The sequence below is a fragment of the Rissa tridactyla genome, chromosome Z, assembly GCF_028500815.1.
Source record: "Rissa tridactyla isolate bRisTri1 chromosome Z, bRisTri1.patW.cur.20221130, whole genome shotgun sequence".
NCBI classification, from domain to species: Eukaryota; Metazoa; Chordata; class Aves; order Charadriiformes; family Laridae; genus Rissa; species Rissa tridactyla.
In genome coordinates, this window is record NC_071497.1 from 21,777,791 (window position 1) to 21,921,969 (window position 144,179).

The 144,179-nt window shown below is 40.5% G+C and overlaps 1 protein-coding gene across 3 annotated transcripts; it reads right to left on the reverse strand.

Moving 5' to 3' along the window:
• Positions 1-8,442: 8,442 nt before the first annotated feature.
• On the reverse strand, positions 8,443-97,929 carry ZNF608 (zinc finger protein 608). Of its 3 annotated transcripts, none has more exons than XM_054186158.1 (10): positions 97,576-97,928; positions 93,283-94,331; positions 57,491-57,746; positions 19,788-19,875; positions 16,866-19,317; positions 14,675-15,092; positions 13,942-14,114; positions 12,877-13,030; positions 11,547-11,628; positions 8,443-10,555 (listed from the first exon to the last, which is right to left on the reverse strand). In XM_054186158.1, the coding sequence occupies exons 2-10, from the start codon at positions 94,168-94,170 to the stop codon at positions 10,549-10,551; spliced, it is 4,518 nt and encodes a 1,505-aa protein (XP_054042133.1). In that variant the 5' UTR covers positions 94,171-94,331; positions 97,576-97,928; the 3' UTR covers positions 8,443-10,548. The 3 variants fall into 3 exon arrangements, with proteins under 3 accessions (XP_054042133.1, XP_054042134.1, XP_054042136.1); XM_054186159.1 differs by lacking the exon at positions 97,576-97,928 and adding an exon at positions 95,293-95,957; XM_054186161.1 differs by lacking the exon at positions 8,443-10,555 and having other exon boundaries at positions 11,543-11,628; positions 97,576-97,929.
• Positions 97,930-144,179: the final 46,250 nt, after the last annotated feature.

Sequence of the window (144,179 nt, forward strand, 5' to 3'; positions counted from 1 at the left end):
CTCCGTAATTGGTGAAATTTGTTAGTGCCAGTTATAAAATAACTATATAGTTCTGCTTTTTAGTTGTCCTTTCATTACTCTTTCAGGAAAGGGGAAAAACAATTAGAACCTTTCAGACGATCAAGATTGCTTTTAAGTCTTTATGTAAAACCACCAGTGTGACTACAGTCAATATTTTATGCAAGCAAACATTAGTGTGAATATGGTATTGATTTTTTTTCAAAACTGAAAAGCTCTTCAGCATACACAAGAGGGATTTTTTTTTTGTCCTTGTTGTGACTGAACTTTAGATAATGAAACCATTATGTTGTTACTACCCAGAGCTTTCAAAAATAACTCTTTGTTCTTTTTTGTATCTTAACTAGCTTATTATTAAACCGTAGAAAAATTCATTGTTGTTTGTTGGCACCCGAGAACACAAAAAAAAGAATATGGCCGTAGCTTTTCTTAAATCCAGGCTCCTTTTTGCCCATGTGTGTGTAATAGGGACACATAAAGCCTACAGCTAAATACATAAATATAATGGACTGCTTCCAAGTTATACATTCTTGTGATTATTGATGGATGTAGGAGTCAAGAGCCATGACCTAGACCTATTTCAGTTTCCTTTGTTCATAGCTTTACCCTAAAAAGGAATCAATTATAAACCAGTTACTTTTCTTTACAACAGCTATGATGCTGGCGATGTTCTGCATCTTACTTGTGGTGCAAGAGACTGGAGTAATTTCACAGAGAGTCTGTTCAGGCACAGCCCGTCTTTGTGAGGGGAAAAGATGCTGTTATGCCCACTGACACCTTCAAGGTTTTTGACTGGTGAGGATACACACACAACAAGGCCATGCAGTAGAGACCCTTGCATAGCTCTCATTTACAGCTCCTGCAATCACACCGTGTGCGTAACCTTTCCCTTGCACACAACATTTGAGCTCGTTGACCAGTTGCAATTAAACTAGATACTTGAAAGACACTCTATAAATTTCACAAATATTGGTGAGCAGGCAAAGGAGAGACAGCTTGTTAGTGGCCTCATTTAGGAAAATTTAAGAAGTTCACACTTTATTGAATATCTGAGAGTCTAAAACAGGCAAAAAAGCCATTGAAAACTGGTCTTTATTAGCTGCAGTGGTCACAGAACTATTTGCTGTTCTTCAAGTCTCTTTTCCTTGGCGATTAGCTAGCAATTTGCTTTTGATGGTGTCAGAAGATAGGGGTAATTCAACTGTTGATTCAAGTAGGGCATCTGACCTTGATGCTATCACTAGGGACTAATGGATAGTAAATACAAGAAGCAGGCAAAGCATAAACTAAAAAAGGGTGTCGGGGTGTGAAAGGGAGATGAGGAAGTGACCTGCATCCCTCACTGCCATTAGCTACCCTGATAAAGCCTTCTCCTGAAACCAGGGTCATGTGTTTGCTTTACAGATTTCATATAGAGAGGTTTTCAGTTCTCATCGTACTGATCACTGTATACTAGTCAAATGAGCTTTAGTGTGGGTTATAGGTGTAATTGTGTTACTGATAAATGTTGCCTCCATGAAATCAGTGACTTATATTGAAATTTGTTTTCCTTTGGATCTGCTACCAGATGCTGCCAAGAATCTGAATGATCTGTGAATGAATTTTGTCCTCTTAAAGAACTAGGAAAAGAAGAAAACCTGTCAAAGTGAATTCCTGGAAGCTTATTTTCCCCTTTCAAATGAACAAGATTAAAAACAAAACAAAACCAAAAAAAACCACAAAAAAAACCACAACAAACAACCAAAACATTGCTAAATATGTGTGGAATTTACTATGAAAGTCTAGTACCAATTTTGAACTTATGAACATATTAAATACTGCATCTGAAGATTCATCTGATACCTCATCTAAGTGGCATGCTAAAGTGGCAATATGTCTAGAAATACAGCAGCCAAAACAAAAGCATCTAGTAAGGACAAAACTATCATGTCCCATGATGGAAATATCCTTCTTGCAGCGAAAGATATTCAAGATGGCTTCTTAAACATGTATCAGCCAGTTAATGAGGAGATATGGGTGCTTTGCACTCGTGGTTAGTAATCTAATACCACTATTTAACGGGCCCCAAAAGAATGTAAGAATCGATCTATTTAGTTACAACAAACAATGAAAGAGGACAGAACCAAAGGTTTCAACTTTCTGCCATGAGAGGAAGCGTAAATGGAGACACGCACTTATGGTTTGCCACGTATGGTCTCCTGGCTGATAATTTTCTACTCTGCAATAACATTATCTTCCTCTACTCCTGTCTTCACACAGCAGAGAGAAAACACTGGTTCTTGGTGTACAACATTTGGAAGCACATGAAATCGTGTTCCTTTAGGGCAGGGGAGTTGGATGTGAGCAATGGGAGAGGTGCAGTGCCTTCTAAAGACGAAGTAGTCGAGGCCATGCTTGAGTTTTAAGGCTGCCTCGTGCTTTATCCTGTCTCACCTTCTGTAAGTTGCTCATACATAATAAGATAACTCTCACTGCTCTTTGGATCATGAACAGCCTGTTTCTTGATGCTGCAGACCTGTGCCACTGAAGAAAGTGGAGCACACTGAGATGGCAGCTCGTAAGCCAGCAGCATGCGAGCCTGCAGCAGCACCAAGTGCTTCAGGACAGTCAGGTCTGCTCCAAGGGCATTTGCTCCATGTTAGCTGCATAAACAAGGTCCATCTCTCCTGTGCCAGAGCTTTCTTTACCAGGAGCCACTGCAGGCCCCAGTTCCAGTGTTCGGGGACTCACCTGCGCTTGCTCAGTGACTTAAGCGATGCCACTGTTGCTTGTGCTGCTGGGGTGACCTTGCTGAACCCATGGCTCTCCAAATCCCTGTATTTCAGCACAGAGCTCGGCACTGGAGTCTTGAGAGAAGACTCAGAATTCAGCCAGGTCACTTTCATGTCAAAGTCTCCTGTCCTCCCTACCCATCAGAGCCAGCTATAATCACTCCCTCAGCTTTCTGTATACAACTTGAATGATTTGTCAGGCCCATACACTGACATACACACACTGCTCTTCTTTAATAAAATAGAATTTTACTGTATCCGCAACTTAGAAGAATTAACCCTTCTACAGGTGGGACAGGTTTTAAAAGCTTGTGACCTAGTGTCAGGTTCAGAAATGAAACTCCAAAGCTGAGCAGTCATTAGTACCCTAGAGAGCCATTTTATTGCTAGTGGGCTACAAAAGAAACCCCTAAGCAAATTAATATCAAATCGTGCATACAGGATTTATGTGTGACCCTCTAACAAAGGAGAAAATGAGTACATGAGCATCTGAGAGAGACCTATGTGTGCATGTACTCAAGGAAGAAGTAAAGAGCTATACTGAATAGCAATTACTGCTCTGCCTCGAGGGACCCAGACCTTACCTGAGTTGCAGAAGCAGAACCCACCTTAAGCCTAACGAGAGGTGCCCTAGCATAAAAAACAGTGGCCTCTGTCTTGCTATTTTTAGTGTTTTCTTTCTGTAGTAGTTTCTTCTGCACCTTGGTTCTTCAGGGAAGTAACTCCAAAAACGGGGACAGACTTTTGGCAGCTAAAAGGGAAAGTGGTCAGCTGGTTTCAACAAAGCCACAAGCCATTTACTGAGGATTTGGCAAATTCTCTATTAAAGGAAGCCAGTTTCTTTCCAAGTAGGAAGAATTAGCACAGCAGATACTTGCGGCAAAGCTTGGTATTAAATTGTTATGTTCCAATGTACGACATGGGGAGACATATTGTGTCATTGACATTTTAATGACCTTTTCTGTCTGGAGCTCTGCTTAAAAATCAGTGGCTTGATGAGGCTCTTCACTGGGAACACTTAAACAGACCTAGTGACAGAGCTGGGGAAAGATGCGGATAAAGGAGATTACAAAAGCCTTGCTCTGGCATGTGTATGCAATGGAAAAGCAGAAACTGAAACCGTCCCCGCGGTCTGTCTCACCCTTCATCTGGTTCCTCCCACTCTCTTCTGGGGAGCCCCAAAGGAAGGAGGCAGAGTCACATTTCTGAAGCAGCCGGCAAAGCAGACCACTGCTGCGTAGGAAGCTTATGGAGGAGAAACCTGCTCTGTGTAATAAGGGTGCCTACTTTGAGCACATGTATTAAGGGCCAGCTCCTTTTAAAGCTAATTGCAAATCTTGTCCCTTTCAGTTACCCGCGTTGGATGAGGAGAGGAAAAAATTCCCCTCTCCCCTCAAGGTATTTCTAGTGTCACTTGGGACTTTCAAACACAAGTTTATACTATTGAGGAAAAGGGAAAAAATTAAGGAAAAAAAGATTTTTTTTCATGGCAGCCTGTTAAGTATACAGGAGGTTCTTCAATCAGAAAACCCCAGAGCTTTTTATTCCATGCCTCATTTCCACTATTCTGTAAGAGTTTGATTTGAAACATATAAAGACAAAAATTCCTCGTTCACCTTTCATTTGCCTAATTACAAAAGTATTAGTAAGGGTCTTACTGAAGCCCATTCCCTGCATACCATCCTATTAGAAACAGCCTAAACCCAAGTCCTGTAAGGGCAGCCACTGCACATCCTTGTTTGCAACTGTGAGAGCACAGCCAGGGCTGGGGGGTCCTGGGGGCTGGCGGGTCCCGTCCCACCGACCCCAGCCAGGGAGCTGGGGTATGTGGGTACCAGCAGCAGTACAGCCCCAGCCCAGGGCATCAGGCGGCCCTGGGGCAGGGATGGACAGCCCAGGGCTGAGCCCCGCAGCAGGGCCAGGGGAAGGCTCCATGGGAGGCTGGGCAGGGCCAGCAAGGCTTGGTGGTGCCCTCAGGGCCCTGAAAACAATTAGGAGAACTGCAGTCATTTGCTCCACCTGTCAAGATGTAAGCTGTAAAATTAGTCTCCTGTATTAAGGGTTTAAATAGGCTTTGACAGAGGCTTCCTCATTTAGCTCTGTTTTTAGCAGGCACTGCTGCACTGTTCAGTCTCGTAAAGAAATCCTGTAGCGTTATGCTCAAAGCAGTAAGTAAGCACTATTCTACCATCAGCAAACTCAAATGATGGAAATCATGTAGTTAACATACACCGTTATACCATCCAAAATGACTGCAGAATGCTGCTGAAACATCTATGAGGCTACTGGAACCGAACTACAGGTGCCAGCTTCGTCTGCAGGAGTTCATTTGTCTGTAACAGAATCTACTTTCAAAGTCCCTAGAGCACTTCTCTGTAATATTATGGCAGAGAATGAGAAGGTTTTTGCATGATAAATATAGTCAGGCTGCAAGTAATAATTACCTTTGCTAAATCCTTAAGTTTGCTAATTTATCAGTCCAGACAAGAAGTTTCAGAGTTGCTACTGTGGCTGGAAGCACTATTTAGCATAAGCTGCACAAAAATTACTAACAGACAGTGTGAGGATTTTAATGGTGTCTACCTTCCCACCACCACAACATGTATAACTTCAGCTGATGTCTCCTCTCCTGAATGAAAACCTCTTGCACTTCTTGGTAAAAGTAAGATTCCCTCAAAAAAATCTTACAGAAAAGGCTGAAGCTATGAGAACTTAGGAAATACTGACCTAAGAAAAAAAAAAAAACTTCATTAAGGAGAACCATAGTTCACAGTAACGCTATAGAGTGTTTAGTGCAGAAAGCTAAGCAAAGAGCCAAAACTGAAACAAATGAAGAAAACAGAGCTTGCTCTCTAAAGCAGAACAAAGCTGGTTCATTAAGTAATGATTGCATGTCTCCAGTTCCCTCCGATACAAGGAGATACAGCTTCAGGGCTTGGTACCATTCCCAATTTTTGAGGCATTAGATTGCTTCAAAACACCTTTTAAAACGGTCATGGGTGTTGCCAGTTATCTTCAGCTCATTGTTAATAATGGTCTGCTCTAGCCACTCACGGCATCTTGTGCTATCACCCATGAGATGCTATAGCTATTATTCAGAAGGAACTATAAATATGAACTATGCCATATGAAGTGAGACATGTTGTCTGTCCCAAACACTTTAGGCTGAAGAGAGGCAGGATACAGCGTAAGATACAGAAAAAAAAAACCCAAACAACCACAAGTCAAAGGAGGGAGTGTGATAAAAGAAAAGAGAGAACTAATCAAGGGCTGAGATCACAAATGTATGCAGAAAGTTTCTATCTGTGCAAATAGAGCGAGTTTTGATGATATCCAATGGATAGAAGAAGGCTTATTGAATGGGCAAGTGGTGCTAAGAGGGGAGAGAAGAAAGGAGGAGTGAGAGAGTGTGGCAAGCAAACATTAGAGTGAGATTCTGAGGCAGAAAGATGAGGACAGTACATATGCCAGTTGTGATAAAGCCAGTGACAAGACTGTGACGCCAGAAGGAAAAACGAGCTAGATTCCCTGCTTGACTTTCACTGCTTCCCTCAGAAGAGACAGGGTGGAGAGCTGCAGAAGGGCACTGTGGTGTTCTTTGCTTATGCCAGTTTTTGTGCTACCAACAATCCCTGGTGTGTTTTAGGATGGATTCAGGGGTTCTCTAACTTCATGTGCTTTGGGGGCACTTGTCCTGCCAGCACTTGTCAGAGTGACAAGTGGGACTAATGACCCAATGGCTAAGCCCAACCAATGCACCTTCCAGAAGCAAGGGGGGATGGGGGGAGGGGCATAACACATAATTAGGTCTGTGAGTTCTCAGGTGTTCCCTAAGGCCACCAGGGAATCTAAAGCTACAAAACTGCAGAAATGTTACTCCTAGCTCCCATTTTCACCAGCTCTAGTCTAGCCCTGGTAGCCAGCCAGCTCACTCAGGCCCCTGTCTGATAGAGTTACATGATGAAGTTCAACCAGGCCAAGTGCAAGGTCCTGCACCTGGGTCATGGCAATCCAGGCACAAATACATGTTGGGCAGAGAACGGATTGAGAGCAGCCCTGAGGAGACGGACTTGTGGTGTTGGTGGACGAGAAGCTCAGCATGAGCTGGCCATGCACGCCTGCAGCCCAGAAAGCCAACCGCATCCTGGGCTGCATCAAAAGAAGTGTGGCCAGCAGGTCAAGGGAGGTGATTCTGCCCCTCTACTCTGCTCTGGTGAGACCCCACCTGGAGGACTGCACACAGCTCTCGAGTCCTCAGCACAAGAAGGACGTGGACCTGTTGGAAAGGGTCCAGTGGAGGGCCATGAAGATGATCAGAGGGCTGGAGCACCTCTGCTATGAGGACAGCGTGGGAGAGCTGGGGTTGTTCAGCCTGGAGAAGAGAAGGCTCCGGGGAGACCTTATAGCAGCCTTCCAGTACCTGAAGGGGGCCTACAGGAAAGATGGGGAGGGACTCTTTATCAGGGAGTGTAATGATAGGACGAGGGGTAACAGTTTCAAACTGAAGGAGGGTAGATTTAGATTGGATATTAGGAAGAAATTCTTTACTGTGAGTGTGTTGAGGCACTGGAACAGGTTGCCCAGGGAAGCTGTGGATGCCCCATCCCTGGAAGTGTTCAAGGCCAGGCTGGATGGGGCTTTGAGCAGCCTGGTCTAGTGGGAGGTGTCCCTGCCCAGGGCAGGGGGGTTGGAACTACATGATCTTTAAGGTCCCTTCCAACCTGAACCATCCTATGATTGCTCAAAAAAAAAAAATCCAACCCCTTCTCTGTTCACATCCATTTTTTCCCAGTGCAAGCACGACAGGCAGTAGCTCCCTATCTGGGTTTTTTGGGTGTGTGTGATGGGCTCCCACTGACAGACCTTTCATTTCTCTAGCTCCATTCCGTGTACAGGCTAGAAACTCAAAGAAATAAGTGCAAGGCAGAAGCCGTGCTTCACCTTTGCAAGACATCCACCAATATTGGGATGAAAGATAGGAGCAGGTCACTGATTGCTACTGCTTGAAGAGCAAAGTGGTAGAGCTGTCAGCTGGAAGTAACAAAAAGTACATGCCCTTCCCATGGAAAAGAGAGTGCAAATGTATCTGCACCATGCTGCTTTAGCTGCCCCTTTCCAATGATGAATTCTTGCAGCTATTAGTTTGTAAATTGTCTTCCTTATATTCCTGCTTCAGTTTGCTCACCCTTTGGATGCTCACACTGTGGTGAAACGACCACAGCAGCTGCACGTCAGTGCTCAGACGTGTGAGTGGATACCCTTTGGTTTTAGGGAGTGTGGAACCAGGGAGTCATGCTCGCTGTTGCACAGCCTTTAAGGATATCAGTATGGCAAGTGTTAAACCAAAAGCAAAGCTATGCAGATAGAGGGAAGACAATAACCTTAAGTGGTGGAAGACAATAAATGGCAATGGATGTTAGCCCCTCTTACAGACTTCAAGGATATAACATTAATTATAATTTTAACTGTTGCTTACCCTGTATCAATCAGAGTAATTCATTCCAGTTACCCATGACACTCAATCTTAAACCACACCAAATCAAGATCACCAATCGTGTGAAGTTATAAAACATGTTTTGCTGCAGAAGCATTAATGGCCTAGGCTGGGAAAAAAAAATCAATGGTACATTTCAATACAAAAGCCACCTGAGCCTTTACTAGAGAAGTAATAAGGCATTTATTATTTCAAGAGCCCTGCATTCACAATATCCCCTTTCCAAAGAAAACACCCCTTCCTTCCCATTTTTTATGAGGCTAATTTGTAGTATGTCACCACTGTGAGACTTCTGAATGTGTTCAGAACAAGACAATAAGAGTAAGCCACAGATGAATGATGTGTAGTAAAAATCAATAAGCCTTATAACTAGTCACTAAGGGAACTGATTTTATGCCTATAAAAATAAAACAATTATAGCAATATTAATGGCAGATTCATCATAGCAATATAAAAAGTCCAAGTGTGCTTGTCTGTTGGGAATCTTTAATTCATCCTTCTGTATTAAGTATTCACAAGGTAGAAGAAATGGAACCGACTTCAAGAACAAGCTTTAACTTGCAGTAATTCACCCTGTCAAAAAAAAAAACAAACACAAAACCAAAAAAACCCAGTGAAACTTTAAAAAACAGTTTTGACAAGCAATATAACTGGGATATGCAGGAAAAGACAAAAGTTAAAGCCTCAAAAATCTGACCAGTAAATCTGATTTTTTTTCGTGTCATGATTAGTGACTTCATATTACTGTGTACTGTGTTAACCACACTGTAACAAAACAGGCGGTACAGCCACATAAAGTATTTATTTTGTGGTAACGCAGATTAAGCACAGCAAGGAACTTTTTTTTTTTTTAATCGACACATCCTCTGTTTTTAGGCCTCTATTCATGGGGGAGAGGGGTGCATTCAGATATAATAGAAAAAATTTGCCTATATAATTTATAGCACACAGAGCTGCTCTACAACAGGTATCAGAGAATTAAGTTCCACTAATACCATCCAAGGTGTTACTATGGGCCTTTTTTGAGCTTATCAGTGTCAACTGAAAGAGGTCCACTGCAATCTGGCTTGGACCTCTGGAGTGGACCTCGCCCGCTGGGAGAGGACAACACCACAGGCCCAGCGGGGAGGCATGGGAGGGCTGCAGGTGCACACCAGGAACTGAGCCACAGGGAGAACCTCTGGGCACACAGACTAGTAGCTGTGTGTGGTAGCTGCAGCCTCCGCTGTCTACAACTATGACACATCTTTCAAAGCGGCCCATAGACACCGAGAAAGTACAAAAACAACTTATTTTCTTTATTCTGATTGCCAAATTATTTAAGGCAGGTATAAAAAATGAAAGCATTCGATATACATTTTACATAAAATAAACGAGATTACAGCATAAAACAAGTAACCAGGCAATGGCATTAAAGTCCCTCTTCTAAAACTCAGTAATTGTAAACATTAAAAAAAAGACTGCAGGACTATTCAAGTAATAGAACAATCACAGATGTCTTCTGGTATGCAGGCTATTAGGTTATCTGCCGTTCAAGATTATCAAAAAAGACATTTCATTATTCACAGATGCTCATTATCTCCATTTAAAATCTATACATTATATACAACACAGTTTTTGTGGTACTAGGATCCCCATGCCTTCCAAAGGTATATTTTTCACAATACACAATTACAATGAAACAGTGAATACAGTAACATTTTACACTGATGCATCTTAATAGGAGCCACCAAATAGACGTCTACATTGTACCAAAGTGTCATCACAGTTAGCCTCTCTGAGAGCTTGTGGGAAATATCAGAAGGGTATGCAAGGTTCAGGCACACTGATACATAACAATATTTATTTACAACTGGAAAGAAAGAAAAAAAAGAGAAAAAAAAGAAAAGAAAAGAAACAAACAGCCTTTTGCGGTTAACGCTTTCTAAACATGACAAATACATATCTCCTTTACTGTGTGGTTCGCAACTTAGCAGCAGACCCTGTGTGCGAGCCTTGGTACTGATACAAAAAAAGTAAAGAATATATATATATTTTTATATATATATGTATATATATATATACGCATATATATATATATAAAAACAGAAGTCTAATTACAGCAACATTTGTTACTCTGTGATAAAATCTGCAATTTACAAAAATGAAATGACTGGTTTTTGCCTGCCATTAAGGCATTTCAAATTAACACCATGGAACTGATGTCTGTAATAAAGCGCTTCCTCATGTGATCCAGTCACATGACAACGTACATCTCCAAACTCATCATTCTCTGCAAAAAGAAAGAAGAATGTTTTAGTATGCAGTTTCCTTTTCTCATTGTTTTTTTCTGCACCTCGGATATACCATGAAATGCAATCTGCACAGTACTCTCAACCCCAAGAAGGAAAGACAGCAAGCCATGTCCTCGTCCCTCCCTTGCCAGGAACAACACACTAACAAGTAACCTGTGCCGGCATTTATCTTCTGGGTTCTGGCACCCTCACATCCATCAGCTCTTTCAGGGTTGCAGAACTTCCTCACTCGAATAATTATAGCTAAGAGTCTTACATGGTCACTTGTTTTCAGAGTCAGCTTTCAGAAAGACACCCATAACCATGGAATGTTACACTACTATTTAATACATTAAACTCTGAAACTTGACATGGCAGCAATGAAGGAACACTAATGTTAAGGATGCTTTTGGTTTTTTCACTTGAGATGGGATCATTATAATACAGAAGAGTCTCTTTCCTCTTGAAAAGCAAGGATGATAGTTGAACGGTAAATTCTACTGAAAACCAATAAATAACCAAAGCACAGAATGGGTATGTTAACTTAAATACGATGTCACCTCTAATGGACTCCCAAGCAAACCTCTCTGAAAGCAAAATCAGCAAACCAGGCAGACTTGCAGAGTAGGCAAAGTCTTTATGTTTTTCTGGAAGTACTTGGATCTAACTGAACATGAACTTTAAACCCATTTCATACATAATTTGGATCTTACATTATGTTTCATAATCACTTGTTTTATCTTCAAAACATAGTCTATGGAAAATCTCAGAAGACAGACTACTTCTTAATGATCTATGTTACAGTTAAAGGACACAACTAAGGACAAAATGTCACCTTAAAGAGAATAAAACTGCAATTAACCCAAAGTCCCTTAAGTACTTAAAAATTGAGTCATACAAGGAACTGCAGACCATCAGGCTATAAAATCTATGATTTGCTTTCTCCTCTCTGTGTTAAGATATATAATTTAATATTTACTGGCTATTTACCTTCTTTGTGCAGGAAACATACCAGATGCAGATGCCTGCGCAGCCACCTGCTGAGTGGCAACAAGGGCAGCAGAGGTCAATCCTGAGGGAAAGAAGAAAGGAAGGAATGTTGATATACTTCTGGTTTTAATGGATTTTTGTGCTCAGAGAAATATTAGGAAGTAACTCTAAGGCAAACAGACAGAAAACCCCACCATCAGAAAATGGTGGGGTTTTAACGCTATATAAATGGCAAATACTTCAGGCCACAGTGTTAAGACAGTCTGCCCACTTCATATAGTAAACTGAATTGTCCTTGATAGATATTTTACAAGAAAATACAACATTCCTACTTATTGTATTTCTTTCCAAGAAGTGCACTGCATGATGCCAAGTGGTTTGTATGAGTTCCTGAATAGGAAGCTCAGTAGAAATAATAGGCACCAGGAAACAACAAGAATCAAAAGTCACAGTGAATTACAGAAACGGCATACCAGCTGCTCAGAATACAACGCTTTCATAATAACTTATGATTTTACAGTTTTCCTACTGAACAAGCATAATGCATCCCAAAAGGCATATGGAATCACTGAATCAAACTGAGAAATGTCAAGACTTTTACACAGGAAAAATAACTGCTGAGGCACCAAGTGAACGTAATGAATTAATGTCATTTAGCCACCAATTGTGATAGCATGTATTTCGCTGCATGGGAGGAAATCTCCTTTTAATTCAGCTAGAGTCCAGGGCTACAGAAAAACAGTCACAGACTGGTATAAAACCTAGGGAGAATGAATCGTATCTTACTGTGCTGCTTTTTCACTGGCTGCAACTTTGTGCGCTGCATTTGCCAAAATACAGAGAGTCCTCTTTCAGATGGTCAAATTATAACAAGCTCAAACCCTTGTGACTGTAATGCCTTGTACATAAAATATGTTCAGTATAAAAAGCTTTTGTCTTTGCTACACTTCTTCCATTGCTTACACAACCCTAATTATACAAAAAGGAGGTTGTTTGGTTTGTTTTTTTTACTGCCTTTCAGCCAGTTAATGTCAGTTTGCAGTACGAATCAAAACGTTCATGTGAATGGTAGCCTACCGGTACATCTTTAATGTACTTTAAACTCCAACACCCAGTTTTGGAAACAAAACTTGGTATTTCTCAGGTACGAAGCTATACATTTGCGCTTAGTCCATGCTGTGAATTTTCAAGCTTTCTTCCTAAATGTAAAGCACTTCTGATTTAACAAGGGGATCTCTATTCAAAATGCTTCATGTAGGCATGATTTCCAATGTCAAGGTAACAACTCCATGAGGCAAGCTAATCCCACCATTGGAAATCTTCTGCTCACCTTGAAATGGGTCATATTGTCCAGGTATAAGGGGGTAACCCATTCCAACATGTGTGTGATGGTGCGTATGGAGATGCCGCTGGCTAAAAGGAGAATGACGGTCTCGTTCCCTTTCTGCTTCCCGTTCACGCTCAGCTGCTGATTTTTCCACAGGCTAGCAGCAGAAAGAAAAACGATGTGAAATTTTTTGAAGGGATGAAATCACAATAAAACCACACTTGCTATTACCTGGCAACTACCTTTTGAATTCAAATGATGAAAGTTATTTTTTCTGAAGAACTATCATCTCTACTGGATTATTTGCACTTGATTCTAATCCAAAACTAGTCTATCTGGCTAATGGAAGATTTTCTAAGGCACAGAGACTTTGAGGCAACGCACTGCAGCTTGAAGCCACCAGGATGACTTTCAGTTCTGGGCTCCCTTCAGCTTGGCTGACTTGCCAGTGCCTGAACAACCTAGCTGAGCTGCTGAAAGCTGATGTAAATGAATCCTCATCCCTCTTTAATGTACTCTGGGGATCAAGCCTGCTTGAATAGCAAGAAAGCCCTTTTAAAAATAGAATCAGAGTCAGGGACTTGCACACAATTAAAACTAGCACCAACTTATCTGAAAGTAAAATAACAGTATTTGCTCAATGTGGAAGTCTTCAAAAATGGGGACTGGTAATCTGCTATTTGGAAGATGCGGCTTCTTGGCAAATACAGGGAAGGGATATTACCAAACCTCACAGCCCAACTTCTCATTTCATCATCTGTTTCCAAACAGGAGCTTCCTCTTTAACTGCAATAAACTGTGCACCAGGAGGTGTTTCTGACTCTATGCTTCTACGTGAGTCCATTCATTTAAAGACAGGAAGACTCCGAGCACAGAACTGTGTTATATGTGTCACTTCCAGTTTATGCCATGGAAGCATCCTGACTATAAATTGCTTTTATTTTAAGCAGTACTATAAAGACGAATCATGCATTCAGAGCTTGATGCCAGATTGTGTGCTTCTTAAAATTATGTTCTCTACCCCTCCCCATATGTACCACTCTTCAGTAACAACAGATGAAGCCTTACAACAGGGGACTTGCTGCGATACTGGTTGGCATGCTGCTGGAGCAAATCCAGTGCTTTGGACTCAGTGGTTGATTTCGCATTGATGCTTGGGCTGGTATTGACTTTCTCCGCCTCTTCTCTCCCTGACATCTTTCCATAAACTGGATAATGAAATCCTGGAGAGAGATAGGCCCCTGCAGGTAAACAATAAATACCATATCAAATTATTGGGTTTACATTTTGGTCATATCAAGGTGGGAGGAGGGGATGCCAGGACAGAGGATAACATCAAAAATGGATCACATGACTATCAAACGGCATCTTTGCTCTTCAATTTCTTCACCTAATTTACCCTGATGAATGGAGGTTATAAAGAGGGTTCAGCTGATAGCCATTTCAGACATTTATGGGTCCTCTTTAAGTGAAAGGAATAGTAACTATAATGGTTCTGACAGTAAGTGCTTAGAATATTTTTATAGGCAATAAACTATCTGTCAGTCTAACAGCAATAGCAGACTGTCAAGGGTTGAGAAAACTGTAGCTGGGAATTGTGACAGTTCATAAAAGCAACATCTTGTATTAAATCAGTTTCATCTACAGAACTTTCCCTAGTGGAAGCAAAAGCAAAACAAATGTCACCCATGAAGCTTCTAATTTACCCTAGCTACTAACAGAAACATTAAAATGCAGGCTTTACTGCATTTTGAGGGTGTAAATCTTAACTACCGTGCAAGGCAATTTTCAGAATACATACCAGGATAGCTGTGCATTAGGACAGGAGAGACTGCGCGATAGGCTGGATGGTTGGGATCGTACATCTGTGGATAAGGATAAGCATGCAAGTACTGGATATATGACTGATGCTGACTCATTGGTGAGGAAACTGCTACTCTAGCACCCCGAGAGTCCTTCCAATTTACAGGAGTCTTTCGATCATCGTTTTTTATCTTGCTCTCATCCACTGATTGAGAATCAGAACGCTTGACCTCTTTAGGCTCCTCTTTAATGCTCGCTAATGAGACAGGAAGGTTAGGCAGGGAACTTTCCTTGTTAGGTGTTTTTCTAGGGCTGTCTTCTTTTAATTTTTTCTCACGATCAAGTTCTTCTGGTTTTTGCTGATCAAGGTATTTGGGCTGATAGACATAATGATGCCATGTTCGTGAATCTGGATCCTAATACGGAGGAGAAAAAAAATTTTGTTCTGAACTTAGATGTTAAAATGAGATCACTATTGATATTTCGCATACTTCAGTTAATGTATTTTTAATAGCTGTTTTAATAACATATCCCTATTACATAGAGGAGAGGTTTGCTTGCTACAGGGTGCCTTGAGCTCAAAGTCAAACCAATATTCTCATGAAGAAGCAAGAGACTATTATCAAAATTTAATTCAATTGCTTCATCTTATATCCTTCTTCATGCCTTTAACTAGTTTAATCATGAAATACATATGCATTGTATCAAAGTTCTGAGACCACCCTATTCATAAAACATTTTAATTAAATCCCACAGAGAGATTTTCCCACTAGAGAGCAAAAAATACCCGTGAACCACAAAATTAAAGCTGGATAATGATATGCCAGAGCAGTTGGATTACCTGGAACGATGAACCTGAAAACCTGATCTAGCTGGGAAGATTCTAATGCTGCCTCTGATATTGCAAACATACAAGAATCAGCGGAAGTCAAACATTAAGGCAGACTTCTTCAGCCGCCAGTCTTATTTCAAGTTGGTAAAATTACACATGGGTAAGTATTTACCAGATGAGGACCACATGGTTTAAAGAATATGTACAGGATATCAGAAATACATTTTTGCATAATATATTACATAGCCCAGTTTATAAACACGTTATAGAACTAGTTAGGTGAGTTCTTTACAAGACTACACCAAATTAGTACTGAGCAGTAACAGGAAGACTTTTTCCAATACAGGATATGCATGACCTAATTGTAAACATCGTCTCCAACTGATAGACATTTATGGCAGATGCAACAGAAACATAAGCACACAACCAAACGCTTGGACAGGCTGGTTCAAATACTCATTTGAATCAGCAGAAATCTTCCCCTACTCAGGGCTGTACCATCCCACTTCCTTTAGAGCTCCCTAACTCCCACTCACCTGACCCCACTGTACCTTCAAAGACAGCCCGTAAGGGCGAAGTCTGGGATGCACTGTACACCAGACATGAAAGTATCAAGCATTGAGGCCCCGGTTCAGAGCAGAGACAGTCGCATTGCCTTGAATGAAGGCAATGTGACATCTAGGAAGGTCAGCACGAAGCCACTGGATGAAATTCTGGTTCCACTGAAGTCAATGGCAGAACTATCACTGACTTCAATGGAGAGAGAATTTCATCCATTGTGTAGGTCTGTAGGGGCTTGAGGTTGGTTGAGGAGAGAAGGGGAACTTAACTGCTTCAAAAAGGTCACCTTGGGTTAAGATAAAGAGCCAAGCTTCAAGCCAACTCTTCAAAGAACCAGCTCACCCATCCTTAGTAAATGCCAACTGTCATTTAACAAAAAAAAAGAAACACTTCAAACCATGTTTCAAATCTACTTCAAGTCCTCTCACAATGAAAGCTGCTTATTTTGCTCAAAATTTCTCATTTCTGAACTATGCAAATTGCTTAGAATTTACATCTAAAAGAGAAATCTAATTCTATTTTATTCATGCATGTAATTTAAAATAGCCTATTCAGGTCTTAAGCCTGGGTTCTGTCACCACCTTGCAAGATTTTTTTTACTTTTTTTTTCTTTTCAAACAGCTCAACTGAAAGGACTATTGGTCTATTCACAGACTACAGTACTATCCAGCATGAAAAAAGGATGGAGGTGCTTGTTTGGCTGCAAAGGTAGAAAACCACAGCAGAATCAGGGACAAAATCTTATATGGCTTAAGGATAAATCAAGACACTCTTGTTCAAATTCCCGGGATCTCACCTGTTTAAATCTTGTGGTTGGATCTACTCCCGTTTGCTTCATGGAGTCCATAACAGACTTCATCTCTACAGCCTCCTTTATGAGCTGGTGGTTCTCCATTTGTTTGGCTTTGAAACTGTCAGACTGAAGCTGCTGCTGGTGGTTGGAAAGGATCTGTGATTTGCTCGTCTCCTCACCTTTGTTAGGGACTGATGACCCTATCTTAGTGTTATTTTTGCTGGATTCTGGAGTTGAAGGTGCCTTTGAAATAGTGGCAGATGGAATATTCTTCTGCTTGTTGTCATCCTTCCCAATCTCCTTCAAGGGGGGATCATTTTTCCTTTCACAGTCCCTCCCAGTTTGTGCCATTTTCTGTTCTGCTAGTCTCTGGTCCTCATAGTATTTTTCATACTGCTGCCTGTAAGCAGGGTTAGAGGCCATTAAGGACTTTTGGTCCATATAGAGCCCATAGGCATACTGTCCGTAATAAAGTGACTGAGCAAGTGCAGGGTGTCTTTGCGTTATTACTGACTGATGTTGTGGCTGCAAATTAGAGGAAGTGCTTTCGCTTTTCTTGGCATCCAACGGTTCTGCCTTCTCTTTCTTTTCAGCCTCTTCCTCAGCCTCTTTTTTGATCTTCAGTCCCTGTGGGGTACTGCTGTTCCCAGCTGCTGGGGCACTGACCTGTCCAGAGTGCATGTAACTTGGTGAATAATAAGGATCGTAGCCATGGTAATAGGGAGAATGGGACTCTTTCGCTTGAGCCGATTGTGCTGTGGTTGAAGAATGTCCTTTTACAACACCATCCTTATTAGAAATAATATCCGATGGAGAGCTGGCCTTTGACCTCATGCCCTCTGACCTGCTGTCAGAGCCACCATCATCAGCTGCATCAGAAATATCCGAGTAAGCAGGGCTGTTGGTTTTAGTGGCTGAGTTATCTGCGCCGTTTTGTGTCAACACGTGCAGTGGCGCCATGGCAGATTGTCCATTCACCAAAGTGCTGCATTCCATCCTGGAGGCACTCCCTATGGAAGGGCTGGGCGCATTGTCTGTGAACGTGTAAACCTTATCAGCTTCGGCCTTAATACTTGCCATCCTGCTCTCTTGAGACTCTGACAGTCCATTAGCTAACACTTCATTCTTGTTGAGATGGTCCTTCAAAAAATGTCCAGATAAGTCTTTCCCAGACCCTTTTGAATCCTCCAGCTTTCCCAGCTTAGAATCCATCTTGGGGCTTCCCGTCTCTTTGCTTTCTTTGTCCTTCAGCTTTCGCTTCTCCTTTTTCTTTTTGTCTTTGAGTGATGTGAGAGCTGGGTTTACAGTGCTTGGCTCTCCCATAATTGTGGGCTTTGGTTGAATAGGTTTTAGCGGAGGGCTCTTTGGTGTAGCCTGAACAATAGTAGTTGTTAGAGAGGGCAGTCCCGGTATTGTCCCTGTAGTGGTGGTTGTAAAGGCTGTAGTAGGTATAGCTATTAATTGGGGAGGAGTCGGTGCTGGCGCTGGGGCAATGGGCCTTGCTGTTTTCAGTTTGGAAAGGTTTTTATCCACTTTGCAATTGTTGGCTTTCTTGCCTTTATCACCCAAACTCTTCTTCTCGATTAACCCTTCAGCCTCCAATTTGGGCATTTCCGTTTGCAAATTGCCATCTGCTACTGAGCAATTATCCAGTGTGGCTGCCATATTAGAAATTACCGGAAGGCTGTTCAATTCACTGTTCAGACCTTTCTTTTTGCCAGAATTCTTGCCGGTTTTGGAACTGGTAACTGAACCGGGGCCGTTGCTGGTCAGTTCCCTTTTTCCCTTGGGTGTCCCTGGGGTAGTGATGGAGGACGGAGATGTCGGTGCTTTTAGTGGATCAAAGCCTGGCAAATTTGTGCTTGGCTCACTGCATTCAAGTGCCACGTTACTCAATGCTTCCTCACAGTCTGAAATTTTGTCTTCACTGTCAGGCTCGAACTCCAGCTTGTTCTCTGGGTCTAAATGTGCATGAGCCTGATGGTATCGTAGTCCATTAATGTGCTTGTACTTTTTGTTGCAGTTGGGGTGAGGACAGTCAATCAGCACTGGAGAAGAGCAGCCTTGGTCCAAAAAAGTAGTCTCGGGTTTCCCCTGTGGGGTGGTGGGAGTGCTTCTAGAGTTAGTACGAACGCGTTTTCCAGATTTATTGTCCTCCGAACTGGAGTTCAAATCTAGCTCCATTGGAGGCTTAGTCTTCCTCTTGTTTGTGGATGAGGGGCTGGCTTTGACTTCATCCATGGAGCAGTTTGGGGGTGTCCTGCGCCCACTTGAGTTCAGGCTGCCCCTCCTCCCCTTCCCATTGGCACCACCTCGATTCTTATTCTGAAGTCCTCTGGACTCTGCAAAACTCGCATCGTTCCCAGGTACAGCTGCAGCTGCAGCAGACCTTGCTCGCTTTCCCCTGCCCCGTCCTCCACGCATTTCCAGGTCACTTGTTGGCGATTCACAAAACCTATATAAACAAGAGCAGATTTCATCAGCAGGAACTGTGAACTGAATGAATACCAAAACACCACCACTTCTAACAGAACCTTCACACATGTTAAAGATGTCCTTCTTCCAAATGAGAACGCTACAGTCTCCAAGGGAAAGTCATTAACAAAGGACAAAAACGGTAAGAACAAGACCACCTAATTAGAACAATTTAGAGAAAAAATTTCCAAACTTACAAAAATGCATTTTTAAATTAGCTGTTCTCTGATTGAGTCGCATGTATTTCCCCTTCCCTCTCAAAAACACGAAACAAAAAGAAATAAAAACACCCACCCCGCATTTCAGTGTGGAACTGAGAATTACTTGTTTCACTGGTGCACGTTTTCAATTATAACCAGTTGTTTTTTATTAATCTCTGCACGGTCTCTTGACAAGAGATTAGGGGTGAAAATACAGCAGAGAAAAAACAGACTCAGAATGATTGCCTACCTAGGAGGGGCCCAGTCATGCTTTGTGCAGTCCAGCAGTGTTCCTACATAAGTCTTGTTCCTCCATGTAACATTTACCACTAGGACACCTGCCAGTGGGAGAAAAAACAAAGTATTATCACAGTCAGAACAATAATTGGGGTAGGCTTTTTGTTTTGCTCTTTTTTCATTTTTTTCTTTCCTTCCCCACAAAGTGAGACCTTTATTCTCATTTGCTTTCAAATGCTGTGGTCTGTACTCTTCCTCTTTTCTGGTTTCAGTGACCTCAAGTTAAAACCCACAGGAAAAACAGAAAACGACAAAGAACAAGAGTGTGTGTGCGCATGTGTATGTCTGTAAGAGAGTGTGCCTGTGTGACTGTGTGTGTAATCAAGATACAGCTGACAGAAGGAAATGGGTTTTGCCATGTCCTGCTGTAAAACAGCAACACTCACCTCTTAATTTTGCTATTATTGCACATAATTGCTTTCACTTGGCAGCCAGCCAGCATAAACTAAACACCAGTTACAGTGTTTAAATCAGTAGGTGACTGAGAAGAATCTCCTTTGCTTTGAACAATATGATAATGATGCTTCTATTTATTTGGAATTGCATATATCCAAACACACAAACACACACACATGTATGCATCGCAAGTTTCGTTCAGCAGATATAGATGGAGATGTGTAGTATTTGCCTTGCTTTTTCTTCTGTGGAAAGTGAGGTACTAGACAAGAAATTGCAACCACACAGCAAAGCTAAGAGGAATCACAATATAGATACTTGGGAAGAGGGATTCTTTGAAAAATGCACTGTTGTTTAATTGCTTTTCCACCTATGACTTTTATTAAATGTAAATTTGTCAGCACACCTGAAGCAGACTTCTAATTCACGTTTATTCAAATTATCCCTGCAAATACGTGCATGGCAAGGATATCCTAAGTAACAATAAAACAAATGTGGGGGATGTCATCCCAATGTTTTCAGGTTGCCCTCAAACACTTCTTCACATAATCTATCATCATGTTTATGGTCTAGCCAGCATAATGGCACCTTTAATTCATTAACTTCCACAGATAAACACAAGGTAGTATTATGTCTATAGCCATGTCTTCTCATTAGAACGTACACTGAAATGAAAAATACATTTTACCTAGCAAAGAAAGGCACAATGCAAAATGTTTCTGATTTATGAGAGGCGTGAAGACAGTAACTCACAGCTGCCAGCCTTCTGACTTGTTTTTCCTCTACACTTCCCTTGTTCTAGCTGCAGCGTTTCTGTAACGGATATAATAATGGCATTGCGCCAGAACGTTTCCAGCCAGCCTTTTTGCTTTGTCTTACCAGTGCCATTTCTAATTCTGCACTAAAAGCCATCCTTCTCTGCTGCACCAAGGTAAAGTAAACATGCAACCAGCCGCTTATTTCCTCAGGGGCCTTTTAACAGTGGGAAGCATTTGAAGTGTTGTTAGCAGAGGTACCAAGGAAGAAGGGATTTCCTTGAAAATTCTCTGTAGCAGATTTGAAAATTATTCCCCATATGGTTTTAAGCTGCCATTATAATACGGTGACCAGAATTTCCTACGCTGGGGTGGACGGGTCTGAAGGAGGGACGACGAATGGCCCTCCCAGCCAGGGTAAGAGTCGGGCTCCAAACACCTACAAGGACCAAAGTTAAACCGCTATGCCGGATTTTTATGACCTACGCAAACTTGGCAGCACGGAAAAAAACAACATACATTTTACCCTCGCCGCGGGAGAAGGCGGCTGGACGCTGCCCGGAGCTGCCGCCGGGCCCGGCCCCGCTCCCGCCCGCCTGCCCTCAGGGGCCTCTGCCACCGCCAACCCCGAGGGGCGCCCCGGCCCCCGTCGCTATTGGTCCTTCTCCTGATTGGCAGCCGCCACCGCCAGCCCATTGGTGGCAGAGGCCGAGCGGGGCGGGGCGGACAGGGCAGCGGGCGGCGCGGGGCTGTGTCGGCCGCGGGGCAGCAGCGCCGCGCACCCTCTGCCGCCTCCTGGGCCCGGGCGGCGGCGGTGGGGCGTTAGGCGGGCAAAGGCATGCGGGCGGAGAAGACCGACGGCCGGAAAAGGGCGCCTGCGGCCGAGGGAGGCCCGGCGGGAAGCGTCCCCCCGCCCAGGAGGGGAGCGGGGGTTCCACAGCACCGGAGCGGCGGGGAGCCTGCGGGGCGGCAGGTGGCCTGCGGGGCGGCAGGTGGCCTGCGGGGCGGCAGGTGCCGTGCCGTTCTCGGCCTGTGCTGCCATCGCGGCACGCCTGGAGACCTCTGCTCCTGCCCAGGTGTGAGGCGGAGAACACACCAGCAGAACCACAGGGTGGTGGAAAGCGGGTTTCTCGCAAGAAGCAACTCCAGGCTATGCCCCATCTGCCACTTGCCCACTAGAGATTTCTCTGGTAACCTTGATGCTTTCCTTCCACCTTAGCAGCTTGTCGGCTGCAGCTCCATAAATGCTCCTAGTGAAAATGGCCATCGCTAATTTCTGCTACATTGTGCAGCCCATCTCCCTGCAGCAGCACAACTGCTCCCTCCTGCCCACGGACCAGTATCTGTCCAATCTCCTCCTAAGCGTTCCAAGCAGGGAGGGCTTCCTGACTTCCCACGGAGTATTACAGGAGAATTAAGTCTGCCATTTACTTTGCCCCAGCTAGCAGCTAGTTCACCTTTATCCGTTTGTTAAAATGTAATTGTTAGGGTTTGTTGTTCGGTTGTTTGGTTTTTTTTGTTGTTGTTTTTTGTTTTTTTTTTAAATCGAGGTGTATTCCTAAAGAAGGCTCCATCTTCCTCAATACTTCTAGTCTTGCCTGTCTCTTTGTGCACTTTATTTATTTATTAATTTCTATAACAGACCTAGGGTTAGTCTGCTACCTATTAATAGAAAAGAGGGTGAAGTAGCAGGCACGGAGTAGGTATAATAATAAAAACCCCTGAAATCAATACACATTTCAGTAATTCTTAGAAGACATTCAAATGACCTTCCAGTGTAAGAAAGTCAATACTTCAAAAGCAAACACAAGTAAGTTCCTCCCTTAAAGTCAGTTACATTTAGCATCTCATTAAGTTTGTTAGTCTTAGCAAAGGCCCCAGTATGTAAGTAGGAGGGAAGATTAATCTCCATGCTGTGTTAGAATAACTGTGGCAAGGAATAAATTTCCTTTCCCTAATGAACCGCACATTCCTCAGCCACAGGTAAGATTCCACAGAACCAGCAGTGAAGGTAGCTCATTTAATCTTCTAAGATTACCATAGAAATGGGTCAAGAGAATGTAAGTAACACGGGAGGTAGGGCTGACCCCTAAAGAAACATGCAACTGGAGGTTTATTAGACCAAAGCACTGGAAAATGAAAATGGAGATGAGAAAGGTAAGTAGTCTACATTATACACTAGATGCACTACTGAAGAGAAAGGATTATTGTCGCTGCACCCAGTCAGGGTGTACTGTTACAGGTTTCTTTGATCCAAAATACTTGTCCTGGCACAGACTTCAAGCTCAAAACAAGAACCTCTGCTGGGACACCGAAACAGGTTGCCCAGAGAAGTTGTGGATGCCCCATCCCTGGAGGTGTTCAAGGCCAGGCTGGATGGGGCTTTGAACAGCCTGGTCTAGTGGGGGGTGTCCCTGCCCAGGGCAGGGGGTTGGAACTAGATGATCTTTAAGGTCCCTTCCAAGTCAAACCATTCTATGATTCTATGACTTCTCTGCACTGTCTCAGAGGCAGGACACAAATAGTACCACAGCAGTCTTCAGTTCAGCTCCGAGTATTGCATCCGAGTACACTGGGCATGCAGTCACAGATGCACTAACCCTTCTCTAAGTTGTTCCAGCTCCTCTTTGGAGCGTGCGTGTGATGGGACATAGCTCTCCACATCCTCCCTCCATCTTATGAAGTAAGTAACATACAACATACAGGATCAAACCTCACTGGGGCTGTGCCAAGTCATAAGAAGTCCCTGTAATAAGACTTCCCATTACATTAGACTACACATAATGTAAAAATCATTTGTTTAGCAGTGCCTGGACAAGAGTGAAAATGCAAAGACAGTCTAAGGAACTCACAGGTTTCATACTGTCTGAACACAGAGATGTATTTTCACCTTAAAAAAAAAGCCCAAGAAGCCGAACTATTTAAAGTAACCATTACTGAAGAATGGGAGATGAATTCAAATGCTTGCAATGCTGTGTACCTGAGGGTGTCGGGCCTCTAAGATTCTAATTCAGGAAACCTGGCCAAATATCTAATCCTGTTCTTGTGAGGTTGGATCAAACAGTAGTGAATATATTTAGACTACATGCAAATGTTTCTTCCACTGAGTAAGGGTGTCAACTCAAAGAGTTTCACCAATTACCAGAACACAGTTCACAACATTTGGATGTAATAAACTTGTCCCAAAATGAGGGTGTAAATGTTTTGTTTTAATTTGGTTTATCATTCCATTTGCAAACTACATAACTATTCACAGTTACAGTATATCTGAAATTAGCAATATCGTCCACAATCTTCAGTGTGAAATACCCTAAATTAAAGCAGCCAAGAATAAGAAAATGAAAATTTCAAAAATTACTGCCCATGCTACTCTTTATCATTCAGGAGGAGACAGAGTAAGTGATGAATGTGTTATGTGTAGGAATTACGAGATGGCGTCTAACACAGGAAAATGGGGTCATGTTTCCTGTAAGTGTTACAGTTCACCTACACTAGTCAGTACCTTTTCTGCCGAAATCCATCATTAGCTTTAATCACACACAAAAGCCTTAATGTACAGCAAAGGTGCACACAGGATGTTACCAAGTGCCCACTACTGTCAATAGAAGTCCCTCATTTAACACCAAGGGGAATTTCATTAGTCTGTTCGGAGCAAGAAAAAAATCTGTATGTTCATGTTTTCCTTCACAGTGCATGTACCATTGTGAGCTTTTTTCTTTACTTGTCACATTCATAACCACAAGTTTATGGCAAAAATTACCCAACAACAGATAGGAAAAGCTAACGCATGCCTAGAGGAGCACAAAACCATTTTACATATGCAGTTCTGATAGACATAATGTAATAGTCTGTACAAAATAACTGTGACAATTTGTACTTGGTTTTTATTATAGAATGAAAGGTCACGTCACAAATGTGATCTGTAATAAAATCATTTTCAGAAATCTACAGAATGAAGTACATTTTATGAGTTCTGTGGATGCAATGTATCTGTGCTCTTTCCCTTCTTCTCAGTGACTGCATAAGGAAGACGAGAACTAAAATTGGCTGTTAACTACATTTATAGAATGAAATATGTCATCGCAAATTGGAAAGGAACTATCTAAATTTCTTGTTCACTACTTGAAAAAAGAGCCATGCTCTTTTAAAGTCAGCCTAACAAATGCACATGTGTTATTTTGACGTAAAAACTTCACAATTGCAAGGCATCTTCAGAACCAAGCCAGGGTACCACTCAATGTTGACTACCTTGACACTGCGCTTCTAGCGGCCACATCCGGCTTGTAAGGATCTACTCAAATCTAACCAGATACACTCTTGCAGATGGTCCATCATGTAAAGAACAAAAGACTGAAGGATCTAGTCTTAAACAGATACTAATTCTTTTGCTTTCTTGACTCTGTTTTCCGCAATGAACATAAACCAAGAATTTTTATGCTTTGTATTCAAAACTTTGAAAATGAAGTCATGTGGTTAGGAATCAAATTATCACATTCATATCTTAAATGCAGGCCCCAGTTTTTGAAAATACTGGCTTTAGAAAACAAATACATTCAAATTCCAATATAAGTAGACATTACTCAATTAATCAGACTGGAAAGCCTGACTTAATGTTTACAGCATAGGCTGCTTTTGTGTTCACATCACAGCAACTGCTACAAAATTCTGTTTTAGTTCAAGTTGATTATTTTCCCAGAAAACTCAAAAGACCAGTTATTTGAATGGGTGAACAGGTATGCCTTCATTTTTGTAAAAGGAGCTGTTCCCTCTGCTCTTAGCAGAGAATCTGGCCAAAAGTATCTGCCAAACTCTGGAGAAAGCAGATCTGCATGAAGTCCTTCTGAACAATTCTGTAACTGATTTGTTGAAGAACAATTAAATGATATTCCAAAACTAGGAACCGTTTGTTTGCTTTTCAGTCACCAAAAGTCCCTTACGTTTAAAAGGTCACATAATTCACTTATACTTTAACATAAGTGGAGTCCTACTTGCTCAAAATTCCCATTGCCTTTACTATTCTGAGTATCATTTTAAGACAACTTTTGCTGATGACAGAGGAAGATCTACCAAAATATACTCTGCTTTGTAGTAATTGTTTAAGATTACTTGTTAAAACAAATATGACAAATTCTTGTCGCAATATTCCTGTGGCATAGGAGCTCTTCAAAGTTGAGGTGCAATTCTCAGCATTGAGAAGGCATCACATCATCACTTGACATAACATTACAGCAAAATCAATTCCTCGTATCTTTATGATCAATGAGTCCACAAATTTGTTTGCAAACCGAATTCCATTTGCCTTTTGTTCCAGCCTTGCCAAGTACAAATAATCCAGACATGCCTGGGATAGCCAAACTGTGGCATATCTGTCATCAGTGAGTACACTGCCACCATGGATTAAACACATTTTAGTCTGCATCTGGCACTGCAAATTTTTTAATCCCATGTATATCTATTTGACATCACTGTTCTAACAATAACTAAAGTATATGAAGTGTAAAAAACCGCAAGATGAAACTCTATAATCTTAGGATTATCTCAAGCTTTTTCATTGCCATTCGTTTAGTAAGAACAGTATAACTCATTTGCCTCAGAACATCCACCACATCATCATCAATCCCAGATCAACATATACACCTGCAATTCATCCAAGCATAAAAAACACAGAACAATGTTTATATTAGACTTGCAATGCAAATGGCTTATTTCTCCCTGATTGCTTCCATCAAGAAAATAATCTAAAATTAACAGTAAACATTCTACATATAAAGTCAAGTCTACACTGAATACTGATCTGGTAGACATACAATTTATTTACTACTTTAATCACACTCTCTGTCTAGCATGGCACAAGAACTTAACTACATCTACAGCAGGTGCACATGTAACAGACATCAACATCAGCAAGCCTGAGAATGTAATGACTGTCAGGTGGCCTGGAAATGTGAGACTGGTGGGGGTTTTTTGGCTTTGTTGGTGGGTTTTTTTGGGGGGGTTTGGGGCTTTTTTTTTTTTTTAAAGCACCCTGCTGCTGTGCTGAATGTTTGAAAAGTCACTTTAACCACATCCTGTAATCAAACCATCTGGAGTGCAGATCTGCAATTAGTCATCCTGGACACCAGACTTGATCTGAACAAATACTGTATAGCAGTGAAGCTGAGAAGACTGGATAGCATCAAGGAAAAGAAACATAATGAAATACTGCTGCTACAGTCATAAACCTTTGAGACGCTTAGCTGTGGTGTTAATTTAGTACTTTATGAAAGCAGAGTAAGCTTAAAGGTTAAAGGGCCAAGAGGCTAAAACCTGCTATTTTAGTTAATGTTGCCCTGCTGGTGGCTAAAGGAGGTTGGCATTACTCTAGCCACATAAACTACGGCAGCTTCTTCAACAGCATAATAAACTTAGTTCATATCCATGTGATTTCCAGTAAGTTCTGAGTAACATCAACCTAGATTTCATGGATATTTTGTTCAAATGGCATGCCCTTTCTTTCCCCCTTCATTATGAAGCCATCAGTACAATATATTTAGAGTAGCAACCACCACCCTATCTTGAAAAAGCTGTGTTATACCTTCAATGATATACAAACAAAACATATATTGCATGGACTTGCATTACATACTCCCATTTGCATTCAGAAAAGAAGCAGCAATTATACAGTGAGAAGTACCTCTTGTAGCCATGGAGTTGGGCCATCAAGGAGACACTTCTTCATCCCACCTAATAATAACTGTAATATATTTTCTTAATCTAGAGGTTTATCCCAGAGCATATAGAAGAATAAACACTGAAATAACTGAAGAAGGCCTGTTTCCCCATGAGCCCATGTGCTTAATACACAAAAGAACACACAGCCACTTCCATCACTGTCACATCTCCCGCAGCCTTTGTTCTGAAGCCTGATGAGCTGTATTGATTTGGGAAAATCATTGACCTTCTTGGAAAACTAGACTCTGGCTTATTCACCACCATCTATTTCTTTCTCATGAAGACAGTTGGTCAATATTCAGCTGAATGGTCAGCTGAAAGAAGCTCTCGTTTCTTTTCTTTTTCTTGCCTCCCTAGTAATATTATGCTTTTCCAGCTTTAGTATAAAACAAAACAGCATGTTAGGAAGACTTGTTGCTGAGGGTGAGCTGAAGTGGTCGTGCCTCTGAACAAAGCTATGACTAAAATGCTAAGGGCAGGCTGGCTCTGGAAAACAGGAAAGCATCTAATCAAAGAGCTTATGTCCCTTATCAGTTATAATAACAATGCCACTATAATCTATCAGTGTGTGTTTCTTCTAAAGACAGTCTGCTTAACAAATAACCAATAAGCAAGATCTAAATGCAAATGGAGAGCTGAAAGAAAAACAAACAGTCCTAATGAAATACAAGGATAACTTTTACACTCATTAAAAGAGCAATAAAAGACTCAATGAAAACTGGGTAATACCCCAGAAAGTACATCAGAGTGGGTCCCAAATGGCTCGTAGGTTTATCCACAACTGAATAGTTCTACTAAAATACAAGCTACTTGGAATGGTGATTTTGAAAACTATGAAGCCACAGTGACCAACATAATTTTTTCCTGTCAGATTTATATCAAAGTGATTATATTTTGGCAGGACTAGGAAAGCTTTTGGATAAATTGCTGTTACACCTCTTGAAAGTCAGACCACATGTTTGCAGTGTTTACAGGAAAATGTGCAATTAATGTTATTATAAACTAACCATAGGTTTCTGACCTCCGGAGTACAACTAAAGATTTGTTTTTGTACAAACCTTACCTTTTCTTTGGCCAGAGTAACTGAACCGCTTCACTGTTCTACTGAAGCTTGAGAATAAAACTGCAGTCTTACTTTATTTCAGCTGACACTAAAAATGCAAGTTGAAAATCATTTAACATCTGTGTGTTCTGAAGAAAATCAGATCTGTTTCAGAAATAAAGTATTTTGTTTCTAGCAGATTTTTTTTCTCTTTTACTTCAGTAATCATAACTGTGATTCACATAGCCTGACATTGAAACTTGTCACATAGTCTCAAATTTAGAAGGAAATGCTGTTCTCTAATCCCTCAAATTTCCCACTCGCTTCTCAAGGAGTGTTATTTCAGGTTCTATGTTGGCGCCCTGTGGAACACACGGACACTGTTCTGCCTCCTACTAGAGTGAAAGAAAAAGAAGCCCCACAACCCACTGCCTTTGCTTGTACTCTAGGACCATATGTCACTTGAGATAAGCAACAGAACATAGCGCTTTTCAACTCATCTGTCACGCTCGCTTCCTGCAGTTTATATTAATTACAGGATCTCTTTAGCTAGTTATTTCTCTCCCAAACTCTTTTGCTTTTAAAAGCAAGTAAACAGTAAACCAAAACTAGACTGGAGCACAGGGAAAAGCACTACCGTTTAAATATGAGAAGTAAGACCAAAAAGGGAAAACCATTTTTTCTTACCCTGACATGCATTCAGGAGTTCCTTTAATAATCATCTGCCTCATTTCTATTCTTCATCTCAGACACCAGGCCACAAAAATACTGTTTTCATCAGCAGACTGTTGAGAAACAGCTGCAGAAATAGGGAAGCTGGCCTGAATTTATGTGCATGTATATCTGTCTATCAAAAAAAAAACAAACCTCTTAAGGAGCTCATACGTTTTTATTTCTCTTCCTAAGGTGAATATTAGGGCATCTCAATAGAAGTTCATGTCCCAGCTCTGATCTGCTACTGTAGGAACAATTTACTTGGAGAGTAAAAACCAAGCAAATAACAGATGACAAAATGCACCCATAAACCTTCAGGTGTCTTTGGTGATTAGTTCCCCAGTGCTCTACACCATGATAAAGAGCTGCCAGGTGCAAACAGTGGTACAATTATTTATCAAACAGTAGAGCAGCTAATGAAACATAAAGGAATGCAAGACAGAAGAGACAGAATTTGTGGAAAAGAAACAGCATGGATAAAAAAACCAATTCCAAGCCCAAACCATGAAAATGATTCCGAATCTGTAGACTGCAGATACCAGAATTGCAGTCGAGCCAGGCAGACAATTCTGCTCAATCTCAAAGAGCTGCTGCTGATCCATGTACCTCATTGGGATTGAGAAGCAGAGCCTCTTATAAATTATGATGCTTTATTTAAAGTCAAAGCATTTATTTGCTTTTGTGCCAGCTTTGGATCCTTTTCATCTCTAGCTACCAGGCCCAAGAGAGAACACATTCCTGTAGCTCTGCTGGCAGCCAGCTGTGGCCTCAGTAAATCATAAAGCCTCCTAACAAGCCATTCTTTACAAAAGCCAACTGCAGTTACTAGACACGATAACTTCTCTATTATTCCACTCACTGGAATTTAAAATAGCAATTTAAAGCAGTAGCTGAAAACACTGGAATCTACTGAACTGCATTTTACATCTCTCTCTCTCTCTCTCTGCATTAAGCTTCACTTATTTCATGAAGACTTCATTGTCCTCAGCCTGGGAAAAGGGTAAGTAAACACCTGAGACAGACACATCCAAGACAAAGGAGAGGGGGAAAAAAACGTTGGGGATTTTCTCTTGCAGAACTCCCTCATGATTTCTTTCTACAGCTAATAGGAGACAAGTACCTCTTCTTTCATTCAGTTTGTCGGACTTGCAGAGACACTTCTTGTACGTTTGTGGAGGTAACCTCTATTTAAAGATCTTAATACAGTAATACTCTACCATGAAACACCACAGTAAAATACATAAAGCTAGAAGGGGTGTCTAGTCAAGCATGGGATGTACATTAGAGTCCTATGAATACTGCAACTGTAAATGAGGAGTTCTGTCTCTTCTACCTATTTCCCACCTATGCACTGAAAAGGAATCAATTAAGTACAGTATTGTGAGGCCCACCATTCGCCTTTTTCCTCTTTTTAGGAAAGGCAGATCAAGAACCTTAAGCATCTGAGGGTCTTCTTCCTAGAAAATTGCTTCAGTTTAGGACTGGCAGTAACATTGTATAGATTAACAGATTAAAAACAAAACTATGCTTGAAACTTCACCTTCTACATTTGAAAAACACAAACCAAATATTATCCATTGCCAAGGCTAAATGCTACATAATTTTTACAGCTCTTACACCATAAACCAGTCCTTTTCCTTAAAAAATAGCAGGCAGTGCTGTCCTTCCTATTATAAAATCCTTGCATTATAGTGGGGAAAAAGATGCCCAGAACAGTTACAATAATTTCAGTAGCACACTTAAGATACCAGTTCTACTTTGTGAACAAGCCTAATGAACTACAACTAACAGTGTTCCTGAGCAGAAGAAAGGTAGAAGGGCTTTTGTTAGCATCTACTGAAGCAAAGCAGTCATTTTGCTGGGACAGAACAAAAGTCAGCTACTTATCAACTAAGCAACTTCAATAGGTGTCAAGAGTTCTGTGGAATAGTTCACTGTTATTTTCTTTCCTCTGTTTTAAATTACATCCCAATTGGGTAAACTTAGTAAAACATCTCATTAACCAGTTGGCTTATTCCAGCTGTTTGTCAATACTGGTACAATGCAAAGGCACGCTACCAGCAAAGTGATTTCCCACTAGCGATCAGTACACTGTCTGCTAGGTTTCTCTCCTCTTGCCAGCTACTGGTTGGACAATTTTCCTCTAAGTGTCCTTTGTGCAGGCTGTCCCAATTTCTCCACTTATTAATAAGAGCCTGGCTAGTTTTCCCTGACCTGCTGTGATCTATGCTGCTACTACAGCTTCTCATGGCTTTTTCGCACGCTAGAGCTAATCAACCTTTGACCCTCATAGGTTTAAAAACAAAACTATTTAGACACCAAGAACAGTGTTGCATAAAATATAAGTAAAGTCTTAGGATTTCTAATATAGTCTGTTAAAAATCTCTACATTTCTTTTGGCAATGAAACATCCCTCAAAGGATCATCATAAGCATGCCCTCCCTCATTAAAGTACAACCAACATGATGACACAAACACATATTTCAATATTAGGAGACTGTTTTCCCATGTCACCGAAAGAAAAAAAAGGAGGCTGAGCTTTCAGACATGACTTAATTCTTCCCTTGGTCAGACAAACAATATCAAGATAAAGCTTGCTTTACTCCAGAATCTACACACAAATTTCTGTATAAATTATTGACTGCACTTTGGCCTCATCTGAAATGTTGGCCCCTGAGGCTGATAAGCTCTGACCCCAGGTGGCACATCCAGCCCTCTCACAAGAGGCAGGAACATTATTGCTTTGCACTGAGGACTGCAGCCCGAGAGCCCATCAATCAAGCTCCCTGACAGCTTTTACAGCCTCCTCACATTAGGCCCAAGTCAAACTCCACGGCTCCTATTGTTCACATTATTCTTTTTTCCACTGCTCTGATGAAGTTAGGGCAAGTCCAAGGCTTCAATAAGAAAGAAAGGCATTATGAGCAGCTCAGAGTTTATTGACTCTGAGCTGTACAACAATGGTCCAAAAGCCTCTTCCCTGGAAGTAACACATTCCTAATTGCTAATAATCATCAGTAACAAAGATCAGCCCTTAGACACATACTTGTATCAAAGAAAGGAGTAACATTCAAACAGCTAGACTCGTCATCTTTACATACTAAGAAAGATTTCCTAAGATCATTTTATGCACACCAAGAACAACAACCTTTCAGTCACGCAGAACTGTCATACGAATGTTGGTATGTTCTGTAATATAACTTGTGTAATAGAAAGCCAGTGACCAAACCAGATTTGATTAAAAACATCCCTTGTGGAATTGTGCTATGTTAACTATGGACAAACAGATATGTTCTTCTTTAGTCACTCTATAGTATTTCAAGATCAACATCACATTGGGCTCAAAATGGGAAAACACTTTCAGAACTAATGATGATGTCATCATTTTTCCCTAGCGTTCTCCTCAGGTCTGAAGAGCATTTAAGTGGGACTTCTACATGTCTGACATGGAAGAATACTGACTTGTCTTTGTAAACATTCAGCCTCAATTATTACTATTATTTTTAAACAACTGTGTATCAATTCAGTTGCATGCATAAATCTTACTACCACCAACAACAGGTCATTTACGTACTCATAATGTGCTGTCACCAAATGCACAAAACCCTTTTTTTTTTTTGTAAGAAGTTCAACATTGCATGGCACGACTAGGTTTTACAGTTGGGAAATTCTTCTATGTCGTTTATTTATTTATTTATTTATTTATCAAAGTTAAAACCAGAACAAAAGGAAAGAAAGCAGTTTTTTAAGGACTCGTTTTGATAGAAATGGAACTTGAGATCAACTAGCACAAACCAACTGCAGTAACTCCAGAGATCAGTTTCCCCTGGATATTGAAGAAAGAAGGAAGAGAGTGGGTCTTTTTCTTTCTTTCTTTTTTTGTTTTCTTTTTAATTAACTTAGCTGTAGCTTTAGATGATTCTGCCATTACAACTTCAGCTTTTAGGAAAGGATAATCTCATTTTAAATTGCAGCCTAGAAATCGATAGCCGTAAGTGAATATTTATTTACTTTCTTAAACCTGAATATCAGTACTAAGACAGAGGTACTTTCAATTAAACTGTTTCATCCGCATATTTGTTAGTGCAATGACTTCGCAATTGGACTGAGCTGGTAAGAGATTCGGAGAGCTTTCTGGGAAGGTGCTGGCTGAAAGAACAGCAGCTTCCTTCTGCTAAATCCCTGATACAGCAGCTTGCCTTTTCAGCTGTCATTCAGTCCAATGTGGCTTTTCATACAAAACCAGAGGAGATCAAGTGCAGACTAAAAGCTTCTTCCCTCCCTGGCTTTGAGCTGAAAGCATATTTACACCCTGAAGAATGAGAACTCCTGATTTGCAGTCCATCAAACTGCTTGTTTTCAGATTCTGCTGAAGATGAAGTTTCACAGTTATTTAGGTGGACACCTGAATAAACAGAGCAGTAAGCACTGGTAGTGCTGGAGCATAATAAAAATTAAAAATACAGCAGGCCTTTCAATTTATTTATGTAGCTACTGTGGATCAAACAGTCACAGTAACTCAAGTTTTTGCCCTTATGAATATTCTCTTATTTCCTTTCTTAAAAATAGCAACAAAGCACGCAACGTTAAATTTCTTGTCCCTACAGGGACATAAAATGTGGCTGAGAAAAACTGGCAAAGCAGTGTGAAAAGGTAAGCCCTGCAGCACCCTGGGCTGTACACTTGCAGTGTACAAGGATTCCTGTTTATAGTGCTGTCAATTAGCTCTCACTCACAGGCGCTGCATTCAGCTTGAGCATTTTTTTTAAAGGGAAATAAATGTAATGCTATTCTTGTCAACTTCCAAAGCTGAGAAGTAATGCTGCTATATTTAACCTAAATGCTGCTTTTCATGGGTGCTCTGTAGGATGAATGATATCTGATTTAGAAAAACGACAGTGATTTTGCTGAGCTTTCCAAAATCAACACCCATTTTAGTTGAACAAAACAAGAGGCTGCTGAAGCACATTTGTCTCTCTGATGATGTATATTCACTAAATACAGCCCATAACCCACCTACTCACAGCAGCTTCAGTCAGCCTCACCCACAGACCCTTGCAATTTAATGAACAGTCATATCCAACAAATCTTTTACCAATAGCCTGACAGTAGTTATTCTTTTAGACTCCAGGCCCGAAAGAGAAATTTGTCATTGCTTAAATAAATTTTACAGATGTAATAGATAAAGGCAATACAGAAAACAGGGCTTTTATAAAACGGACTCGACAGAGCAGAAAGCTGTTCCTCTAGACTGTGCGCAGGCGCGCTGGGCTTGTGTGTACCGAAGGGAGATAGACAATGAAGGTTAGGAAGCATGAAATGACAGCCTTCTTTGCTTTTCAGGGAACGTAAATTTTATTCACAGAACGTAAATCTCGAAGTCATGGTTTTCAATCTGCATGCGCGATCACACGAAATTGATTTCAAGGAGATTTGGAAGTATTTAACTCATTGCTCAGAGATGCAAATCCCGTCTTGTAAAATCATTATTGTAAAAATAGAGAAAAAAATGGGTGACGTTTCAAGGGCTCTGCCTATACATTTTCAGTTTTCAGATAGTCACAGATCATTAAACTTCCATTTCAAAAACGGTCCTGTCTGTATTCAAGCACCCAAATAAAGCTGTGTATGTTCCATATGTTTTAGGGCAGCTTAAAACTCTTAATGAATAATACAGCTTAAATGAAAGACATTCCTGAATATGTTTGCCACAATGTAACACGCCCATGCTTATGTTCCTCCCTAAATGAGCAGGAAAACATCCTTCAAATGCTTAGCAAACATGGCAGCAGCCCTAATGTGGATGCAGTGCTGAAAAGTTTTTGGAAATACATAAAAACATTTCTTGACTTTGGCACGTCTGCTGCATCTCACAGTGGTTTTCTTATAACTTGATACCTCTTTCTTGATACTTCACGGCTTATCACAAAACCAATCAGGTAGAAAAACTGTTTGTTGTTAAACTAAGAAATCCTAAACCACAGATTCTTAAGCATGGTGTATCAAGTTAATACATGATAGCATTAAAAATATCTCTGAAGTGCAGCCTTTTCTAACAGAAAACAGATCTATTCTTGAACACAGATGAGCTTCCCCTGTGTCAATAAACACAAACTGACTGTTTAAAACACAGAGGAAACTGGTTAATTTCTATCTCAATAAAATTTATGAAGCAATAAAAACTGTGTAGTACAAGCTGTGTGGTTTGTTTCACTTCCTTGTCACATGAATTAATGGGGAAAATTCTTCCCTTCATTCTGTTACGCAGGCTCGTGGTGCTGCAAAGGGCACCGTGTGCTGACCAAAAGCCCCGAGAGCCTAATTCTGATTTCCGCTCCTCACCTGCCATTTCTTTATAACGTCTGGCAAGGAGCATTTTAATTTCCCATCTTTGTGATGATAGTGTTTGTGAACTCGATCACCACCTACATTGTGATTTGTGCTTAGTAATATAGCGTAACTGATGGGAAAACATACCAAAGAAACGGCATGTCTGAACTGGGGTAACTGTCACCACATCATCCTAGTACAACCCTTAATCCCCTATTTATGATATGAAAATGGCAGCTAATTTAAGTTTCTGCAACCTCTGAATAGGAGCACAATGGAGGGAGGGGAAAATGAACTGAACATCTGAAAATATATGCCTGCAACAGCAGGAGCAGAAAAAAGTCTGATAAAGACTTTATGTGTAATATTTAGGCAAGTACAACTCTTCACTGCATCTTTTATTGTCATTTACGTTCTCTCTGACCATATGAAGAAAGCTGCTTCTGACAGGCCACAAAAGCAAGGCTTCTGGGAGTGTTTTGTTCTTTCTCTTCAAATCCTCCAATGCATTAATTTCCTGACATCTCTCTCCTAATATAAAACTACAGCTCAGTCCTTACATGATCATCTTTGTCAGAACAACTTCCGCTCAGGCAGCAGCTAATCCACTACAGCTAATGGCTTCTGTCAGGAAGGAAGCAAATGAAATGATGCCATCATTATACTACATGGAATAATCTACATACCTCATGTGGACCTCCTCTTTTGGGAAACACCAGCGAGATGTATCAAACCCATGTAAAACCTAGCTCCCTCAGTCCTAACGTGGGAATGCGGTTCCATATAGTCAATGCATTTTTCATTATAGCCCTGGAGATTGTGGGGGTTCACTGGGGTGGATATTCACCTTTCTGTAGGCTGGGAAACAACTGCATGGAAAGACCCTTGCTCTTGGTCCTCCACTCTATTTGTATACTTGTTATCATCTTTTAACTCACCTACCTGACTTATATCAAGAGGAGTCTTTTGTTTCAGGATACAAGATCGCCTGAAGGTACCCACCTGAAGCCACAAAAGTAATTAGCAAAAACAATACTGTATTTTTCTCTCCCTTACACTTTCTATGCCACATTCACCGGCAGATTAAGGCTGCTTAGAGGGAAGGATGGAGTAGAATCACACAGAATCAGGGCATTTCATCATGAAAAGAAGGCAGCAATGACAGAGAAAGGGTGCCAACAGGGAAAAGGTCAGACCTCCATATGTCTCCATCCATGGGTTCCTGTGAGGGACCACATCTCTCAGAAGTAGACAACCAAATGCAGTAACAACAGATGCCACAACAAGAAGTTTGTAACACTTCAGGAAGGTGTGAAAGGAATGACAGTTGGCTGCCTTTCTCAAATCTTTGGCAGAAGCCTCTCTCCTCACCCAGAAGGCAGCCAAGACTGTGGCACCTTTTCCTCATGGTTTCACTGTGTTCAGAGGTTCTGCCAATGATCTTACTCCGCTCTGGTGAGACCCCACGTGGAGTACTGCACGCAGCTCTTGGGCCCCCAACATAAGAAAAACAGGGACCTGTTGAAGTGAGTCCAGAGGAGGGCCACAAAGACGATCAGAGGCTGGAGCACCTCTGCTATGAGGACAGGCTGAGACAGTTGGGGTTGTTCAGCCTGGAGAAGAGAAGGCTCTGGGGAGACCTTATAGCAGCCTTCCAGTACCTGAAGGGGACCTACAGGAAGGATGGGGAGGGACTCTTTATCAGGGAGTGTAATGATGGGACGAGGGGTAACGGTTTTAAACTGAAAGAGGGTAGACTTAGACTGGAAATAAGAAAGACTTTGTTTTATGATGAGGGTGGTTAGACATTTGAAGAGGTTGCTCAGAGAAGCTATGGATGCCCCATCCCTGAAGTGTTCAAGGCCAGGCTGGATGGAGCTTTGAGTAACCTCATCTAATGGAAGGTGTCCCTGCCCAGGGCAGGGGGTTGGAACTAGATGATCTTTAAGCTCCCTTACAACCCAAACCATCCTATGATCTTTGGGTATTTTAGTCAATTAGTTACTTAGATTACAGAGGCTGGGTTTTTTCTTGTGGACCCTCCTCTGTGACAGAGGCAGAATAGAGTACTAGAGATCACGATATGACCATGCATTTGCTTTAACTGTTAAGGGACACAAGAACATGGAGGTCTTTCTGCCTCTTTTGGTAAGTGAACAAAAGGAGGACTTTTTCCACTGGTAAGGGGATGTTTTCTCCTGGAAGACTTTTCCTGTTCTGTTTGAAGAGCTTCTGCAAACGTAATTTTGAGAAAGAAATATTAAGATGACTTATGAAAAGTCCTAAAAAGGGGACACCTTGCTTTTGAAACAAAGACCACCAGCAGAGATTTGACGACTGCAGATTTAATAACAGGAACTGATACGTTCTTCTTAATAAAGACCTGAAACCACCTAAAATAGCTTCCAACTACTCAAAAAAAGTTGAGTAAAAAGTTGACTAAACTAGGTTTTTAATGAACGTCCATGGAACACATTTGTAGATCTTAGGGGTTTTTTTTTCCCCTTCAGCGTATTACTGACAGCCCAGACCTAGTTAGTATCTTATTTATGAGAAGTGTTCTTTTTCTATGCAGAGTCCAATGCACTATGCACAATCAGAAACAACCTCTTTTTATTCGGAAACCTTTTGGGGATAGGCAGATAAAAAGGCTGCTTGGTGAACTGAATCAGATTCCAAAAGAGCAGCACCAAAGGAAACCTACATTGGATTTTTGTGGTCTCTTTCCAGCTGACAGGACTGGTAGGCTGGTAGAAAGCTGCTACATTTACCTTTCATTTGAAGGTTTTGAAAACTCAAGTGACCCTATAGAAAAATGTCTTGGGCGAAGATTCCCTGTTGCCCAACAGACGCGTTTAACTTTCCTTAGATTTTGCAGACTCATTTTACTTTTTGCTTCTCTCCTCTGAAAAGGACCTTTTTTCCTCTCTTGATAAAACTGCTTAGTGACTATTTCCAAGGACACCAAAATCTGCATTTGGTCTATCAATCAGAAATGCTAACTTGAGCAAAGAGTTCATAAAGACTATTAATATAGAAATTTTGTTTACACTGATAGCATCCAGAAGGAATAAGCACAGTCATGAAACAATTTATATTTCCTATACAGTGATGAATTTAACAACCATTCCTTTCAAGAAGTTTCTGTTTTTTCTGAAAAGAAAATTTTCTATTATGTTTAATCACCTATAGACTACTGCAAAGACACAATCAGTATTTCAGATGACAAATGGCAAAAGGCAAATCTGGTAAACTTGAAAAACTGGGAAGTGGAGGTAAAACATCCTTAAACCAAAAGACTGCAGGTGATTCTTTCAGTAGCTATCCTCTAAGGTAGTTCAGAAATTATTCCATGCAAAATGGTAGCCTTTGAGTTCATCTGAAGTATTTTCAAATTTCATAGAACACCACCCACTGTTTTAGAAAAATTAAAAGCTGTATTTGTGTCTGATATGTCTGTCTTTAGAGGTTAAATATATCCACTTGAGTACATTTGGGAATTGCTTAAAAGGAGCCTGTAAACATCCATGGATAGGAGGCTCTACCTGACAGGAGACTATCAGAAACATTCAGAGAGTAGAAAGATAATTTCTTCTCTCCAGGGATTCCCCATCTACATAATTAACAGTCCCTTAGCAGTGAAGGCAGAATGCTTCCAAAAAGACTAGAGTCAATTTTGGTCTCTGTTTTTGAAAGCAAAGGCACTGCATACAGAACCTCCCAAATTGCTCTGGATTTCAGATACTCACAATGATAGTCGCTGCAGACATAAAGGATGAATTTATGTCTAGATAAAAATGCTTTAAGCTTATTTTTCTCATTCTACCATCTCATCTGTCCTGTCCAGAGAATGTAGCAGGCACAATCAAAGTTAGATTGTTATTGGCTGAAGATCTCTTTTATCCAAGACCTTCTCAATGGGAGATTAGTAAACTATCTACATAAAATACTTTTAGAAGAGTGTGGGGGTTTTCTCGTGTTGTCCATGAAAAAACATCTTCTTTCTTTTAGACATTCGAGACAGAGAGAAATGTAATGTATTTGCAAGCCAGTCGCTCACTGGCAAAAAGGTTCATGGTTAGATAACCAAATGGGCAAAGACTGTTCTTTGGCAAAACTATATGGCCGGACAACTAACAAATTCAAATGAGCTCCTTAGACTTCACAAAACTTCAGTAGTGCAAAGGAAGGCTGCAGAAAAAAACGAATGATGAATCAAGAAAAACACTGTTGGTAAAGCTCACTATTACTGTTTCTCTGTCACAGGAAAGTCAGCTAGATGGAAAACAACACAGAACTAGGAAATTCTTAAATACTGTTACTGATAGGTCATAGGAAATAATGAGGAAAGAATGAGAAAAGTGGAAAGACTAAGAGGGAAATTCAGTCTCTTTATGGCCGGCTGCCAACTGTCTTAGAGATGCCATAAATAAAATATACCTAGCTGTATCTTTGAGCCTTGAAGAGATTTTTTTTTTTCTTCTCTCCAAGCAAAACTCAGCGTACAACCAATACCCTTCAAAGAAACAAACAAAAATGCTAATACATATTTACTGCTGGAAAAATATTCCGTTGAAAATAGTCTGAAAAACCGAAGGAGAAGAGCAGTATATCTTTATTACTCTCCAAACTGAAACCAACAGCTGTCCTCACAGAAGGAAGATTAGTGTTATTTATGTGCCTCACTCAGACTCAACGGTATTCTTGGATCTCAATATGCTGTACTATGTTTATAACACTGCCTTCCCTCATTCCTCAGAAGACAGCTTTAAAAGATTATGTTACAGAAAAGCAAAGGTTACTGGTGAAGTGTCCTTCAAAATTATGAGATATTTACTAGCTAGGTATTGGTATGAAAAATTAAAGCTTAAGCCAAGCACAGGGATAACTTTCCAGCAAAGAGTACCTGCACACTCTCCACCTTTTTCCTTCTGCTGTATAGATATAACAGTTGGTCTCTTCATTACCAGGCTGGCCATAAGAGACTTGTTCTCTGTTCCATATTTGGTTCCCATGAGCCCTTGATTAATAGCTGTCTGCTATAATTTATATATAGCCCCAGTTTAGGCAACACAATTTCCTTTTTACTGACATTTTAAAATATTTCACTCATGCTGTTCAACTAATTTTAAATATAAAAAAATAAAGGTGACACACTGTGTCCTAATTTCCTAGGAAATCCCTCTGTGAGAAATAAAAAAACACAACCAAATCAATTATGAACTATCCTGGTCTTAAGAAACACCGAACTATAGAGTTGCGAGGACCTTGCGAAGTTGTCTAGTCCCCCTCCCCTACTTCTGAAGCAGTATCAGTGTCTATCCTGAAAAAAAGTTTGCATAGATTTTCCTCTAATGGAAGACTCCACAAGCTGCTAGACAACCTACTTCATAGCCTCATTATCCTTGCTGTTAGAAATGCTTTTCTAACATCTCACTTGAATTTCTCTTGACACAACTTAGGATCATTATTTCCTGTCCTTTCTGCCATGATCACAAAGAACAGACCAACCTGTGACAAACAAGATCTCATCTGTCTTATACTCTCCCCAGACCAACCAAACAAAAACCAAAACAAACCAACCAAACAAAAATACCCCAAAGAACAAACAAACAAACAAAATCCTAAATCAATTAATTTATTTAAGTATTGTGATATATTTTCTAACTTACGCTGACCTTATTCAGTCAAGATTTGAGTTTAAATAGAGCTGGGGGCAAAATGGAAACTTATTAAATCCTGTGATTAGGAACATAATGCTATTTACTAGTCTATTTCCACCAAACCTGTATTTCCTGCATACATGCACTGTGGCTGACCCGGACTTTCTGTCATAAACACCTTATACTATAGCAGCAGTTAAGCATTACGTATTTTTCAAAAATTATTTCAAGGAATGGGTGTGGAGGGTAGGTTGGTTTTTTTAAGGACCAAAGAGGAAAGACTGTTTCACTGCTTTTTTTGCACTGCTTATAATAGAAACCTCTTGTGAGGTCTTCTAAAACAACAATTCAGCAAAAAGCGAATGCTGAAGCCACTGAGTCAGCCCCTATAAGCCTTTTTTTTCAAAAAGGCAGCTTTCAATGAATCCATTTTAAATGTTTCTCACCTCCCCCCCTCCCCAGTTATTCTTATATAAAAACTTTCCCTCCCAACCCTTTCTCTTTGGAAATTTGGTAACCATAGTTTCTGTGTCCTGCTGAGACTTGATATGTAGAGCTGTATTCTACCTGCTATTAAGCTGCTGATAGCAGTGTTTCTATTGCAATTTATGAGAAATGTCAGTTGAAGGCAGAGAGTATTGTACACATTATATTTTCCCGGCTGGATACCTCCGTGAACAGAAAGCAAAAACATGAATACACATGCACCATACGTTTGGGGGAGGGGAGGAAAGAGACTGCAGGAAAAAAAGGCTGCAGGTTAGATGTGATGTTGGGTGGTCTAAAGCCGGTAGAAAATGAACATGTGAATGGCAAGATACTTCTAACGTTATTAGAAAACACCAGTGGTTCTTAATGCAGTCCTTTGTGCTACATCACCAATACAAAGACACCTCTGCAGACCCCTCAGATGCTTCTTTCCCTAACACATACAAACTGAATTGTCGCCTTTTAAAAAACTGCCACATTCATCTGCTTGTTTCTCTTACCCAGACTTGCAGGTTCTCACTTAATGTTTAGCACAAAGGCATTTTAATCCTGAATGCAGTTTAGCCACTTTAGCGGTAATTATACCTGAAGGTCTTCTGGACTTTTTTTCTCCTCCCCCCAGCAGAATGAAAACCAAGTCACCAAGCACAGGAAACACAATCATGTCTCATCATGCTCTTCAAGAGCAGTTTGCTTACTTCAATAGTAGCAGTATCATATAGTGATACGCTTGTTTGTGAAAGTATTTTAGTCTTTCCCGGATAACAACAATATCAGTTTTCATGTTTCTTCATCACATTGACAGCTAATGATAACAGACTGTACAGGGGGGGAACTGATGTCCAATTCAGGAAGGAGTGAACAGAAATTAAAGCAAAATGTTGGTTTTGTCTCCAAAAAACACCAGGGGACCATAACTTTTTCTACACCAGAAAGTACTGCAGACACAGTAGAAAGTATTCACCAAAGATTACTACTTTCAAGCACTGCCTCCCTCGAGATCAGGGGTTCATGGCCACGATCTTCCCTCCAGAGAGTACTGTATCAAACTGAAAGTTTGCAGGCAAGTAGTTTAACAAATCCTGTAACTTAGGTCTACTTCACAGTTCATACTATACAGAAACGTTCACCTGTCAGTGAGGAACTACTCCAGATGTAAAAGTCACCAGTAAAAAAGAGACAGATTATTACAACAGCAAAATCATTCATTATGGAACACATGTTGCTCAAATAGCATATGTGCCTTCCCAAAAGTTATCAACTCTTGTCACTAGGAACTAGCTTCCAAATTTGCAATTAATCTTTGTCATTCCCCAAATCACCTCCTCCATTAGAAGCACAGAACTGAAAATAACGAAAATCCCAAACCTACTAAAGTTAAAATGCTCAAACTAAGGATAGAGCCAATTACCATTTAAATAACAACATGAAACTTTGAAGGCAAGGCCTTTTGATCTCGAAGATTCAAATGCTGAACAGTGAGAATCCGAGTTCTTTAAATTTCCAGGGAAAAAGCTACAAAAAAGAACTATGACCCAGGCTGTCAATCATGTGCTTAAATCCCTAGCATTTTTTACTGTTAAATGTAGCTCTCTTGGCGTGTAATTAGTGGCGATGTCATCATCAATACCACAATTAATAAATGCTTAAGTAACTCTTTTCTTGCAGGTTGTTCTGGTGTGGAGGTGCAGGGAGTAGCAAGAAGTGAAGGGCAGACAGACCAAGGGTGAAATGTGAGTTGTATTGTTCATCTTCCCCCGTGTGGAACATTAAATTTAAGATTTACAAGTTTTGATCAACTCACACTTAGTTGTTAATACAGATTTTGCAAATTTGAATGCCTTGTTAATTTCAAATACAAAATAGCTTAAGGTCAAATAGCATTAAAAGTCTCATTTGGGTAGAATTATGAAATTTGGGTAGAATTTTGAGTGGCAAAGGCAAACAAATAAAAGTGTACTGAACTGCAGTTCAAATTTCTGTCATTTTTTAATGCTTTCTCTGGAGAGCTGTGAGGGAATGATGCTTTGAAAAGTGTTTTAGCCTTTGACAGCCTATAGAGTTTGCTGATGTCACACTTCCTAATTGACACAACACAGGGTCTGCACGACACATTGCTACAACATTTGTTTTACAAGTGCACATTTCACAGGAAACCAACGATTAATTTCCCAAAGACTTACAGGCATACATTTCCAAAAAGGGAAAAATAAAACTGTTACATATCCACACAAATCAAAATTTACAGAATTGTGGCAGCCAGCCAGCAAAACTACTCCAGGTCTGCTTTCCCATCTGCTTGGCCTGCTAACTGAAAGAAAATAAAATCAAATTGCTCCTTCTGCAACTAATTCTCAGAAGAACTCCCTAAAAAACAACTTCCATGACACAATTTTAATAATGCAGAATGCCTTACGACAATCAGTAAACTTCCCAGCACTGTTCAATGTAGACACAATAGCTTCAGAAATGGGTATTGAGACAAGACCAGTTGCCTCCTCCCCCAGCACTGAAAAGGCACTGTGCCAAGCCACTACTGCTGATCAGAAAACAGACCTCTGTTGATCCTTCCAGCAAACCAAGCCCTCCAGCAGATAAACTTGGACAAATCTTGATGTAGAGCGTGATGCTACTTCCTCCTGTATATGTGCCCCAGCCCTTTGCTTGAGGCTACAGCCCTTGGAGCAGGGAGGGCAGAAACAAATGTGTGTCAGACCCTTGGTCACCTGCACTTACCGCGTTAATGTAAATGAAACTAGAGCTGGCTTATGCAGGTTTGTGAACTTGCTGGCACTGGGGAGCACACACAATCCCTGCTGTTGCCTCTGCTAAATGGGAGGTAACCTACACAGATCAACTGGCCGAGCAGTTGAGGTCAATAATGCCTTCAGCTATTTGTCTGCTGGAGCCCTGACAAGTGATTCTCAGTTTATGGCAGTGTACCGTGTCAAAATCATTACTTTTTCTTTTAATCTATAAATTAAAAACCTGTAGCAAAGACTTGCACAGCTTTTGTCTGTCTACCATTGCCATGGTATACAGTAATTAATATACTACAGGTTTCTACTTCACAGATGAAAAAATAATTTGACTGGGAGCACTTTCAGCAGCTGCCCATAAATCAGCCCACTCTCAAGAGTTCAACTCAAGAGTTATTGTGTCTATTGTGCATCTTAAGGTTCAAAGAAAGATTATTCATGCATTCATTCATAGCCAAGAATGTATCCCAGCAATGAAATTTACCCTTCAAAGCTGACCCAAGCTTAACCACTGGATTGACTAAATAATTTAATTGCTCAATGATATGCTATATCCCTTCTCTGAAGATTGTATTTTTGGTGAATTGAGCTAGGTTTATACCAGTGGTATGTTAATGGCGCATATTCCAAAGGCATAAGCAGCTGCTGCCCATAAACATTGCCAAACTGAATAATAGGAATGCAAACAGATCTCCTGGTGCACAGTTAGGTTTTTTTAAAGTATTTAAAAATTGCAGGGTTACAAAATTACTTTTGTGGAAGAAAGAGGCAGAAAATAGATAAAAGCAAAGCTGTTATTTACAGAGAGCCCTTAATAACTGAGTAACGTTGCCAGTGTAAGAACATTAATTCTGTCACCTCCTTTTCATACCCAACAATTTATTTGCCTTTCTGCGCAAAAGAGTTTGTGTGAGTAGATGCAATCATGAAAAGAACAGCGAGTGTTCTCTCACACACTAGAAAGTCAGAAGAGTCCCGGAGAAACTTCTCCTCGCCTGTCAGGAGAAGCTATCCGGTGCAGCTAATTCAGTCAACATTCCAGCCTTTCCTAGCTACACTAAGCCAATGCATCTAGACTGAAGATTAAGGAGAAGGGAAACAATTACATTGTGTGTTACTGCCAAGGATGCAAAGACTCTAAATCTCCTTGAAGCTGAAAACAAATTAGCAGCTTTGCCTGCATCAAGCTGTCTGTCCAAATGGAGGTTTCTTTCACAACAGCATTACTGACTATGCTCCTTGAAGATAACACTTGGGGGATACAAAAACATTTTCTCTAAGTTATTTCCTGTCACTTGCTTGTCTAGACCAACAGAACCATTTGTAACCCAATCACCACCCACTGTCTTGAAGCAAAACCAAGTGCAGATTTACTCCTGCCCCTCAAGAGTCCCTCTCCCCTGTTCGTTTTACTAATTCCACATGCCACTTGTGTGGGCAGAATCAAGATAAGAAGAAACAGCATTAGCCTTCTGATTCATGTTTCATAAAAATGCACCATCACTTGGTAAATCCAAACCTCTTTGCCACTTTTAATCTTTACCTCAGGGAGAAACTGCCTGTCAGTTCTTGTGGAAAATCCTCCAGACTGGGTATCATAGAATCATAGTGTGGTTTAGGTTGGAAGGGACCTTAAAGATCATCTAGTTCCAACCCCTCCCCACCCCGGCCATGGGCAAGGACACCTCCCACTAGACCAGGTTGCTCAAAGCCCCATCCAGCCTGGTCTTGAACACTTCCAGGGGTGGGGCCATCCACAGCTTCTCTGGGCAACCTGTTCCAGTGCATCTAAGTAAAGAATTTCTTCCTGGTATCTAATCTAAATCTGCCCTCTTCTAGTTTGAAGCCATTACCCCTCGACCTATCACTACATGCCCTTGTAAAAAGTCCCTCCCCATCAGATACTGGAAGACCACTATAAGGTCTCCCCGGAGCCTTCTCTTCTCCAGGCTGAACAACCCCAACTCTCTCAGCCTGTCCTCATAGCAGAGGTGCTCCAGCCCTCTGATCATCTTTGTGGCCCTCCTCTGGACACACTCCAACAGGTTCATGTCATTCTTGTGTTGAGGACCCCAAAACTGGACACAGTACTTCAGGAAATCATTAAATAAATGAGTAAAATGCTACACAGATTCATTCCCGCTGTTGATAGGAAGGTGTCTGCAGGGGAGGCATAGTCATTCAAAATCCTTGTCAAGCCCACTGGCACCTGCGGTTTCCCCGGTCAACAAGAAGCTGCACCTTGGTGTAAAGGCACAGTGGGTCAGCCCGTCAGAACTTCCAAGAGGTGGGGAAAGGAAAACTCAAAGAAACCAGTCTGCACAGCTTTTGGGACACAGACACACACCAAACCTAGCAGACAACTCCCAAATAAGACACGAAGGTCTGCTGTGGGAAGTTTCCAAAGCAGGGAGGCTGGAAGGAAATGCGGGGGTTCAGTGAGTGCCTCCACCCCCACGCGCGCCGTGGAGATCTCTCGGCCTTCCACCACCACTTGTGAGGACAACTTTGCTGCCGCCTGTTGTCTCCCCACCAGAGCTATGTCTGAACATTTCTGCAGCTAAATCTGTTTCTAAAAAACCCTGACTAGACAGTTTAATGAGAAACAAACTACTGTGTCACTACGTTTCAAACCCAAGATGTTTCACTCCAATCCTAAGTAGCCCTCCAGTCTGGAGGAAATGGGGCCTAAGCTGGGATTTGCAAAAAACTGGTGAAGTTGAAAAAGCTCAGAAATCGGCTACTGTTGAAGCACTAAACTATACTGCCTCTTAAGAGTCACACAGGTCTGACGTGCTTGGAAATATTGAATTCTTAATTTTTATACGACTACCAAGGAAAATTTTCTTTCCTTTATACAACAATGGAAAAATGAAAGGCTTTTTCAAGTGCTTGCAGACCGTGCTGAAATGTCATTTTCTCTTTCACAATTCAACAAAAATGATCTGACTTACTTTCATTAAGTAAAGAACATTAGTAGCTTCCACTGACCTTAGTTCAGGCTGTATCACTTCCAAATACAGGTGTCTAGCTGGGAATTGTTGCAACCCAGGAACAATTTTTTTTTCCTTCCTTTTTTTTTTTTTTTTCCAATTGCTTAGGCTTGTAACGAGTGATACTTCTTATTTTGAAGCTAGCTGAAGTCTACCAATAGCCAGCAGTTCTTCTAGACGAAACTGGCTTGAATGCAGACAAACTTCTACTGGCTTCACTGCCATCTGTGGTAGTTCGAACAAAATTTCTCAAGAAGCAAATATTAATTCATTGCAAAACTTTCTCAGAAACCACAGAACCTACAGTCATAACTTTCAAGACTTTAATAAAACTGTAGAGAATAACCTAAAATGTAAGGTTTTTTTAAAACATCAGTGGTATTCTGCTAAAAGTTGACATGAGCTTATCTCTTCCCTAAGGAAAAGAGCTCCTTTAGTGAAACCTGAGACCCTTCTTTCTGTTTCTAAAATCTAGCAACTAGAGGGGGTCACATAGCCTCAGGCTTTAAAAGATCCACAAAAGCCAGCTCTGTATGAATGCAAGGCTAAGAAGTACAGGTTCAGTCACTGTAGGGGAAAGTAAACAGGCAGTAAAACGTAATTACTTGTTTCAGCCTACTTAAAAGCAGAAGTTTTAAGTGACTGGGGGGAAAAAACCCACTTCTAGATTAACTGAAGATTGATCTGGAGCTGCCCCTGCTCTAAACTGATTCTCCACAACACTTGTCCTGAGTGTTAGGGACCGGCTACAGAATTGCCGTCTACTGACAACTAACTTCAGTGCCATTTTATTAATGGAGTCTTTATACTACTGGCTAAGTCACTCGAGAAAAAGCAAGTGGCCTGATCTCTCCGTTAATGCTCATATAGAAACAACAACAAAATTCAAACAAAACAAGATCACTTAAATACACTAAAATATCACCCCAAGCAAAACCCGAGAAACTTCCTAAGCTTAACAAGTAACTGACATCTATTAAAACAAAACAAAACAAAAAAGTAGATAAAAGAAGGCTTTTCTTCAATATTCTTTTTTATTCTGATTAAATCTTTAGCAAGAGTAGTAAATTCTGCCTTTAAAAATTAATTCTATGGTCTTTTATTTCCGTAGCTATATCCTCTTAAAAATTCTTTTGAGATTTAAATTTGCAGCTAGTAAATACAAACCAGTGTTAATTTGGATAGTGTTTCAGCTTTAGTTGATACTCCTTAAAAAAAAAAGCTCAAAAAACAGAATTAAATCCGAGTGCTCTAATAATGGCCTTTTGGTTTTTAACCCAGATTTCCCCCTCCCCCCCAAATCTCATGGCATTTGGGGATATAAAATTGTTGAACCTCAATTGTGGTTTCCATTGCAACACTAACTTTAATAAATCTAGACCTAGTTTTTCAGTCTAAATCAAGAAAGCTATTTCCCTTGAGCTTTTCTTTTTTGATATTCTTTGTCTTCACCCTGAACGTCTACCTTTCCTGTCTCCCTCTTTTAGAACAAAAATAAAAGCTGTAATCTTTTAGTAACCCTGAAGGCCAAAGAACTCTTCACTGGTCAAAATTTTTTAAATTGAGGTTTTTCCTTCCGCTTTTTGGATTGCCTCTTGTCATGAAGAGTTCTAGACTAGTGGCTGGTTACTACCACATCAGTAGTAACTAGGAAGTATTATGAATATGCCCTCAGGGTGACAAAATGTAAGTTTCCACCAATTCTAAAACATGAAAAGCTGGATGTTAGGCCAGCCACTGGACTTATACAGGCAAGTTACTCCTGATGCCAAAAGCAACTTTTTGCTATGTAGCCTGAAACTCAGGAAAAAAAGATTATTTTATTAATTTGATATTAATCTGTATTAGTGAAAACATACAGTCCAGGAACCAAGACTACTACAGAAGACCAGCAATACTTAGGAGTGTAACAAAACTGGAACACCACAGCTTGTCCTAACTAGTTAAACTATGTACAAAATTAGAGTGACTGTGAGAACATCTTTGAATAAGTGGTTTAATCCCTGAACCACACCAGTTAAAGATACCATTTCAGTTGTGCTTTCATTCCTTACTCCAGCAGTATTTATTTAGTAAGAAAACACTTGCACGCATACACACTTTCTTTATTAGCAGTCATCTCTCCCCCCTGCTATCTACAAATCCAAACACCACATGTTGCAAGTGTTTTGTACTGGAACAGTCTCACTTCTAAGCAATCTGCTACTATTGAGATTTTGCTTTTGAGCAGTAAATGCTCAAAACTGTTGCTGTTCTTAAAGCAGCTCCTCAGTGTTCATAACCTCACTGCTTGAGCAGGCTCAGTTTCACATTCAAATAGCTCCAAGCAAATGTTTCCAATCTCAATTATCCTCCTTCCTTTTTCAATGCACCCTCCCTGCCCCCATATGCTTGTTTGTAAAAGGGATAATTTTCTATGTATGTACAAGCAGTGCAGGGAGTCTTCCTCTGTAGCAGTCTGGCAATATACAGCTTTTTATGTAAGCACTGTCTGGAATTTGTTAAGTTTTTTTCACTCTCTGTTTCGGGTTATACCAAGAGGGTTGCACCCAGTCTTCTCTCTGAGCTATAAAATGTGACATTTGCCAGGCCCCTTTAGATAAGCTGGCCATTACTACGCTGGCTAAATAAGGCACTTTGGATATTTTTGGTCAGCTATTGCAACTGTACTATGGCTACACTCTGCTTAGCATTACCTCTGTATCCGTAAGAGTGAAGCAACAGGACAAGCACTAGGCAGTAAACAAATCACGCACCCCTCCTTGCAATAGCGATGTTCAGCCTATCTAAACAAAGTTGTAGCATTAGCACTAGTTGGACCCTGCAGTGTGTACATGTTCAAGGAGAAACACTGACGTTTAAATACCAAATTTAACATTTAACAGCATCTTTACATGGATTTCCTAAGTGCTTTTCTTCCAATGGTGGTCTGCAGTCTTCAAAAATCTCCTGAAGCGGTGCTGTTTGGAAGGAATGGAAGGGGTGACAAACTAGCTTGACTTCGCCGCCGCATTAAGAAAGCCTGGAAATTAGCAGCGGTTCTGTTTTCACCTCTTTTTTTTTTTTTTTCTTTTTTTTTATGTTACACATCTTCACTAATCTGTGATGCTTTCCATCAACTAGACAAACAGCTTTGAAGTCAAACTACCGTTTAAATAAATGACTAATCGAACGTTTCTGGAAAAAAGTGTGCTTTGTGAGGGAATCAGAATTAAACTCAAGGAGGTCAAAATATCTACCATCTGACATACAGCTCTACCAGCAGGGAACATCCATAACCTATTTTGCATTTCTCCTTCACTGAGAAGGTTTATACTGACATGATTTGTCTACTGTTTGCTGTGAACAAAGAGCCCGCAAAGGTTTGGTTATCATAGCCCAGCTTATTCACAGCAACTCATTAAAGCCACATCATCTCAACCATGTACACTTGGTTCATAAGAGCCAGTCCCAATGGTTTAAAACCATTTTGAGGGGCTTCTGTGGATAGACAGGAGTTTGGTTCTAAAACTATTATTTGCTTCACTTATTTTAGATGAAAACAGTATCATAGACTACACGTTGTTGTCAATGGGGAAACTGAAGCTTGTGTGCGACAGTGTCTTATGAGGAGCGGGTGAGGGAACTGGCGTTGTTTCACCTGGAGAAAAGGAGGCTGAGGGGAGACCTTATCGCTCTCTACAGCTACCTGAAAGGAGGTTGTAGCCAGGTGGGGGCTGGTCTCTTCTCCCAAGTAACAAGTGATAGGATGAGGAAACGGCTTCAAGTTGCACCAGGGGAGGTTTAGATTGGATATTAAGAAAAATGTCTTCACCAAACGGGTTCTTAAGCACTGGAACAGGCTGCCCAGGGAAGTGGTCGAGTCACCACCCCTGGAGGTATTTACAAGATGGGTAGACTTGGCACTTAGGGACATGGTTTAGTGGCGGACTTGGCTAGGTTTATGGTTGGACTCGATGATCTTGAAGGTCTTTTACAACCTAAATGATTCTATGATTCCGTCAAAACCAGTTCCTTTTTTGTTTCTCTCAGCACAAACATTTTTTCTTATAGCAATAAAATATATCAAAATTAAATTACTGCCATACTGGCTTTGACCAAGCAGTCTGTTTAGCCCACTCCTTGCCTCTGATGCTGGGCGGCACTACATGTTTCAAACAAACGTGCAAGAAACACTGCAGAAGCCAGTTACAGGACAACGTCACAATTTATGTCCCTAAGCAAGCACGTACACTGATAAGGTCAGGCAAACTGTTGAGATGACCAAAAAGGCCCCTCAACCCCAACAAACCTCAGTGTACCTACAGCTAAATCGCTCTCACAGTACAAATCCTTTAACATTAAACTCTTAAAACTTTTCTCAGATAGTCTGTGTACATTCCAAAGTACAAACCCCCAAACTCCTTTTGTGAAGTAGGTAGAGCTTTCATAAACCACAAACATTTTTATGCAAGCCTGTGGCTTCACGTTGTGAGATATAGCCCATTTCTCTTTTGCTACAATTTTCTACGTAACATGTACCAGATGTCAGACTCCAAGTGCCTTAGATAATACAGTGAGACAGTTGAGGTCTATAAAGAATCACCTATCTCAGACTTCCTTAAATCCAGCGATTTACTGGGTCTGGTATCACAGACAGTAGGAAGAGGAAAAATTAAACACAACATCTCAAAATATAAACACGTGTATAGGCCTTTTCTGAACAGATGACATTTTGATACTGACTGACGTTCATACTGGTCTGCAGATGACTCACGCGACAGTAGAAAATAGCCGTATTTTAGGTGTTCTGTTAATGCAGCTAGCCAAAAAAACTACCTTCTCCACCAACTGCTCCTCTGTAACACGGACCTAACAAAGCCTGATTTTTGAGCAGTATCTTCATGCTCTCTCCTATAAAAATACCCACTGTCTTTCAATTCTGAACTGAATACGGTGGTTGACCACTGTTTCCTGTATCCATCAAGTCAATGGTCTACATCACACAAAAAGGACAGAATATAAATGCACAGTCTGAAAGCTTACCCATTTTTAACAACTGTATCTCTTTGTTTAATAAAGGATATTATGTCTCTCTATAAACCTTGCCTGAGGTCAAGACAACAGTGTGATTTAATCACATTTATCTGAACTTCTATGAATTATTGTAACGTTCTTTGATAAAACAGATTTTTTAAAAATCTCTAATTTCTGCATTTGTTTACTTACATATTTAACACAGCTTTCAACATTACAAGTTTCATTGTTTTATCATGCCTTTGTATTTGTGAAAGTAGGAAAATGTGGTTGTTAAACCACAAAAATTGCTAAGGGGAATTAGAGGCAGTCAGACTACTTCTCATTCTTCTATTTCTATAGATTCATACACACCCTTACTTATACACACATGTACAAACACATATATAACCAAAGATGTTTAAAACAGACTGTTCTTTTGAAATAGGTTTTGCAAGACTAATACCACATAGTAAGGCAGGGAGGAATCCTCATCAGCTTTGTGCAACAGATATGTTTTCAAAACATCATCTATGCATATTAGTTACAAACATGGCAGGCTGGGAAACCCATACACAAGTACCAGCGTGCCTCTTTGTCATCTAAGACTTCTCCTTTTTATGGAAAATTTCTGCAAAGTAGTGTCAGAACTGATGCTAGGATAAACGTGGAATACCCTGGAGATACTCCCACCAGATTTCTGAGATCCAGCAGATCCCATTCCTTACATTTGACAACAAGTCTCAAGTTACAAAAATCAACAAGCTAACCCTGACAAGAGGACATTTTAGAAAATACAACTCATTTCCCCAGTATTTGTTACTGAAAAACAACAGCAAGTTGTACCCAAACTGCATAAGGAGGAGGAATGTCAGTGCAGCAATGTGAGAACTCCAATGCCTCACGTAGACAGCTTGTGCTGCACACAACGGCAGCAAGGTGACGGATGGCTGTCTCCTACACAGTTTTCAAGCAAACAAGACATCATCAAGAACTAGTGCTTCCCACATCTAAAGGCAGACTCTACTACTAGATGCAGAACCAAAAACAGGACATGACCCAGGGCAACTGCGTGTGAGAAACTAAACAAAAAAAAGCAAGCTCTGAGCAATTTAGAAAGTTGGTTGGCGGTTTCCCTTTTTTCTGGGTCATTTTTATTTCCTCCAGGCAGTAAGAAACAATTACTGCTCTCTTCAAAACTGTTTTCCCAGAAGATAATTGCACGATTTAGCAAGTACCTGATTCTAGATAAACCTTATTTCTCAGTATAGAAATACAGACTTTTAACAGCTGTTTCCCAGAGTATCAGAAGAACCAACCAACCAAACAAAAAAAATACACTCCAATAATACTACCAAGCTGTTTTTTGTGAAGGACTTCTAATGTTACTGGGTAGCAGTTTCTGGTGTCAAATACCCGCATCAGCTGCCAGCTTTCAGGTTGACTTGCCCATAACCATTTCTCAATCCACTACTACAGGGTAGCCTTAACTAGTCCCTTCAATATTCTTTTTCTACAGCCATTAACACCACTTTGGCCACATTATCAAGACATATCCAAACAAGGTCATTATGCAGATGAAAATGCCTACTGCCTACATAGGTAGAAATTAAACACTACACAACTTAGTAGCGCAACTGAGAAATGCCCACGTGATAACCAGCAGTCTCAGTCAATTATATGGGTAACAACCTATGGTTAGTTACAAAGCCCTGTAATAAAATGTGACAGACTCCTGATGCCAGCTTCCCTCTACACATCTTAAGATTGAAACACTCTGGAAAAAACGGTCTGATTTATTAAATCTGCTGATCAAGTCAGCTGAATAGATTGGCATGGAATAAATGAAAAGAGCTGTAGTAACAACTCTCCCTTTGATCTGCCACAGTTTTGTTTGAAATCCAATGCTGCTTCACCCCCCACCCCTTGGAGTGATTACCCTAAAAATATGACTAACAAAAACAAACATTATCCTTTTTCTGACCTTGAAGAAGAAATGCAACAGAATGTGACAACTTGTTTAACATTCCTAAAAGAAAACTGGTTATTTCAGACACCAAAAACCTTCAAAACATGAATTCTCATGAATTCTCCTGTATAAAGCATATATTACATTTAATAATGACTTCATCTGATTTCATCTTTCTCTACTCGCTCTACTATTCTTATTATAATAACTGCGATCACCACATCCTTTCTGTATTTGCATTCCCACAGTTAGTTGCTGGAGCACATGAAGACTGCTCAGCAGCACATTTGGTTCACAGTTCCCATATGCCATAGAGTATGCGGACATCTATTCTCATCACCTCACAACTCATCTTACCAAGTGGCTAAATCAGGTACAAAATAATTCAGACATCTCAAAACACAAGCCAAGGTCAGAATTTTTCATACCTTCATTTCTTAGAATTGTTTTACGTTAAAAAGCTAACGGATATATAGACAGCTAGATAGACGTCAGTTTGCATGTGTGTTTTTATTAGGTTTTGGAAAGCAGTGAAGGGAGTGAATGTGAAAGAAACATATGGGTATCACAAAAGAAATATGTATTTCAGTTGGTCATTATGAACATCAAAATGGTTTTAGATGTCAGCAATTACAAAGATTTCAGTTAGAGTACCCTGGATTTACACCAATTTAGGAAAGGTCATGTTCTGGCCTAACTGAAGTGAAAATCATAACTGCAGAAAATGAGTATCTGATAATCTTCCTTCTGTTAAAGATAAATAGAAGACCCATCTGCACCCTGTTTTCTAAAATTTGGCAGAAATGGCTTCACACAAGCTGCTATATAGCTGCTTTCATGAACATGTCAGAAAATTTGAAAACAGCTAAATATATACATATATGTGTGCCCCAAATGTCAAAACTTAATTAAAATGCAAAAATGATCATTAGGAACTCATTTTTCATAATACAGTGTTGATTGTGAACACTGGGAAAAACAGAATAAAATTTATGTTATTTTCTTCAGTCCGCAGGGTCTGAAACAGTAAAACACAAAAAGCACAGTACAAACCATACAATATGAAATCATAACAATTATCTTCAGTCTCTTAATCTACATCCTAGCTACATTTCTACAGTATGTTAGAATCCCATTTTATCTATTATTATAGTCACTCATAGCTGTAGCGTCACCAAACAGTATGTGTAAAGCTGTGAAAACAGGCACTTTCAAAACCATTTCACTCAAACTTGTGGTCATTGACTCCAAGTTGTTTCAGAAAATTGTTTTAGACAAACGGGGAAAAGATTAAAGGAGTTAATTTCTATTAACTAACAAGAGTTTTTTAAAACAGTATAGTGCTGAGAAACTGGTAAATGGAATGTCATCCTGACCAGAACGCACTTTTTTTAATACTTCACTTCTGGTGCCAAACCTTTAACAAGGCAGGCTTCTTAAATTCAGTGGGGGTCAGAAGTTTAGTTTATTCAGCAAGAATAACACTATTAACAGCTACTGCTCTTTCATGTCAACACAGTTAACGCCCACACATTCCAACTCCAGTTAATACAGGCCAGTCAAGGAAGATTGGAACCGCTAAGGGCAGTCATCTCTGCAGGGATATTTTAAAACAGAATTTATACTGTGCTTTAAAAACAATCTGAAAGGATCAATCTACCTTATGAATCTGCTGTAGACATACACAGAGAGAAAGATGGATGGATGAAGGCATATAAAAGCAAGTAAATCTGACTCTCTCTATTGATTTTTGAGAGGACAGTGTAGAGCACTTTGGTGAGGTCTTATATATCACTGCAAAGGACCAAATGCCATTGTGTGTATGTCTGAAGGATGTCAGGATTTATCATGAAGCAATGCACTGCTGTATACTTGCATTATATCCTTTTGTAAATAACCTTGTTTTCATTGTTGGGGGAGGCAGATCACTAAAAATTAAATAATCCTCAAAACAAATATAAGAACAATCACAGGAAGACTCTCAAGCAGTCGTAACTGGAGCAATCCACTGTTATTAACCCCAAAACTGCAGAAGTTTAGTGTACACATGCAGGATATTTAGCATTAACAGGAGAGAGCTGGTATTTTAATACTGAGCTTTTGAAAACCGAAACAGAAAAATCTGCATATCACAGCATAATCCTCTTCCTATTTACTTTGTTCTGAATCATAGCAAATCAATGCTTAGTATTCCCCAAAGCTCTCCAGCACTCCTAGTTGGCCAAATGCCTTCAAAGGCTATTAAAGAAATCACTCTGGTTTAGTTAGCAGTTCTTCACCAGATGGAACACTTCTCTTTGAGCAAGAATGTTTTCCTCTTAAAGCATGTTTCAAATAACCAAAATGCAAACAATAATCACATCAAATTGAATTTCTGCGGGGTCTCTGGGGCTTCTATTGTTATGTAATGGTGGCATTTTTGATCATAGTGTCTGAATTCAAAAATATTCAGCTTTCCAAGTTTTCTTCTAAACTATTCATATATCCACTCCCATCACATATACCCCTCTCATGATGTACATTTAAATAGCACATTTATGCTATTATGTTAGCTATTTCTTCATATGCTTTTGTCAATATAGCAATAGGAAACAATTCTATTGTTAACTGGGCTTACATGGTAGGTCATTTGGAAAATACCGTTGCTTAAATAATAAAAAACATGCCATTGGTTTTTAAAAGAAAAACTCACTAGCTGAGCTATAAAGCTGTGACTGCCATTATACATAATGATGTCCCAACAGACTAGCAAGCCCTTAGTTAGCACCCAGGCAGATACAGCAAAGTCTTCTCCTCGTTAACATATCTCACAGACAAACCTAATGGAAAAGACAATTTACCTTCTTCAGTTTCATGCCACACAATTCCTTCCAAGTTCACGCTGGTCCCAGGCTCACAGGGTCCAAGGCATTCAGGTTCTGTTACTACTCCAACCTCGCAAGTATTTACACCCACTGAACGAGTCCGTACCAAAAGCTGCTCGACTGGTGCTGCAATATTGGATGAAGATGGGGAAAAGTAGGAAGGCAGAATCTGAGGTGTGATACTGCTGGAAATCGGAGGTGGAGGTGCAGGCACTGTAAACAGGGGATCAACCTGAAAACAACAGACAAACTTACTATAATGGTGCTGTGAGATTTAAAAAAAAAATAAAAAATAAGAATAAAATAAAATAAATAAAATAAAATAAAATAAAATAAAGAAAGAAAGCCCAGTTTGCTGAGACTGCATTTGTGTATGCAGGGATTTGGTGTATCACAGGTAATTTCAGTCTTATGAGTTTAATTTTTTTAACATCAGCCCAAATGCTGCACATGAAAAATTAAGTACAAAAACATCTATCATGCTAAACAAGGCAAATTGCTAAGTTTCTACAAGATTATTCCCTGTTGTCATAGACTGCTAGTATGAAATAATAATAAATTTTAAAAACAAGGACTAAGGCCACTTTTTTCTTGGCACTGACAGAGACTGATTTGTGGACGGGAATTAATTTTGCAAACTGGGAACTTCATTTTCTATTTGAAGAAAAACATTTATAAAGACAGTACAAAGACGTATAAATGCCATTTTTTTCATGTGCATCATAGAGAAATTAGGACTTGGAACAATTCTAATATCCATATGGCAACAAATATAATCTCTTGTCATCCAATCACTTAAAATACATTAGGATCACCCACCTAACAGCTTACAGATAACATTTACATCTTTCTACTTGAAATAACAGATGAGGACTTTTACAAGAACCTATCCAAACCATCTAATTTCTCAGGGGTTCCAAAATGCGTATTCAGAAGAATACAACTCGCCAGACAATCAGCCTGTACACAGACAATTCAGACAGAGACAATATATATATACGAACTGAATAAATTATCTTTCCTATATGACATCCAGTGTACCCAGTAGCAGATTTTCTGTATACAGATTTGGCCTAAATGTTCTCAGTATTTTACTGAGGCCATAAGGTCCTTTGTCACATAAAAGATAGCTAAATGAGGATATGACTGTGCCCACTCAAATAGCTAAACCACCTAAAATTCATATTTCTTTGGCCCACTGGATCATAGATACCACACCAAGAAATTATTCTGCAATGATTTTTTTAAAATGTCTGCTTTATAGCTGCTTTCAAATAGGTCATCAAATCTCTTTAAGTCTATGCTGTTTTTTTAATTGTGGACCCTGTAAGAAAACTCAACAGAAAAGACATAATTAACTCACTGTACATTGTCATCTAGGTTTCATTCAAATGTATCTTAACGTAGATCAAAGTTAATTTTGTTTCTTTTAAAGCCAAGCTGGCAAATGGAGATATAAAAAGAGGAAAGGACTAAGAGTATTGTCCTTGTATTATATATCCTTTGTACCACAGATCAACTCACTTCATCACATGGCCACTTTTCATTAAGAGAAAATAAAATGGAAATCTGAAATTAAAAAGAACTTTTTAAAAATTGTAACAATTGTTACAGTTGGCCTTTGTAAAAATTCTTTTGCTTTGAGTATCATTCATACATACAAACTGGGAGCCAACACTTTTAATTGTGCACAAAAGCCTTAAGTGTGCTAAATATTTAACAAAAATGTTTTGTATGATCTTTGTATGACCAGCCTGGATTCTGATCTCAATTACACTAGTACTAGGGAGGAGAAAGGAGGGACCTGTAACCACGTTCTTCTCCAAACTCTTCCTTATTTTGGCAGGGTGTCGAGGCAGTGGGTGGGTTGTGGTGGTGTTTCATTTTATTTAGGACTAAAATAATCTTCAGGTTAGAGATATAACAAAGTAAAAAAAAAACCAAACTCAAAGCAATATGTGAATACTAAAAGCATCCGTTAGGAGTAAAAACATGCTAATACCAGCAAAATTCTACTGAGTAAAGCAGAGCTCCTGTGGCATAAAAACAATGCAGTCAAGTAATGAAACGGTATCTTTATTCTTCTCTTTATGCCATTGCAATTGCAGAGTTCAAGCACAGGCAAGAACGCTTTGCAGAGCGCACTTGAATGCACACAGGCAAGTCAAATATCAACTGACCCCAAGAGCAGCAGTTACTTGTGCTGTCTAATAGTAAGCGCAACATAAATCCATAACCATGTCTGGCTGGTAGGGGAGGACACCGATTGTACGCTGTGCAGGCTCTGGCTGGCTGATGCCTGGTGGAGGCGAAGCGTTGGATGGCACAGAGCCCTGCTCCCTGGCACTGGCTGTCTGATGGGGCTCTGTCGGTGACAGGGCGTCGATAGGAACCCCAGGCATCATTTAGAGGAGTTCTTAACGTATCCTACTTCAAGCTGGAAGAGAACCAGGATCAGTAGCTGGCAGGTAAACGGAGCCCAGTGCTTAAGAAAAGCTAAGCCACATCCCTCTGTAAAACCTAAAAAATGCTGATGAATGGCCCATTTGACAGTTTGCATGGTGTTTTGTAAAGCTGTGCAAAACCTCCTACTACACACACAACATCATTCTTCTGTAAAACATCCTCGTCACAAAGCCAGAGGAAAAACAAAATGTTTGCTATTATCATACTAAACTAGCCAATGTTTTAAATGAAATGTAGACTAAATTGGCAGATGTGTCTTCCATTTTCCAAGTATTATAAACAGTGAGGGGGAGCTAAAGAAAGCACAGATCTGACAGTGTACCCTACGAAGTTCTTTGTTACAAATATTTGTACTCAGTTCTGGTTTATTTAGACCTGCTAACAAATATTCATGTTTTCCACTAGGAACACATAGGACAAGGCCAAAGGGTGTCTATCGCAGTAAAAGGAACTGTTGCTCTGTGAATTAAAACACTAAGCCTGGTTGAGAATTAAATGGACATTTACTGCCCCTGAGGTTCCTGTTCGTTGCACAAATACAACCTTACTCATAAGAAAAAAGAACATATGCTAAGCTTAAATATTGCTCCGGCTTTCCATGTTTTAAAAATTATCCCATCTTGTTTGATAATCGTAACATCAGCACAGCAAAGTGGTGGTTCTCAGCAATCCTTGTGGTGACACAATTGTTTTCATGAATTCTCCAAAGGGCACTGATGTAAGCTATTAGAGGCAAAGAGAGAGGCAGGAAGGCTGCCATCTCCAGTGGAAAAAAGGCACATAAGACTAACATCTGGTGGTGGCAGTCTGTCAAACTGAGGAAAGTTAATGTCAAGAACAGATGCTCTGCAGTTTCTCACTGTTATTTTTGCCTGATTATTCCCAGGTGTTGGCGCATACTGAGCAGTAGCCTTGCTGTTTATCACACGAGAGATTCCAATATGAGAATGAAAATCTAAATCTGAAAAAGGTTATTTACATAGATGCTCTCCTTATACACATAATCAAAGGGCTTCAAAAAGGATAGAAATATTCAAGCAATATTTTCTTCATTCACCTAATTCCAAGAGCTTTTGAGAGCTGATTAGTAACAAAGGCTACAAAGCTGGAGTGTTATTCATGGCAGCTTTCCACTGCCAAGTGTTTGATTGTATCAGAGAGCTATGGCTCTCAGTAGTAGAAAGCTCACAGAAAATGAAGAATGCTTGCCAAGCAATGTAGTCAGTGCTCCATGGAGCCCTCCTCTATCTGAACACGAGCAAAAAAAAAAAAAATTTTGGTGGCTGCATAGCATTAGCCAGTATGAGGAGGAAGGTGTGGAAGAGAGAGGAATATCAACCTAACTAGAAATGGGCAAGACTTCCTAATAAGCAGGGTTCTCCTTCAGTTACTCAGGCACTTTACATGCTGGAATTAAGTTCTGCTCATCAAAACTCACCTTCCTGATGCAGTGTAAGCTTTTAAGATTATGTCTGAAATTTTGTGTCCTTCGTACACAATTTCCTGACAACCAGGAGGGATTCCAGTGGGTAATGATGCACTCACAGAAGAAGGTTTGAAAGGACTTCCCAAATCAGAGAGTACCCAACGTCATATTACTGCAATCAGTCATAATGTATTACAATTCCTGCTGGAATGGGAGTTTAAGTCTTTATGGGACAGTCTCTCATGTAGTCCTGTGGAAAGCTAACCTGAACGAAAGCAGAGCAAGATACCAGGAACATCTATGGCCCCATTTGACATGGTACTAATCTGACAGAAGGATTTACAGTAGTAGTCAAAATAAAATCACTTTTCACAGAGATTTAAATGGATAACTTCTGATCATATTATCAAGTGGAAGTATTCTGTATCTATGTATTTTGTTCATTTCAAATTTGAAAACTTTCAGAGGGGGTGTATCTATCTTAAGTGTGAAACGTTTCTGTCATAAATCACAAAATGCAAACTAGAAAATAACTGTCATGCAGCCAGGCCACGTGATTGTGACACATCCAGTGTGCTATCACATATATACCTATGAATGTATATATAGTTCCACTTCATTAATGAAGGTATATCTCTGAAGGTATATCTCTACGATGACATAGCCCACCAATCTAAGACCAAACACGGCTATACACTGGCAGTGTCACCCACCAGGGGATTTTGAAATGTACATGCCAAATGCCATTTAATCCATCTACCAATATACAGCCTGGAGAAAGGCAGAGGAGCAGGTTTAAGGCTCAGGCTAAGCCCTTCCAAGGACACACTGCTTTTTAAATTGAGAAAAAAATCTACTGTAAGCATTCCCTGTGGGAATGTCTGCACTAAAAGAAAGAATGTGTAAAAAAGATCCGAATCCTATTATGGGATATACCTAAAAAACAAAGCCTGACCCTTCCCAAAACTAAATCCTTCCTTAAAAAAAGACACGAACAGAAAGACTGAAAGGAGCAAGAAACCTCCAGCCTTAAAAATGATATTGACAAGTTCTTTAGAGCTATGAATTAATATTCACAGAATCACTATGTCTGAAATGAGAAAGAGGAAATAAAGGAACTCAGCCCTATATGGAAGTTTTGCTTTCTCCAAATTGCTTTCTCGAGATTTTAAGGTGAAAGGGAGATTACCTTGGTTTTATATAAAGTATGCTTGCCCCCACCTTAATTTTCTAAAGCAACAGTGACCCCAGAAGACCTCATTCTAATCTCATTCACAGCATCATAAATCAGAAGTAATTCTAATGAAATCAATGAAACTACTTTGGAAGAAAACAAATGTGGGAGAATGTGACATGGAAAAAATGTCTCTGTGCTCAGGAGGGTGTCTGCACTTCTAGACATCTCATTGATTGTTAAAGCTCTTCTTGCTATAAACTTTCCCCCACAAAGACTTTACATCTCTTAAAACTAAAGTTATTCCTTCATATTCCACCACGTAACAGAAATTACCCATATGAAGAAACTCCATTTCATCTGAAGAAAACTCATTTTAATCTCAATTTAGTATTTCTTGCATCTAAATTCATATAAATTCACACTCAGAAGTGTTTTGACACCATACTTAACAAAACTGATGTTTTGTTTTCTTTAAGATAATAAGGATTTAGTTATACTTTTGAAATACCTGTCATTACCTAAAGGCATTTTATTTATTAAAACCCATGCTTAATATCTAATAAAGGCATTTTTGGCAAACAAACGAACGTTCTATATCAAATTGTTGGAAGAAAAGGTCAGTACCATGAAGGACATGCTTAGAAAATAGGAAAGAAATATTACAAGATATGGATGTAGAAAGAATTTTGGTCACAGGACAGACATATCTATAACAAGCCTTACATTCAAAATACAGAAAAGTCAGAGGTACTAAGGCAGTTACTTTTTTTGGTCAACTTAGCTGAGAATCACAACAGCTTGAATATAAAAGAAGGATGAAGGAGATTCAGGCTTCCTAAATTTCATCCAATTTTAGACTTCAAAACCTATGTTGAAGAATAAGCAAAAAAATCACTTATGCTTTACACATATTGTAGTATGGATGCGAAACCTAACATGTAGTTGTGTTGAACTGAGTAACACAAGTAGCATCTACTTGGAGATTCCAAGTATTTCCTACCCTTAAAATGAACTTCTCCCCTTCAAATCAACTGAGTAGTTGAAGCAAAGAAAAAAAAAAGCAAGCAAAAGACAAACTATCAGAAACTGACACTTTTTTTGCCAGTAAATCAGCAAATCACTCACATCTGGAATAATTCCAATATTCTGAATATCTTTTTATTATGCAAAAAAAAAAATATCCACTTAAAGCTCTTACTATGCTACTAATGTTTTAATACAAGGAAAAAGGAAAAAAAAAATGTATTCAAGATCTTCTGTGCTACTCCCATCAGCTGCTGAACCTGCACACACAGTTCTTAAAACTCAAGAGTCTTTTGACAGTTACATATTCTTCCTACATGCAGACCTCCAGACCTTCTCAGACATTATGTGACTGTATCTACAGCACCTCCATTGACATGTTAATGCTAATATTTTTCTAGGGCATCATTAATATACAATGAAGACCACAATGAAAAAGCTTTGAGAAGGGTCTAATGCAGAAACAATGGTGCTAAACAACAGGCAAAGAAAATTCCTTGTTGTCTCTTATATCTTCTATTATAGCTCAGATGCTTGGGATTTCCCAAAGCCATTCACTCGTTTTACTGTGGGAAAGACTAGCATTTGACAGCTGCCAGCGATATCCTTCTGCCAAAGGCTGCATCTGTGAAAAACTGTATGTCAACTCTAACGTTTGGCAGAGTCCTGGGAGGATGCCCAGATCACCACCTGCAAATTTCTAGTAACGACATTTCTCTTCTTTCAGCCCAAGAAAATCGTATTCATTGAGATAATTCTGTTCATAGGTCTCTAGAACACCTTTCTCCATTGAAACCTGATTTCTCTTGGTCAGCTCTTCAGTCTTGCCCTTCCAAACTTTTCTTCAGTCAGCTTGCGTGCTTTGCTAAGCCTTAATACAGAATCAACAAGCACTGGAATTTGCTTGAGATACCCATCCTGTTCAGAAAGATACACCGTATTCCACTGTCAAGAAGGAATTTCTCTGAACTGTTTGGGTGTAGACAGATCATGCCTAAGATGATCTCCAGTATCAGACATTGTCATGCAACTGAGTATGGTAAAAATAAAGGCACAACCATTTGCTGGTAAGGATTAGGTACTGCTTTATCGAGTTCTGTGACCCTTCAGAAGCTTTCCATTTTAAAGAAAAAAGTTTTTCATTTTAAAGATGACAATCACCTCTTTTACTTCCCAAGTTGCTGCTACACTCAACCTTTCAGGGTTCTGAGCCTGAAAAAAGATAAGGTATTTGCTTATGGAAATCTCACAGCATTATTAATAAATGGTACTCTGAAGTTGACAATGTTTATTTCTAAGAGGTGTGAGACATTGACCCAGGAATGAAGCTATGCTTGTTCTATGACATATCAAGACACCAAATGTCCAAGGAAGATTTTGCCACTCTTAATGGTATATAGGAAGATAATGGATAACTTAATTGCACTATGACTGAAAGCATTTAACTGTTACATTTCAAGTTTTCATTCTCAATGTCCAAGCAAATCATGCCACAACCCTATGACCCCACAGCAGGAGTTCTCCATTACCAAAAGATGGTTTCACTTAGTCAATGATGTGACTGCAGTCTGGTGGAATAGGCTGTTGCTTCCTCAACTGCATAAATTTTTGCTAAGGAGAATCAACTAAATCATTAATTTCTCTTCCAAAAGCTTGTCAAAGAACCTCTGCAATTATCAGAAACAGAACTGAGTTTCCTTGATTGTCTATGTATAACAAAAAATTTTACTTGCCTAACTAGATTCTTATAAAACCCCTCATTTGACTTCATGGCCCTATATCTATCAGTATCTACAGACCTGAAAATTTTTAATTTAGCTAGCCCTTAGGCTTCTTAGGCCAGACAGGTGGATCTCTGGATAATATATTCTGGTATTATTGCCCTAAACCTCCCACTTGGCCTTTTCAATAGAGTTTAGGATTACGTATCTGTTAGTTTTTCCTCTATATTTCTGAGACCAACTTCATGATATTAGCTACAAACACTGCCAAGTGTATGATACCATCTCCTCATCTTATTTAAAGAACAAGACAGTATTACTACTTTTAAGAATGGGACACAAACATTCATGATTATTTAGCAAGTCACTAACGAAAACTCTTCTAAAATGACCTTTGAGCATTCCTTTTCAGTGTGATAGTTCAACTGAAAAAACAGCTGAAGTATTATTATTTGTCTAGCTCTGCAACTACCTGCTGCTAAATATCTATAGTTGATAATAAAATCTTTATTCTCAAATGCAGTCTGAGGTATTTACAGTATTTTAGGGAAAGCCAATTTATTATAATTTTTTTTTTCTTTCAATTGGTGCACATTTTTATTGTGGTGTAAATCCAGAGTAGTTCCACTGAAGCATAACTATGGGCAGAATTTGGACTGTAGCGTTTGTTTTACCAGGGAGAAAAGCAATTAGCATTTCAAATAATTTTTCAAAAGCTCTAAAAAAAATCTGAAAATAATACATGCACAGTTAACCCTTGTGAGGAGGAAACCACTAATACCTATTCCCTCCAAATTGTTTTGGGGTTGTTTTTTTTTCTCTTTCTAAACTGAACATGGTACTGATGCAAAGTGTCCAATAATCCTGAACGATAAGACTGAAGGATTAAATTTACAGTATGAAGGCAAATACAAGAACTGGAGTCAGCAAGGAAGACCTTTTTAAATTTACTTACCTACTTGCCTCAGCTGTGAGGCCACACAGTTTTGGCAGAGAGGAGAAATCCAGGTTTAGTGTTCACTTAATTCTCTTTCATGAGACCATCTATGCTACCAGCACCAAATCATCTGATTACAGGCTACTGAACAGGCGGACAAATCTTGTTCTTTCTGTAGCTCAGAAGCAGGTCACCTTGAGATCTGCGTTCTCATGTCCCTACCTCAAAGACATGCTTCCCTATTGATTTTGCCCTAGTACCTTGGGATCCTCATTAGCATGCTCTCTAAGCACCCAAACACAGATAAAAATTTACATTCACTGAGTTTTAGTAAGAGCTTATCATTCATGTCTTGCTGAGAAAGAACGGAAGCAGGCAAAGGACCTGGTTTCATCCAGAAAATCCCAGACACTGTTGTTGAAACGCTGTTGTGTTTCAGTACATCAGTCTAACCTTTAACTTCCTCCTTTCTTATGCTCTCATCAACTATTTTTATAATGTAACAGTGGGATCAACACCTGCTGCAAATGAAGTTCCCTTTCTGTTCAAATAAAGCAAAAGAAATCGGTAGTCCAAATATTCCACTTTTCATATATTATATTGTGCAGTAACTTGCATCTTCTATTCTCTGCTCTGCCCTTATTGTACATATCCTTTCTATTCTATCCACTGCATGATGAGCTTATAACAAAAACAAACAAAAAGAAACATTTTTGTACGCATGGTTGAAATTCAAATATTTTGCTCAACTGAAATAAAAAATAAACTTAATCTAAGCTGTCATGAAATCATTAAATGACTCTGGCAGTTCTATCAAACTATATAGACAAGTACAGATCCTTTGAAGAAATGAAACTGCAGTTTATCAAGTGTGATTTATAAGCAACACTGATTTAGCTGGGAGATAACACTGCTTTCTAATCATTAGTAGTCAGACAACAGCCATGTGAACACATCAATTATGGGCCACTGCCAAAAGCCCTTGAGATCCCAGAGATTAACAGCCAATCCTCTGTTTTACAAGCTCACATCAAAAAGAATATTAATAAGAGGAGGGGCAATGTGAAAGCTTGTCAGAGTAATTCACGCACTAAAACAAGGCATTTTTCCCTTTGCTCTGCCTTGAACTGGTCCATGAAAAAAGCTGGCATCAGCTACGAAGCACAAAGCTGCCAATTTCTCAGAAAATGTTTTTCATTAACATATGGGAAGTTGTGAAAGGCTACAAAAGCTCTATTTCGTGGATAAAGGCGACAACTTCTATGTGTTCCTCTTCTGAATGTATCAATTATACAACCTCAATCATTATTCAGATATTTGGAAATGAACATCCATGCACAGAAGTGTTTGATTGCTTTTCTCCCCCTCAAAATCAGAGCTGTTTACTATTATAAACAAATTAGCCCGCCTTCAAGGCATCCATTTACTCTGATTCGCTAATGACTTAGAAAAAATAAAGTAGAAATACTACCAAACTCATCTTCAGGTGCATTTCGGTCTTCAAATGCGTGGAAAAAAAATCCCACAATCATGCTGCTTACTGACTACTGTGCAGGGTGGCTGACTAGAGCTTTACTCTTCTTACATATAAATGAAAGGAAACAAAACAAGAATATACCTCCAAAGGAAGCAGTTACTCCTCTGTACAAATGTAAACATGCCTATTGAGATGAAGCTCAAACAACCTGTTGCTGGCATTTTAAATGCAGCAGTATTAACTGGATAGTCTTTAAGCTTGGTCCAGTCACTGCCCCGTCATCAATTACCCTGTCTGGACTCTACTCAAGGGTCTAAAAATAGAGAGATGTCTTACAGCATGGCTGCAAACAACCTGTGTCCAATTCTACCGATGCCGTATTTAAAGGTAAGCAATCTGGAAGAGGGCATTTTTTGGTTTTGAGGACTTTCCAGAGCTACCTTTATATAAGCTATTCCAGATATTGCCAGCAATTAACTTCTGAGCAAAGAGGGGGCAAGACACAGGAACTTTCTAGACTGTCTCTGCTGCCCTGGAGCCAGTAATGTGAAAATTACACCTCTAGGCACAGCTCCAGAATACATACTCTTTGTTAGATGAGCCAGTTTTCAAAGTTCCCACTTCACTGTGACCTTCCAAACACTCATTCCCTTCACTTGTTTTTACCTGGAATATTTCACATATATATCCCACTGGAGGATGGTGTATTGATAGTCAAATTGACACAGCCGAGAGGGTCACAGTCATACATGGAAGGACACACAGGCACGAAGCATTTCAAACAGCACATTCAGCAGAAATGCCCCTTTAGTAAACAGCTGGAGCAAAGAGATGTCAGTTCCAGATTGTTTGCTTAGGTAGCCATGACAATGTTAGCTTTACTGCTTCAGGGACACCTGTAATGGCAATTTTAATAAGGGCACAGTCTTGTATCAGTTCTTGCGTTCCCATAGCTGAACGGGTGGACTACTCACCTCTGGCCAAAAGAAAGAGAATCCCACAACTTGTCTCATGCTTTTGGTGGGATTCATCTTGGCATGCCAGTTAGTTATCCAGGGTCCAAGGGAAAGTGTGAGTGACAGCTCAGTTTGAAATGGGTTTCTGCAGAGGTGGAACCAGAGCCTAAGTCTGTGCGCTTTGCACCGAAGGAGACAGACGGCTGTCACACAATCATTCTGTGAGCGTGGCCACGGAGATGGCAACTGCTGGCAGAGACGTGCAACATCTTAAACTCACACTGGTCCTTGAGAGCTTAACACTGCATGTGAGTCTTTTGCTCACTTAGGTTTGCACTTTATTTTGCCATAGCAAAAGCAATGCCTGGAACACACCAGGTCCTTAAAGATGTATCACTTGCAGCTTAACAGCTGACATGGTTTTAGAAATACTTTTTCGCTTACCCTAGACATGTTTTGGGAATATATCCACTGTTTTAAAAGAAAAGATTCCCTCTGATATATATCCAAAAAGGATATGTTTCTCTTACATGTCCAAAAAGAACACCATGCTATGAGAGCCAGACTAAAACATCTCAAGTTTTTAATTTCAGCGTGTGCTCTCTTTCTGTCATTCTACGAGGACTAGTGATTTTGCAATTCCATTGCTTAAAAGCTAACCTGGAAAAACATTTATCAAGCAGATGTCTTCCAAAGCAGTAACTTTATAAGCGCATCATAAAACAAGAAAGTGATTCAACCATTGTGCAGCTGACAATGGCAAAAAAACCCAAAAAAAAACAAAAAAAAATTTTGGAATGAAAAGAAGTTAAATTTATTAAGAGGCCATGTTTTTGTTCAGCTGGCTGGGACAGGAAATTTGTCTTCCAAATGTTCTCTAACATTGTTTTCTAAAATTTGAATGAACTAATACAAACTAATACCAAATGTTGGACTTAATGCGCCAAGTGACATGAGTTAAGTTTGACAGGAGTGGCCTCCCAGTATCTAGCAAATTAAAAAGAGAGACTTTATCTATTTTTAGACTGTATTCAAAACAGGGTCAAGATTTTCTAAGTTTCCAACTTAAAGACGTCATTTTCAGAAGGCACTGAGCAGTCTGCATACAAAAATCTGGGACTTTTGAGATGTCTCATACCAGGCGATTCGAGATCTCTTAAATCATAATTGAAATTTTGACTTAAGAGCATAAACAACTAACAGAGTACCTGGGTCAATGGGATCCTATTGGAAAAGTGGAGACTTCAGGTGACTCTAATGACTCTTAGGTTGGCTTTTACTATGCCTCCTAACTCACTACCAATTAATGCAGAATAAAACAGTGTTGTGGTTTAACCTGGCAGGCAGATAAACATCACACTGCCATCCGCTTGCTCCCTGCTCCACGGGATGGGGGGGAGAATCAGAAAAAAGGTAAAACTCATGGGCTGAGGTAAAGACAGTTTAATAGGTCAGAAAAGGAAAGGAAAATAATAATAATAGAATATACAAAACACATGATGCACAATGGAACTGCTCAACACCCACCGACTGATTCCCAGCCAGCCCTCAAGTAGCTGCCACTCCCCCCTTTCCCCCCCCCCCCCGCCCCCCAGCCAACTCTCCCCAGCTTTATGCGTGGAGCACAACATCATATGGTATGGAACAGCCCTTTGGCCAGTTTGGGTCTGCTGTCCCGGCTGTGTCCCCCCCCCCCATGTTCTTGTGCACCTTGCAGGCAGGGCAGTATGAGAAGCTGAGAAGTCCTCGACTTCGTGTAAGCACTGCTCAGCAACAACTAAAACATCAGCGTGTTCTCAACATTATTCTCATCCTAAATCCAAAACACAGCACTATACCACCTACTAGAAAGAAAATTAACTCTATCCCAGCCGAAACCAGGACAAGCAGCAAATGAAAAGAAAGCCTTTCATAAAGTGGAGGGCAGGACTTAAATTAACTAACTCACTTTTGGTGGAGACCCTGTACAAATGCTTCTCAGGTTCTGCACAGTACAGTGCTCAAGGAAGTGTCAAAATTACACAGATTGAATGAGGGCTGTCAAAGAGGGAATGCATTAGAATATAATGATTGGATGATAGCCCTAATACAGAGCTCCTCATGATGCACAGCAGCAGAATCTTCATTCCAAGCAACACCAGTTACTTTTTAAATTCACTATTAGAAAGGTTTTCAGCACTAACTGCGTGAGGCTCTAAACACTTATTTGCTTTAAGACAGTGTTAATGACTTAGTTAATCACACAATTTTATAGTTCTGTAATGTACTGTGCTGTAAAAATTAAACCAGTGTTTATTACACCTCTGCTGCCTTCCCTTTCCTTCTTATTGGACTGACTCTTAAATGGGTTAAAGCAAATACTGTACTATAACAAAACATAAAAAGTGCACTGGTTGACAACAGTTCTCAATATGTAACACAGCATTTTAATTCAAAGCCTACTCGCAAACAAGGCAGTTCAAAACACTACTCCCAGATAGTGAAATTAATGGCATACTTCGTTTTCTATTTTGAGAAAGCTACTTCATCTGAAAATGCAGAAAATGGTATCAATGCTAAATTACATTAAAGGGATACTGACAGATTAAAAAGTAAGCTACCATGCTGGCATTATTACTAGCATTTTAGATAACTGAAAAAGGAAGAAGTTAAATTTTCTTGTCATTGTTTTTATTTGGTTCTGCAATTTCATTCCTTTTGGACACTAAAACCAACCTATTTGGTTTTCCATTTTGCATCTGAAATACAAAAGGCAAAATACAACTCAGTTTATATTTTTGCAAAATTACGCGTTTTTGCAAAGTCTCTTTGATGTCAACCATGTTTATGTGAAAGGCCCTGATACCATACTGTTAAAACTGCATGGAGAACAAAGCGTCCTTTATCACTGGAGAATCGATATGACTAATGGCCAAGCAGCAAAGACTGGATCAAAGATACACGAAGATGCACTGTTTGTGTGTTGAGAATTGAGAAAGAAGGAAAGGGGCACACACACACAAAAACATTGGAAAAAGCATACACAGACATCCAATATACAGACACAGAGTTGGTGGATCTTTGAATACAAGCAAAGAACTTCATACACATTCTTACATTGCAACCCAGCCTTTTTATAGAGAAAAAAAATGGCAAAAAGAACCAGATAAACACACTTCTTTGACCTTGATAGGCACGATATAGAAAATTCTTCACTCTTACACAGCAAAGAAATAGGTATTTAAGCTACCCTAGACTGGATTAGCTTGAGGATCTACTGAAGACTGATCACTTGCTTTCAATACTGTTTATAATTAAAAGGGAATCACTGTGGGTTTTATTAAAATTAATGTCAGGGCACTTGAATTCTGAGGAGTATTTGTTTACTGCTCCATAGAAAGAACACAGTATCTGTTGTTCTGCCCCCAAACAAGTGAATATTATTTCACATTCTCAAATCACGTTAAGGAGTCTGTAGGAATGGACACAGTCGGTGCTTATGGCATAGTACAGCTAATTTCCATGCCATAATGCAAACAATTTGCTATGTGGTTCTAAAACCTAGGAATGTTGAGATCACAGACGCATTTCTTTTGGTCTGAATTTAGGCTCTAAAAGCCACTTTTGATGGAGCTATTCTGTATGGAAATATACTGCCAATTTTCAATAACTCCATGATCTCGCCATCCCAATTTCACTGACTATAAAAAGAGGATAGCTTCCCCCCACACACACTCCTTCCCTCTGGGTATTGTGAAGCTTATGGCCAGACTGTGTACTATATTTAATTAGAATTTAAAACCCAGAACTGATGCCAGATTTTCAAAATAGCTCACAAATCAAAACAAGAGGCCAGATGTTCACAAGAACAAAGCACACTGGGTGCATGGGTTTCCCTCAGATTCTCATAATGGCAAAAGTAGGTGCTAGACTGTTCAAAAATCTTACATAGTTGTAGGTGTTAACCACATTAAAAATCTGCCCTTCAGAAATGAACTCATAATGCCTCCAAGTTCTTTGAGATCCTTGGAAGAAGAATGAAATAACCATGCATTGAACTAGTTAGAACTAATTCCTCTTTTCATTCACGTAAAAGGAATCTGGAATTTGGTCTCCCATCTGTTTGGGGGCAAGGAAGAGACTGTTTCTTGGCTCCCTTTTTCCTTAGTGTAACACAGAAAGCTTTCTGCTTTTTTTGCACGTGTTTTTCTAAGCAAAATGAAGAAAGACGACTAAAAGTGGAGTAGGGTAGGATGCCAGTGGATAACTCTGACAAATTAAGCTATGTTTCCTTCTCCCACACACAAGCCTTCAGCTTAGTCCAATACATCACACGAGCACAAGGGAGGAGGATGTATTGGCTTTTTCTGCTACACTCACATTTGCATGAAAAGGAGCAGTCAAACGAAAATTAAGCACTTAAACAGCTTAAAAAAGCACTGGTTCGGAATACTGTACTTCAATAAAACATTCATTGTTATTCAATGCTTGGCAAATGACATTGCCATCACATACTCGCAGAAGAACCGTGAAGAATAAATGCTATCTGAAAAAGAGGCTTGTACTTATGCAGCGCTAATGACCATCTCAAAGAGCGATTCTGCATGGTTACATCCTCTTTGAGATTCACAGCTGCAGCTTCACAAGAGCAGCCATACATCATAATCTGCAGCCATTTTAGGCTACCCTTGTGCTGTGGAGAGCAATATGGGCAGTCAGGAACTGCTAATCTGCAAAGTTGCAATCAAAAACAAGTTTATTCAGCGGCGATGAGTGAGGAGGAGGTATTCAAATTCTAATACCAACACCACCTTTGACTGTAACAGCGGCGACACGGGGAGGGGGAGGGAAGAGACCTCCACGTTTAGTTCCATTAGAGAGAACACATACCCATTTTTGTAACTGCTAATTCATTATAACAGTGGCACGGAGCAGCACACAAGCCGTTCTGTGAAAAGGTCAGATACCTGTATTTTAGGATTATAACACTCACGTTTTAATTAAGGCGAGGAATTTGGTTATTGAACAACACACCGATCCTATAAACGTCATTAATTAACTAATACACAGTGACTTTTCAGAAAGTTAACAGCTTGGGAACAAGCATTATTTCACCTCGCTTTGAAAATGATATTCAAAGGAAACGTTAATATCCACTAAATCAGTCACAGATTTTGTGGGCAAACCAACGGTAGCCTCCACTTTCTAGATGCACAAGATTTACAGCCACACACCCGTCACACCACAGTATCTTCTCCAATGCGTACTTCTTCAAGCTCAAGTATATGGAAGCAGCTACAGGTCTCTGCACAGCACATATCTGTGGCTTATTAATACAATTAGTTGGATCTTTAATTAGGTTAGACAAAGTAGAACAGTCTGGAAACTCTTTTGTCATTACTGTGCTGGTTTGCCTCCTACATTAAATCTTTGTCTCTTTCTACAACTACCTAAAGCCCATTTCTCAGGCCAGGTCATTCAAGGTATCCCTCCACTGCCCTGTAAATGGCATCGGTCATCATCATGATAACTACCACGATATCTGTTGGTACAAATTCGGAAGAGGAAGCTCCAGAAAAGACAAAAGGGGCTGGTACCAGTTTAAGCCATCTGGAGTTCAACCAGAGGTTAACTGTAACCAGGAAAGGTGGGGTTTTGCTTTCAGCCCCCTGTACTGCAACATCCAATTTACATCTCTTGTGCTTCTTAGCCTTCTCTTGCTGAGATGAAGTAGCTTGAAATCCAAGTTACTACAAGCATAAGCATCTATATGAAAATTAAAATTTTCATTTTGTTAATTGGTTACTGACACAGCCTCCTCTGCACTGTTAAAACACATCTAAGCGGAACGAGTTCATACAAAATGTCCTTTCGTTACTGAGAAGCTACGTTTCCCCATTAAACGCAGCACTCGCAATATCTGGCGAGGGCAACAGTAGGATGACGAAGCCAAGATTCATGAGTCACACGCTGTGTCGCAACACCAAGTGGGCAACACAGAGAAGACACCAAGTCTTACACTCTCCTGGTGCCTCCTCCTTTCTAAAGAGGTGTCTTTTTATTCCCTCATCACAGGATAGCTTATAGAAAGCTATCTGACATGCATTAAATGCCCAACACGCAGCATGCCATTTCTACAGTCACATCGCTGCCTGGCTCCCTAAACACAATGGATTTGCACATAAGCACGGAATCTATCAAATTACATCACTTGCACAAGGAATCCTGTGGTTACCTCTTTCCATAGGTTACCATTATCTATTTCATCGAGCACACAGGGCAATCAACGGACCAATGAAAGATCCCCAAAAGACCGTTTAGCACTCAAGAGTGACATAAAGACAAGGCTGTTCCAAAAAATAAAGGCTGTTGGCGCCAGCTCCAAAAAAATGTGTTTTCCAGAGTCTGGTGGCAAGTGTGGAAACAGGAGAAAAAGAAGAGAAAAAAATAATCCCTCCTCAGGACCAGAAGACAGTTGTTGCTCAACCTTCCCCCCCCAGACAGCTTCCCCTGAAGAACTGAAGGGTGAATTTTCATCTTATCTAAGTGAACTTCGTTCATATGAAGTGACTCAGTTCTGGCTCCTACCATTATACGTGAAAACCCTGTCCTTCTTGCTATCCGTGATATTCTTCGTAGCTACCTCCAGAGTGTCCGGCCACCAGACAGCCAGATGAGAAGTTTCAAATGTTGCTAAAGAGGAGGTCTGGATGGAGACCTCCAAGACAGGACACCAAAGGAAACAAGGATTTCAGCATCAGGTTTCTACAGGCACAGCCCTTCAGGTTAATGAAAGGTTTTTTAAAAAGGAAAGCCCTGACAGAGTTGTTCCAGATCCTTGGCTTACCCTGGAGACTTCTATACATTTTTGCAGTTTCATGACACATTTGCCTATTAATTTGGAAATACGTTTTTCTCCTCAGTAACCGTTGATAAGTCCACAGAAACAACAGCGGAAGATGACAAAGTACACCAGGCAACCAGAGATTTGATGACGTATACAACCAGTCAAATGATCAGGAGGGTCTTGTGGAAAATTTTGTCCCTATATTCCACCTCTTCTACTAACATTGAATACAATGCAAGATGAGAAAAAATGAAAAGGCACTACAATGTGAGATTAAAATGCAAGGAATTAGTATCACACAAATGCAAGCAAAGGCAAGAATAATCACCGATCTATGGAAATAAGGAGAAAGAATTAAGTATAATTCTTAATAAGCATAAAGTAGTCATGTCCTTCATGAAGAAAGCAGGCAATGTGATGTAATAAAGTAAAGCACTTTCAGTGCTTCTTTCTCTTGATTTTTTTTTTTAAATACATTGCACTGGTTAACCAGGAGATTGCAAATGTCAGTCTAAATGCCCACATGAACTCAGTACATTCAGGCTGGAGTCACACATCTTGTTACACCTGCAACTGAGCTCAATTGAAACGAGGATATCAAACCCAGCTACTCACCACCAGCCCCTCCTCACCTACTGTGGAGATCACTGCCTTTCCCTCCACAGTGCCCATGTAACCCCAACTTTCACCAGCAAAGCTGAACACTGGGTTAGAAAAAAGTACACTACTGTGGTCACCTGGACTTCCTTTTTTTTATTTTTTTTTGACAGAAGCACTCTAGGGAATGGCCCACCTTGTAGAAAATAGAAGGGAAAATAAGAAAGTAAGAAAGTACTCATCAGCGATGAGTATTGATACTATTCTGGGTAGATGCTGTTAGAACCCCACATGGGATTACAGCTCAAGTTTTATTTTCAGAAACCTCCCAGAACTGTTCCACCGATACCCGCAGGCTGAGGCACGCTCTGGCAGGCAGCTACCAGTTTTGTCCTGGCACTGCTCCACTCACACCCATTTCACAGATGCAGCTCCACTACACATACAAATGCAAAGGCTACAGTACAGCCAAGACACCTGCAGACACTCCTTCGTGAGAGAGTTGTGCAAAACCTTTTGTGAGAGAACTGAGAAAAAACAAACATGACCTTTTGTGGCTGGAAATCAAGATAACAAGATTTACCATAGCCCACTTCCACGCTGGCAAACACATAAAGATAACAAAGAATTTCTGTAGTGCTCTAAGAGGAGTTAGTCTTGGAGGTACTGGTTCCTGGAAATGCAGCCTGACTTAAACCAAACCAAAGAAATTACGTTTCCCTACTCACCAGACTTGTAATGAAGCTTTGCGCTCACACCCCAAACCAATGAACGCAGTAATTCAACTCTAAAGTGGGCTATGAGTTCATTTTTAAATGAAGCTGTAATTTAAAAGGAGAGTAAATTAATCTCAAAGTAACTAATGTTTCCTCACTGCTCATAGCCTGGTCTCTCAGCGAATGCTTTACAAATTTAGTAATGACTAAACCAAATTAGCTTAATTACCTGGAAAACCTGATATACTGACTTTCGGTTTCCAGATCAGATGACCTTCTCTGAATCAAAACACTGAAAATACAGAAAGTATGAGATTGAACAACAAAGGTGTCACACTCCTCATGCGCGGAGCTGGTTTCTATTCACTAAAGTAAGTAAACACAGTGACTCCTTTGTGCAACACAGGCAAGATCAGATCAAAACCACACATGGACCATACAAATGCAGGCCAAACAGGCAGAGTAATACATACTCTGACATCTGCATTTAAGCTTATCAAAAGTTTGTCTCCTGCAAGATACTGAAGTTTGTTAGTGGAGGTTAAACCACTCACCTTCCACTCAGTTCTGAAAGTAATATTGTATTTGCATGGCTTTTCTTGAAATAATTAAAAGTTGATAAACATAAGAAAGAGGAAGCTCTTATGCCACCATAAATATCATCGAGAGCTATTTTTATCTTAATGAGTTAAAATCATGTCAGCAACTTTCTTTTCCTCGTAATTTTACCAGCCCCCAGCTTCCAGTACAACAACAAAGCTCAAACTAAGCCTGTATCAAATTTCCCCGAATCCTGAGATTAAAAAATTTCTTGGGTTTAAATTGTTTATTAACAATGCAAATTTCCTTTTGAATTTAGTGAGACCCATATTCAGGGCAACATTGCTTAATAACTGTTTTTTACTCTACTGAGGAGACAGAGAGGTTCATTAAATCTGTCAAGCACTTGGATATGGTACTACTGATGAAGAAAACCCTTAACTTTCTATTACATACTTCACTACATTGATCAAAAATGGAAGACACAGCCTGGAGTGAATTTGTCCACTGATAGTTAAACCTCACATACCCACAAAAAAAAAAAAAATTGTCTTGAGAATGTATGAAACTTCATCTGTTATTTCAATGCTACCATTTTTAACCCGCCATGTGAAGACCATCCAGGCATCTGTCAGCAGCAGTAACAACAAAAAAATGATATACTTGTAAGTAGATGCAAAAAAATATTACCACACAGAGGATATGCCTTAAAATTTCCTACTGTAAATTTCCTATTACAGACTGGTTTTGTAGCTCTGACAGTCACATTATACAAGTTCTAAAGTACAATGTGAACAAAATCACAATACCAGAACATAATGTAAAGTTCTTTAAGGGTCACTTAGAACACTGCTTTCAATCACTTAAAATACAATGTCAACGCTCATTTTATCAGATAGATAGCAGATAACAGACTGGTTTAATGTTCCAACAGAAATAGTTATTTCAGTGCCTAGGGAGAAAACAAAGGGATATAAACGTACACAAATATGCAGATAATTAGACTGCATGTAAGAGACACAATTCTTACATAACTTTCGAGGCAGCACTCTCATTGCAGAGATGTTTGTGCTAATGGTGATACTCATTTCAAAGCAGCCAGATTCTGCCTCTCCGTGCAATGGCCCGTTATGTGGGAATACAGCTACATGCACTTCACCATGTACTCTCTCTCATTCTCCGGATGAGGAAATGCAGCAGAAACTACATACAAAGAAAAAAATACCCTATTAAGAATACTGTTGTTAGGGTTACTACGTAGTAGACTTCAGTTTGAGAGCGTAATATTTTTAATAGCACAAGCTACTGGCAAGCTCTTTATGTTTGTTTATACATAAGCAGAGAGTAACATTTTATATAGGCTCAGTAAATTTCAATCAAGCAATATGAAAAGAAACAACACACAGCTTTGCTAAGCACTTAAAAGGCCACACCTGAAGCTCATTAGCTTTTTTCCTGTGGTCTTACAGAAACTATACAATATAATGTACACTAAAAACTAGATTTCAAATATGAACTGACAAGTTCTTTTTTTTCCTGAATCTTTTGATTTTTCTTTACATCAGCTTGCCACTTGCCAGTCAAAGGGATAAAAACCTCAATGTCCGTTTTGTTATAATTTAAAGGTGATCAAACGAAAAGCATGTTTTGTAATTACTTCAGATGAACACACACAACTCAGCAAATTCAGCTATGCCTACTCCCTCTCTCACGCGAAGTTACCTGGGGCACTGAAAATGTAAAAATTTATAGCCAGTTTTACACAGGCCAAACATACTCCAAATCAAAGCCAATTTTCACACAAAAAATAATGACAAATTTTCCAAGAAGGTTTTGCCTACCAAGCTACTGGCAGCAGGGATGCTCTGTATAAATAAAATGTTTTCTTTTCCATGATGTTTGGGTTTGTTTTTTTCCCTTAATATATATTTTCCCTATTCAGACTTCGTAAATTCATTTTCACAGCAGTTATGGTGGGGAAATTACAGTAAAGTAGTCACAGAAAATTCAACACAAAAGGTAAAAGTTTTTAAAGGCTATAAATCACTGAAAAAGAAAAGGTTCAAATGAAGACGCTTCAACAACCTTTACTGTAGAGTTTACTCCACTTCTGCGATAATGCTTTCTTGACTTTGATCTTTAAACCAATGACTCATGAAAATGTTATCTTCAAATTTACAGGCCACCAGTAAGTGGGTCTTTAAAAAAATGTTGTACAACAATAAAGCAGGAACCACAAGCACTTCTTAACCATTTGAACTGTCAACTAATTAATTATGATACTGAAACAAAGGCCCATTTAAAAAACCTTACTCTTAAAAAGGAAAGAGGAGAAAAAGAGGGGGGAGCGGGGGAAAGAAGGGGAAAAAGGTCTCATGAGCAAGCCAAACTGCATTTCAGGGAGCGAGGTTCAAGAAAATGTATTATGTTTGCTCACATTAACAGAGGCATTTCTCCCCCACCCCATTCAGACGGAAAACAAAATAGGGCAGCTCTTCTTGCCACCGACTGGTGCCCCTTAGCTGGAAGCAGCTCCAGTTGTCAGGTTCCTGTCAGCCTGTAAAACGCACCAACACTTCCCTTCTCCCTCCCTTTTGTTCCTACTTAATATGTGCACTTTGCTCAGCAGTCTTTGCTGTTAAACAATTCTTTTTTTTTTTTTTTTCCTTGCCTCCTCTGCTTTAGGAGGAGCAAAAATAGCAGGACTTAGTCACAAAATATAAAGCTCATTTCCTGTACCTTAGTGCCTCATTCTTTCACCTCCTTGTCCTTAGGATTTGGCTACCAAATAGGTCTTAATCTGTAAACAAATGATTTGCTCTACAATTAAACCATTCAGTTCTGTCTTTTTTTCTTTCTTTCCTTGGCTGCTTGGCTGCTGTCCAATGTGGAGGCTCATAGGTTCTTCTATTATTTAGTGCTGGTTAAAAGGCAATAAGCTCATTTGGAGTTTATAAAACTATAAGCTATCAACAAAAGCATTTAATGCTTCTCTGAAGCACTGCAGCTTTTGCCTGAAAAATTAATAATGTGTGTTTGGGTGTGTGTGTGTACACATACGTGTGAATGCGTGGGGATTTTTTTTATGTGCTGGCCTAGTTAAACACTCTGGATGTCTTTAAGTCAGCTGTTGTAAACTACAAATACATGTATTTCACTCCACTTTTAATTGTCTGTGGACCTTTTTCTCAAGAACTGACAATCACAGGAACTGCAATTCACCGTGGCTACAGAGTTGAACCTCAAAGACTTTGATGTTGTACAAGAAAAAAAAAAAGTCATGCTGCTGCAGCATTTCACAGTGTTTGCAAATATTGTTTCCTTATAAAACAATGTTGTGAATCACAGGAGTCTATTAGAGTAAGCAAAACCTTTAGAGAAATAAATAACATGTTAGGTTTCTCATCTCTGCAGTTAAAGAGTTACTCACAACCCAAGAGAAAACAAAATGACATCAAGGTGATTTTCCTTTATCTCTATTTTTACATTTTTGTTCTTGGTGGAAAATAGGCTCCCAGGGACTATGAACCAAAACACAGCATGTGTGCGTTTGCCTTCATTCAGGTATTTACACATACAACACAGGACTAGTAGGCTACCACCTCAATATGGGACGGTAAAGACAATGAAATATTTTTGAAAATGTGTCTATAAATAAGTGGATTATTGTAAATGAAAAGCTAAATTTACAGGTGTTAATCTCATTTAGAAATGACAGGTACTTAGCAATATCAACTTCAGCAATATACTTCAATGAAATTCTGCAAGCCTATTTAAAGTCTATTACGGCTGCTGACATCAATCTGCCAAGCTGCACAGTGCTAAGCTCCACTAAAGATTTGCACCTATAAATTTAGCTACTGTTATATTTGAATTAAATACACTGTGTTTCTCCATATAGGCAACTACAGACATAAGGCACTGAGGTAGACGGGCAATAAAGCAGAATTGTCATGGAGCCTCTGATACCAGTTTTGCCTGAACAAGGACTGAAGTTCAGACTCCCAACTGGGTTTATATTCCAGCCCTCTCCACAGTGTTTTAGTCTGGATTTCCAGACTTTCCACTTAAAATTTCACTTTTTCCCCAATGAATACAACAGTAAAGGACATATTCCTACTCCAACTGCTCATAGGAATATGAACACTACAGGAGAATCCCAAAACCTCAACTTACATGAAATATTTTAAAGGTACACCCATGTACTCATGTATATGCATGCATGCACACACAAGTACAGACACGTACAAAGGGACACACACACACACAGTTTATAATTAGCTGTACCTATTAAGACTCAGCAAAGACCAAATGAATGCCTGTTTCCCTACCCCCAGCCAAATGACAGCTTCTGGAGTTGCAGATAATAGGTGGCAGGCAGACAGGTGGCAGATAAGTATATTCGTCCTGAAAAATTAGTTAAAGGTTAAAAAAATAATAAATGTTGTGTTAGTCCTGTGGAAAAGAAATGTCTCATACCCTGAAGCGGCACAGTTATCACAACCAAATTTTAGCCTTAACTATAGGCATTGTTCATTTTTCAAAAATTTATCCATATGCAATGCAACTTCAATAATCACCAACCAGCTGAGAGGGTTTTGTAAAAATTAAGCAGTAAGAAGCATTTTAAACCTATAATATATATTTCAGTTTGAGGAAAAATGTAAATCTTGGAAGTAGTTTGAAAATAGTTGGCAACTTTTCCTCCCAGAGTAAATCTGAAGGCTCAAAAATAAATATTCAAGAGCATTAATTTGTTTCTAGATGTGTGCGTGCAAGTAAAACAGCAGCCATAATGTGGAAATTTGAGTCACATTTTGCAACTAATTGGAAGCAGATTAGAATTCTGCCTCAGGGGAACATTGTCAAACTAGAAGCTGGAGCAAATGAAGAAAGAGGTGAAAGCATCGTGAAGAGCTGACAGATTTACAGTGCTCAAGGCAATAAACGGGTACTAGATGAAAATGAATGTGCTTCACTGTACTGCATGCAGTTTTCAGTCATATCTCAGCAATAACAGCATACAGCCACGAACCTATTATTTTCAGAGAGATGGTGAACGAAAGAGTAAGAATGAACAAAACACTATTCAGGCGGTGTGCAAAAAAATATAAATTATACAGTGGCTCAAGTTGTTACCAAAATAATCAAATTGGTCACACTGGGCCCTGTTTTGTAACCTGGACTCATCTCAAGCAGGGCTTACACAGACATAATGCAATGAACTACTTACTTGAGTTGAGAAAGGGCTGTAAGCCCTTGCTTACTGTGAACAAGAGTCAAAGCATTAAGCTCTTAAGAGGGGGGGGGGAAAATCACAGAGATTTTATATTTTTAAAGCTAAGAAAGACACAGAACCCTGCAGACAGATAAACTGGAGACAGGAGGGAAAAATCCTTTTCAGAGGGTGATTAGGAAAGGTTGGAGGGGAATATAAAAATGAAAATAAAGTGCAGGGGCTAATGTACCAATGCTGTAATGGAAACAGCTGCTGGCTTTCTCCTTCAGTGTTTGGCATCTGGTGCAGCATCATAGGAAAGACTGTTAAAGGATCTGGACATGAAATGTAAATACAGACTATTAGCCAAAACTCAGTTGCTGTATTTATAAAACAGTAGCAGCTCTTTTTTTTTTTTTTTTTTGTATGTGTGTGTATATCTATATATACACATGCATATATACACCTCCCCCATATATATGAATACATATATTGACATACATGGATACATACACGTATACAGTCCTGACCTTAAACAGCAACTAGTACCGCTATTACATGACACTGCACCTTACTACTGGCTGAGGTGGGTAAGAACATGGATTTAGTTTTTTAGTAACACTGGGTGTGGAACAACCACCTTCATTGTTCTCAAATTGCAGCCGTATTTTTTCTTCAAATTCCAGAACTCTGGTGCAATTCAACATACACTGCCTAACGTTAAACCCAGGGCAAAAATTAACCAGTAAAACATTATGTCAAATATGTTCAATATATCCAGAAGTACTCCTGGAATATTAGATCCTTATTGTCAGTGAAAGCTAACTAAACAACTCCCTGGACATTTACTAAATCAAATTTAAAACTCCTAGCAGCAAAACAAAGTTCAACTGAGTAATGAGGTCCATTTCTAATTGTATTTGCTTCTAACTATTACCTTTTGTCGCAGAGATACAGATTTGGTTTCATTTCCCTCCTTCAAAAAGGAAGAATTGGCAAGAACATGAAACCCTGAAACATGCAACTACTGCCATTACTCCACTGCTATAAGCCTATAATAAAGCACAGATTTGATAGTACTATCCATGTAGTGTGGCGAACCACACACAAATAAACAGTTCTCCATGAAGAATGAAAACCCAAAGACCAAACCCTTCCAATTCAAACATTATTGTTGCTTTTAACATAAGCCATCCACAGAAATCAGCCAAGGAGGTGACAGGAAATCCAAAAATAATTTGGTCTGGCCCTATGCGCTATGAGAAAGGAGATTACAAGTTGCTTTTCGCTCTTTTTACTGGCTGAGGGAAGCAGTGAAAAATGTAAAAGCTACGCGTATGTAGCAGACACCTATGGTACCACTCCTGCGACAGACATATTTCTACCATAGCTCAGCACAGCATCACTGAAATTCACCAATAAAGGTAGCATTTGAGCAGTGTGAATTTATGGGGGGGGGGGGGGCAGGGTTGGTGGTGGACTTAACAAAATCCCTGAAGTAATTCAATCGCTAAAATGCAAATGACTAAATGTGTGCAAAATCAAACTGTCTAGTGCACACAGTTAAAGAGTCCAGATGTGCCTCAAAATTTCCTGGGAAACCGAGCCGAAACTTGGCAATTTCTTTTATCAGAACGAAGAAAGCGAGCTCTAGGAGTTTATAAAAGTGTGACCAATCGGAGCTTAGTCTTCTGTTGCTAATTGAAGCATGAAAAAAAGAGCCAGTTTCTGAGGGTAAGCTACAAACATATACTTTTTATATTCCACTGCCACATGATAAAAAACAGAATCAAGCTGACTGGTAGAAACTTGACTGGCAACCAAAGACCATGCTATTATTTCAAACTGTTATGGGAAAGCAATAAAATTGCTACCAGGTCTCCTCATGTTACTCCTCAATAAAAAGAAGCCATCAGGGAAATAAGAGGAAAAGAAAACACATCAAAACCTCTAAAGTTCCTTTAAGTAAAAATACACTTCTGTGGCATAATGCCATCTGCTTCTTGGTTAACTGACAAGACAATTCAACAACTAGAATACCAGTGTTTTGAAAACATCAAGTAACCACAATCAATATATTTTAGTTTGCTCTTTTGACTGCAAAAACTGCATTCACGTGCCTCTGTTGGCATACGCTTCAAACATTCCCACGAGGACATTTTTCTTACGTTATTATTTGGTGGAGATTCTTAGGAGACAGAAACACCTCAGCCAGGCTGGTGCCCAGGAATAAGATTTAAGCTAGGAAGACTCAAAAATGGGGAGAAGATGATGGGAGAGGATAAGGGAACCAAATGTTCAGTGTTTATTTTTTCTGAACAGTTGGACTCGATGATCTTAAAGGTCTTTTCCAACCTAAATGATTCTATGATTTGTGAAGATCAGTAAATCAAAATGGTTGAGGAAGATTATCATGAAGGACATACAATTCAACATGGCACATCTTCACTTCCAAATTACTGAAACAAAGAGCTTCACATTTCATTCCCAATGGCTTCGATCTGAATAAACTCAGTGGATGTTACATGTAGATGCTAGAAGAGTTGATCCCTTAGTTTTGAGGTTCAGCAGTATTTGCCAACAAAAAAGCAGACATATTATATAAAATACAACTTTCTTACTTACAGTGTTGGCTTAAGGTTTCAGAAAATTTAATCAACAATATAGCTACCCTAGAGCTGGAAAACCTACATATAGTGTCATCAATCCTATCTCATTACATGCAACTCACCCTACGCCCTCATTTAAGTTGTTTAATCAAGTAATCTTATATATAAGCATATGTATTATGCATGTGTACATGTACATGCATCCAAGGGCCTCAGAGGAAACTACCTATTCCCACCCCCTTGAATTTTCTCTCAGCTTCTTCAAAAAAGGGGGAAAAAAATTTACAAAGAACTTTCTTGTCAGTCAAGTCACTCTGAATAGTTTTACAACCTTTCATTCAAATGTAAAGGCTTTGTTCCCATTGCCAAGACCATTTAGTCAGAATTAAAAGAGAAAATGCAATAGAGAATGCTTACTGAAACCCTGGCTACAGCACAACCAAAAGTCATAGTCTGATCTTCATATTTGCCCAAATGGCTATTCATAGCCTGCAGTATATCGTGATTTTAATTCAAGAATGTAATTATAATGAAAAAAAAAATCTTGTGATTTAAAAATCTCATTTTAACAAAACCCCTCAAGTCCTGCTATGAAAACTGGTTGTTATCTTTATTAAAATTATCTCATTTCAAACATATTTTTAAGTAAATTTTAAAAAGCTTGTATTATTAGTCACTTTGGTGAAACGCTACACCACAAAAGGACTCCACTGGGCACAAACACTGGTGCAAGAAGGGAAAAAGAAAAAAAGTTCCTCAAATTGAAAAGAAAAAAGATAATAATTATAAAATAACTTCTCTAAATTTTAAAAAGCTATTTACTTTTTCTAATTATGTCATCATCAGAAATTTTCATGAACACCATTTTGCTGTCTTTCACCCAACAGGGGAGGTTATGACAGACTAAAATTTTAAAAAGATTGATCTATTTTCTGTGATTATTATTATTAAAAAATAAAAATAACTCCTTGACACGTAAACACACTAAAACACTATTTTTTTGCAAAACCATGGCCAGCCCTTCAGTTGAAGTCACGGTATCCACAGATCCACAGGTGTGACCCTATCTGAGGACTCATGGAAGGATGTATTTCTGTTGTAAGAAATAAAGCACAATTGAGAAGTCAGATAATCTCTCCAGCCTTCCAGGAAAATGCAGTGACATATCACCATGTACGTTAGAACATTATGTAAGTAAAATATAAAACTGGTACAGTGCTAAGTATATTACGTAAAGAATAACCTGGTTGTTGGATTATCTGTACAAAGTATCTCAGCTCAGAGCAAGGCAGACTCTAAAACTTGGTTATATTCAGCAATCCCAATTATATATGCCATGGAACAAATCTGGAACATGTAGCTCACATGCCATTCAGAAACTGAGTACTGTATCTGAGAAATACAGAACATGCAGTAACAACACAAAGCTGCCTAAGTAGCTGCGGAAGTAATCTAACCTTTTTTCAAGGCTGGGTGATGAAAAACCAAAACAGAAGTAAAGGTGGTGTTTCTAATAGCAGAAATGTTAGGATTTCTGAGACCATACTCCCGATGATGCTCATAAAATGTGCTCGATACCACATGTACCAATAACACCATGTAAGATGTGGAGAAACACAGGGGTTTGTTTTACTCTTTTACTCCACACAAGTAAAAAGAATGCTTCAAAAAGAACACTGCATCCAAGGCCATGGCTCTAGGGTCAAGGATGCATAGGCTGTCAAGATACTGCTGACATATTGTGCATTTTGAAGGAAATTCTAATTCTAAGCATAGTTGGCCTTCATCCACGGACTCCATTTCTTTATACCCTCTCTTTAGGCAAGTCTTCTCATCTACTGTTTCACAGATTACACTTGTTGACCTTTAATACTATGTGTGGCTCTGAGACATATGTGTAATCCTAGTGGCTTCAGAGGCGACCAAAGGGTGCCAGGATATAATCTCACACTCATTATTAACCTCACAACTGACACCTTTTTGGGGATATCTCAGACACCTGCTCTCCTACCTGTCCAATGGATTTTAACAAGTGGATGCGTGCATTCTAGCTCTCAACTGGAACAGTCTTGAGGTGGCCTGGGTAGTCAGCAGGGCTTACACAACTGTTCTGAGACCCAGTGACCTCCAAACCATGGAGGCACTGGGACCACCATCCATCAGGCCAGCAGGTACAGAACATGGTGGGATTCTGGACACATGCAGCACAGTGACGCAGGAGAGAAACAGAAGCAGATCTGCGTAGCCCTGTACAATGTACAAATTTTCAATTGATAATGGGTACCGTGATGTTCCACCCTGCACCTACTCTCAACAGTCTTATCTAAGGGAACTTTTTTTTTCCCCGCTGTTGTGGATTGTTGGGTTTTTGTGAATACACCTGTTTTACAAAACAAGCACAGGACAAGGCCTGCTCTCGCTGAAGGAACAGCATTTAGGCTACTTTTACAAATGCAAATCGCACGGATAACACAGAGCAAATAAAGGGGAACCTGCATGCAACATGCAAAGGATGTGTCCAATTAACAGAGGGCAGGCCACAGAGTCTCCCACAAACGTCAGTATGATGGAGCCTACGGATGACACCTTTTAAAAACTAGATCATTCCTTTCTTTAAAAAAAATCAGGAGTTTTAGCACACAAGAAAAACCGCACGTTTCAGATTTATGATTTACGTTGTTGTCGATAAAATAGCGTTCCAATTATCAAAGGCCTGGTAGGAGAAGCTGGAATGCATTATGTGTTAATGATCACTACCAGGGGTCCAAGCTTTACTCTTTTGTCAGAGCTGCAGCAGATCCTCCCCGCAGCTTCACCATTAACATGTCTGTTTCCTGTCAGACTACTCAGAGATAATGTCATTTATCTCAGGGCGGCACAAGACCAGTCATTAGCTTCAGTAAAAGACCTCAAACAAAGGCCGGATGGCGTTTTATCCAGGGCTGGTAGGCTGCAGCCAAGAATCTCATTGCCTAACAGTTCAGAACTTAAGATATCTTTAAAAGAGTAATTTTCCCGCTATCAACGATTCTAGAACACTTCTCTGAAGAGCAGGAAAGTCTCTGCATGGAAAATTTTAGTCAGTGGTTTTATCATGTGCAATTAGGTGACTGATAAGAGCTTGCTAAAGTTATCCTTTGAGAGGCATTTCCCCCCTCCCTCCCCCCTTTCCTTTTACCTCGTCGGGAAAAATTGACAGAATAATTCAGGTTCTACCTAAATAGTAAGACCTTTGAAGAGCTGACCCTTATTGTGTTTGCCTGCAGGAGGTGATTCACTATTATAAATTCTTCAATGACTGAGCTTCTGGAAATCTCTTTAAATGAAAGTGGAACTGGTTAACTGTATGTACGAACATGTGTTTTCACAGTCTCTCCTGTATTATTGCATTTCAGAAAGCTTCTATAAAGTGCCAGGTGAACTTTTTAAAATAATGATAATAATAATAAAAAAAGAAAGAGAGTCGAAAAAATATGAGCAAATCTCAGCTATTCAATTCCTGGTTTTATGCTGAAAACTAGGAACAGATGGTACTTTCCATGTACTTGAATCTGGTTATTGAACACCTCTATGGTTACGGGAGATTTTGCTTAGCACTTTTAACATACATTTCATTTATTGGACTATAAAATGCTACTTTGGAAAAACAAGTCTTTATATAGCTATAATTAAAACAGTCTTGCAGGAAAGCCCTTTAACATGGAGAACGTGGTTAACCTCATGACATCTGGACAATCAATCCTTTCCTTTTTACTGGGTATTTATGAAGTTATTAAAATTGTAAAATTACCAATGCCCAAAGCGAAATTATTTTTTTTTTCCTCTCAGTAGTTCCGAGTAAGGTTATCAGCTCCCCTTTACTTTATGCTCTAAATGTTCTAGGCCGCCCCCCCCTCGTGCTCCGCTGGCTCTTGCTTTGCAGGGGAACTCAATAGCGGATCTGGCTGTACATATTGGCAGAGGTCAGCAGGTTCACATAGAAAGCCAAAGGGCAACACCTCTTCACCCAGCTCAAAAAGCACCGTCACACTACGAGACAGCACTACAGAACTTTAAGAACCTTGAGCTGTGCTTATTGTTAGACACCCATAGTTATCAATGTTTTTAACAGCTAAATCCCTTATGTAGCTTTCAAATAAGTTTGCTGTCAAACAACAATGGACTTTGTTCTTTAATTACAGCAAGTGACCTCCCTGCCCTTTTATTTCACAGTGAATAAACTACACCCAAGGCCGGCAAGAGAAGTACATGAAAAGCATATCTCCATAACATCATTAATCAAAGCATGTACTTAAATGATTTACATCAATAGGTAAAATGCACAGTTTCCCAATGGAGTGTAAAACACCCTCGATCCTGCTATTAAAAAAAAAAAAAGTTAAGGTAAAATAAACAATAGCAGCCAACATGTTAATTTGCTGAAGACAACTTTCTGATGTGAAATGCAGTCTTAATGAGAAGCAATAAGCTAACACAAGAGAAAAATTCAGTCCTGGAGTATCACTAGACTGATTCATTTAAAAACTGCAACTAGACACCTCTGATTACAGCTTTGCATCTTCTGTATTATTTTCACGTAAGCATACTGATTTTCACGTGCCAAATACAATTTTCCTGTATATCAGAGTAAATTGTGGCTGTCTGAATCCCCAAATCTCCCTGTAACACGCACAAAGCAAATTCTTGTAAATACTCTGAACACTTTTCAATGAAACAGCTGTTAAGAACACAAAAAGCTTTGCTAAAACAGATGAAGAGTTCATGCTGACAAACAGTCAGTAACTGTGCTAAAAACGGTACGGATGAAAAATGGAAAATGGAGACAGGTTTTAACACCAAAAATCTTAGGAGTGGTTAGCCTACCTGTCAAAGCTACTTATTCAGACATGTCACTGGTGGGTTAACCACAAGATGGTCTGCACAAATATAGCTCAAACATCTTAGAATTACAGCATACTTTGACTTTATCCACATATTAGGGGAGTGGCGACTTTTACAACATACTTGCGGTTTCAGCATAAAAGAGCCAGCAGAACACAGTCATTGATTTAATTAGGCTTCATAAGATCCAATTTATCATGTTTTACATGACTTTCTGCAGCAAGGAAACAGAATAAATAGACCAAAAATAGACATTGAAGCATGCTGTGAAAGCTAAACAGTGACTACAACTCCTGGGAATCTGCTCCAAGCTTTTCACAAATAGTAAACAAATGCAATATTATATTCCACACCACATACAAAAACCTGTAGATTTTGCATTGGCAGGCATGAACTCATTTGTGTCTAAGAGGAAACATCCAAATTCATGAGACGTGTCTTTCACAACGTTAAGATAGCTGGAAATTTATTTTCACAGGCAGGCTTGAAAATTATTTATTTATCTACAGACACAAGGTGCTTTGTGCAAGTACACCATATACATTCTAGTGTTTAAACAGTGAAAGAGCGAGAACACTTAAGGAATCTGAAAGCCTTAAAAATGTATCTTTCTCATTATTAAACAGATGGGAAAAAAGCCATTAGAACAAATACAAAACACTTAAGTTTCAGTAAAAGAGCCACAGGCTGGGCTTAAGGTTGCAACCGTTGTCAGCAAGGAGCTTGATTATTATTGTCTGTCTAGAAGGGGCCAGTCTTTGGGAAGAGAAACACCCAGGGATGTTATTTGAGGCAGGGAGCAAGGACAGCACTGTGCCAGACAACGGCCAATGCTGGGCGACTCCGATGGGCGAAGCCCACATTGAAGTCAGTGCGTGTCCACAGCAGAGGCTGTGGCTGGAAACGCAACCTCAAAACCTCCTCCTGGAGCAACAGCTACACATGCCAAGTGCACCAGGGGCTCCAAAACCCCCTCCACACACACGTCTGCTCCGAATTCACACGCCATCCAATTTACACTGCACGTCAGGTTACTCCCATGTACATGGATCCTTCATACAATTTCCTGTGTGACTAGAGAGTGAAAAGAACACAAAAACGGGAGAAACCACACCACCCTCTAATCTCTGTTGCCATGACAGCAGCCTTTGAGATACTGAAATGTTCAGATTGCCAGCTAAACAAAATTGTTGAATGTGAACATTTGGCTGAGAGATTAAAAGGCTAAGGGGGTGGCAAAAGGGCAGTACCTCCCACATTCCAGGCAGCCACTGAATCCAATCAAATGGCTCTGACTCTTTAACCACAGCCATTGTGAAGACCGGATTAGGGCAATTTATCTAGATAGTTAAAACAGATTAGAGAACTGCAATTTGAAGACTATTGGCAACAGAAGTAAATGCCTACTGTACTAAGTTAATAAAGAGACCGTGAGATTTTAGGACACCTTTCCGCCGCGAACAGAACTTTCACAAATCATGGCACAAATGTACACACATGAATTACAGCAATCTGTTTTTCTCATCTGCATTTAGAAAAGGTCACAAGGCTCATTCAAATTCATCCGTAGATATGCTATCTTAAAAGCAATAATATGCATACAATATGAAATTTAATTTGTTCTTTGCCTTGAACAGAAGCCCTTGAAATTATCTTCCAATTTTAACAAATATCTGATGTCGTGAACACCCAAATCTAATCCTCCAGTCGACTTAAGTACTACAAAAACTTCAACATGATGGAAATACAAAAAAGCCGGTAACGGATCATAAAAATACGTAACTTTTCCCTGAGACCTTCAGCCCTTCCAGACGCTTGCAGACCATATAGTTAACACTGACCCGAAAGTTTTCCCATCCCTGAACATTCACTCAGGGAAGTTGTAAAAGCAGGTAATTTAAGACCAACAGCTGACAATAAAGTCACAATCTAACACCCTGAGATTGTTCATTGGGGGTGTGTGAGGGTGGTGTTGGTTTGCTTTATTTTGCAGGCAGACCAGGTTATCTTTGTTTAACAACCTGTAGAATTCACCGGATTCATAATCCGGGGCCAACGCTTGCCCCAAGGTCCCCCAGAAGATGCCTTCTGCCCTACGGACAGAACAATTCCCGCCGACACCAGAACCTCCTTCAAACAGCGGTTAACAAAAGCCAAGCTCTCCCTCCACCCTTCCCAAAGAATGGAGTCGTGGCCATCTATTCTGAGAGAAAGCATCCTTTATAACGCAACGTAACAGAAAGGAAGAAAAAACACACACCCCCATCTGATTTCTTTCATACATTTCAACCACTCAAAAAACGAGCAGTTCGCATCCAAGAGTCGGCGGGGCTCAGGCAGGAAAGCTCCCCCCAGACGGGAGACAAACTGCTCCCCTCTGTTCCGAAAGCTCTTTTGCAGACAGGCACATCTCAGCACAAGGTGCATTCCCTTCCTCCCAGCCTCCTCCTTCCAGCAGGACGAGAGGCACCTCCTGGCTGCTGGCTCCTTCCTCCCCATCCTCAACGCCAGCTTCTGGGGCCTCTGGGCTGCCGTACCACAGCAGCACCCAGGACGACAAGCATCCTGTGCCTCCACAAAGAAGCCCAGCGGTGGAGCCCGGGACTCTCCCGGTGCCTCCTCTTTCCCCCACCAAGCACTATCTCAACTCCGGACAGCGGGTCAGGGGAGAAGGGTCCCTTTGGAATCTGGGAGAGGAACAGCCACCAATGCCCCGCCAGTGCTGTGGAGAAGTGTCAGCACATAGGAGACCTGCTGCTCCGGGTGCCTGAGCTGCAACACCCCCCTAGGCAAACACACCGACCTCCAGCCTGCAAACACGTGCCATCCTGCTGGTACCGACACTGCTGCTCTCTGCTAAAACCAGGGACAGCTCAGTCAGGGTCATCTCAGGGTTTCTGCTTCTGGGCAAGCACAACCAAAAAGAAGACTTAAAGACAGAAATGTTCTCCAGGTCTGAGAACAGGGAGGGGGAATCTTAAGGAAGAGCAGCACACTCAAAACATGGTGTCCTCTGGCTAAGAAAGAGGTCTCAGGGTTGTTTGGGGTCTTTTTTTTAAGAGAGAGAGGAAGAGCAGATGCACGTCACAAATACACAGCAGAGAGAAGGACACAGGAGCCAAACACACAGTTGTGGAACATTTATTATAGACACAAGGAGACACAGAAGAGAAGAGGTGGAGAGGAGCTTTGTCCTACCTTTTCTGTTTTCAATTTCTTGATTCGCCTGTGGCTCTCCTCCTCCTCCTCTTCCTTCTTTACCAAAATAGAGTTCCCCATTAACCCTGAATCCGGGGTACTTTTGCTCACCTCCCCCACAGCAGAGGAGGTGCAGTGGAAGGGGCTGCTGCTTCCACCACCGCCTCCCTTGGCCCCAAAGCCATAGAGGTGCCCAGGGGGAGCCTGGCTATTGCCACCCCCACTGCCGTTGGGGTGGCCCTGCTGCAGGTCGTGCTGCTTGTCCTTCCTGGATTTTCCCGCATCCTTATCCCTCTTGGAGCCTCTGCTGCCCGGGGCTTTACCTGGTTTCTCCTCTTTGTTTTTCCCACAAGAGGCAATGGTGGTGGTGTTGCTGGTGTTGTTATTATTGCCGTTTGGGTTACTGCTCACGCTTTGACCCAATGCTGAATTCATGCCAGTTGCCTCTCCAGGGCGCCCTTGGACTTCCTGCCTCTTGCCAGCACTGCTGATCTCAGGAATCCCATACAAGGCAGCAGAAGGCAGAGATTTATTAGCATCCTTAGAAGTTTTACTCCTTTTCACTTTTGATTTGCTAGTCTCTTTGTGAGAGGAATTCCCCTGGGGAGCAGAGGGCTGAACAGAAGCAAATTTTAGGCCATCAGCTAAGGCTGAGGTAGCATTAGCCCCACTGGAAGCCAGACCCCCGCAATCCTTGGAGCTGGTGTTGCTGCTGCTGGTGGTATTAGTAGAATTATTCATCTCAAATTTCTGTCTGTCCTTTTCCAAATCGGCGTCCAAATCGATTATTAAATTCCCAACACCGATTTCCCAATCATCGCCACTGTCGTAAGTGTCAACCGCGTTTGGATCCACACCTTTTTCTGCAGTGGAAGTGTTCAATGACATCCTGAAGATGAGATCTCTAGAGTAAAAATCCGATGAACTTTCCTTTGGAGATGCGGGGACATTCGTTTATCTCCGTTGGGCTCTCTTTAAGTTCAACTCTTCTTGTCTTCCTCCCCCAGGTGCGTCTAGGTTCACAACCCGCAGTCCACGTCCACCTTGTCCTGTGAGGAGGGGGGAAAAGTTGAATATTTCTTCTCTGGGTATTACCAGAATATAAGACGACTAATAAAAAGGGGGCAAGAAAGGGGGAGCGAAATCATGCACCATTGCCACGTTTTTTTCTTAAGTTTGTTAAACCGGAGGCAGCGGCCGTGATGCTTTTATAGTGAGCATCTTTAATCTAGTTGTATACCAACGTCCACAATTGCTCTTAAAAAGTCATGTCCACAAAAAAGGGGGAAAAAAAAAGATAGAAAAAAAAAGAACTACATGATTTAAATCCACAAAGCTCAGGAAATACAGTCTTAGAAGTGGTGCCTAGCTGTTCGAGCACATGTTGTAATCTAACCCCTTGGACCACCACCTAGGCACGAAAGGGAGTAAAGGAAGGACACAGATTCACTCTTCACTGCATTCCATGGATTTTGTGGCTTTAAACCAGACCCTTGAAGTTTTGTGACTCTCCTACATTATCTTTTACCCCCCTTCTACTTAATCTCTTGGGGGGGGGGGGGGGGAGGGAGCGCTAAGGGAAGTGGGAAACCTAATTTTCCTTGCCACAATACAGCTTCTGTTAAAAACCAACAACCTATAAACACAAACGTCTACTGGAAAATATTAACTCCATAGGTTAAAAAAAAAAAAAAGAAAAAAGAAAAAAAAGAAATGAAAAGGTCTTCTTTCTTTAAAAAAAATATTCTCAAGATAACAGTTCTAAAAGCAGTTCAGCAGTTCTAATGTACTCCTAGGTCACACAATTGTTAGGTCTGTTAAATATAGTATTACTGACTGTACAGGAAACTGATTAAGACATACACTTTAAGTGATCTGCACCAAGGTGGCCTCAGTGACCGCAAATGAGTGTGTGTTTGACAAAGCTTAGTTAAAACGATTTTTAAAGGGATCTCTCCCTTTTACAGTCGACTGTCGAAATATTTATACATATATAGGCATAATGCTTACCTTTAATCCTTTATCATTTTTTAATTAAACCAGCAAATCAAAATGCTGTGTTCCCACTCGTCTCAGCAACAACTCTGTGCCTCATTTTACTTAAAGACCAAGTGATCAAGAAGTAGAAAGCAAGTATCATCTCAGCCAGTATAAATCGGTCAATAACATATCTCCCCCTACTTTGGCACACGGATCAGAAGTCCTTTTTTTTTGTTTGTTTAGGTTTTTTTTCCTCCTTGCTTAAAGAAAAAAAAAAAAAAACAGTAAGAAAAAAAAAATGCTGATCCCCACAACTTTAGCAGCTGGTTGGTAATATTTCACATTCAGAACTGAAGCATCAAGGACCAGATTTTTGTTTGTTTGCTTTTCCTGAATGAGCACCGAGAGGTAATAATCATCACAGTTAATTTAAGAAGAAGAAAAAAAAAAAAAAAAATGTTTCCCCAACTTCACACTCCGTCTTCAGCCCCGGACTTGGGAGCCATCCTGATCAGTAAGTAATGATCCCATGAAACAAACCTACAGGCGCCCGGGTGTTACAAGACAGAATGTGCTAACATCGGGATAAATTAGTGAAAGGGAGGAAGGAAAAAAAGAAGAAGAAAGGACTGAAAATCTGGGCTGGATTCCGCCTGTTAGTTGGGAAGTGGCATTTTTTTCGCCCGTCCTGACAGATCTGATTTCTTGAAGTAACTTGAGGGGAAACGGAGGGGGGGGAGGGACGGGGGGGGGGGGGGGGGGGGAGAGGCGAGGAAGAGGAGGAGCGGGAGGGGGGAATCACTGATCTGATAAACCGGTTATCAAAACATTTTGTGGGAGTGGAGGGAGGACAGCGTGCTCTCAAACCAAGTAAATTTTCCCAGGGATAAGCTTTTCGGGGAGGGGATGGGTGGGTGAGGATGTCTGCCGTCGCCCTCCCCCCTTCCCCCCCGCCTCAAATCAACGCTTTTTAAAAACGGTAATAAAATGGGGGGGGGGGGGGGGGGAAGCACAGGCACAAATCCGAGTTTCAAATTGCTGTCTCGGAAGAAATAATAATAATGGGGGGGGGGGGGGGAAAGGCAGTAAAAAAACAAACACACAAACCAAAAAACAAACGGGAGCTTGGGCTAATCAGTCATGCGGTAAGTAATTCAGTAATTAGAGTCCGAGGAGATAAAGCAGACGACCCTTTTTTCAGGACAGATCGCTCCCACCTCATTGTCTCGGCAAAGCCTCGCAGCCTACTTCTTACCCCCTCCCCCTTCTTCCCCCCCGCCTTCCCCAAGTCAGACGGTCTCGGAGCTTTAGCTTAGTATTTTTAATTAGCCGGCGATGGGAAGCTAAAAGCCGTAATGAATTGCCGGTGGCGGGCGGGGGGAGTGAAGTGAGGGGAAGGGGGGGGGAGGAGGGGCGCTCGCGCCAGCAACCGCCAACCCCCGAGGCGCGGCGGTTCCGTTACAGTTCAGGCCTCCCGCGTCACGTGAGGCCGGCGGGCTCCATTGGCTGTCGTGACAACAAAAAAAAAAAAAAAAAAAAAAAAGAAATGGGTGACAAGCGCATCCAGCGAGCGCCGGACGGGTCTTTAACACGCCAAAAAAAGAAAAAAAAAAAAAAACACAAACAAAAAAAGCCCAACCAACCCCACATCGCGACAGGCGGCCTCTCACCGCCACACACCACCCCCACACAACGGGGATGGGCGGCGGGGGTGTCCCTGCAGCCCGGGGGGCTCGCGGCGGCGAAGGACCTCGGGAACCCGCCGTTACCTCGGGGCCGACCGGCGACCCCCGCCCGGCCGCCCGCCCCCCCCCCCATCTACACCCCATCAACCCCCCATCTCCAGCCCGGCGTCCCGGTGTGAGGGGAGCGGTGGCCGGAATGGGTCCGTACCCACCCCCCCACCGCACGTTGCCGCTCCTAACGAGCGCCGGGCCCGGGGGGCTGGGGGCGAAGTGGGGGGCGGGGGGGGAGGGGGAAGGGGAGGTCTGCAGGCTTGTCTGGCATGGTGTCACTTTTATTTTTCCCCCTTGGTTAGTTAAAACCCCAAAAAGGCACCATGCTTTAACACCCCCCGAGTGCACCGTCAAGTATGATTTGTGTGGCTACAGTGCTTTCACCCTCTTTATTTCCCTCAAATAACTCATCCTGCCTGTGGGATTCCTTTTTTTTTTTTCCTGCTTAAAACCCGAAAAAAATCCCTTGTTATCTCAACTCCCAAAACTCTTAACGCTCCCCTTTGCAGAGAAAAAATTAAAAAAAAAATAAAAATCCCCTCTAAGTGCTATAGACACACCACGCAACCGTACTTACGGTCTGTATTGGATCGAGTTGACCTTTTCCTTCTAACTGCATTTGAGTGTGTTTTTGTTGCAGCCGCTTTTTATTTTAGGGAAGGGAGAAAAAAAAAAAAAGAAAAAAACCAACTAATGTCTTCAACAGATTTATTGTGTTTGGAAGACGAGAGCACACCAGATACCATGAACCCTCCTTTCTTTCTAGAAACAAAATTAAAAAAAAAAAAAAAACACAAAGGGGGGTGAGGCGGGGGGGGGACGGTGGGGGAGGAGAAGGAGCGGCGCCTCCGCCCGTCCCCGCACCGCCGGACACCCCCGGGGGAGGCGGGCGCTGCCCCGCGGCGCGGCCGTGGCGGGGGAGTGGGACCCGCTCCGCCGCGCTACCTGAGAGCGACTTTTCTTTGTTCACAATGCCCTGTCCCTGCCGGCCAATCAGAAGCCAGCTTTTATGAAACCGGGCTCTCCGATTGGCCCGCCGCTCCTCCTGCCTGCCGGCGAGGGTGAGAGACGGAGACGCGCGCGCACACACACACACACACACACACACACACACACACACACTGTACGCACACACACCCCCCCCAATGCACACCCCCCCCATACACACACGCACCATACACACACACACTGTACACACACACACTGTACACACACACACTGTACACACACACAGACAGCGCACACACACGCAGATACACACACAAACACAGCCCTCAGCCACAGCCGGCAGCCTCCTGCTGCAGCCAGATTACAAATCATGTTTCCCATTTCAATTATCCTATATAACATTTAGGGCTTAGGGAAAAAAAATAAAAAGGAAGAAAGAGGGAGGAGGGGAGAAAAAAAAAAAAGAAAAACCAAGGTGGAGAGTAGCTCTGCCAAGACTCACACGTTGGGAGGAAGACTCCCTCATTTCATTTTAATTTAATTTCAGGGCAGTTTTCGAAGAGATGATGAATGATTTTTATTTTTTTTTCCCTGTGCCGGTTTCAAAGAGGCAATTTAGAATCTCACTCATAATTTTTAAATGCCCCCTCATTCAAAATTATAACAGCTTGAAGCCGGCGAGAGAGGGCTGCTGATACACATGTGCGATTATTTTCGTGCTTAGTGGAGGAGAAAAGCAAACAGTGTCTGGAGGAAGGGGCTGGAGGGAGGTTCGGAGCAGGGCAGCAACCCCCACCTCTGCTCGGGGCGGGGGGGGACACCGAGGCACTGCTGCTGCGCTTTCCCACCACCCCGCTCTCTTGCATTCCCCCTCTCCCTTCCCCTGCTTGCGTATTTTATTCCACGTTCATTTTTACAATATGGCTTAAGCTAGGCAGGTCGTGTTTTATTGTTTTGGGTTTTTTTCTCTTTTTTTTTCCCCCTCTCTTTTTCGGAAGGAGGGGGAGCAGAAAATAACCCTTTTGTTTCCAGGCTGCTGATTTACTGCTGCACGCACTGAACTGTGAATGCCAGCGACCGTATAACTACCACGTGAACATCCTTTCACAGGAATTAGTAACACAAATCTTCCCTATCGGGCTTTGTGTAGCTCGAAAATATCCCCCTTAATCATCCCTTTTGTTTAGGTTGGGAGCCATTATGCTACACCACTGCGTTAAATTGCGTTTAACCCTTCGTGGACGGCAGTGGGGGGCGGGGGCGGCGGCCGCCCGCGGCATCGGGGGGTCGGACCCTGTCCTTTTTCATGCCCTTAAGCACGGTTTACCATCCCCACCCCCCACCCCCTTATTTTTTCTTTTTCCTTTTCCCTTGATCTCACTGGGAATTATCTCCCTGTGAAAATCGATAGGGAATGTTTTTCTTGCCAAACGCACGCGTTGCCCAAGTCAAGGTTTCCGGCGAGAGCAGTCAAAGCGTGGCATTTTACGATGTCCTGCACACCCGTGACAGGGTGACAAAATACCTCTTTGGACGTCATCCAGCTGAGCAAATTACGGGCGTCAGCGTCCCCGCGTTACACGCTTTCCCATCAAAGGGGTGATTAGCGGAGAGGTAGCGGAGAAGTAAAACCTCCTAAAAACCTGGTCGCTGCCGGGGCATCGGGAAGGTGACGCAAGATGGGGATGGTGGGGGTGGTAAAAGCCAGCCGTGATGGGGCAGCCGGCTGTGCTTTGGCCACCGAGCCACCGCGCCCAGGTCCTTCGGGAGCCCCGGCTGCCCATCGCCCCTCACCCCGGCCCCGCTCCGAGCCCTCCGGGGTCACCGGCACAGGCTCCCGTGGGAGGCCTGGAAGACACCTGGAGAAAAGCCGTTTCGTGTCCCCTTGGTGTAAAAACACTTCCCCTTCAGGGGCTGATAATGAAGGGTTTATGAGCAGAGGTGAGTTCATTGCCAAGAAGGCCCTTGATCACATTATTTTTTTAAGTGATTAAAAGGGGGGGGGGGAATTAAAAGAAAAATTAAAGGCAGGGGATGTGTGTAGCACAAACACGAAATGCCGGGGTGTGAAGGCGTCCCTGCCCCCCCGCCCCGGCGCTGGGACGGTGGCCGGTGTGGGTGCCCCGGTGGCTGGGACGCTGCCGGCGGCAGCGGGGGTGGCCGGGCATTTGCAATTCGCGGGAGAACGAGCATGCATAATGTCACCAGGTACTGAAAATCACAGCTTCCCCCGGGGTAACTTTTGGGTGATTTCACTCAGTGGGTAGCGAAAATTTTAACATCAGCAACACCGAGCCTCCTTTTTTTAGTCCGCTTAGTCGCGGATCACTGTTCCTGTTTCTTTACAGTATGTATTTTTCAGATTTAGGTAATGGCCCTGATTTTTCAATATCGACCTCTGTTTAGACACGTTTCACTTTGGGCTGCTTCTCGTCTGCGAAATTACAGTCATTTTCACATTATTATACAGTGAGTAGGAGACAGTTTGTATTTAGCGTTGGGTGGGGGAAGGGGTATTATGGGAAGTGATCTGCTACGGTCAGCACATAATTTCAGCCCAAAGAAAATTGCTTCTGAATAGATGGTCTGTTAACTAGCCAAGGAACAGTCACTGGGAGAGATTGCAAAAATGCCTCTGCTTTATCTGCGTTACACCATCATTTTAATTTCTGAAAGCAGCGGTCCGTGGAAGAGCCGTCTCTCCAACCACAGCTGCCAATTGATGGGTAAAATATCCCCACAAACCTCCCCAGATCACGAAATTCAGAGGGGAGCCTCCCCTCTCGCCCCCCCCCCCGGGCTTTTGTCTATGGCTGTGCAGGGAAGGAGCCTGCCCAGCGTCCTGCATGATTACCGAAGCAGGGTTTTATTTACCCAGTTCTGTGGCAGAAGTTACAGCAGGACCACTCGCGGGCACCGTGGGTGCATCTGCAGTCGCTGATTCCCATGAGTGGGCTGCAAAAAGACCGCTTAACTCACATTGTCGTGTCAGGTTGGAAACGTCCCCATTTCAAAAAAGAGGCCAGCGCCTGCTGTGTGATTTAGTGGCTTTTTTTTTTTTCTTTCCCTCTTTCGCCTTAATTTCTGCCTGCTCGCCAAATTAAATTACAACTTTGCATTCGCGTACGTTTTACAAGACAGACAGAAGGCCAATAAATTAGTGATGTTTGTCTAAAATAGGAAATCCGTTTTTAATTGATGCAGCTGCAGAGCGCTAATAATCCCAAAGAGATCCCCCATCCACACTCCCCCCCCGCTTTTTTTTTTTTTTTAATCTTGCCTGACATATGCATCACACAGCCTGAGAAAAATTACAGCCAAACGCCTGTTTTTTGAGGGAAAGGAACGCGCGGCTCCCATCCTACGCTCCCGCACGGCTTAAAAACACGTTTGTTATGAGGAAACGCTCTTTTTTTTTTTTTTTTATCTTGTCCCAGAGCAGCCTGGCGACAAGGTCAATGGGGGAACCTGTGGGGGGAGGACACACAGCACACCCCCCCATCATCCATGGCCGGAGCGGCGGCCAGCTCTGGCCCCGCCGGCCCCGCCGCTCCCCCGGCCGCCGAGCGGGCAGCGACCAATCAGCGCTCTAGAAATCGCTTTCCCGACCTCTCATTGGCTGAGGCCGGGCGGGGGCGCGCCCGGCTCCGCGGCGGGAGTTGGCGGGGCGGGGGGGGGCGGCCGGGTCACACACACATCCCCGTCCTCCCGGTTCCCTCGTCCCCGAAATCACGGGGCATCTGTGTCCAGGGGCTGGCCTGGGTGGGGAAATAAAGGCTACAGCAAACACTTATTCACGGGAGACTTCGGGAAGGGCTTTTTCCCAATCCTTGCCCATGCCCCATCCTGCTAATAGGAGGAAATTTAAGGTCACAGGTGTTAAATTTATTAATGTCTGAAAATGCCACATAGTCGTACCATCACTTGCAGCTAGGCCTTGATTACCTTCCCTCAGACGACCTCTTCCAACTGCACCCTTTGTTCCTGCGTTTCATGTTGCAGGAGCAGAGGTACGTGTATGTGCAGGCGGCCTCAGTATTATACCTCTGCAAAGGTGAAACCATTATTAATTTTTCTTCAACTTTGCACTAGAGGACAAAAATCTCTTTCTCTTGAGGACTTATTTGCCAGGTTAATTAGGTAAACAATGAGTGTCACTTCTCTCATAAACAACATTTTGCACATAAAGGGTTTCTCACCTCAGATTTGAAAGTCAGTACATTGGAAATTATCATATTGATCTGAAAATTTTGGATCCAAAAATTTTTGGAAACATCCTTATAACCCGCCGAATTTATCACAGCCTATCCCACAGTCCTACGGGTGAGCTTTTAATTGATGTGCCAAACTACTGGCTCTGCGGATTAGTTATGGATAATTTATTACAGCATTGCAGACTGCCAGTGATCCATAGACGGACCGGAGTGTGGGAACTGGTGATGCAAACATAGAGAGGAGTCATTATACACTTGGCAGACACTTATGTTAGATACTACTTTTTGTTTTGAAAGAGGCAATGCTAACAATGTTTTCTTCTTCTTTAGAGCAGTCCATAGACTCTCTTACATTTATTTGCGTATTCACAAGGAGTCTCAGTTTGTTATCTAGTCTAAAGGTCAGTGTATCTGATGTTTCAGTACACAAATATAGGTTATATATGGAAACAAAGTACTGCTGTGGTGTTTATCGAAGAGCAACAAAAATGGCCTGGCAACAGGCAACTGGAGGGAATGATTTCTGAAAGACTCTGTGTGCATGTGTGTATGTATGTGTATTTATTTGGGGGTAGGGAGAGAGTGTAAAAGGTAGACAGAATATCCCCTGAGAGCACAGGGGATTAAAAAAAAAAAAAGAAAAAAGAAAAGAAAAACAACAGTTGAAGTTTTTTTAAAAAAATCCTAACAGTGAAGTGTGATAAACAGTGAAATAAATAGTGTCCCAAAGGAAGTCCTAATGTCCCATTGCATAGGACTTGCAAATTAGGCTGGAAAAAGTGCTAAAAATAAATACTATGGGGAATGACTCCATTCTGGCATAAAAATGGACTGAATGACCTAGTAAGTCTTTTCCAGTTCCTAACTTAATAGTTCTGCGAAGTTGTGCTGTAGAATTTGAACTACAAGCCTTTTACCCAGACGTGAACATAGCCTTCAGTCCACTGTATAGATACTCAATTTCTCCTCAAGTCATTTAAACAACAGCTTGTTTACTTATGTAGTACATTGTGTAAACATTCAGATAATATTAAAAACATATATTTCTTGCTTAATAGACTGTTTGCGATGCGAAACAGGCAATACATGTTAAAATCTGTTATAGCCTGTTGTCATAGCCTTAGTACTCTATTACACAGTGTATTTTTTACAGCTGCCTTCATACAAAATAGCTTAATGTTTCACATTCGATTATAATTTGTAATAGAAGTGATGGATGCAGATTCAGTATTTTGGTCGGGCAGCATCCACGTTATAGTAGTGCGAAGGTGAAAAACGTACAAAAGGCCAGTGGCTGGGTGCCGTACTTCAAGTTTTCAGAGGGAAAAAATGAACATGGGGAAATGAAACTGAGGCTTAGGGAGTAGGATTGGATTGTTTTATTAGAGAGAAGGATAGGAGTCATAGGCCAGGGAGAGGGAAGATGAGTCTTGAAATGGAGTTTGTGGAGAAGTAGCCAGTTAGACACAAGGAGTCTGTGGCAGAAGCAGGGGTGAGAGGGATTTGTTGTCCAATGTGAAAGGAGAGCAAGAAGCATGATGCTGGATGAGTAGAAGGAACAGGCCAGCAGTAAGATCAGATAGTACACACTAGGAGTAACATAAAAATGACTAAGAGGCAGAGTGTGTATTGGCTGGTGAAGTGAAGAATGAATCTGTGAATGTTTTCGAAGCCAAGGTTAGGTATATCAACCTCAGGGGAGGAATGAGGAAACATGCTGCTACATTTTTGACAGAAAGGAGCTTGAAGCGGAATGACCCTGAAAACTCACCAAAGAAGTTATCAGAAAGTGTTTGGGAGTTGAAGTCTGGTAGATGTAAAAACTGCAGAGGTGTGGAAGCAGAAAATAAATGCTCTGGGACAAGATGAATGCCTGAGATCTTGATAATCAAGCCGAGAGGCATTTTAACAGATGAAGTATGTGGGCCACTGGAGCTACAAGTGAAGAGAGTATCCCTAAGAATTTCTCTATATGTACCAGGGCAGGCAACTGTGGCCTCTTGCTTTCCTGACTGTCTTTGTTGCTATCTTCTTGTTTCCTTGGCTGTACTGGGGCAGGAGGAGAGAAACACAAAGAGAGCTTTGTACCCTCAGCTGCACAAGGAGGGACCTGCTGGAAAAGAAGCGTGAGGAGACAGAGGTCAAGACAGTAGGAAAGAAGGAGAGGGGGGTTTGAAACCAAGAGAGGGGTACAGAAAAGAGGACAGCATATATACAAAAGGGAACGAATGTTGTCATGAGTGCAGAGGACGGGGAGCTGGGGGGGTCTGTTCTCAGCTGTCTCATAGTTATCATTTGAGCTTGGGAAGTTCATGGTGCTTCTCTCTGCAATTGGGCTATCTTAACTAGAGTAACTAAAACAATGCATGGGTGTAAAAATATCTCTAATTCCTCAGCCAAAAATAATGCAGCTATGTTTTTTAGTGGAAGGGGAGGATGGATCAGATGAGACATTACTCACTTTCAAGGCTCATATTCTCTGTGGGGTTACCTGAAACATTGCAGAACTGCATTCTTGATGTTTGAGGAGAAGACCCATCCAACCTTGAGATACTTTCTGCATAGGTATGATTGCAAAAGTTTAATTTAAAAAGGGAAGAAGAAAATAAAGAAGAAAATGTCAAGAAAAAAACCTCTGAGAAATGCATAGATTTAGAAGTCCGGCAGTGTCAAGTCACAAAAAAAGTAATGTGAGAATTTCCCACGAAAGGCAATAAATCACCTGAGAATCCAGAAAACTTTATACCATATTCAAAACGATTTTCGTGATGTCTTACTCTGTCAATATGCGGTATGTGTACAACGCTCTGATAGTTTTGTTATGCTCCTCGGTTCAACGTCTAGGAGTTGTACCACAGCAGGGGCCATGAAATTTAGCTGGTGTTACACACTATAGCTGTGACAGAAGAAAACAAGCATCATCATCAGTGGCTGATCATTCTTATTAGGGGAGAAAGTTAAGATTGTAGCTAAACCGAGTGCATCACTTCTGTCTCTGTTTTAAAGCAGTGGCATGTGCTCAAGCTGGCACTGTTGTCAGACACAAGGCAGAGGTGATATGTTAAGCTGGTGAGCCTCTGCACAATCTGGACTTTGGAACTTGTGGGTCTTCTCATCACAATGCTTCGGCTGCCTTGCTTGTAATTCCGTGTAACGGTGATCGCTTACCTTACAGGGTGCCCTGAGGACTGTGTTTGTTAAGCATATTGAGATCAAGTGTAAAGTGATTAAGAACATCTGCATTAGATTTAGACATGTGTATTGCAAATAACTACTATTAAAGCAGACCTTCCAGTGGCTGAAACTGCTCTCTTCTTTGGAACTAGGGAAAAGAAAGACAGTCCAAAGAGTCACACGCAGGTCTCAGCTTTATCTGCCTCACGTAAAGAGGCTCGGTGCTTTCAAACCCTTTAAGCGTGGACGGCTGCTGACTTTTTGTCTTCTTTCCCGAGCAGCCCCGCGGTGTGAAAAAAGACCTGGTGCACATTTCGTAATTCTGGTTAAAGAAGTCTTGAGTCCTTAGGAGATGCTCAGGGATTTTTGTGGAGCCTAAGGTTTTCTGTGGTGTCCTAGAGCCAGAAGTGCTATTTTTTCAACTGTCTTCCAACAGAAATCTTGTAAAAGAACCTGGAAGAAATGCTGCGAGGATCGCTGCTTCTACAGAGTGTATTCTAACTCATATTCATTAAGAATGCCCAACAGAAGCTTTCCAAATTGTACTTAAAAGATAAGGATGCTTATGAATTATTCCATACTCTGGAGCATAGAATGGTATTTTGCAGAGTACACATTTCTCCTTCCTTTTCTCTCCAGATTTGAAATTTAGGAATAAATTATAGAAATTTTACTACAAAATCGTGCTTTTTCATTTTACATTTCTATAATTTTAAGTGTACGCATGTAGTGCCCTCAGAATTAAAACACTGGGGTTAAAATTCTTCCTGGAAAAGCCATAGATTTTAAACAGCGTTGTTGGGTTTTAATTTTAATGGTGATATTAAAAGATATCTGTAAGTACCTTGATATTAATAAGAAGTATTAAAATGCAGTGTTTTGATTTGGAGAAAAATTTGTGTGAACTATTTCTAGCCGTAAATCTTTTTATCTGGCACTCTGTGTTTTGCTGGTTAAAAGCATTCCTCTGAGGTCAAATAAAAATTTGTAATCAAATGCAGACCAACTTTCTCTTGTACTGCTGTTCAAAATGGTGAACCAGTTCTGAAATATAATCCTTTAGCATATTATTAATGAAAACATTGACTCTGAGGTCAAGGCTTTTCAAAAAAAAAAAGAAAAAAAAAAAGGAAAGAGCACTTTTTCAGGAGAATATTTGTTGTCTACTCTTCTTACTTGTTCCTTGTAAAAAAAACCTGGGTTATAGGTTGTCTTCTTGTGGAGAAAATGTTGTTGTCAATTAATGCATTTGCAAGTGCACAAAATAAGTGAACAATGGTTTCTACATGATTGCTTTGCAAGGAGTAGGTGTGAGAACTGTGCCAGTGTTGACGACTACCCGTATCACATTTGTAGTTCCACAGGCTTCAGGGTGAGGAAAAATGCCAGATTATGACCCTAAGCAGAAAATATGAAGCCCTAAGTATTATCTCCCCAACACTTTAACATGTTCACATGCTTCAGAATGATCAGAAACTTCCAAGGATACGTTGCTGTATTCACACACAGTGTCACAACAACGCAGATTGCAGATAATCGTTCCTAAATTCAGTTCTCCAGAAGGTATTTATAGAAAGAGCTTTGAGGAAAATGTGATTGTGTTCCTTTTATTTCTCTCTATTTTAGCCTTATTAAAAGGAGAAACTATGCATCTGAAAAGAAAAACATGAAGAGGAGACCCCATTGCCATTACTTTGGAGAGCTGAGAGGTGGAGAATGAAAAAGCCATTGGTCTCAGTTTTACTACCACAATGGCCTTTTATGAGAGGGATTAGATACGCCTAGAGCTGGTGCAGCATTCAGTGCTGCCCTGGACAACAATCTGTAAAGAAAGACGATAAAAATCAGTTTGTCATAAGGTTAAATCACCACAGACTAGCTAGATTGGCTTTTCAGATTGTTTTTCATTTGGGGAAACGAGGAAAAGCAGAAAGAAAGAGAGAAATATGGCTTAAAAGCTGTTTCGTTGGGTTTTTTTTTTCCTTCTCTCTTCTTTTTTTTTTTTTTCTTTCCTGCAAGATGTAGCATTCAGAAAACATGTTGAGCGAGTTGAGGCACTAAAAAGATCAGTCTTTGGTTGCTGAATGAAAGACTGTTGTGCGTGTGACTCACATACTAAACAGAAATCTGCCTTCAAAGCCTATTTTACTGCCTAATTATATATACACAAAATGTAGCTGTCTGTTTCAATCAAATCCCACGAAAAAGAATAAAACTCCTCTTAAGATGCAATTTTCATGGTTTTTCATAACCTTAGAACACACACTGCTAATGCAAAAGGGGGAAGTACAGCTGCAAGGTCCAGATAAGGCACTAGTAATTGTTTTTCTTTTAATTATTACTTTATGAAGACATTATACGTCCTACTCAGAATGAGGAAAATTAGTGTCCTCTCCTTTTTTTTTCCTTTTTAAGGTTTTCCTTTTTTTTTTTTTTTTTTTTTTCCCGAGAAGGCTTGTTGTTATGCATTTCAGGAGCAGCCAGCAGCTATGGAAAGTACTTTTAAGCAGCCTCTGTTAATAACAAGCGTTCAGAAGGGATCTAGGAATTCCAACCCTCTACAAACCTTTGTATTGCACTGAGCACTCCATATGAACAAAACCAAATATAGAGTGAAAGAATGCACCATAAAATATAAAATAATTGCTGGCAATCAGCTCTCTTGGAAACCTTCAAGCTGGACAACATGTGTGAGCCATTTCTTTTATGAGAGACAAAAAACCCCAAACTGATTTTAGCTCTTCCTGCAGTAATACAAGTATGTGCATGTGTGTGAGTATACGTATGTACACATACATATATATATGTAATTTTTTAAAATCATACTATTCAGTGGTCTTTTTTATTAACTTCAACTATAAAGTTTGATAAGCCATTACTAATTTATATCCTCTTGCAGATACTAATCATTAAAATGAAATTATGTGTTAATGGCTTATCCAATCTATATCTAATTGCTCCTTAAAAGTTTCTTACTCTGAAGACGTCCCTGGATATCTCCCTGGGAGACTGGGGCGGTAGAGATAGACGTTACCTCTGCAAATCGCTGTACCAGTGGAAGAAGTACTGCCCATCATCTGCCTGGGGATAGCACATCATGTTCTTTCTGACCTGAGTGCTCCCTAGGCCGTTCCAGCCAAAACAAGACAAATTAGCAAAACTATTTTCCCACTGTTTAAGTAGTTGAACCCACTTACGCAGAAGTGAGTTAGAGGGAGCTCTTACTGGAAAAGGTGAAGTTTAGTAACTTCTGGGAAGAGGCATGGGAGTACGGTGATAAACAAGTCACAATAGACTTAGAAAATAACTATTCCATCTGCAGTGGTTGTTTACAGCCTAATAGTCATATCCTGAAGCTGTGTCTATTGTTGTTAACGCGTTTATTCTAGTAGAATATTCTTGCTAATTACTAGAGGGAATAAGGTCAAAACTGGTCACTGAAAATTTAATTCAAACTCACATTTTCTGTCCCAGTCACTGGCATTACTTGTACTCACCAAAAGGCTGATCTCTCCAAAACTGGGCAGTCTGTTAATTGCAGATTTAATTAGATAAGGGGCCCGACATGTTCTGCTGTGCAATGTATGTGCATTCAGCCAGAAGAAGTTTTCTGGCAAACGTTTCTCCCACCTAATCAACGTCTAGTAATTTAAACTCTGACGTGACACAGCGATGGGGTGAATGGGTAAGGTTTAGGAGTTCTAGTTGGTGTGGCGAGCTCGCAGGTTTGCTGTACTTCTGAATGCCCTTGGCAAATGGGTATCCAACTCACATGGACTGCGTCTTCTCTCTCCCAGACTGGTTACAATGGAGGCTTGTTGAAAATAATGACTGTACTTTAGCCAGACAATAGGTATGCTAAGGAGATTAACTGAAGCTACTTCCCTTACCTGCCTGCAGGGAGGGAATTCGGAGAACAAACACAGAACAAAAGACTTATGGATCAAGTGAAGTTACGGCAAAGTATGCAGGGGTGTGACTTTACAGCACACTAACTACTGCACTCTTTCTCACATGGGCATCCTTTGTGCACGGTAAGGGTGCAGCTCAGCCAGACACTTGAGCTGCTCTAACAGCTGCCAAAAGGGGCAGTCCCATTCTTCAGGCTCTGTTTTCCCACTTTTTCTCCAGCCCTTCAAGCTGTGTGGTCTCATCCTCTCCATTGCACGGCTCTGGCACTCATTTGACCCCTAAGTGAATCAGTGGAGTTTGTTAAGCCAACAAAAAAACTGTTGACTGTTTTGTGGGGTGAGTTTGCTGCCGGCTCAGTGAGCTGAATCAGCTGGCTCTGCAGCGGGGGGACCAGTTGTGTCACCTCTGAGAGAGTCACTGTCAGCATGTAGGTTAGGTGGGAGTGAGGGAGCTGGAATTGAGGGCTGAACAGAGCCGGACCACCCCTTTTAGTCACAACGAAACATGAAATTGGGTTATGCCATTTCATCTAACTACACCGTAAGGACAGAAACCTGCCTCTTCTCAGATTGCTGTCCCAGCTGCCATCACCACATCTGCCGGCTGAATTGCCAAAAAAATACGTTTTAAATCTAAACCAATCCTTTTCACTTTGCCAGGAGCACACTAAGACATATACTCATGAAAGAACCTCATTCAGAGGAACAGGTAAAAACTTCTGGTACCTAGAGACAGAAACCACTTCCTCTGGCATGGCTGCAGTAAAAAGAAATGATCTCCCTCTGTCCTTAGAGCATCCGCACTGTGAAGGATTTACTGCAGAAGAATGACTGTGCTATAAATTCACAACGCTATACAGTAACTTCCTCGCTGAAAAAAAAGAGCAAAGAAATCAAGGTGTTGGAACAGGGACTCACAGAGACACATGGGAAATCCTAGGCAAATGAAGGGAAGAAATAAACCTGCTTTCACAGCACAGCAGAGAGGTTTGGCTGTTAGATCAACATATGTAATAGATGATCAGCTGAGCTGAAGGCAGTAAATGGTTTGGAAGACAAATGGTTTGGATGAGCCATACAGAATATTCTGGGCCAGGCTATTGACTATGGAAGAATGTTCCAAAATGGTAAGAAATCAGGAGTGAGGAAGTAATTGCAAGAGTTACTGTTTCTTGTCTAGGTCTGTGTATTTTTGTGTTGAGTGAAATTCATTGAGTGATTTTAGAAACCCAAAGTAAATCTCTGTATGGCTTTTTTCAGATAGAAGGAACCCAATACAAAGTCACCTGATTTCTTGCCACGTTGCCCACTGGCTTCATCCCTGTCTCCTGGGCAGGCTACTTATTTGTTGAAGCATCGCATGCCTGACTCAGACTCGCCCATGGGGACTGCTTTGTGCTGTATCTCCCTTGGCCTTCAGTGCATCAGTCTGGGATGTGTTCACTGGCACACATGGAGCACAGATTCATATTTTTTCACAGAGGATTTCAACAGTCTTATTCTTCACTGTGAATTTTAAAAAACCATAACTTTTTAGTGACATTCTTGACACATTCACTTTGTCTCTTCAGCTCTAAAATTGAACATGGAGAAATATCTCTGAGACATCCTTACTCCTAGGAGTGGCACAGACTCACTATTAATTCCAAATCTATAATGGGGTATCGGTCATCCAATCAATCAATTGATTTAAAAAAAAAAAAAAAAAAGAAAGGACTCCAAAAAAACATTGTCATATTGTTACGGTGGTGGAACTTATGACTGTAGTAATACTACCAACTCAACATAATACTATGGCATCACCTAAAGCCAATGGGACAGGTACTGCTGCAGTTTAGTCTCAGATAAAGCCAGTGGTAAACTCTGGTTTCCAGGGGCAATGTTGCACATGCAGTTTGGGACACTGCAGGCATGCAAGGCCCTGTCAGTTGACTTTAAACTTGCATTAATGAAGTTTTTGGAAGAAAACATTCTCAAAGACAGAAAAGAGGGACCAAAACTTTTTTTTTTTTTGAGTTTTCTTACGTCTTATTTTCCACAAAGAGGTGAAAAAACCTGAGAAGTGTGTGGTTTATTTCTCAATCAGGTATTCATAAACACCCCTTCAGACTATGTGGCAGAAGCCCAAATATGACAGAGACATCTAATAGACAAACTGCTGGGTAGACAGGTAGTATGGATGAGTGCAAGTTCAAGTGTCATGAAGTCTGTGGCAGAACTAGGAGCACAGTCGAAATCATTGGACTCCTAGCCATTTTATAAGAGAACACCAGAGTATGGGTTTGGAAAGGACGCTGTACAAGAAGTCCAAATCCCTGCCGTTGCAGAAAACCATGCAGTAAGTATTTTAGGAGGTTCACAGAACATGTATCCTACATACTACTGAAACGTCATAGGCCGCAGAATTCATTCTCAAGTTCTACAGCAAATACGAGACATATATACAAGCAACGAAAGCCACAGCTATAGTATATGTTCGAGGATGGCAGCAGACTTTTTTTCTTTTTCCAATGTTGTAAGCCTCTGCAGCAGAGGGGAACTTGTTAGACAAACCTCCCAGACAACCACTGGAAAAACACTAATTCTATAGAGGAACATCAAGAGTACATGCCAATCAGATCTGAATAAAGATTGTTTCCAGACATCAGTTTAGCATAAAGTTGTGGAAAACACACATGAAACAGATGTCTCATAAAATTCATTGCTACTAGAAGTATCTTCTGCCTTCAGCTGTGACCAGTCCCTCTGATGATCCATAAGAGGAACATTCTTTCCTAAGTGCAAGAGAGCATTAAGTTCTCTCACTGCTTTTCTGCGCTGCTCTACTACAGAAAGCCCATGGTTGCTCAGTGAAAGTTCATCAGGAAGGAGATAAAAAACTTAACAGTGGCTGAACCCCTGCAGAAATGTCATGATTCTCTTAAATCTTGTAGAGTTTGGTGCTAGGTGTCCTTTCCAGGATGAGGGTCTTTACTAATGTGAGATGCCATTTACCTCTTCTATAGAAAACAGCCTGTCCCGTCAAGGACTCGGAAGTGGCAATATCCCTCCTGCACATCAAAGAAGTCAGGCAGGGAGTATGGGACTTTCCAAGGAGAGAAGGATTGCCTTCAATCCTCAGTCCATCCAGGCCCAGCCAGGAGCCTTTTTTGTGCTCTCACCCACACTGTGTGTGAGTGTGTTATATTTACTTCTGTGACTCTGTAGAGCGGTATGAGGCCACAACCTTATACAGACACAATTAGGACAAGCCCAGATTTTTCATGCTGGCTGTATGAAAAAATTTTCTGTTATCATTGAAAAAGAGAGCATTTAATATTGCAGGCCATTGCTAGGCCATTGCAGAATAGCAAAATAATGTTAATCTGCCTGTTTTAATTTTATAGTTCAGCAGTTTAGTTTCCATTCCTGTTACTGAATTGCCTAGGTTCCTAATTTTTTTAAAAACATGAATCTAGTGTTTTTGACACTTCAGTATGTTCTCAAGACAGAGATAGCTGACGGCAAACCTCATGTCACCATAGGTATTTCTCCTTGGGGTTTTCAGTAAGAATTATTTTTGCTTCAATTATCCTTTTATGCCTGTAACATAGTAAAAACAAACAAACATTTAATGGAAGTTCACAAGAATGGACGAAGGAATTGTTACGGTCTACCATGTAGACCATAAAAGTATAGTGTAAAATGCATCTTTTACACTTGCAGCGACATCAGCATGAAATACAAAGCTTTATGGTACTAACGTATGTGCACATACAGAAAGAAGAGAAAGTATGAAAGGATAACTGATTTTAAATGCTCTTTGATTATTGACTTTTCTGTCTTAAAATATTGCAGGATTTTATTACCTGTTTTTTAAAATTCCCAGAAGCCTAATTTGAGTTACATAAGAATACGTTAACGCATTTTTAAAAGAAATGAATAAGTAAAAAGGGGGAAAAAAACACTCCCACAGTCTAGAAAGAATTTTAGTGGGTTTATTTAAAACTTCTAAAAAATGGGTTAAGTGAAGGAGACAGCAACAAAGCCTTAAATATAGATGAGCTGACAGCAACATAGTAGGAAAAAAATCTCATATCATTCTGAAAGCTTGCTACAGCACTGCTAACATATTTTGTTACAGTGCTCTCTTAGTCCTTCACCAAATGTCTAATTTCAGATCCGCTTCACGTGCCTTCCTTGCAGGGTTTAATGTACGTGATTAATCTTGACTCGGCTTAATACTGCTAGGAATGTGGCAATGACCTCAGCTGAACACTGGCAAAGTGATTAATGTTACATGAACTGGGATATTTTTTACTCGGGATCCTGAATAAACACAGACATGCTATATTCCGTTACAGACCTTTGCTCAATTGAAAATGTACTGTGGTTTCAAAGAGTAATGTTTCAGATGCAATAAACAACGTTAGAGGAAACATGGCTCTTGTTAAAGAAAATGCTGTTTCAGGCTAAAGTCCCAGTGATCATAAAAGATATATGATGCAATAAACAAAATGAACCACAGGCAAGACAGGTCCATTCGGTGACTAACCACTGATTGAATTTTCCAACACTCCTAGACATTCTGTGAGATAAACTATTCACAAAAGGTTGGTATTAAATATAAGGTTGTAATTTCTTTTTTTATTTTTATAGTGAGGTCCAAGAACTGTATGAATGTCCCCTATTGGTTGTTTGTGTTTTTGAATTTTTTATGATATGAGAAGACAGGCAAACAGTTGCTATGATTGTCAAATGTCTTAAATCAAGTAGAGAAAATGCAATAAAACACAGTTTCCATGGCAACACATTGTAACCTAGTACCTCTAGATTATGAACCAGCTCACATCTATGATCATTATTTGTTGACAAGCATAAATTGAGCCTAAAAGCATTAATTTCAGAGATAAAACTGGAATGTTGAGCTAAGTAATAATAATGTTTAAATATTTCCAAGGTAGTGGCAGCAAATCAAGGCTAGTTATGTTGCCATTTACATAATGTTAATAAGCTAAATGAAAATCTTTTATTTTCAAACCTTTCAGGAAAGATGTAACGAATATATACATCTCCAAACCTGCAAATAGTAATTGACATGTATTCTGTGCTGCTAAAGGAATACAATAGGACCAATTACACAAAATCATATACAAGACATTGTAACCAAATAATGTGATTTTGATTTGCAGTTGTTTGACAAAAACCTGGAGAAAAAAAGAACAAGTATTTCAACACCTGTTTACCATGACCATTTCCCTCTTCTGCACACTATTTTCCCTATTGCCCATTGGACTTCTTTCGTAGGTCGCTATGAAGCACTAAAGCAGAAAAAGGGAAATGAACTTCGTTGGCAGAATTTGTGTATGTCTGTTATCACCACATACATGTCAAAAGCATAAAGGGGATCACTTTGTCTGTTTTTCGCAACTCAGTAAGAAATGACCAAAACAATCAACAAGGATAATGAATCTGTTTCTGTGTGCTTCTCACTCTTACTGCTAGTATTCACCATCCTCTCAGAGCAGGAGCCCCTGGAGCTGCAGGTCTCCATTCACAGAGGCTCCAACGGCCGTTGCAGGAAGCTCAATACCAGGCATGTTGGACCAACTGCACATTGCCTACAAAGGTGCTCTGCAACCCCACAGGTGTCCCCGGAGCTGCCTGGGCAGCAACGATCAGCTGCCTTCACAAAGCAATGGAAAGCAGCCCATGTCCTGGAAGTCTGATGCTTCCATCTTACTGTGCGTGCACAGGAACCATATCCCATGCCATTCAACTATTTGAGATCACCCTGTTTCTAGAGAGGATCCAGTGTGTCAGTCTGTGTCTTTTCTCCACGAAACATAAGCTCTGTGAACTTTTTTAGAAATCTTCTTGTGCCTTATCACCAGGCAGGAATGGATATTCGTCTTCGTTGTTGCGGAATCAAAATCCCTGCCTTTCAAAGGCTTTGGTATAACTTTTTTTAAGGCTGTGTGTCTTGACTATTGCCTTTACGTCACTGCTGGAGTTGAGAGAAAGACTTGATAAGATAGATCCTAAACATAGATTTGTACTTGGGACCGTAGCTTAGGGGGCTATTTAGAGAAAATTAATTATTCCCCTGTTAGTTAAAAAAAGTCAGATTCGACCAGAACTAACCACTGGAAAAGGCCGATTCAATAAACATATGTGGCAGCTTTGGGAACAATGGAAGCATACAGCACCGCACAGCCATTTACGGCTTTAGAGTCTAGTTATGTGAATGAATAAATCCTTCTTAAAATGCAGATTTTTTTTTCTGGGTAGATGGCAACAACTTTGTAAGAACATTCCTATAACATTTTGTAAAAAGCTCTTGCCAATTGCAGAAACAAGTGACTTACAGAGGTTTGCCTAGCAGAACACACCTACTCCTTCACAGTCATTATTATGTAAATACCCACTTGAAGACCTTTAAAAATACAAGCTTCTTGGGATTATTTGTGTAGGACAATTGCTGTGATATATCTTAATGTCTATAAATAATGCAGTGAGGGCTCTAATTCTGACCATCATTATGCCTTAAACATTTTGACATTTTCTGTGGCTTAGGGAAAAATACAGAATTGGCTTTCATACAAATACAGTGGAGCTCGAATTTTGTATTTTAAAGATCACAGGCATTCCCAGACATTGTCTGGGTACCTGAAGGGCAACACCAATCCCTTAAGGAACTATGGGAAAGTTGAAGTAAGAAACCTAGTTGCATCTATTTTTGGAAAATTTTGTGCAGGCCTGAGATTCTTAAAAGTTCAGTGATTCACTGAATGATGTATTGTGCTTGAAAAGAATCTTCAGTACAGAGGGAACAAAATGATATTTAAAATCAGAGGCATGTAGTTCTTTTCACTTTACCAGTTGCCTACCATAAATAAACTCCAAGAGGGGATGAAGAATTAGCAATTAATCATTGTCATTCTAGTGTGGGCACAGTCAGCCCACGCCTTTTTTTTTTCCTGTGAGGTGCAATGGCTCCAATAGAAACTAATGGAAAAGCAAAATCTCTGTGCAGCAGGTTGCCATTGAAGCCAAACCTTTTTCCCTGATCTCTCTGTGATCTGAACACGCTGTCCATAGCTTGTATTTCTCTGTTTTAGACAGAATTAGTATCCTACTTGGATTGTTCCTCCTGTATGAGTATCTACCTCAGGCGCTAGATGTCCTTATCTTGGCACCTCTGCATCAAAAAATGCCTGAGATGTGCTCCACTTTCCATAGGAGGAGCCCTCTTGCTCTGTGTTCTGCTGCTATGTTGGATCTCAATACCTTCACCTTTCTCACATATTGCGTTTTCTCTGTGGTTTGCTCATTACACGGCGACTTTGGAGGTAATCAAAGCTAGACTTTTGGATAGAATCTGAATTCTGAGGGTGATTTATGAAGCATATTCCTACCTAGACGAGGAAACCCATAACCCTGTATGTAGCTAGATACCGCTACAGTTCTCAAGACAGCTAAAGTACTAAGTGTTCAAGTGTTGAAGTGATGGACAATGTACAAAACCCTATTAAGATTAGATAGCTATATGTTTTTCTCAATTATACTACTAAGAAAAGAGAGTTTAGAAGAAAGAGAACTACAAAGGCTAAACTTGGTAGCATCAAGCGTAGGCTTTCTTCAGAAAGGACTAGACTGTTGTAATCTTTAGGGTGATTCTTGGGCTGTATTGCCTGAAGGAGATGACAGGATCAAGTATTCTTCAATGCTCTTCAAGAGCATTAGCAGTCACAAAGTTTAGTTTCAGTGACAGTGGCTGGAATATCTCTCAAGGATCTGGTGCTTCTTTTGGGGAGGTTATTTCAGCAGACACCATAGTTACTTGCCTTGTTTTACAGCTTGATCTGCTTGCTCTACAGTGGTGCAAATTCCGCTGGTTTTCTGCAGTGAAGCTGGCGTGGGCCTGTTGCACTGCTACTGCTACTTTTTTTTTTTGTTTGTCCAAAGCGTGCCTTCCTCAAAGTCAGTAGGGTTATCTGGAAGTAAAAGCAGAAGAACATAATTGTGGATTGGAAAAGCACAGGAACATCTCTTTCGCCCATTAAATTCCCAATTAAACACATCAGTGGTCCAAATCATTTACAAAGGCCAGTGCAAGGTCATGTAGTTTATGTTACTTAGGCAGAATAGTTTATAGTTGGCATAACTGTTCTGCTGAGCAGATGATATGCAAACAGGAAATGTATATGTACATTTTTAAGGTGCCAAAGCAAAATCCACAGGAAAGCTTTAGGCTGCAGGAACTGTTTAAGTTTTGCCACATAATACACATTAAAGGTTGAAAGACTATAACAGATTTATTGAGCTATTCTGTTAACTTTTCTTCCCTCTCCTCTCCTCTCCTCTCCTCTCCTCTCCTCTCCTCTCCTCTCCTCTCCTCTCCTCTCCTCTCCTCTCCTCTCCTCTCCTCTCCTCTCCTCTCCTCTCCTCTCCTCTCCTCTCCTCTCCTCTCCTCTCCTCTCCTCTCCCCTCCCCTCCCCTCCCCTCCCCTCCCCTCCCCTCCCCTCCCCTCCTCTCCTCTTTCTCTTTCTCTCTCTCTCTCTCTCTCTCTCTCTCTCTTCCTCTTCCTCTTCCTCTTTCCCTTTCTTTCTTCTCTTTCAAACTGCATATATACTGCTATGGGTATTCATAGCTCTGTATTTGCTTTCAATATATCATGGCATATATGCTCACAATTTTATGCTAAAAATCACTATGAAATTTGTTAAGCAGACTTGATAAACACATGAAGTATCCATTTTCTATATTAGCTATCATGTTTAAAGGGTGTAGCTCACGCAGTTCACTGAGAATTTGCTCAGACAAAACCAAATTAGAAGCTGAGTGAAGCCAAATGAAATGACATCATACACGAGTTTAAAATTGGGCCTCCTACATCTTGGCCATTAACACCTGTCTCTCTGATTCAAAAGTAGCTTCTTCTACATTACAAAGTATTTCAGCTAAAAGGGATAATCTATGTTGAGTTACAGAAGCTTAGAAGTAATAATACAACATAAAATTCCAGGGTGTTTGTACTGCTGCTTTGTCCAAGAGACATTAGAAGGGATGAATTTACTAGTGGTAAATTCATGGGGGTTTTACGCGATGTTTTAAATTGATGCATCTTCATGTCGCAGCCTTTTGCTCATCACTGTCCCCCTTACCGAATGTCAAAGAAGGTCCCACAAGCGCCTTGCTGAACAGCCTGAAGCATGGTCCTTGGTTGCCATGCAAACCCCGGGGGTGCAGCCCTTACCTCCAGGGTGAGGTCAAGGCCCCACCCCTTGCACACCAACAGGTCTGGCAGGGTTGAACACCAACAGGTCTGGCAGGGCAGCCCACACATTGCTGTGCACAATGTGCTTTCTGAGCCCCACAGCCCCAGTACCCGCTGACGAAGCTCTTTGGAAGTCCTCCCTCCTCCACCGTGCAGGCCTGCCTCATGAGTGGCACATTACAGCCCTAAAGGTTTATGACATTTGCATTTACTCTAATGCAATTATGACTATTGACTTGCACACATTAAGAGTATATTGCACTGGGAGGAAAATTTTTCTTTTTCTTTCTTTTTCGTTTCCTTCTTGCTTCACAGACAATATTTTTTACTCTGCTTTAATTAATTGGATCTTGGATTGGATTTAGGAGGTAAAAGATGTGTTTGCCTAGCTGCAAGCTACAGTGCTTTATTCTTTAACTCCAGCTTCACAGAATGAAGTAGTAGCTGTCATAGCCAATCCACAGCATTTAATTTTCTAAACTCAGTTTTGAGAGGAAAAAAATACCTCTACTCCTACCTTGGGAAAAGAAATAAGACCAAACCAAACTTGAGATAGTTGAAATTATGGTCTATTCAGATGAAGTGGGCGAAGGAAAGGCTACTCTACTGGCATGCCCTTGTTCCAGCTCCTCTTATCATTAGTAATTCTATTCCATTCTTATCTGATTATGCAGGGACACATTAACTCGCTGGCAAATGAATACGCTATGGAAAAAACTCCCTCAAATGCAAATTAAACAGGAGTTGCTGATACTGAACACAAGGAAGCTTCTTGTACTCCTACCCGTCTGCTGACAAGGAGCTGCCAGCCACCCTGACAAAATCTACCCTTCCTACAAAAATAAAAGCCCTAATCTAGCAAATATTGCAGAAATTATGCCTCTCTCATCTCCTTGGATGAAATCAGATATTCAGTAAACCCTTAACATTCAGACTTATTACTTATCTGACATTATATTTTTGAAATGCCACATTTCAACCTTTAAAATAAAGCAAAGAGCAAATGTAGTTTGCATGTACGTGTCAAGTGCAATTGGTGAACCCGTAGACACACTTGAGCCCAATCCTCAGGGGTGCACGATTTTTCCAGAGTCTTATCATCTCTCCCAGGTCAGTTCAATGACAACAGTAAAACTCCAGCACCTTGCAGTGTTGGACAAGTAGCAAAAGAACCAACATTTCAATGCCTTTGTCAGGGTTTCCATTCTGGTCACCTTTCTAAGGTTCACTAACACCCCGTCCCCCCAAAGCTTTAAGATGAGAAAGTGTCATCTGTGTGAGAACAATGCCAATCAAAACAAACAAACAAACAAACAAACAAAACCGAATAAGGATTGAAGATAATTCAAATAGACCATACACAAATATGCACACACACAGATGCGAGAAAACGACTTGTTTCTTTTCAATTTTACTAGTATTTAGTTTTCATTTTTGGACCAAGACAAAGTCCTCATAAAGTTGTTTTTAGAGCTGTACTGGGTAATTTCTAAACATTTAATGGTGAACATTCCACTGTACTTTAGAAAAATTACATTTATTATTGCTCTTTAATAGAGTGAAGGTCTAGGTGGACAGGAGATTGTATTATGCAGTATGTTTCTATGTTCTTTGAATACCTACCAGGCCTGATTCGCAGCCAAAACAAGGATCTGTGCTTCAAGCCAATGCATGCAAAGTGCATTCAACATTCAGGAATATTTGATTTTGAAAGTGCATGCAGTTGTATATGTTCATAAGCCATTTGTGTTAAGTGGGTACTTGTATTGCGGAGAACTGAACACATCGAGGCTGCCAAAAAAAACCTGGATACGTTTTCAGGTTCACAGTCAAAACTCCTATTTTTTATCTACAATACAAAGCTTTTAGGAAGTAAACATGGAAGACGGCAAGCACGAAGAGCTGCAAAAAACAGAGGGTACAAATGGCAGCTCCTGTTCTTTGAACTGCTTTCAGGAAAAATTTGCTAATTTGCTTAGGTTCTATGTGAGCAGATTGAGTGAAAATAATTATTTTCTGTTTTATATATGTCATGTCACGTTACTCATACTTTTTTATTTTGTTTTGTTTTTATCTGACACAGTTTTATTTCACTTCATCCTTCAGATTAAGGCAATGAAAACTAAGAACTGGCACAGTATGAACTTACAATTTATTTAATACTTTGACTTTCCAGAGCTCAAATACCTCTGATCCATTTGTTTCATGGTGTTAGTTGGCTTAACCTTTTTAGATTTCTCCAAACAAAATAACTTGAGCTGCAGCAAGCTGTTTGCCAGGGATTTGAACTCTGGAAAGAATGGGGGAAAAAAGCCACTTAGCTCCTGCAGTGTGTTGGAGAAAATATATTTACTCTTGTTTGTGTGTTAGACTCCTGCTCACCTGGCTTCATACTTATTACTATGCTGATTCTGCCTGTACAATACGCTCCCTTTTCCAACACTAGTCCTGGTAACTGCTTCTTGAAAGGTACAGGGCACGAGGAAAAATAATATTAAAAATAGTATTCAGTATGAATGCCCTTTCACTATAAGGTGAAGTGTAAATGTAACAATTCCTGTCTATAATCTGTATTTGTTCCATGGAAAAACTATTGAAGGTATGGTAACTGCATGAAAGGATCCCCTGTATTAGCACACTCAGGTTCTTTACACACATTATTTTAAAACATAGCTTCTTTCTTTTTGACGCAACACTGTGGCTTTTCTTTTTCCAACAAAAGGAGAGAGAAAGGGACCAGCCATACCATATAGCAATTCAGCTTGGAACAAATAATAGAAGCCATTACTTACAGGGTAGAGGACTTCAGCAGTTCTGAAAATGAGCTGAGGCTTATAGGGAATAGTCATCTGAATGGCAAAGCTGTGTGGCTCTCAAATAAGATTCAAGAAATGAAATTTTACTTTTATGGGTTTTTGTTGGTTTTTTTGCAGTGGGATGGTTTTTACAGGAGCACTGTGTTCAAGCAAGATGTTCGTATTCTGGAGAAAACACAAAAAGGAATCGGAAGAGAAATTTGAAGGCTGTAAAACAAGCCTGCCTATGAAAGATTTGGGGTGTGCAGTCAGTTTTGTTTGTCACAGAGAGGTTAAATGGGAGCATTGGTCAGTTGCAAATTCCAACGAGGGATCAGAAATTTGCTGATATGGAGCTCTATCAGAGATACAACTGCGTGGAATGAATTGGTGATAAACTTCGCCAAACTCAGGCCATCTCAGTGCAATCTTGATGGGGGGCATTCCATTTAACAATAAAGGTCATTAACTACTTTTACTGCGTGAAAAGATTTTTGATAGATTCTCCATTGCTGGTTCAATGAGGGGAATATGTGCCCAACTCTGGACATGACCTACAACCAATTTCTTCAGCTTTATTCCTACGGCTTCTTGGGCAGCAGTACAGCATCAATGTGGAGCAGGGCTTCTCTTTCTGAGCAGCAGTGACCTGATATAACCGTCCTGTCAAGGTAGAACATGCCTGTGAAGACATAGTACGTGTCCTCCCTGATAGACCTGGAGAGGGGGAATGGCAAGAAATAATGCAGGGCAGACACTTGCCAGCATATTCTGGCCCTGCTGCCACAAGGAGCAGCTATCAGAGTCCCATCCACAGCCTGGCAGAACATGTGGGGATCTAGCAGGGCTGGGGAATGTGTGACATGGATGCTGGACACATGATATGTGGTACGTTTGTCATCATAACCCCACATCTCTCCCACTGTGGCAAGCAGCATTAGCTTCCGTGGGTGTGAGAGTAATCTAGCAATCATCCAGCCCTTGCTTCAGCTCAAGGAGTGTGTCTTGCCCATGTTTTAGTGGTGTTTTTTTGTGAGAGGGATACACAACTGAGAAAAAAACCCAACCTATAAATGAAGAGCACTGGGTCATTTTGTAGGAGTCACTAGGCAGCCTTCAAGTCATGATGACATTGAAACACTAGTGACCCAGCTGGGGTAGGCTCTGTTTCTAAATGAAATGCCTGTGTTATTTGAATTTCTTTTTGGATAGCTTCATTTAAAATGGACTGGCTTCACACTGTCAGTGCCCTTCAACAGCTTCGCCTGAATCTCCGCATTATCCTCAGGTCAAATTAGAAACCTCATTCAGCCAGTCATCATGGCTCGCTCAGAGCAAAGAAAGTTACAGTCAGAGTAATAGGAAATCATTTCAAATAATGTCTTCTTATTACTGTGAATTCCGAGGTTTTGGTTTTCTGAAATATATATATAAAAACACACACACATGAAAAGAGAGAGAATGTTTGCCAGGTGGTATGTTTTCCAGCCTCTTACAGCTCCAAAAATATTCTAAGGAAGATTTTATGGTGAATGTTTTCCGATTTAGCACAATTATAGCAACTGAATATTTGACCCATTTTCCTTGGAGGAGTGTTTTCAATGGATCCTTATACAGCAACAATCTCTCTATTCTTGTGAAAGCTGTGGGTTTGGGTGGTATTTTTAAAATTTTTTTTAATTTAATGACTGCCACATTCCACTGGAAAAAAAAATTAAAAATATCGCTGTACTCTTCTTTCTCCCTTGCTTCTCTGCTACTTTTCATTTCAGGTGGATGATGTAAAGTCTTATTAATGAAGAAGCAATCTGTGATCAGCATCTGAGAGCTCTTTATACACTGTGCTAACAATGTTTTGATATAGTGTGTGTGTCCCCCCCCGCTCTTTTCCCTCCCCCAGCTGGCTTCCTTTGCTGCCTGGCGGTGTCTGCCGTGCTGCTGCCGAAGCCTTTGCTGGCAGGCTGCCCGGCAAGCAGCTCTCCTGTAGATTTCAGCCTCTCTCCAGGAGTTGCCTGCCTTCAGCATAATGGGCAACATTGAAAGCAGCAAGGCGTTCGGTCGACAAGGTCAGAGTGCCTTTCATTCCTGCAATAATCAACCAGTGTAGCTCTTCCTCAGACCTGGGGAGAGAGAAGATAGAGGTCAAAAGAGCAATTACATTTCACGTTGACTCCAGGAAAGGCTTGGAACACAGAACTGAAAAGAAAACAGCATAGAGTCTCTCTCTCCCACATTCCTTTTCTGGTCATTATTATTAAAACAGTGCAGCAACCATGTCCATTATAAGCACTATAACATGAAGAACCATTTTCCTCTGGTGGATGAGATCCTTCTTCTCAGACATTTAACGCTGTCAGCATATTGCAAAGGAATGTAAATGAGAAACACCATGTATAACCAGATACAGTGAGTAAAGGCTATTAATTACGTTTAAAATGTTAACCCTCGCCAACTGTGGAGCAAGTAGTTGCACTAATTTCATCTGTAGTCAGTCCTTGAATTATTGTAACTTTATTTATTTAGTATTAAGACGGTAATTTAGGGAATATAATTTAGATGGAAATGTCAGTAATTTTCTTCTGGCATATTGTCATTACAAAGCTGTCTTTATTTGACCCTACAGCTGCTGGGCCTAATTACTTTAATGGCATTAATTGTAGTGACCATTGTGGTATTGTAGCTTTTAATTGCTATTACTGCATAGCTGAGATCATTGTGAAATGCGTCATGTTTATTTCACAGACATCTTCTGTTGCTTCCTTATATTCTTAAAGCACAGTCTGCCAAAGATTTAGCCAAAAAAATCCCCGTGAAGCATAAATCTGAGACAGCCCTTTAAGCAGAGCAACCTGCAAACTCTAATGTTAATATAGTGTGATAGTAGAAGAATGTAACTGATCCATTTACTCATTGCCCTACCCTGTCTTTATGAAAGCTGAATTAGCTTGGTGTTGACAAAGGATTAAGAAACTTGGTAGTGACATTCCTCACAGTAAACAAAACCTCCCTCATTCCACATTTCACACTGAAGGCAGCCACTTCAAGAATATTCACTTCTTTGTCTCCAGCTATAGAATGCAAACATGGCTTTATTCCACGGTTTCCTACGAAACGAAATGTGAGTACAATGTCTCTATCCCACGGAACACCTGGTATTATTCACTCCTCCGATGAAAGCACTATATCACTAACGGATTGAAAAACATATTTATTTTATCAACCATGACAAGGAACAAGATTTTTTTTTTTCTTTGCAACATTACGGGTGCATGGTGAGAGGAAGAGATGCAAAATTTCACTCAAGAGCTTTTTGAGAGAGCTCAGATATCTGCAAATACAGTAAAATTAGTAGCCAACGTTTAAAAAATCACATGTAAAGAGAGCATTGCTCTAGGCCAGGTCCTAAAACTTAGACTTCACCAAAGCAAAACAAATTGAGGATTCAGGGGCAGCTGGATCAAGGCTGAATAGGGATTTGGTTAGATGGTGGAAGCCGTTCACAGCCCAGTAGAATATATTGCTCTAGGCCTACCAGCTCTGACATCACTCTGTCCATGTCAACATTTGACCCGTTGGGAATGGTGTGATTCAGATTCAGTTTTCAGATTCAGTTGTGAGAGTTGGCACCGTTTTGTCTTCCATTTCAGTGATATCTGCTGGATGCAAATCCTATTCAAATAGTTGGCATAAGCTTTTCTGTGTTTGTTTTTTTTTTTTTTTTCCTTGATGGCTACCACTTGCTAAAGGATTGAGTCTGAAGAGGGAGTTCTGTGGTGTGTATCATCAGGAAAGGTACAGCCTTAAAAGGATGGTTTGGGATGGTATTGCAATGGAAAATTCTGCTCATTTCCCTTTTCCTTAAGTTCAAGTGAACTTTACAGATACACGGACAGGTCACAGGAAAGAAAGCGTTTGTAAAAGTGTTCCACAGGGAATAATCCTGCAATAATAATCAGCTAGATAGTCTGTGTGGAGAAAGAGGAATTAAAGGAATACAAATGTTAACTTTCTTGGTACTGTTCTAAAAATCACACACAATCCGTTCAGAATATGACAACGTGCATCCGTTTTCCCTTTGTGAAGATGTTTCCCTACCATGATGACATTTTCGAATTATTAGAAATATACACGATACACCTTGAAAATTTGCTCTTTCAAACAAATATATTGATTGCTCACCTCTGCATTACCTGGGATAACCTTAACAAAGGACATGCTGCATCAATAAGTGATCTTGATTCTGTACTGTTGCTCTCATTGAAACAGGTGATAAGACAATGCCATCCTGCAGAACTACGAAGAGACTACTTTATTAAAGAGGGACTTAACTGAATGACCTAATGTTACACGCAGCTACAGGTATTACCCAGAAAGGAGAAAAATGCAACACTGGTAAATTATTGCTAAGTCTGTATTAGCTGTGTGTTTCCATTCCTAGTTTATTTATAAGTTCTCTACTAGTAGAATACAGAATTTTTGAGTCATGTCTTATTTATAATATGAAAGAATTCACAGGGCTCTTGTGTCATGAAGCCTCATCGTTCACTGCAAATCTTGAGTTGCAGGATTAGGCACCTGTAAGCTGGCAGTGCTGCCAAAATCACAGCCATCTCTCTGCACAGCTAATGTTGACCGTTCCCTCTGTCATGCTGACCTGCAACGTGCCAGAAGCAGCATTTGTGAAGCACACACTAAAAGCAGCAGTGGGAACCAGTCCATCACAGAGAGGCGGTTCATGCTGGGCTGTCTTTCAGCAGCATCAGTTCCCTGATCGTGGCTCACGACACAAGTGTACGAGCTGTTCCGCTGGCTCTGGCTGCAGGATGGCACCAGCCTGGAGAGGAGCAGCCAGCAGCTAAGGTGACAGAGACTTCTCCAGTGGCAGGGATGGCATGGGTGCACCTCAACGTACGGCTTTAATGTTCTGGCATACTTCTGTGATCTCTTCTGTTGACTCTTTTCTATATACTGGAAACCTACACTACTGTGAGCAAAATGCAACTATTAATTAGTTAAGTATATCTGACAACAGCATTATAACTGGTCAGAGATGTATTTAAGCCTGGCTTTTTTTTTCTTCTTTTTTTTTTTTTTAAGTAGTGACCGTGATTCAGGTTGCTTTACTACCTACCTTAAAAGCTGTGATATTCGTAAAATTGCATCCTACTTAATATGTCTCATGATAAAAATGGAAACACTCAAAATGGTGGCCTCAGTGTGCGGAAGGAAGGCAAGCAAGGCCTGGATGTGGACGAGCTGCAGGGATGGTGAGATGTCCTGGCTGACATCGCTCAGCAACTCTAGCAGAGCTCAGGGTAGAGCTCATTTACTGAGACAAGCATTTGGGGTGGCTGGCTGATGGATGTACTTCTCCAGACAAGAAACTGTATTAGTTTACTCCCTAGTCTCTATGTAGTCACTGTAAGGAATAGCTTAGAAAAGTACAAACCTCCCCAACAGCATATGATATAGTTCAATCTGTTAAAAAAAAAAAATAAGCCCTTTCTTATAAAAGTCAGGGAAAAAACTCTCATCAACATTGTTCAGAACAGGAAAAAGACCAATAGTCTATAAAATGTGTGTATGTGCTCTGTTTATGGAAATCTATGCAATATGAAACATATGGTAATGCCACATGGAAGGAAATATTTCAAAAAAATATTTGCTAAAGGAATAAGCCTGTCAAGGGAAGAGTTAGTGATGGAGCTCTTTAAACAATGTTAAATATTTCAATACAGACTTGCCCTCATTTTGTAACTTCAGCTCTTATTGATGGGAATTATTTATTTCATTACATTTTACTTTATTTTCTGGTACCTATCCAGACTTCTTGGAATCCTCTAAAATTTAATACCTAACCAGAAAATGTAGCATTTCTCAGTAAAAGATCTTTATCCATTAAATTGCCTATTATGAATTTTCCTGTTAGCACGTTCTCACAGAACCCTAAAGGAGGCCTGACAATAGCACACCATAAAAAAATCAGCTAAGTCACCCATAATCTTCAGCTCCTTCTCTTACAAACTTGCAGACTCCCCACATACCTGCAAAGATAAGAAAGACTTTGCAGCATTCCCTGAAAAGCAACTAATGTGCAGCTTGAGACAAGGTAGAAATGAGTTGACTAAACTACTCCAAAGTCAAGTCTGTTATCATCAGAAACTGCTCTTGAAACCAAACTGAATTCCTTTGAGGTTGATTGTTATCTGACCATGACAACCTGTAGAACAACTACAATGCAAAATCCCCCTTGAGAATGACTCCACAAGCTTGCCTAAAATGTCCATGTTAGCAATCCCTAAATCTCCAGTGATGTCTTTCCAACAACCTCTTGATCTCCCTAAATTGCCAAGAAGATCTGCTTTAAGACAGCCGGTCGCTAGGTCTCGTTCTTACTGTTGTCATTCAAAGTGATTCCCTACCTCTGATCATGTATAAAAAACTGCAGCTCCTGAGAGCACACCTGCATAAGCACTATACTAAACAGCATATGCTCACATTCATCTATCTCTGCCATCTCTCCTGCGAATTGTCGGTGGCCAAACTGCCATCAACACCATACAGACTAAAATAGAAAATGGTGTGGCTTCTGCTGTCAGAACATTTCTTTCAGTGCTTCAAGTCATGGCTTCACGTCATCTCATGTTTTGCTCACTGAAACTAAAAGACAGGGTAACCTGTCTGTACTACGGCTTGTAATTACTTTACATGTTTTCTTTGACGCTGAAACAAGCTTAAGACGTTCTTCCCTCCACCTGTCCTCAGCTGCTTGTTTCTACCTGCACACCAAAGGTTATTAGCCCTCCAGCAAGGGTGGTTCATCAGTCTGGGGGGGCCATGCTGTTGCCTAGAGCATGAAATGATGCTTAAAAAAAAAAAAGAAGAGTTAAAAAAAGGGTTGGGCTGTACTGTTTAGAGGACATCTCCAATACTGACATGGAAAGTTTGTCTTCAGCTTCGTTGTTGTAAAAGAAGTGACACTTACCGCTGGTATGGAGAATGTGGAGAAGAACTGCTGAGGAAAAGTTTCATGTCAACCTAGAAGAAATTGTGTACAGGGAAAAACTGCACATCGTGTCCCAGGATACGTTGTAAGATTTGTCTTAGTTAAAGGCTGTTTCATGAAAAGTAATATAAAAATTAAATAAGTTAATACACAAGTGGTGCATCAAAGAAAGTTGTGATTAATCTTCTCTGGTGGGGTGGTCCAACTTAACAGACAGTTATGACCTTTCAAAAATGGATTTCCATGTGTTGTTGTTTTCCCCAAAGAGTAGCATGAAACATTGTTATGAATGCTGTGGGCGCTATTATAGATATTAGAAAGTCCACAGGCATAAATGATGGCCCAGTTCTTACACCATGAAGTGCAGTTAAATATGCTTCAGGACAGAGGATGTTAACTTATTAGAAATAGCAGCAGTGAATCAATAAAGTCTTGGGGAAAATGAAAAAGCTGTGAAAGGGTAGGGTGTACAGATATAGACAGTAGGGTGTACAGAACACCACATATGCATGAGAAGAGGCATTATTTTTATTTTTTATAAATCTAGGTGTGAAAATGCTTCAGAGGTGATGAGCAAGGATGATAAAGTCTTTCCAGTGGCTCCTTACATGGTTGCTGAAACTTCTGCAGCTTCTTCTTTGTCCTGGATTCTCTCGGTTAGTATTTACTCCCGAATGAAATCCCTCTGAAGACTTTATAAAATCCAGGAATAATATCTCAACTAGTTTTTTATGTGCAAGGGTCAGGGGCGCCTCTCAGCGTGGCTCCTTAAAGGGGTGACTTGGGTGTCAAGAAAGAGAATCCTGCTGGACTTTGCATCCTGAGCTTCCCAGAACATAAAGGAAAGATTTTCTCAGGCACAATGGACATTCACCTTATCCCTAAGCGAACGAATAAATAACACATAGACAAAATTGATACAAATACTAATATATTTTATTTTACTGTTTATTTGTATTTCATATTTTGCTATAACTATATTTAAAGTTTAATAGTTGACTATTTTTATTATTGTTTTACTTATTTTAATATAAATAATTTAACTATAAATAATTAAATTAGTTAATAAAACATTTGGGGTTTTTTGCTGCTGGAGACATCTTCTGGAGAAAATCTCAGTGTCTCTTCAAAGCATTTATTGAGATGAAAAATAATGCAGTAGAATCTTTTGTCTTCATTTGTTTCATTTTTTTTTTGCAATAAAATGTCCAGAATTGAGTTTTTGTTCCATGTTGCTGTTTACAAGACTGTTATTGAAACATCTTGAACAAAAAGCAATTCAAACAGCATTTACTGACTGAGTGTATCTTCTATCTTTAAATTTCTTATGCTTTGGTCATGTGGAAAAGTAGAATTGAAAATACATCCAACAATGTGCAATGAAGCTCAGCCTGCTCATTTAGAAATTCAAGCTCATGGCGTGATTTCCTCTCCTACTGGCTTCAGCGACAGTCTTGTGTGCTAAGCTTATGATGGACGCTATTCAATCTAAGGACCTGCAGTTGTAATTTTCCTCCCCTTTCGATATATAAGGGACACGAAATGTAAAAAAACTTCAGAATAATTCCTTCAGGTGAGTTTTAAGAATCATTGAGTGGAAAGGTATTTGTTCAATTTCCTTCAACAATTTTCTTGTAACTTTTGAGAAAATTGAATCATTATCCACAGAGTAGGTGGTGTAATTTCGGTTATGATCCACATTTGCTCTTTTGCTTAATAAATGGATGTAAGCCTCATTTTATCAGACAAAGTCAATCCTGCTTTAACAGTGGAATCACTAATGGCTTCATCATTTTTCATAAATCTTTTTATTGCTCTTCTGTTCCCTTTAGCTCCTTTCTTACTGTTTTCAGCTTTTTGGTCTTTTATAGCTTTACTTTTCTATATTCCCTTTGCTTTTTTACTTTTCTCTTGTCATCCTTTCTTTGTGAGTAAATGTCTTCTGATGCTCCCCTGTACTCTCATCAGTTTGCAATTAACTTTGCCTGCTTATGTTTCTCCTTTTTAAAGCTAGTATTTCATGTACTCACTTAGTCCCACCGTCTTCTTACTCTGCCTTTGTGGAGTAATATAACAAGAATTATCAGATTAATAAGATGCATCATGCCTATTTTTGGCCCTTTCCATGCCCATATGAACACCACCTGAAGCAGGAATCAGCCCAAAGTTTAGGCAATCTGCTCTCTCTCTCTGGTCCTGCTAATCCTGTATTTTTTTCTTTGGAATAAAATAGCTTCAACAAAAAGACTCATGAGTGCCTCAGATCCTTCATGTCTTATCATTTGCTGATTTTGATGGGGAAAAATTATAGGGAAGTGGTGGTTTTATTTCCCTCTGGCTGGAGAAGCATCTGATGAGATGACTTCTCATGATTCTATGAGTGCAAGTATTATACTTTGTAGATGTATTTAAAAGAGAGAGAAATGATCCTCAGAGGAAAGATTTCAGATAGCCTTCTGTTGGAGGAGATTTCAGCCTGTTGGCCTGCTAGGATGGTAACTTCAGTGCTCCATGGGTTGGCTTTGCTACACCCTGTTGGGACGTGCCTAACTCCCACCAAGCCCTCCATAGGCATACCGTGCAACCCACCCAGGGACCCCTCTCAAGAACCCCGGGTAACTTAAAGTTGTCTGTTGTGGCTAGAACTTTTTGGAAAAATCTGTCCCTAAGTAGTGTGGGAACAGTGGTGTCGTCATAAAATTTGGAAACCCACCTGAATTAAAGCATGTACTTTTAGAAGGCTATTTTATCTGTATTGCTTATCAAAGGAGCAAAGAAAAATAGGTTCTGCCTGAGGACGCAGGTACTTAAGCAGGCTGACTCACCCACCGCAGTCTAACATCCTGGTTTAAGCACTTTTAGTAGAAATATAACATGACGTGTAGGGAATACTGCCTTTAGACTCCACCAGTTTGGTGGATTGGATTCCACTGATTTTCTGGTGTCACTTTGCTGACAAAATATTTGACCTGTCGATCTTACTGTAGTAGTCATAGATCTGAAAAAGTATATTTCATTTAGGAAATATGTTACCTTCCTAAAACAACTGTAACATGATACTGCAGGAGCACAAGTAGGAGGCAAGTTCTCTTGGGTATTAGAAGAATGATGATCCCTTCTACAGCTTTTAGAAGAGTATGCAGATAGTGGTGACACTGCTGACACTGGTGGAAGAAAGGAAGCCCTACTGTTAATCATTTCCCAAGAAAAACTGTTATTGGGTAAATAATTTTATTGAGCATATGGAGGCTTTATATAATATAACCGATCAGGCTATCCCAAATGCAATTTATGCATTTGTATAAATTGTTCATACTGAAAATCAAACAGGAATTCTAGTGGTATATATGTAAGTTGAAGTTTTGGTCATGTTTTTGGCTAGTTAGGTGAATGATTTACCATTTGCATTTGCAACGTAGAAGGTGTGTTTTCACATAAAATTGTATCTAGCTAAACATGCTTATGGCAGGGGAGGACCTGTCCTTGAAGATAATGATATGGTCATTTTCTGGTTTTGGTGCTCTTCAGGTGAAATCTTCAAGAAGAAAACTGTGGAAAAAATTCAAATTTTGCCACAGATTTAGTGAGAGAATTATATTTTGTTTTGCAAACTTTTGGAAGCACCATGAAAGGCCTAAAATAGCTTGTGACAACAGACATCTGTAATAAATATTATCCAAATTCAGAGGACTACCTATAAGAATTCTACGTAACTTCCCTCAAGTTCACGCTCCTTATTAATTCAACCATTTGAATGCTAGACAAAAACTACCATTGTCCAGATGTCCTGGTGTGAAAGGATCAATGGAGAAAACAAGAAGGGGTGATGTTTCCTGCATAGATAGCTAAAGAAACACAGTAAGGAAAAGAGACAGAACAGATGGAGGGGGCAGCAAAGAAGGAAGCCAACACAACAAACAAACAACTAAACAAGCAAACACAGATTACAGTCTAGGCTTCAAGAATGCTTCCGAAAACATGCACAAGAAAAAGCTCTGCAAACCGTTTTTGTCTTGGTTGTCCTGTGAACAAACAACTCTGTGGAGTCACAGGCTCTTTCTTAACTGTGGCTACTTGCAACAGATTCGCTGTGACTTCTTTTTGAGTCATGCAAAAGGAAAAATGTGCACGATAAGCAAAATTAACATGTGTGATACAGCAAGCAACAGTTCCTGTAGAGTCTTGGGGTTAACCACAGAGTAATAACAAAAACAAAGAGTAGTAGTAAAAACAGTTACACAGCTAGAGTTGTATAACAAACAAAGATGGTGATCACTGACATTTCAGGCTTGAATTTGAAAGGTCAAATGTGCAATCATGCAGAAAAACCTCGCATGTGGTAGCTTGCCTAAACTGTTCCTGACTTACCATAGCTGAGAGTGAATCAGTCCTGGTGCATGCAGTTGTCTCTTGACAATTGCCTAACTCCCCACCTGCAAATATCAAATTCACATGCTCATTCTTTTTTACTGAACATATGTGCTTGCATATGCAATGTATTTCTGACTCCTTAAAACAATCAAAATGCTCAGCCTGTGTTTGATGACTGAAGTTCTTGTCCAGAAAGTGGCAGGAACAAGAAACCTGGGCCACCACCTGCTCCCTTGTGATTACAGGCAGAGCACTGAGTCCCATCCCCCATGCATATGACCAGCCCCAAAACACTTTGCTTTAGCAAGTCTTTCATATAAAACAACAAAGGTAGAATGAGTTATAGGAAAAGAGTGAGGGAGATCAAAGACATCTCCAGTCTCTACCATTTCAAAGAATTTCTTATATGGGAATGCAGAGCAACAGGATAGTTGTTGTTACTGATGAAGAGAATGAATTGTTTAGAAATCTGCAGAAGCTCAGGTGTTACAAGCAATAGACATGCAACATAATAAGAGCTCCAGTACTGCACAAGCTTTCACAAATTCTTTTGTCTCCCTTTGCTAGTTTATCCACTGGTATTCAATCGTATGCAATCATGATGCCCAGAGGTATTCTGATGAAGTTCTCAGAGTCATTTCTGCAAAGAAAACAAAGCTTTCTTCTCTGGCAACTCCTTGTTAACAGGGGGAGGTCTTTCTCCATGGCTCCTACTGAGGATTTCAGCTGAAAACTGAAAAAGCTCTGCTATTTTACTCTGTGAAATGATTGTTCTAGTTCCTCAAAACCTTTGTGTATAAATTTAAAAGAACAAGCAGAGCAGCTGATTTGGATGCATACCAAATGTATGTACCCACCTGCACATACATGCAAAGTCTGCCTTTGTAAGCCTAACTAGCCAGTCTGCAAGTTCCTGTTTGCACAGGCATAGGTGAGTGCTAACGTGCCTCACCAGACTAAATCTGCTAGCTGAAATCTACAACCAAGATGAGTTAAGAGAGCCTGGGTTAAGACAGCTTTGTAGTCCTCAGGTAGTAGATCAGAGATTTGGCACTGGCCTGAACGCGTAAGTAAAACGGAGGCTAGCTGTGGACCACACAAGCGTGCAACTCCACTGAGGTTCGTGAGGCAGAGTTTTTTAGGTGTGTGATTTCGACCCTGGGGAATGGGGCTGTGAGGTCTGGAAGACAGTTGAACAAGGGGTCCTATGACTGATGCTATGACTCTGTCTACCAACGGCATGAAGCTGTTGTGCCTGTGTGTGTGCTATGCAAGCCAGTCTAATCCTTGGACCCAGAGAACTTAGTGGGGTTTGCTTGTAATTACAAATCAGAAGGAGTCAAGCAACAGTGACCTCCATAAGTACATCAGTCCTGCCAAGGGCCCTGGGCTGTTTTACAGATCAAGCAAAGGAAGGAGGATGCAGAGATAATTCACAACTATCTCTCCATAAAGCAGAGCTCAGCTGACCCAAAGGCATAGCTAAAAAAAGATAAATACTGGAATCTGCTTAGCTTTGTCATATTTGTGCCTTGTAAGCATTATATTGAGGTTATGCAAAATAATTGTGTCAAACCCTCAAAAAACCCCCCTCTGGATCTAAGGTTTTACTGTTGCTTTTGTAAAGGAAGTCTCATGTGCTGTTTTGTTAGAAAATGAAGCTCAGTTCATGGCCATATGTTTAAAACAGCCTCTTTCCTCTCCCCTAAAAAAAGTAAAATCACATGAGCTCACTTACAAAAGCAACAGTCAAATCCTGGGGTTTGCTGTAGTATATAAAAACACTTAGCACCATTAACCATTTCCTGGGATAATCAACTCATGCAGCAGCAGGGTGAGTAAATGAGTGAAAGGCCTCAAAGGATTTTTTATTTCTTTTATCCAAAGCCTGCTGTAGAAGTGAATAAGGAACAGTTGCAGGGACAGTTCAGCGATTACAAAACCAGAAGAAACCAGGAGAAGGGGTAGACTGATGAGACATGAAAGAGGGCAGAGGAGCAATAAACACACAAAATATCATTTGGCAATTTTCTATGAAGGTTTGTCTTCAGGCTATGTGACAGTAATTATTTTTTATTGTTATTATTATTGGCGTTCAAACTTTTTCCAAATTCCATGGCAAAATGTTACTATGTCCCTGGCTGTGATTTTGAGAAATGTGGAATAAAGGGCACTTTTTTTTTTCCCCCCACTTCTGAGGATTTCGTTGCTGATGGCCTGATTCTGTGTGGTGCTGGGTGACCTCCACTCCCATTGAGGCAGCGAAGCACTCATCAACGTTTACAATGGGCCTTTTTTTTCCCCAAAATGTATGAAAAAGATAGTCAGTAAACCCAATAGCTATTAAACTAAAAAGACAGGAGAAGAAAGCAGAGAAAGCCTCATAGCTACAATGTATAGACCTGCTGTAATGCCAAATGCTTTATCTTAGAGCGGCCTTGGCTTAACTTTCATGTCAGGACTGACTCTGAACTGTGCTCAGGCAGCTCTGCCCACCAGTGCACAGGCTGCTTCAGAGAAGAAGGAGCCGTTCCTTCACCCCAGCTTCATCTTTTACCATGCTGTGCCATTGTGCAACATCAAGAGGTGCCGATTCCAATAAAGGTCATGTTGTTAATGGGGGGGAAAAAAAAAAGAAAAGTGCTCTCTCTGCAAAAACTGCATATTAAACCTGTGATGTTTAATCTGATTCTGCTGAACTTGGGCTGGCACAGGCAGTCTCAAACTCCATACAGTGCGGGATTTAATGCCATTAGGAGATAATTAATAACAATCTAATCTCCACCCCAACACCTCTGCAAAGAACGAGAGCCAGGGCATAACCGGCTCGAGTGCCAACTCCCTGCAGTGCAGTTCCTGCCAAGCCTACGTGCTATAATATGAAAAATAGGTGCTGAAATGTTTCTGTCAAATAAGGAGGTGTAGGAGTACTCCTAGCTGAAATAAAACAAAGGCCAAAAAAAAAGGCCTTTGAAAAGGCACATAGCTACATGCAAAGATCCCTCGCTATCTGCTCAGATCTCCTTTCTTGCTGAAGGAAAGGGCAGCCAGGTGCCCGGGCAGCCTCTCAGCTGGAGGAGGACTAGGTGTGGTACGGGACCCTGGAAATCTCCGGTGCCACGCTGACTTACATCTGCTGGGGGTTCAGCATGTCTTTGTAGCAGCTGATCAGCATATACGGGCTCCATTTGAAATTTACCCGAGTCTCACAAATTCTGGTATTTAAATAATTCAAAAATTACCCTTCGGACAGCTGAATTCCCTGGCTTATCTGTAGAAGTTGGAGCCATAACAAACCCGTGGAGCTGCTCTCAGCAGGCTGGTGAGACTAAACCTACTCCCCGTAAACGTAAAGTGGCAGATCTGTTTGTTGTGCAAGTAACAAGGTCACTGACTGTTCAGCTGCAGGAGCAAACTCGATTAAGACTGGTGATAATCTTTTGAAAGATAGTAATTTATCTCCATTTGAAGAGCATTATCTTTGTTCTACAGCTATCACAGAGAACAAGGTTAACAAATATTCCGTGATGAATTTTTGAAAGCTTTAGTCAGATCTTGTACATTTAAGCCTTTCTAAACGGCTGTCAAAGGCAAGGAAACAAAGTGTCAAATTTGTACACAGACTTACCTAATGGCCTTTATCCGAGAAAGTGGTTTATGATTTATACAGTCTCTACCTTTACTTAAACAATTTCTCTTTCGCTCTGTAGTGAAGGCAATCTTCTAGCATTACTCACGTGGGAGAGATTAGCCCCAAAGACTGATCTTGCTGAAAGAAGTTAGGAGATTCAAAACATACAGAGACGTGATGCAAACGTTACGATAATCAGCTTTTATTACTAATTGCTTGTGAACTGTCAGTTGAATGTGTTTGGATATAAAAGTTATAATTACAAGTGAATTCTATGTTGCTTATAAAATGTTTTCTGTTCTCCTTAACTTTCAAGTAAACTGTCACCTTCCATGACATTGCATAAATCTGAATAAAAGTGAATATTTTCTATCCTTGAAATAACATTAGAAGCATAGGTAGATATGAGTAAGAACTACACATCATATACAAATTCATAAAGCTCCCACTCTCAAGAAAAGAGGGAAGAAATGATTCCTGGATTTCATGAAGAAATAATCAATACTGTATACTATTTAATTTTTTAGAGAACTGATTCTTGTAGCCACTTTCTGGAGGTCTTTTGTTACATACAGGATAGCTATCTGGGTAACAGAAAGAACCTACATATCTTTTATGCATATAAATTCTGTATATGTGCATGGGTATGAGTATGCGTATGTATATATGTGTACACATGATATATATATTTATGCATCCATATCCATATCCACAGACGTGATGTTTATTTAACCATAAGGCCTATAATGTTAGCAATATATCAGAATGCAAAAGTAGAACAAAGGCATTAAGACTTCTTTGCACATATTCGTACTGTTGAAATTTCTGTGCAATTGTATTGTGATCAAATGCTCTCAACTGGTTAGGTCAGGCAGTAGATTTTGTTGACTTCAGTGAAAAAGATTTTGAGACTACTTAGGCATAAAGATATAATTTCAAACACACATTCTAAATTGAGAATTTGCACCTGAAATTTAAAAAAGATCCTTTCTACCTTAGTGCCACTTGATCCGAAAAGTTGTTAACTCTTCTGTTTTCCTCAGGACCTATCTATGAGACTGTAGATAACATGTTTTTAGTGGTGGCAACTGACTTCCTGGTGAGCCCTATTGCCAGCTGTTTCAGCAGATTTGCAGTTGCCATTTGGTCTAAGTATTAGCACTGTTGAATTCGTGCCAAGGCCACCTTCTACTTTGAGACAGTATTTTCCTCCGGCTCCTTTTTGATTGACAGTTCTATTACAGATATCTTGTGGAATTGCTAGAAAGGATTATGGACATGAGGAAAAATATAGTACCTGTAGTACAGGTACACCCACGTATCAAGGATCAAGCCTCTAAAATGAAAGGTACATGCAATAATACTGGTTGTATTTAATTCACATTCCCAGACAAGTCGAGGATCCATACCCCACAGAAGAAATGAGAGTAATTTTGTGTGTGTTATGGCAAAAATGATGCCAGAGTTGTCCAACCTATAGTTTACAAACTATATGGTATGGCAAACTAGTTAAGTATGGTTCCTAGGCAAATGTAGCTACAGTCCAAATCAGGAGAGGAAAATGGGACTGAGCCAGCCAGGACTGTAGCAGGTGACGTGGGACACTGCCCAGAACTTGTGAATTGCAGGAATGCATACACATGTGATTTGGAGGATATTCATAGCCAGCCTACTGTAATAGGATGCACCAGACCTACAAGTTAGATGGCCAATGACTAAAAAAAAAAAATCCTACCAAGGCAGGCATAGTAAGGCACTCACTATGCATACGGAGTAGCTCTAACTTATTAGACAAATGTCCTAAGCAGACAGATAGAGGACAACAAAGGAGAGTTTTCGCCAAGTGAAAGACTGCAACAGCTTTGCAAATCTGAGCATCATGATAATTCAAGCTAAAAAGCATATGATCTAAATATCAGGACATTAAATGGGTACACAGTTCATTGTCTTAAGTGCTTGTACCCTGGACATGGAGTAATATGCTAGTGAGTGTCCAGAAAGGGAAAGAGAAACTCTTAGATCATCATTTTCCATTTCCATATTGTCTAATGTTTGTCTGTTACTGCTATAGTGTTTAGCAGTGAGAGTACAACTCTTTTCAGGTACTTTGGCCCGTGTCATAGTAATGGTTAACAAATGAGACAACAAGAACAAAGAAATGCTACACTGACGTTGGGTTTGACCTTATCTCCACCCATTAGCCCTCCAAAATCTTGTTACCTTGTTAGCTTTCAATACAAGAGAAGTCTGAAAATTACAGCAGCTGTAATTATCTCAGGCACCTTAGCCTTCATGCATAGTAGCATTTTTTTTCCTTTAAAAGTACATAAACAAAGCTGTAAAGTTGACTTCTAGTGCCATAAGACACAGGCAAGATAATGGACAACCAAAGAGAGATGGGTGTTTCTCCACAAGGGGAAATCTACGGTTCAAAGCTACATAAGACTGATAATGATCAAGAGTTGCTACCATGAGCTGTGATGGAGTAGAGTGCTAGGGTCCCTCAGCAGACCTGTGCAGAAGCAGATCTTCAGCAGCACAAACAACACACTTTATGGTCCCGTCTGGCTGTGCCCCTACTGGCTCTATCATTCTGTTTTGAACCAGATCAGTGGCAGCCTGTCTGATGAAGGAACAGCAGAACATTTGAACCAACTCTGTTATAAGGACTCACCATAAACCTAGGTGACCTGGGGAAGTCATGCAAAAGCAGGAGTTTCAGGTTGGCTCAGGCCCAGCAGGATGATGTTATCAAGCTGGTGGTCTGAGCTCACTCTGTGAGGACACATTTAATGATGTGTCTGCTCCTGGTGGCCCCCTCTTTTGCCCAGTGATTCCAATTTTAGGAAGAGATACTACTATTAGATCCAAGTTGGATTTGGACTCATGGTGGGGATAATATGTATTCTGTATTACTGACTGCAGATAAGAAAGATAAAGTGAAGGACATGTAGACGCATGAACGGTGGAGTATATGCTATTCAGAAATACATTTATGCTGGAATTAAAGAGATTGCTATTTGTCAGCACAAGGAAATTCTGGAAAGTCCATGGAGAAAGCAAGAGGAAAAAACCCTTACTGTTTTCAAGTAAGTCCTCCATTAATTTATGAAAATTATAACAGGAAAGTAGAACTGATGACAAAAAAATCATCACTTTCCCTCTGGTCTTATCCCAGAATATTTGATGTTCCCAGAATATTAAAATTCAGTGAGTGGCAACATAGAAACCTTCCCAAGCAATTGAGTAATTAGCAGTGTATTTCATGAGATAGAGACATACCATAAATAACATCTGCAAAATGCAAACAGATGTGCAAATAAGACTCTGCATGGGTGAATCTGAAACTGGAATGTTTTGCGCACTTATAAATTCTTGCTCCTTTGCACAACTATGGCTTGCACATGACAAGCTGTCCTCTCTCACTTCACTGTACTCCTTGTACACTTGGCTTCTCTATTGTGTTATGTTGACCACAATGGCTGGCAGGTAAGTCCCCACCTGGTTGCTTACTCACTTCCCACCCAGCTGTACAGGGGAGAGAATCAGAAGGGCAAAAGTGAGAAAAATTCATTCGTCAAAATAAAGACATTTTAATAAATGAGGGCAAGGAAAGGAAAAAAGCCCAAGCAATGCAAAGGCACTCACCACCTCTCACCAGGAGAATGACACCCAGCCAGTCTCCGAGCAATGGCTACTTTGGGAACCATCCACTCACCTCTCTAGTTTTATTGCTGAGCACAGCATTATATAGTGTGTGGAATATCTCTTTGGCCAGTTGGGGTCAGCTATCCCTCCCAACTGTCAGCATCCCCTCCCAACCTCTTGCCCACTGTCAACCAACTCTCTGGGGTGCACAGAGAGACAGAGGAAGCCTTGACACTGTGCAAGCATTGCTCAGCAATAGCAAAAACATTGGCTATTATCAACACTTTTGTGGTTACAAATGTAAAATACAGCACCACACGGGCTGCGATGAGGAAAGTTAACTCCATCCCAGCTAGGCCCAGTACACACATCAACTCACAGATTAGTATTGAGAAAGCATAGCTCAGTCAATAACTTATTCTTCTGAATAGCACTGGCAAGGGGGTGATGATAAAGAAGATGGTGCCTCCAACTTGTTTCCAGCTACCTCTTGAATACCAGGCAGTATTCCAGGACATCAGAGTTTTGCTTGCATTGGTGAGAGAAGTTAGTAGCCCACGCAATTAGTACCACTTAAGGTCCTGCAGTGTAAAGTTAGACTGTATTTTGTGAAAGGATGGTGTTCTCAAGTCCACGGGTTCAATGGATTCTATATATTTGTGCTGCAGCTTTTTTTCCTGGGTACTTCAGGGCATTCTTGGGGATACATTATGCATTAATGTATAAAGTCCGCAGAAATTAGGAAAGTGCAGCCTAGCTACTGGACCAGACTGAAGTGAAGTGAACCAAATTTCCTGCAATCTCTGAATTGTTTATTTATGGGGGTACTTATATGGGTTTTATCTGTTGTGTGGACTTCTTTTGACATGTAAGATACTTTTCCAACAGTGTGAACTGTCAACACTGAACACTGAAGGAAAGTAGATTTTCTGAAGTGTTCATTGTTCACACTCACTCACAAAAGTGGCATTTTGAGGCATGAAAAGCTCGACAACGTCATCTGGGAACAACAGAGTCATCCATTAGTAAAATAATATTCTGTTTGTTTTCCTTTTTTCCTTCTTTGTCCAATAAAACCATCGTCTCTACTGTCATCTACTAGTTCTGATGTTTATGTTCTTGATTCTACAGTCTAGAAGGCTGAAGCAGAAAGAGACACATTTTGTGTCCATTTAGGGAAGCTTACAGCATCCCTTATCAGTCTAGTTCCCACTAAACAAGAATGGTAAAAGAAATGCGGTCAGCACTACCCCAAACTAAAGCCATGCAAGTCCCTTATAAAAACAGGCCATAGCTGGTTCAAGGAATAACACTTTGTAACTCACCTTCTACATAGCCACTGGAGCCTGGTTATAGTCCAATAAATAAGATCTCTTAAACACTGTTTGAGAGGCTATACTTTTTTAGCTTAACTAAAACATCTAGAAATAATGGAAAATGAAACTAATATGTCAGTATTGACAAGAAATATTACCAGCCCTGGCTAAAATCAATTCCTCCTTCACATATTTTATTTTATCTTATTTACAGGCCTTTCTGTTGCTCGCATCTCCAAATTACCTACAGCCTTCATAGACACCAATGAGGTTAGCATCAAACAGCACCTGGGAGACCAGAAAGATTAGTGTCTTCATTTTTCAGAGGAGAAAATGGAGTCACACCTTGCAGAAGTGGCTTCTTCCAGATCACAGAGGACACAAGAAGCTGAACAGAAATTGATCACCATGACAATAAGAGTTGAATTTCAGAAGTTCTACCCAATTCAACACCATAATTTTAAGATTATCTTTTTTAGAGGTGGGTAACGCATACAGCCAATATAAATTGATTTGCCTCAGCCTACCTAACAGTTATCAACAGCATTTGAGATCAATGAGGGAAAAAAATCTGCTGATTGAAAGGGAGGGAAAAAAGTAAAAGAAAGCAATATAAAATGTATTTTAACATTTTAAAGAATGTAGTGTGTGTATTCATATTCTTCTGTTTAGTGTTCCCAGCTAGAAGTTAGTAGTTCCACATGGCTCAAATATGAATTAAGTAAACTCTTAATCTGTATTTACCTGTTTTCAAACACCCATTACATTACATTTATCATGACGCTTACATGTTCTTTCTCTGTTGTTGTGATAAATTTAAATCTTAATTATTCTCTGCTACTGTGAACTTCTTTGCTGTGGACTATGCTTTTTTTCACATGATGAAAGAAAAATAATGACCTAAAATCTGAAGTATGTGTATGTAAGGCCTAATCAACAGCTCCAGTCAAACAAATCCCTCTGGCCTTAAAAAATGGCGTGGGTTCAAATGCTGCCTATGAAGAAGAGAGAATTAAAAATGACCCAGGATTATTTAGATGAGGAGAAAGACAATTAAATAACAACGTAGTGTTAACAATTGTGCTTATGACATACAAGCTTCATTCCGTCTCATCCAGCAAATACAGTAATCCAGGCAAATTATTCATTAGGAATGAATCAGTGCCATTGTTGAGAGGCAAGATTTTAATGGCCAGTTGGTTTAAAGAAGGATTCTCTGAAAGGAATTGGTCAACTGCCAGAAGCTGTTTGCAATGACAAATTGCTCACAATGAATTGTTTAGAGAGAAAACACTACTTTTTGTTTATGAAACAAATCTGCATGCCAGTCAGTTGAGCTTGAGTATGAAGGATGTTTGGTGTAAGGTCATGAATGCAACATTGGTTTGCTTTCTTTAGTACGTGCTGTTTATTACTTTTGAAGCTGTAACTGCTAAATAGCAGTAAAAAGTAGTTAGCAACTCCAGAATTGGGTCCCCTACTGTCATGGAGAAAGGCTGCCTGGCAGTCTTTTCATATCCATCTCTTTTCTCCATTGACAATCCTCCTGTATTCAAGGGGTAATCTGAAAATACCTGTGTGCAATGACTTGTGGACATTTTCAGGAATTCTAATGATTGTGCTGGATCGTTTAAATTCAATAACCTATCTTCCACAGCTGCAAAGCTTCTCTGAGTGTTTCATTCAAACCATCTAGCTCCTGTGAAGAAGCAATATGATTGCCAGTGCTCCCTTAGAGCTGCTAAGAAATAACCATTAAAATTTGCTTTTAACAGTTTTTCTTACAGCACAATAATTTAATAAGAAGTGTTGTTCGCAGACGTTGCAGAGGCTGTTTGCACAGTAGTCAGCAAGTACAATCAGATTAATGGTTTTGCCAGCAAATGTTATTGTAAATGTACTCAGAAGACTGCAATCAATTTTCTCCATAGCACAGAAGAGAGCCTATGTCCAGTTGCACAACACTGTGTGACATTCTCCTCTTGCCTACACTGAAACAATTTCCAAGAGGCCACGCTGTGTCTCCGGAGCATTTATCTTTGTCCTAGTCTAAATATGGTGTAAACCTGCCTATTCTTTAAAGATAATGCTTTCAGATATAGAATAGCCTTTGTGCAAGAAAGTTGCTATGGAAATCTGTGATTATATTTTTTCTGGCTAAAAAACCTTCCAAATAGCTCTGTGCATTTCAAATTTTGCATTTCATGCAGAAACTGCCTACAGGTGTGTTAATACATATCTGATGGGCAAGGGGGATGTTTTGCAGTAAAATCATCTATCTCCTTTTCAGCAGAGGGGAAAGGAACTTTCTGTGGTCAGTGACCGACCTTTCAACAAACAGAATCCTAAACCAGCGTACAAGACAGACAAAGGAAATGCAACTCCAATGTATTCAAATGCTTTATGCTATAGAAAAAGAGAAAGACCATCCATCGCAGATTTAATGGTTGTGATGTGAAACTGTGAGAGCTCTCTCTGCAATTGACTTGCTGACCATGAAGATAGACTACTATAGCTTTCTAAGATGTCCCTCTCCCCACAGTCTGGACAGTGGTGTGAGCTGAATATTCCAGTATTTGGCAGGCAGTAGACCTATTCAAGCAGCACAAAAAGGTGGAAGAAGCATGGAATAAGTATAATCAATTCAGCTCAAAAGCAGGCCAAATTAGCCAGATATTAATCTGCTGTTATCAGTAAGCCAACTACAGAGGTAAGTACTGATCAGCCATTGAGTAATCCAGAAAAGAATCCACTGACATTCTGACTGAAAAGTGTTCAGTCTGCTGTACTTCAGGGCAAAAATTATTATAACTGTTTTAGACATTTGTCCATCAAATGCTTTCTTGAACTCTTTTATCTTGATATTTACATTTTTAAATACCAGTGTACAGAAAGGGGAATGCATGTG

Excerpts from the sequence above, each read along its gene's own strand:
- ZNF608 (XM_054186158.1), bottom strand. The coding sequence starts at position 94,170 with ATGTCATTGAACACTTCCACTGCAGAAAAAGGTGTGGATCCAAACGCG. Across the intron at positions 15,093-16,865 it reads CAACCACAAGATTTAAACAG|GATCCAGATTCACGAACATG; the intron begins GTGAGATCCCGG and ends CCTCCGTATTAG. Across the intron at positions 13,031-13,941 it reads ATCGCAGCAAGTCCCCTGTT|CCTGTGGAAAAATCAGCAGC; the intron begins GTAAGGCTTCAT and ends TTCTGCTGCTAG.